The sequence below is a fragment of the Colossoma macropomum genome, unplaced genomic scaffold (assembly GCF_904425465.1).
Source record: "Colossoma macropomum unplaced genomic scaffold, Colossoma_macropomum, whole genome shotgun sequence".
Taxonomy (NCBI): Eukaryota; Metazoa; Chordata; class Actinopteri; order Characiformes; family Serrasalmidae; genus Colossoma; species Colossoma macropomum.
This window is the reverse complement of record NW_023494807.1, coordinates 19,465,861-19,587,756: the sequence shown is the minus strand read 5'-3', so window position 1 is coordinate 19,587,756 and position 121,896 is coordinate 19,465,861. Positions and strand designations below refer to the sequence as shown.

The 121,896-nt window shown below is 39.0% G+C and overlaps 4 protein-coding genes across 12 annotated transcripts; 3 read left to right on the top strand and 1 right to left on the bottom strand.

Moving 5' to 3' along the window:
• Nucleotides 1-466: 466 nt before the first annotated feature.
• On the top strand, nucleotides 467-51,126 carry LOC118796735 (transcriptional repressor p66-alpha-like). 2 transcript variants are annotated; one of them, XM_036555814.1, is made up of 11 exons: nucleotides 467-617; nucleotides 29,220-29,481; nucleotides 40,064-40,184; nucleotides 41,362-41,493; nucleotides 42,185-42,259; nucleotides 44,324-44,446; nucleotides 44,685-44,879; nucleotides 45,492-45,750; nucleotides 46,052-46,470; nucleotides 47,455-47,704; nucleotides 48,879-51,126. In XM_036555814.1, the coding sequence occupies exons 2-11, from the start codon at nucleotides 29,228-29,230 to the stop codon at nucleotides 49,013-49,015; spliced, it is 1,965 nt and encodes a 654-aa protein (XP_036411707.1). In that variant the 5' UTR covers nucleotides 467-617; nucleotides 29,220-29,227; the 3' UTR covers nucleotides 49,016-51,126. The 2 variants fall into 2 exon arrangements, with proteins under 2 accessions (XP_036411707.1, XP_036411706.1); XM_036555813.1 differs by lacking the exon at nucleotides 467-617 and adding an exon at nucleotides 649-851.
• Nucleotides 51,127-53,405: 2,279 nt separating this feature from the next.
• Nucleotides 53,406-57,664, top strand: ndufa13 (NADH:ubiquinone oxidoreductase subunit A13). Its single transcript, XM_036556601.1, has 5 exons — nucleotides 53,406-53,548; nucleotides 54,889-54,967; nucleotides 55,231-55,302; nucleotides 55,716-55,785; nucleotides 57,397-57,664. Exons 1-5 carry the CDS (start codon nucleotides 53,455-53,457, stop codon nucleotides 57,514-57,516), a joined length of 435 nt encoding a protein of 144 aa, XP_036412494.1. The 5' UTR covers nucleotides 53,406-53,454; the 3' UTR covers nucleotides 57,517-57,664.
• A 1,270-nt stretch (nucleotides 57,665-58,934) lies between these two features.
• LOC118797431 (yjeF N-terminal domain-containing protein 3-like) lies at nucleotides 58,935-70,908 on the top strand. The gene is made up of 6 exons (XM_036556781.1): nucleotides 58,935-59,250; nucleotides 63,102-63,210; nucleotides 65,824-65,934; nucleotides 67,050-67,163; nucleotides 69,264-69,414; nucleotides 70,479-70,908. Exons 1-6 carry the CDS (start codon nucleotides 59,195-59,197, stop codon nucleotides 70,676-70,678), a joined length of 741 nt encoding a protein of 246 aa, XP_036412674.1. The 5' UTR covers nucleotides 58,935-59,194; the 3' UTR covers nucleotides 70,679-70,908.
• On the bottom strand, nucleotides 70,789-77,139 carry cirbpa (cold inducible RNA binding protein a). Of its 8 annotated transcripts, XR_005005938.1 has the most exons (9): nucleotides 77,048-77,139; nucleotides 75,993-76,096; nucleotides 75,606-75,712; nucleotides 75,109-75,250; nucleotides 74,751-74,919; nucleotides 74,555-74,613; nucleotides 71,380-71,473; nucleotides 71,051-71,129; nucleotides 70,789-70,875 (listed from the first exon to the last, which is right to left on the bottom strand). XR_005005938.1 is itself a non-coding variant. In XM_036556783.1 (7 exons), exons 2-7 carry the CDS (start codon nucleotides 76,090-76,092, stop codon nucleotides 73,336-73,338), a joined length of 585 nt encoding a protein of 194 aa, XP_036412676.1. In that variant the 5' UTR covers nucleotides 76,093-76,096; nucleotides 77,048-77,139; the 3' UTR covers nucleotides 72,762-73,335. The 8 variants fall into 8 exon arrangements, 6 of the variants coding, with proteins under 6 accessions (XP_036412676.1, XP_036412679.1, XP_036412680.1 ...); XR_005005937.1 differs by having other exon boundaries at nucleotides 70,794-71,129; XM_036556783.1 differs by lacking the exons at nucleotides 70,789-70,875; nucleotides 71,051-71,129; nucleotides 71,380-71,473 and adding an exon at nucleotides 72,762-73,343.
• Nucleotides 77,140-121,896: the final 44,757 nt, after the last annotated feature.

Genomic DNA, 121,896 nt, shown 5'->3' with positions numbered 1-121,896 from the left:
CCAGCCCCCACTACCCACCCATCCACCCCCACTACACCACATCTTTAGCTCCTTTACCACACCAGCACACATGATTATTATATATGCCCCACCAGCACCATCCCATCTCGTCAACCACACACAGCAGCCCACCTGTGACTCTAAGCCTCGTTTGAGGTGGATCACTCTGGTGCACTCACTGTTTTGCCTGAATGCCTCATGAACACAAGTGACCACATGTGAGGCCACTATAGGCGTCTATAGGCGTTAATGCTCACCTGTATCAGTGAAGGTGAGGGAGTTGGAGGAGTGGCCCTGTCCCAGAGAGGACGGGATGGGGTAGGTGGGGTGGTCTGGTGGCGATGGTCAGTGATAGTGCTGTGTGCGCGTGCTTGGTTCCCCTGGCGTGCAGCAGCGCGCATGCCCACTGCGCTGACGCCGCGGCTCCATGTGTGTGAGAGGCGCATTATTTGGCAACCGAGGCGGCGGAGCGGGGAGGGCTGTGAGGGCTGAGGGTATCCCCGGGATTTTTTTTGTGTGTGTATGTGTGTGAGTGTGTGCGCATACGCCGAATTATCAGACTTAATTGACACTCAAAACCTCCAGCAAGACCTTCTGACGAGCGGAGCGGCGAGCCGGTGAGTGGAAAAGAAAAAAAAGCCGTGTCTGAAGTTTTGTGGCGAGGAGGAGGAGGAGGGGGTGTACTGGGGAGAATCCGTTTTACTCGGACTTACCGAAAGGCAGAGCTCCTCTTCCCCCACCTAGATGTACTGCGACGACACACGGACGATAAATGGGGCTCTTTCGAAGTAGCCAGTGCACTTTTTCCTCAGGACCGACAAATAAAACAATCTCCGAGGCGAGAGGAGGAGGTTTGTACGCTATTGGAGGAACACTGAGGGACGTTATCGTGTATTAAAGTTCCCGGAGGCGCTGAGGAAAGGATTTCGAAACAGTAGTTGGTGGCAGTTTGATGTTTCCTTTTTACCGTAATGGAGACGATGTGAACCTCGCTGTCTGTCTGTCTGGGTGGATATACCGCCGACGAGCAAGTTAGAGTACCTTGAGGGAGTGTGAAGCTGAAGTCGGCTTCTTATCCGCCTGCTTCTTGTTCGAATTTGGCCGTTCCACCTTAAATGGTGCAGCAGTTACGTTCTGGCGCCTGAGGCTCCAGAATGTAACTGCTGCACCATTTAAGGTGGAACGGCCAAATTCGAACAAGAAGCTGACGAATAGGAAGCCAACTTCACCCTCGTTGAGGGAGTTGGGTTTCTTTCACCTCCCTTTTTTGTCAGTTCACGGTACGAGATAGTGACCCATCCGCAGTCACTTCCTAACGCATCGAATCTAGGTTGAAGAAGGAACCTAGCCGGTGTATTTTTAAGCTCCTTCTTGTCTTCAAAGTTTAAATTTTGCGCTATCCCCCCCTCTCCCGAGCGCAAGGTAACGCTAGCAAGTTAGCCTGCTAACGTTTCAGCCCTTGATTGGCTTGAACTGTGATGCGAGTGCCAGGTCGCTCTTATTGTTGTTGTTTTTATTATTGTGGAAAAAAAAGAAAAGCAGGAAGAAAAGTTTGCTGTTCAGGGCCAGTGTGGTTCTGCGTTTATGAAATAATGCAGTTTGAGTCGTGAAAACCTGCCGGCCACTCGTCTTGTAACGTTACATTCAAGGGCTAAGTCCGGCTCTTAAGTTGCTAACGTTCAGTCGCTCAGGTAACGTTAGCTTTTGCTAATGATAAATGGTCATTATGAAGGCTGGGCGACTGTTTACGGGCATTGTTGTCGTTTTTAAGCCCGCTTCGACTTTATATAACGTTAGCCGGTGTGACATACGGTCTTTACCGGTGCGAGCGTGAACAGTACGTTTTTATTTTCTTAAATAATTCAACATATGCGGTGTTTTTATGGTAGGTAAAAGGAGGGGGGCGGGGGGTGATGGTGGGGTAATAATGGTGGACGTTGTGCCTCAGTTTTAGCCCCCAGTCGTGGCACTTAACCCGACAGTCTGCCAATTTTCTGTGGTATCACAATAAAAGTCCCTAAGCTGTGATCATCTTCCTCCTCGCAGGACTATACCCTCCTCTTCATCCTCTTAAAGCTGTACGCAGGGTTTTTTAGGCTTGGCACCGTTACAGCGTTTCCACGGCTGTATGTGTGGAGCTAGACTCTTACTGTCATAACTGAACTTCTGATGACTGTGTTTACAGACTTTTGGTTTTATTCAGACAACAGGTGGGCGAAATGGCAAAATGTAGTATCACAATACTTCAGGAAGTTTTTTACAATTCACGATATGTCATGATATTTATTTTTTCTGACATTCTGAAAAAGTTAGACAAAGTAATGCCACATTTTAAAAATACTGCCAAAAGCTATGAATCTAATTTCTTCAACATCTCACACACTGTGCTGCACTAAATCCAGTTAAACAGGACTAATTGTGCTCTTTTTGTAATCAGACATCTGGGGAAGTGGATTTTAAGAACTGACGATGTCAGTTGCTCAGAAAAGCATATTGTGACGTAATTTATCACAATAACAATAAATATTATCATTTTACCCAGCCCTAATTCAGACCTTTTTTATTTAATTATGTTTAATTATGTAGACCTAATGTCACTATTGTTTTCCTAGTTAGTGCTGTGTTGCAACTTGTATGCACATATGTAGAAGTTCTGACAGTCAAAAAACATTGAGGATTAGACAGATACACTTCACTTAAAAAGGGAATTCCTCTGTTTTTTTCCAGCATTTCTGCAGTAAGATGTAAGTCATTCAGCATGGTTTGATGAGAAATGTGCCATTTAAAAAAGGATTTTTCACAGTGGTGGTGAAAGAGACCAGATGTCTGAAGTGGTCAATACGTAAAAGTTACATCACAGGGAGCTGTTTTATGATATGTTCCATGACGCCAGAGACATTGTTGTGCAATTGTTTTACACCGTGATAGTTTTGATAAATTTTTGGCCTAAAACATAATATTTTTCAACACGCACTGCACAGAGGTACATGCAAGGTGTTGTAAGGCTAAGTAATACCTTTTAAAAAAAAGATTTTCAGATTTTTCAGATTTACTACAATTTTAACGTTATCAGCATTGGTTATAAAACTCAGAAGACAAGTGTAGGTTTGCTGGTCATTGCATTGTAAATAAAATGTCTGTACTTCCAGTGTGGACATTGTAGATCTCAGAGATAAGCTTCTTTACAATGCACCCTTTCACATCAGACCACTCAATGGCTTTGTTTTCATTTCAGTCATTGAATTATGCTGAGTGGAGTGTTGATGTTCATTTTAGGGCAAACTCCATACTCTTATTTATTGTACCGTATATATACACGTGATGGCTGGCCTGTTTGTTTTAAAGTTGTTTGTGCATTCTGCCATAGTCTCAAGGGTGTGTCTTACTGACCATGAATGTTGTAAAGTTGAGGGGTCGCCCTGAAAATAATGTTCTTATACTCTGTTAATTTTCTGTTCAGTGTGTTCAGTAGTTCTCCTGATGGTCACCTGATTCCAAACAGAACAGGGATCAAAAAGCAGCCATGCTGTAGGATCACATGGGATTTGTTATCTGGAGTTTCAATGAACACATGAGCTGCGTGGACCTTTCAAGTTGTGGCACAAGTAAGCCTGCTTGTTTGACCCCAGGGCACTAAGTCAATTAAAGGCTGATCTGCCTGTCATATTGCTGACAGTTGTGGTAGGCCTTAGGTAAAATGGACTAGTGGAGTTGACCATATTGTCTGTGGGGAATCTGCATTTCAGCAAGTAAGCATATGTGATCAGCTCTTAAATTATTCATGTTTTTACGTCTCCACCCTCAGTTAGAATCAGGTAGTGAGGTGAAATCCTGCTGAACGTGAATATTCCTTTTTCGTTGCCAACTTTTAGGTTTCTGGAATGATCTTTGTCCACCTGAACAATGACATTTGGGCTTCTTTGTAAGCTGTTGTCACATGGCCGCTTTGATGATGTTAACCACAGGGGGTCCATCTGTTAGGACCTTATAGGTGTCTCAAAGCTGCCTGTGGACAAAAATAAAAAAACTCTGCGGCACATCTTTTCAGCCTAAGCTGTTCCTTTGTCTTCTGCTTTAGTGCTTGTAGACAGTCATTAGTTAGTGTCAAATGGAATTTTGCTGTTATGATCTTTCTCTGCTTTAGAGAACAAAGAGAAGCAGTCTTGGTTATAATTATCAAAGAAATGAATGAAGATGGTGAAGCTCACTTAGAGACAAAATAGACTATATTTCAGTAGACAGTTCACCACAAGGGATGCAGATTAGGCTGTGCCATCGCAGGGTTTTCCCAAGTGCATTAGACCACTGTGCACAGTATGTTCCTAGAACAGAATTCCCCATTGAGTACAGTAGCCCCTTAATAAGTGAAATAACTGGGTTTCCTCAGACAAAATAATGAAATTGTGGTCTAGATAGTGTTATGTATTCACCAATATCACAGCCATTCCGTGTACATGGTTAAACTAAGACTTCCTTCAGGTAGCCGAGATGGATAAGGTCCAGAAAAAAGCTGCTGGGAATTGGGCTTGGAGGGGTTAGGCCTATTTGTTGTTTGTAGCTAAGTAGCTAAGGAGTCAGGATACTTGGGTGTTGCTAAGCAGCCCTGGATAACAACGCTGTGTCAAACAGGGAGGCATCTTCCCAACTCCTTACCTTCCTTCTGCACTGATCGAAACCTGACAGCTCCTCAGATCACAGCTTTTCTCATCTAAAATTGCATCCTTAGCTGTAAGTGTTGAAGGTTGTTTCTCAGAGGCACTGTTGCACAACATAGTGTGATCACCCCTACTTTCATTTTAATTTAGCGAGAGGTAGGGGGGAAATCACTAAATAGCATGGATCTATTCTTGCTGCCCAGCTGTCATAATCCATGAAAGCAAAAAGCAAAAACCCATCAGAGGTTGTACATTACAGTGATTTTTTTTCCACATTTAAGGGGCGTTCAGACTCTGCCTTTTCAGACAGTTCTTTTCATTATCATGTATGGAGCAACATGCACCATGACAGAATGTTCTTGTCTGGCCTGGGCAACGCACTCTGCAGTTTAAAAAATGTGTTTAAGTTGAAAAACAGTAAACTTATTCGCTGAGTGCCACAAAAAAGCAGCATTTGGCATCACAGCTGACCAATCAATATCGAGAACGCCTTCTCTCTAGTCACCAGCTCTGTGAAAGCTAGCATTGGATGTTTTGTAACAACCAGAGCTGTACAGCGTTTGGCAAAAAGATTACCACAAACTGAACATGAGTCCATTTTGAAATGTTTATCGTTCATCTCAGTCTTTGGTGTTCTCTCAACACATTTTGATATTAAGAGGTGCATCCTGCTTCTTTTTAAGCACGAGATCTAGTGTACCTTGTTTTTAGAAAGGTGCCATGTGAGCACGCCCTTAGGCTGCGGTTAAGAATTCATTGGAATGAATTCACTGAAATGGTTTATTTTGCTTCGCACCAAGTTCATCTAGGTGAATTTCAGCACCTTGGAAGTGTGTGAACTTCACTAAGAAGGCGAGCTGTGGTGTCTTCTTTCTGGAAAAAACTAAATGGAGGAGCTGCTTCTCAGTCGATGTAATATTGCTTGTCACTCACTATTGCAAAAAACCCAAAAAAACAACTTGTGTAGTTAACTAACTAACATTAGCTGTTCACTGAATGATACTTGCCCTCAGAAACACAATCACAATAATCACAATGTGACTTGATTTTAGGCTGAGGGACGTTGTGTGGCACAAAGCAAAACAGTGAGAAAATTAAATCTAAAATCGTTTAATAAATAGCTTTCTTCATAGTTGTACCGCCCCCCCCCCAGCCCCCCCCCCTTCTAAAACTGTACTCTTGAGTGCGTATCACTTTGAACCCTTGGCAAATCCTGTGCAGCATTAATATGCATTTTTGGTGTGCTAACTTTTGGGTTTCTAATATGATCTTTGTTAAATGACGATGAACAATGACATCTAGAGTTCACTGTAAGCTAATGTCACATGGTCACTGAACTTTCAACATTTGGCTTAACTATTAGATCATTTTGATCGTGACGGTACGTTGTGCACTGACTGCTGAGTGAACATGAAATCAAAAATGGGTTAGAACCATCATCAGATTAATGTTTGTGGTCTAGAGGCTGTACCAAATGCTGCTTCCGTTGTGCTGTCTAAGTCTTTTTAGGTATGTAATATTACCTTTGGGACTGTGTAATAGGGCTGAATGATTTGGGAAACATGTACTTACAGTCTTTTTTTCTGACCAATATTGGGACTGTTTTCTATAAGTTAAGGTCCCGGCCCCTGTTTTTTTTGGCTATGAAAACCAGCTTGTCCACTTTTTCTGGCTTGAGGCCTGAGCACTGAATGTACTGCCTCAGATTGCCAGTTAGTTGTAGATGTGTTTGCAGTGTAAAACTTACTAAGACTGTTGATAATTTAGGCTATAATAGCCATTGCAGTTTGAATATTGCACTCTTTCAGATTGTGATTTCGGAATAAAAACGATTAATCTTTCAGCCTTACTGAGCAGTAGCTGAGAGTGTATACTCTATAGCATACCTGTGATGCCTTCTTCATGTGTTTTGTATAATTAAACCTGGGAGGTGTTGAAATCCTTTGGCTCTCATCGTTTATCAGTGATTACTGCATTCAAGACAGGGTTATAAGTGGTGTGGAATCTGATGGGAATCTGAGCGGCTTCATAATATACATGATGTTCATTCATCATTTTCGGATTATACCACTGCAGTTCTCTGACTGACTAGGTGGACCTCGAGATGAGGAGGATTAATGCCAGTCTGATGGTGAACACTATAGGCCTTATCTGTCTTAAATATCAGATCCTAAGAACTGTCAGTTCTTTTGAGTGATCACTGTGCATTATATGGTCCGGATATGATAACATTTTGGATCCTGAAGGCATTAGCTGGTTCTCAGCTTCCACGCTTACATTCTCAGAAATGGTGGCACGTAGCGCTGTCGGAGAGAGCCATAACACAGACTAAGTAATGGCTGCAAGTCTGAAACATTTTAATAGGTCTTATTTGTTTGATCTGTTCTGGTCGAATTTCTGTCATTTTGCATTTGATTTTCTATTCACCTGATTTGCCTTTATCACCTAGCCTTTAGCATTGTACACAGCCCTTGCAGTATACCAGTATAGTTGAAAGGCAACTTTCATTCCTTTGCAATGGATAAACCTTCATTTTAAAAAGGGGTTAGGTGAATAATGTTCCAGCTGTCAAAGCCAGCTTTGTTTACCCTAGAGAGACATAAAGGAGAAACTGTAATGCTTGAAAATATGGTTTGTTTAGGATCATACAAAACTCACTGCTTACATGTAAACGACTGAATTCCAATTAGTGTCAGATTCTCAGAAGCTGCCAAAAATACACAACACAAAGTTCAAGTCACATCAGATCAAAATGGGATATTTATTTTACTTATAGCTAAGCCATTTGGCCTAAAATGGTTTAATAGTTATAACAATATATAAGTGTATCACTGTACAGTGATCAAAGTATATTTATAGTTTACAGTGTATATTGTTGCTAATTTAAGGTCTTTGTACCTATGGCTCTTTAAGAGAGAACTGTTGGTACAAAGTTTCTGAGAGTTGAAACTTCAAGGTGCTCAGTGTTTGGCTGATATAGCCATCGAATTTAGGTCAACATGATGTAACTCAGCAAAGCAGGAAGAAGGCGTCGGAGGAAACGGCAGTGTTTAACTTATCATATGATGTTGGAAATTTCATAATGCAGTGATGATAATAAAGCAATAAGCCATGAGAGGGTTTGCGTTGCAGTGAATTCACCATGTTAGGAATTCTGCGAAGCAGCAACAAAATACAGTATAACAAAATCAATAAGTTTTCAGTAAATAATTTAAAGGGATCATATCATGGAAATTAATAAAATACAAATGCATAGGAAATTGACCCTTTAATGTTAATAACAGTTGCAACAGCAGTCGTTCTGCCTAGCAGTACATTTCATTAACAGGAGTCTGTGGTTGCCAAGCAACAATAACACTCCAACATTGAGAAACATCCCATTCAGCCTAATGAAAAACTTGTGAGCTTTGTTTAGGGTCTCTATAAAACATTGAGTTTATACTTTAAAATCTTAAGCTACTGAGCTAAATTGCATTGTAGTGTAGGTAGTTGATGTTAGACAAGTTGGAAACAGCATATTTTCTGGCATGCTAACTTTAGCTCTTCAGGTATTTGTTACATTTACATATACGACAGAGAAAATATACAGACCAATAGTTTATTAAAACAGTGATTTTAAGTTTGAACAGTGATGTAAAATGTGGAGAGTTTACTTGTATTTGTGAGTAAGTATGTATATTATATTAACCTTTGCTCCTCCAAAACATGAGTGAATTGCTTAACATGAGCGCGTTGCCAAGGATTTTTTGTTAAGGACGTGACTGAGAAGTCAGGAATCGTGCAGCAGGTTTTGGTGTGACTTTATCGCTAACTCGTCTACCTATTCTAGCTGTTAGCTAGGTACAGACACAGTGAAAAGATATTTCTTTGACACAACTTAAGATGTTGACACATCGTCCGCTGAGGAGAAAATACCTTGTGTACAAAATGTATGCTACAGTTTTTCATTAGGATGAATAGGAATTTAGGCCCTATCTCATTTCTTCTTTTTACCCCTACCCCTTGTTTTCGAGTGTTACCCGTAACCCCTTGGAACTGAGTTACAAGGGGTAGTGGTTGAAATCTTGCCCTATGAAATGGGACAACCCTCAAATTAAAAAAGAAAAAACAAAAAACAAAAAACATTGCTTCATTAACAGGCCACTAGCACTGCTCTGTAGGTGACCCGGCTCGTCTTCAGTGATAGCTGCTGGGCTTTAGTTACATTTAGGGCATCATATGCTTTTAAAGATGGGGCAATTATTTATTATCGCCCACTGCTAATTCTTTGGTGATATGAAGCTGAAGTCAGCTATTCGTCAGCTATTCGCCAGCTTATTGTTTCCCATTCCACCTTAAATGGTGCAGGAGTTACATTCTGGCGCTTCAAGCGTCAGAACACTGTTTGGAGTGTGCCTCTGAAAAATCTCCGTTTGGAGGGCCATGTGCCCCTAACACTTCACCCTACCCCTCCATCGCAATAAAAAATTGGGACACTCTAACCCTAGACGTGAACGAGCAAAACAGAGGGCTAAGGGCTAGGTGGTAGGGGCAAGGGGAGAAATGGGATTGGGCCTTAGACAGTGTTCTGTAAAGCTTGCTCAGCTTTGCAACAGTAGTTACAAATAAACACGTTTGTGGGCGGAGCATTGACAGGGCAATTGATCTGTGTTTTGATATGTGAGTATCTTGCTCAACCAATCACATTTTAGAAACACTATATTTTTACTGTATATTTAGAAATATCATTAAAAGAGGAATGTGTCCAGTGTTTCCCAAATGTTCTGCATAATTCAATAGTCTAAGATGTAAACAAAGTAATTTCAAAGTGGTGAAATGTGCCATTCTAGAAACCGTTCAAGAAACCTTCTCTTGAATTGTTCAACCAGATGTCTGAAGGGTTTAATGCCTCTAAAAGCTACATCATGAGAAGTTATTACATTGAATGATTACAAAAAACAGTTGCTGGAGACATTGTTTTATTATAGTTTTGAGAGGATTTTGGCATAAAAAACATAATTATTATTATTTTTATAAATACATTCATGGCAGAGAGTTACATTCAGGGTATTGTAAGGCAAAATAGTTCCCAGAGAAACATTTTTTCTATCTTGCCATTGTTTTGTCGTCAACATTATATATAAAGGCTCAGAAGACGTAGGTTCACTAGTCATTTTGGATGATAAATGAGATGGAATTTTAGACATTATTACCACTGTCACCACCACTCTTTGTAAGTTAGTTGCAAACCACTCTGAATGACTTTGTTTAAATCTCAGTGATCATACAGAAGTTCCCCTTTAAGCCTAAACGTAGCTAAAATAAAGAACGCCCTCCTGGAGAACACTGAATGTTCCTCAGACGTCAAGCACAATCTTAAAAGAAAGAAGCGTCTGTGGATGCTTAGCTCTTTTGGCTCTTTTAAGATTCTGTGGACTTGTATTGTGGATGGACATTATGTCTCCTAACATGCCTGGTGTGAGCTGTGAAGCCTCCTTCTTCTGATGACTGTTGAAAAATTAAGCATGGCTTTTGCTGAGTGTCTCAGGAGTCCAGTCAGCACTGCCATGCTCATTTATGAGCAATCTGCCTCATAATCCCATCATAAAACGAAGGAACAGCGTGTGTGTGTGTGTGTTCATGTATATGTGTATACATATGTGTGTATAATGGGATGGTTCATGATGATGGTCTTTTCCTTTCTTTCTTTGTTTCTTTTTTTTCCTCCTCTCCCTTATACGCCCCAACATGCAAATACTCATTCGCTCAGGCACATACGCACACATTGCTGAGTTAAAACCCTGTAGGGGAGGTCATTACATCAGTGGCTATAAATAAACTACGTGGAAAAGCTTCCTTTGGCCTGGCAGGGGCATCCGCTTCAGAAGAGAGAAGAGGAGAGAAAAGAGGAGGATCAGAGTTATTCCTCTGTTCAGACCTCTAGAGGAGGCAGCAAGTTAGTGTCAGGACGTGTGGCAGGCTGTCACGCTTGGTTATATTAGTAATCAAGTAATCTGTTGATTATTTCGACAATCAAGTAATCAGAGCCAACCATGCATAGATCTCAAAATACTGGGAAAAGATAAACTATGAAACCACTAAAAAGAGAAAAATATGTTAACGCACTACAGTTGCGTCCAAAGGTTTGGGCACCCCTGGTCAGATTACATGTTTTGTGGATTTTGTAAGTGAAAACAGGTTAACACGTCTTCTACAAACTTACATCTGGCAAATTTTAGAGCACGATTTCTATTTAATTGCTGATTTTTAAAATGCTGGAAAAAACTATGTTAAATTCAGCAAATGAGCAGTAATTGTGCATGAAGATGTGCAGTAGTGTGTTGTCTGTAGAGGATAAGTTAAACTATTTTCACTTAGAAAGTCAACAAAACATGTAATTTGAGTAGGGATGCCGAGAGTTTTGCATATGATTCTGGGGGAACAGATGCATATATATATGGATGTCAGACAGGCTCTGTTACTTAATGTAAGACAGAGCAATAGAAAATTTTAAATATGAATTATTGGAGTGCAAACTACCAACTAATCATGGCAGATTCATCAAGAAGGTAAATTTTTTAATTTATTTCCCTTAAATCAAGTTCAATCAGGTAATTGTGACAGTGATACATGTGGGGAGAGGAGTATGATGTGCTAATTGCGTGATTCACCGTACTATAGGGATGAAACTGCACCTTAACCCTTAGAAGTTGCAGTTATAGCTGGTGATGAAAGACTGATGTAATTCAACATTTGATTTATTTCTCACTTACAGCACATTGAAAACAAGTGGAAAAACTTGGTAAAAAATGCATTTTCTGAGCTTTCAGCTGAAAGCAAATTTGTGTTTGTAAGTAGGAGTTAATTTATTATGTTTTAAATTTGGTGAAATGGATGTTTGCACATGATAAATTGTCACTCTCGATACAAAATGTAAATTAAATGTGAAAGTTAATGGTTTACATACACAATTGCATTTGAGCAGTTTAGCAAAACGGAAGTACTAACTCTCAGATTCAGGGGTTAAATTATTCCTGATCTTAGCCAAAACTGTAGTTGTAATCCTGTTGTTTGTTATATCATAATCTTGACTTTAACTTAAAGCTACATTTAACCACAGAAGTGGTGCGTCAAGCTTTTGCCCAGCTACACTGAAACTGTTACAGTATGTCTGTAGAAGTTTTGCCGTACGCCTCCGAAGTTTTGTCATTGTTGAAAAAGTCCCTGATAGGAAACTTCCCTCTAAGATATGGTTTCGGTTAATCAAGACTGGAATACCCCTCAACAATACAGAACCTGAGCAGTAATACAAAGATCTCTGCCAAACCAGCAGTACTGATCCTCACCCCATCCCCCACCAAATCAGCAGGGACCTACTGAACCCCCCGCCATCTTCACTGTATCACTAGATCTGCCCTGGAACACAGACTGGGAATCATGTTCTGTACATATTTACTTATTGCGCTACTTGTTTACTCATATGTACTTGCACTGCAGTACTTTACTGTTCTATGGAACGGACGCGTGGTGTACATTAGGCTGAGAAACATAATGATGATCTTATCACGATACAAAATGTAGTTATCATTTCAGTATTTAACTTAATAATATCGTGATGCATGATTTATGACTATATTGGTCTGTATTGTGTTTTATTTTGTCTTGTGAGCTAAAAGTAAAACCTAAAAGGTTAATTTAAAGGTCGGGATTTGTTGACTACAGATGATTCCCCCTATCTAGTTTACATTTTTTGGAGATCGGAGGTTCTGTAAACTGTGTAGATTTTTAACACCATATAGTGACATTTACTAAAGGTGAGCGATATGACAAACGTAATATTCACGATTAAATATCACGATACTTCAAGCAGTTTTCATGATGTGCGATGTCACAATATTTATTTTTTCTGACATCTGATCATTTCCAACAGACAGTGGTGCCAATTTTAAAAGTTATAAATCCAATAAAACAGGACTAATTGTTTTTTTTCTTCTTTTTCTTTTTTTAGCCATTGATGATATCCATGATATGCTCCGAAAAACATATTGTGACCTAATTTATCATGATAACAATACATATCGTCATTGCCAGCCCTGTCATAGACTGCCATTAAAATCTTAAGAAAAAGATGTTGTAAGATCATTTAAAGGCCACATCGGTCACACATTTGCTCCTAGTTATCTATGGATTATTTTGACGATTAATCAAGTAATCAGAACAAACCATGCATAGACTGCAAAATACTGGTAAAAGTATGAAACCACAAAAAAGAAACAATATATCTATATCTAAGTGCTACAGTTGCGCATGCATTTGCTCCTGTACACATTTAAAGAGCTCATATCGTGCAAGAACACTTTTCCTTTTTTTTTTTTTAAATAAGAGTTTGCTGTAGTATGTAAACATTATTTCACAATCTACTACCTACACCCAATCTATTTAAAGAAACGTAGCTGCAGAATCGGCCTGTTTTTTGTGAGGTCATGAAAACCAATGCATTTACATGCATCTGCCTGTTCAGCATACAGCAGTTTAGCTCCGCCCACTCACTGAAGTTATAAGGAGTATTTCAGTCTGGACTGCTTCTGAACAAGGCACGTACACCAGTCTTAAATTCACAGTAAAAACAGTCTGTTTAAATTTAGGGGTTAAAGCAAGGGTGGAAAATGCTCATGTAAAACCGAATTATAATTCTGGTGCCATGCAAATTTCTTAAGTGAGAAAAAGAAGTCATACAAGAAAAATGTACGGGTCCTTTAACACGCTAACTGTGTATGTAATATAAAACACATACTGTAACAGGTATCACTTATTAACTTGCTGGCTTTGGAATACAGTTTGCAGAGTACATGTAAGTCTACATGAAGAGCAGCAGGGTCACTGAATTGAAGTGTGTCATTGTTTATTCTTTATAATCTCCTCAAAATGCCAGCATCCAGAGTAAAATTATCTGGTATATGAAATTGGAGCATGCATGCTCTCTGTGGCCACTTGCACCAAAAGTGTGGTATTCCTGAAATCATAATATCTTTTAATGTGGTTTCATTGCTTAGTTTGTAGCCTATACCTTTTCATTACATAGTCTAATTACTGTATAACATCAGTGGTGTAGTTAGTCGGCTCCAGAGCCAGACGTAATAATCAGTGATTTAAAAAGGCCGTGTTCTCTCCTCTTTAGGTCTGAAGAATTGAGCCTGCTCAGGTGATGCACAGCTCTAAGCTGCTCTAATGCTGTTATGTTCTGTGCTTCAGAAAGCAAGTCTTATCCATGCAGTCTGCACCACCACCGTAGAAGTGCAGCATTAATCACCTGCTTAATCGCCTGCTGCAGCGTCAACATCACCATATTGCAAAAGACATGTATGCAATCTACCCAAAATAACGTAAAACTATGGCCCAGAGTGCTTCTGTCCGATTCAACACATCTGAGGATATGAGATGAGAGAAGACTGGATGTTTTTCCTTTTTAAAACGTAGATGTAAATTTTACAAATGAAGACGTGACCTCGTTAAAATAGACGTGTCACTTGCATGCACTACATGCTGTGTTACATTAGAAGCAATTTCACAATGATTATTATATTTTCCAGGATTCTCCCTTCGTAAAACAAAGAATATCCCAGTGTTTTTGAGCTGCGGAGCATTAGAGTGCTTTTCTCTTTGGTAGCAGACTAGCGCTGTTAGCACCAGAGGGCATCACTGCCTTGAATAAAAGCGACCGATAGACTGAATATAAATGTGTTTCAGGGTCTGCACAGTGGAGTTTAATGCTTCTTACTAACGTGACAATGCAGCTTTCAGCTGCACGAACAGAAGAATGTTGCCAGCGATTGTGAACGTTTTAGTGTTGTTTTTCTAGCATTTCCAGCAAAACTGTACTGAATCTGTTTCTGCTTGTCATCATTATGAAAGCTTTGTCAGAGCTCGAAGATTGTGCTTCTCTTATGAGGTCATGAGGTCTGCTCAGTGCTGATTGGATGTTGGGTGTGTAAGAGGGTGTTGGACAGCCAATGATGCAACAGTTACTGTTTGAGTGGTTTGTGCCTTGCTGGGTTGTTTTATGGGGCAGCCAGCTTCTTAAATAAAAATGCTGACAGGACATGCTTAGTGTCCCCCATTGACCATGCCTACTGTACAGGGACATTAGCAACAGTGCTAATGTTGCTGACAGTGAATAAAAACTAAAAAAAATTGTTTACTGAGACAATTAGCTTTTAAAGTTGATCAGACATGGGATAGACATCTGCAAGTGTTACATTGCTTACTGTTGTAGATGCATAGTTCAGCTGAGAAGTGCTAATGTGGATACCATTAATAAATGATAGTGTGGCTAGTTAGCGTACAAATTTCGCTAACTGATAACATTAGGTTTTATACTAAACCAGATATGTTTAGAATCGTCTAATGACCATGCTTACTTATGTACAGACATAGTTTAACCAACAGTGCTAGTGTGGCTAACAGTGGATGAAAGCTAGTGTGGCCACTTAGCATAAAAAGTGTGCTAACCGAGAACATAAGCTTTTAAAGCTTAGTATCCACAAAGGACCATATTTAGTGTCCCCCAGTGACCATGTCTACTGTACAGGGACATTAGCAGCAGTGCTAATGTAACTGACAGTGGATGAAAGCTAAAGAAATGTTTACTGAGAACATTAGCTTTTAAAGTTGGTCAGACATGTTTGCTATCTTCCATATACAATGCTTACAGTGTAAAGGCACAGTTCAGCCAAGAAGTGCTAATGTGGCTTACGATGAATGAATGATAGTGTGGCTAGTTCGCTTACAAACTTTGCTAACTGATAACATTAGGTTTTATAGTAGAGCAGATATGTTTAGAATCGTCCAGTGACTACGCTTACTTATGTACAGAGATAGTTTAACCAACAGTGCTAACGTGGCTAACTGTGAATGAAAGCTAGTGTGGCCAGTTAGCATACAAAAGTGTGCTAACCGAGAACATTAGCTTTAAAAGCTTAGTATCCACAAAGGACCATACTTAGTTTTGTAAAACTATATTTAAGCCAATAAGTGCTAATGTGGTTAACAGTGAATGAAAGCTAGTGTGGCTTGTTATCAGTTAGCAAAATTGTTATGCTAACATGTCTGTTGTCCCCCAGTGAGTATCTTACTTTTGTACAGACATAGTTTAACCAACAGTGCTAGTGTGGCTAACCGTAAATGAAAGCTAATGGGGCCATTTGTTCATTAGCTTTTAAAGTAAATTAGGCATGCTTAGTGTCATCCAGTACCATGTTTACTGTTGTAAAGGCATAGTTGAGTCAGAAAGAGGCTTATGTGGCTAACAATGACTGAAAACTAGTGTGGCTAGTTAGCATAAGTTTTGCTACCTGTCATTATCTTTTAAAGTAGGCCAGATATGCTTATAATCCCTAAGTGACCATGTAAAGCCATATTTAGCCAAAAAGTGCTAACAATAAATGAAAAGTAGTGTGGCTAGTTAGTATAAATGTCTTCTAGCTGCCCAAACTGTCTGAGCCATTTGTAGGAAGCACAACTGTTTGATTGTTGCTAATTTGTTTTTTGAATGGTCTCTTTGTAGTTTTCACACTCTAACACTGCATACTCACCCATGCGTGTGTGTATGGGAGGATGTGCCTTGTATGAGAGGCAGATATATGTACGCTGCCCCAGGGACATGAAATCTGATCCCTCGCTGCCATTTTATCCTTAACTGACACTCTACACGTTCACTGCAACATGTGGACTCATTCTCCCTCCGCCATCTGACTCTTGGTGCTTTCGGCTCCTCAGATGGCCGGCCATAATAACCGCTGGGCTGTGGTCAGTTGACTTGATCTGAGCGTAGTTGTTGAGGGCAGGGCTGCCCCAGAACAATCGGATCTGAGATCAGTTCGATCCTTTCAGTTGACCATTATGGCTTTGTGTGGGATGACTCACTTGTTTACCATTTCCTTGTCCTTAGAAAGGAATGTTGAGGCGAGTTGTTCTATGAAGAAACAGAAGCCCACATAGGCTGAACAGGAGGCTGCGTGACAGGGTTATTATTGGCCCACTTTCTTGAAGGAGCTGATCTACTGCCTGTGTTTTCTGCCTGAAATCCGAAAATGTTTGGGTTGTTGTAATATTAATTGTTTTGGGTATGATGGTTGTAATACGATATGCACTCTGAGTCAAATATAATTAGATTTTCTGCCATAAAGAAAGTGAGATCAGATATAAATTGCTAAGGTTTCAATGTTCTTTTAAGAGAGAACCACAAAAGTAATGTGTTTTGCATGTGTTTAAATTTATTCGAAAAAAATTGTGTTAATTGTACTTTTACCATGGTTTTTGACAAAAAAAAGAAAACAAAATGAACGTTGTTATTTCTTTTTCACTTTCGTATCATGAAGTGTCACAAAAATCATATATCGTATCGTGAAGTTTGGTGTATTGTTACGCTCCTGCCAAGTGGCAGATGTTGGCGTCATAGCCGATGTGAGGTTACTCTCCTTTGTGGCTTCCTGAGCACTTTGCCAAGAAGCTTGCCTCCTACTCCTTTTATAACCAGTGGGCTGAATTCTGATTTCAAGTTCAAAGTCCAGTTTATTTAAGGTCAGATTGTCCAAAAGCTAAACAGGAAAGTGGTCAGAGAAATGGCGTGTGGCTTGTAGGGGTCAGGCACCATGCACAGGCCACGTTAAATGGTGCGTGAAGAATGCTAACACCTTGCTGAGTCCAGACGTTCGCAGTTTATAACTTTAGAACAGTCAGGACTGTGGCTCACGTTTCAGAGCTCGAGTGTTAGAAGACAGGCAGACAGGGAAATGAGAGAAATCCTACGGAAGTCATTGTTTTACTACGTGTTTGTGTGTCTCAGTCATGTTTCCAGTAGCTACACATGGGCTGCAGTGACATTATGTCCCTTAATAAAAGTGTTTTGAAGGGTATGGAAAAGCAATATGCAGTTATGACTTCATTGCTGGTGCAATAGTGTAGCGTTCACACTGGTGACTTGTATACGGATTGTTGCCTGATAAGATTTTAACCACTTGCACTTACATTTGGCAAAAATCACAATTTTGCATGGCATTGTTTGTTTTTTGTTTAATTTCTTAAACCCACAGGCAATATTTCCTAGCAGACAGCTGTTTAGAGTAGGCCAGTGCCAGTAACAGAATCCTCTTATTCAGATAACCATGTGTAAAAATATCTGTGGTAAAGGGTTAAACTGGGTTAGACGGTAGGTTAAGGTTTTCCTTTGCTTTTCCTTTACTTTACAAAGATTAAGCAGCACACATGCTATCACCTTCTTTGCTCCCACTTCCTCTTCAGAGTTGAGGCCCAGTCTCTAAATTACTATAAGAAATCCGGATATTAAGATGTGTGAAACAGCCAAGTGTAAGCTGGTGTAATTGCATAATTTTATTTGAATAGTATCACAAGGTGAAATTAATAATTCTCCACATCCAAAGGTTAACCCTGTCTAACCCTTGGTTTAAAATTGCAAATAAAAAATTGATGTGTTGCCTAGTTCTCGCTATAAAGCATGTGAGGGGTAATTTACATATTTGCAGCCTTTTTGTCATCTTTGTATTTTTTTAGCTGTCATTGCAATTCATTTATTTATATATGTCTTCTGTTTATATATCTAAAGGGTTCTTTACTGTGTTTTTGAATGTTTTAATCTGTACTATACATGCTAAGCCTTTAAGTAGCTGCATAAGTTCATCGCTCTGCGTGTCTATGTCTCCCCTTCTGTAATCATTTTCATCATTTGGATCCCAAATGAATCCAAGCTCTCTAAAATTAGGGGCCATCAAGAGAGAAGAAAATGACTCTAGCTACATACATCATGATAGCCACAGGCTAACAAGAAGGAATAAATGGTTGCACAAGCAGACATTTAAATAGCTCTTAGTACTAGCTGCCTAGTTGACGCAACTTGTTACAGAAAAGTTAGCATCAAGAAACTCACATTTGTTGTCATGGCTCAGGAAATTGACAATGGAAAATCTACCAAGTTAGTCAGGGAAGTGTCATTTTCAACTGCCCACCGTGCTGTCCTCTGTTTTATGCTCTTGTCCATTGATTCGGTGAAATCAGTTGAAAGTATGTTGTTTTGTGAAACTTGTTTCATGAGGTTAAAGCGCTTGCAACTGTTGGGTCCAAATTCCAAATGAGTTGCAGGGCACTTTACATTATGCAACTCAAGTGCAAATTAGTTTCATGTAGGTTTCAAGAAACTGAAGTTGCATGACAGTTTTACCTCGTAAAACCAGCTTTACTGAATTTTAATTGATTACCAAGCTACCTAACTTACTTTAAATAAATGACTATCTTTTAATGCACTTAGCAGTGAAATAGACACAACTGAAAATTGAAACTCTAAATCTAAAGAGAAGGAAATGTATTCTACATTAAAGCTTGTAACTGCACTCCGATTAATACATCAGAAGCCAAATATAGATTCTGTCCATGCATCACTGACCGTCTAATTTGGGCACGTTATTCATACTGAGCACTTTCCTAATGAGTACAAGTACATGTGTGCCTTTGTGAGATTGAGAGAAAACTAGAATGACATGAAGAGAAGGAGTGTCTGCCTTGTTTGACCCTTAGGTTTCGTGGTCAGAATTGCTGACATGCTGACATACAGTTGCAGAAGTAGACTTTTGTTCTAAAGGTGACATTAGCACTCCTTGTCTGTGTCTTCCATGTAGCAACCAGGCAGAATTTTAAAACTGTGAGGTCAGAGATGTACCCCTGTAAAGTTTTCACACAAAGATTCACTTCGATTACACTTTCTTAGAAAACGATCCAGTGCATCACAAAATCTCAGATTGAACCATAAATTGATTATATTAAATAATTAAGTAGGGATGGGTATCGAAATTCAGTACTTTTTATGGTACAGAGTATTAAAAAAGCCTCTCGTTCAGTACCACATTTCAGTACCGAAGCAGTCAGTCTCACCGCATGAAGCTACTCAGCAGCCCCACTCTGAGTTTGTGTGGTCTACCGCTTCGTGGCTAAGCTGTTGTTGCTCCTAGACTGTTCCATTTCACAAAAATAGCACTTACAGTTGTCAGGGGCAGATCTAGCAGGGCAGAAATTTCACAAACTGACTTGTGGCAAAGGTGACGTCCATGTTTAAAGTCACTGAGCTCTTCAGTACGACCAATTCTACTGCTATTGTTTGTCTCTGGAGACTGCATGGCTATGTTTTTGATTTTATAGACGTTAGCAATGGATGTGATTGAGACACCTGAACTCAGCAGTTAGGACAGGTGTCTGCATACTTTTGGCTATATGGTGTAGCAAAGAGTCAAGGTATAGGTATTGGTCTGTACTGGTCACTATGATCCGATTTTGGTACAATCTGGAGTAACTCTATTAAAAAGGTATGCTGTTTACAAGCTAGTGGAATATGGAGTGAAAACGGCCTGCGAATTTTATATATATACTTTCAAGAATGCGTACTTTATTTATGACTACAATCAATACTAACTTTGTGAAATCAGTGCAGTTAAATCAACACCTTCGAATGAATGTAAAACTATATATTCACCTCTAGTGTTCACTCAGTATCTCAGGAAAAGAGGTGTCGACTGGGTTAACTGCCTTTTACATCATAATGATGATTACTCTGGAGTAATAGTAGGCAAGTGGGGGTCGGCCTAAGATCAGCAGCTTTAACCTGACGCGTTCCATATGAGCCAGCTGTGTGCCTTCACTGGAAATGGAGAGTGCTGATCTAAGCTATATGCAGTATAAGCAAATCAGGTCCAGAAACAACACTGCCATTGTAAGTTGTGAAGTGGTGCAGTACTGGACGTAGGGCTGGGGATTGTGTGCTGTGTATATCTTGAAGGCTTTTTCACGATATGTAATGCATATTATGACATTTTGATTTTCAAAGGTTGGTAGTTAGAACAGACAACAGTAGTGCCACAGTTTAATATGCTGTCAAAAACTGAGTGCAGTGAATTAGTTGGTGTTGTACATTTTAGGACCCGACATATATCTGTTGGTCGATTTGTCATAATCAGTAAGATTCCTCTTATTGCTTTAAATATTGCTTTAAAGAGAAGTAATGAAAAATATGAGCTAATAAATAGAAAGCAGTAAAACTGCTAGTAATTCTGCGGAGCTCTGCCCTCCAGCACTACAAAATTTTTATTATTTAAAATGCTTCTCTGTTTCATAGGCTGCATTCAGCATTTAAAACGAATAGGACGATTAAGTTCTCTTGTGGGCTGAAAGTAGGGGTGGACGGTATACTGGTATAAAAGTGAATACCGGTATGACGTTCTCTCATTATATGAATTTTGCTGTACTGTGATGAGCCCAAACACAGTATACCACTGTGCCGGCCTGACACAAGCTAAATATGAGCATGAACAGCTTAAATATCTCTTAAAAATGAGGAACTCGTAAAATGGTGTTTTAGACAAAACTGCACCACTGAGTGCTGCTTGTAGCCGCTTCTACATTAAACAGTACAGGTTTATGCAAACGTGTGCACAAAGTGCACGTATTGTTGGGTGCGTGTCACGTGCATGAAGCATCATGAACACGTTCAGTTTTGCCAGTAACGCTGTGCAGCGTTCGCACGTATTTTTAGCTTTCCATTTTTAATTGTTTCTACTATACTAGATTTTTATACTACTATGTTAATAAATATGTTGTGTTTTTACTCCTTGGTTCAGACGTTTCCGCTCGGACACACTTTGTCAGTCTCAGACTGCTACGGCTCGCATGCGCTGGTCATTCACTCACACAGCATTTGTGCTGCTATGTGGAGCAGTAAGAAAGTTCTACAGATATACTTTTTTCCAAACGAATAAACAGTCAAATCTGTCACTTTGCTCAATATAATTAGAATTCTAAAAAAAAGCACTGTACATATTTTTGTTTACCTTGGACAGTATTGTGACTTGTGATTGGGCAATCATTAAAGTCTGGTGGACCAGGAAGCGGTTAAGCATGACAAAGATGAACAAAACCCATTTTAGACACAAAATTCAAGGTACAAAATGCAGTTGAGGATGAGTGAAAAGGTAAAAACAAAGAGAGAGGCTCCGTAAGAGAACGACTAACTACTGCTTCCATACTGAAGAAGCGGCTAGAGCGCGTAGTAGTATTTACACAATGAGGAATACTTAGTTGCTGCTATCTTAATAATAATATGATGGCAACAGTAACAACAATAATAGTACTAGTAATAACAGTAGTAATTATTATTTTTTCAGTGTTTTGTTATTGTTATTATTACTGTTACTAAATTTATTTCACTTTTTTTTTTTTAAATAGTAATATTTGTTATTGTCTAAATAGTAGAACATACCATGATACAAATTTGACCGTCATATTTGACCATGCACAGTTGACGATAGCATATCAGTCACTAAGGCACTGTTTAGGTGAAACTATTAGATTGTGTCAAATTTTTGACCATATAAAATTATATTGCCTATTATTGCAATTTTTAGCTACCTAAAATTGGTATCTAGATTTGTGGTAAAATGTTCATACCTGTCGAACCCTACAGCGCATCACTACATTTAGTTAATTAAGACCTGTTATGCTGTCTTGGACTCCCGACATCGGCAGTATTCAAACTTTTAAACATGCAGTTCTGTGGAAGTTCTGACGATACACATCATGTGCTCAGAAAAGTACTGTAATTTATTAACTACAGTATCGTCGTATCATTCACCCCAGGTGTAAGAAAGTATCTGCTTGTGCTGATCTGAGGTCTGTGGTCTTTAGACATTGTTAGAGTTCATAATTGGCTAAAGGTGAAGGTTGGTAAATTGACTCTTGCTGCTACTAGAACAAATGTATAGCCAGTCATTAGTCTTATAAGACTGGAAACACCGGCCAGCCAGATTTTAGTCTTGTTTACCCAATATGCCGTGAAGGGAAAATTAGGGTAATAGTCAAATAAGCCTGATTTTTCGGTTGTGAACTGGTTCATTCCAGAACCAGACTTGTATCTCAGAGGATGAACAGGAAGCCGCTTTTTGCATTAAAAACTAAAATTAAAGGAAGCCGAAGACTTCTTCAGGTTTCCTAGGCTGATGGTTGGTGCTTGCTTTCACCAAAAAGGCTCTTTCGTCATAAAGGCTTGAAATTTCTCAATCTTTTTTCCTCTCCGTAGAATTACCGTAATCATGAGCTATTGAACAGAGAAAGAGCTAGACGTGCCTTTTCGGATCACAGCTGGAAATGCATGAAATAAAATATAGAACAAGGAATGAGCCAACGGTAACACGGCCTGATTATTTTCATACAATATATTCTCTTTTCGATGAGCACGAGCCAGAGGAAGAATAGTTTAGAAGTTTTGTATTTGTGTGTTTTTTTTTTTTTGTGCAGCCTGTAATTAAGTTTGAACCTTATAATTTTTAATGATTTGTACAAAGGGAATGCTTAAAGGTGGAGCTATACAAAACAAAATCATGTAGCATGTGAAGGAGAACAAAAAATAATTTGCGTAATATCAGCACTTAAATTATTGCTACAGCCAACTTTACATGACAATTTAAAGTAAATTGTCATGTAAATTGCCAGCTAATTATTGCCATAAATTTTAAGAGATGTAAATCGTGTTTAAACGAGAAATTGTAACAACCAAATGTTTTTGAGCTTTAGTGTTGTCTGTTTGGTTGGCATGATGAACTATATATATACATATTTCTTTCTCATTAAATATATAAGTTATAGGACCAGCCTTGATTTCAGGTCACTCCCACAGGCTTATTGGAAGCATCTCTTTTTTCCTACATACAGAGTGCAATCTGTATGTATGAGCTGTGTTTCTCAAAGATTACCCTCAAAATCTTATTTACTCTACCCCATTTCATATAGACAAAATAGTAATATTGGCCCTTATTCATCAAGCTGCATAGAAAATGCAGATTTGACTGTCTTTAGTGGGGAATTCCACTGATTTTTCTAAATTTCTGAATAATTCAGTCATTGAGATGTAAACAGACTCAGCGGGGTTTGGTGGGAAAGGTTCATTGTTGAGAAACATTCAGACTCTTTCAGATTTCTTTACAGTGTAGGTGATAGAAACCAGGGGTCACAATGTCTACAACACAGGTATAGCTGTTTTATTTACTATCCAAAACCACCAGTGAAGCTACATGAGTCCTCTGAGTTTTTATATGTAATGTTGCTGATGGTAAAGTAGTTGGAAATCTGAAAAAATAAAGTTTTCTTCAGGGACTGTTTTGCCTCACAGCACCCTCTAAAATGGGATTAAAATACATTTTAGGCCAAAACGTTGTCACAAAACTCTCATAAAGCAATGTCTCAGACATCAGGCAGCGTATATCTGACCATTTTATGTAGTAAGTTTATGTGAGGGAACTTTTAGAGGTGGATATCTGGTTCCTATCACAACCACTGTGACCAATTCTGACTCGGCTAATTTCTCTAGAATGGAGCATTTTATGTCAAACCACTCTGACTTTGTTTACATCTCAACCATTTAATTAGTAGAAATTTCCCCTTTAATGACATACAAACTACTAAAAAAAACTTTGATTCACACACACATACATACACACACACACACACACACACACACCTTCCTGTGATGGAACGATTACTTGAATTGTGATATCAGTTGACCGTTCTAGGTGTCAGTATTTGAACACTGAGTACTCAGGTACCCATAGGTTGAGTTCTCACAATGAATTGCCATTGTGTTAAAGCCCTTAAATGACACTATATGGTGGTTGCTGTTGCTTTAAGAATCAGAGTTGTTGATCCAACAGTAACAGTGCAGCCTCAGTCTTCTTCTACTCTTCCTCATACCCCCTCCTCCCAACACATTTCTTTAGAGGACTTGTGTTTTGGAATGCCATGTGGCGTCTCTCTCTCTCTCTCTCTGGCGTAACCATCCATTTGTGTGCACGCGTGTGTGAGAGAGACTGTATGTCTTTGTCTGTCTGTTTCTCTCTCTCTCTCTCTGTCTCTCTCTCTCTCTCTCTCTCTCTCTCTCTCTCTCTCTCTCTCTCTCTCTCTCTCTCTCTCTCTCTCTCTCTCTCACACTTCTTGTTCCTCACTCCAGCTCATGAAGGGTTAAAACCTGCCTCACTCTCACTCACACACGCACGCACACACACACACACACACTTACCGGTTTAAACCGGTTCTCAGGAAAGTGCTTTGTGTGGCCCACTGAATCCTGGGAAGGGTCATGTGTGGCTCAGTGATGTCAGAGAGAGAGAGAGAGAGAGAGAGAGAGAGAGAGAACTTGAGTCAGCTTTCCTTTATCAAGTGTGTGTGTGTGTGTGTGTATGTATGTATGTGTATATATATATATATATATATATTAAAAGTGAGTGGTGGTGGTGATGAAGCTCTTCCTGGAAAACATTTTGAGTTGTGCTTTAGGCCTGTGCCATAACTTCTGTCTAGAGGAAGAGTTACTACGATGGTGTGCGCGTGCGCTCTCTCTCTCTCGAGAAAGGGTTAATGTTATGTTTAGCTCTTTTTTTTCTGCGCTGTAGCTTCCTGTTATGCATCAGTGAGCAGATGAGGTTCCAGAACCTTCTGTATTTCTAACTCCACTACAGGGTCCCTCTCACCCCCTGCTGAGGAGAGACTGACCATGTCTGAAAATATGCCCTGTTAACTAGGGGTGGGCGATAAGGCAAGAAATATATCATCACAGTGCATGAAGACAGTTTTACAGTATAAATGATTTGCATCATCATATTTAGTTTTTCTGAGGTTAGAACAGACACATTGTACCAGCAGTGTCACAAAATGCTATCAAAACTAAGTATGATGGTTTTATTCAGCATTTCACATTTGGGATGTGCAGTGGTCTTCGAGTACTCGGTTAACTGTGTGAGGTGCCAGTGTTCAAATACTGAAATCACTTTTTATGTTTCATCGCAGGAAGATGGAGAAAATATACAGATGAACTATTCAGTGAAATTGCTGGATTCAAAAGTAAGCATGTTGTGGTTTGCTTTTTCGGAATACAGATACCTGAATGTGGACTTGTTGCCAAGTAAGCGTTAAAGATGTGACCGAGAAAGCACAGGTGTACCACATGCACAGAATAGCTTACTATGGGTGCTCTCAAGTGGCAAAACTGTCTAAGCGTTCACCTCATGATTCAGAAAAGTTTCATCCCCATTGATGTGACAGCCATTCGTGACTGCGAGTCCAAGAAAGCATAACTGGCCTCTCTCTCACTGGGTGGGTAGGATGGTCTTCTCCTCCCGCATCACTGTGTAGTGCTGGTCAACAGGTGTCTGTTAGCTAATGTAGAAGAAAAGCCAATTAGTGTTCTCCTCCAAGCGTGTTGAGCTGTTTAATGACGTTAGTTTGAAAAGATGTGGTGCAGCCTCATGTGTCTCGGAGGAAGTTTGTGCTAGCCTTCACCCTCAAACTTGATAACATCGTATGATCAGTAGAGACCTACCTAGTAGTAGTAGAAGTAAAATCATACTGCCATAGAGTCTGAAAATACAGTGGGGAATATCCAGAGCACTCTCTACAGATAGTAAACAATGTACTCTAGCAGACACTTAATACCCATAATGCACTGTCCCAAATGCAGCAGACTGTGACTACTTGAATCACATCTGATGTTCCTTATGATGGTGATCTGTACTTCTCCTGATTTTTCAAATGTAGGGAATAATGATTTGGATACCATTTCAAGACTGCAACTGTCTCCTTTCTATTCTGGTCTGTCTGTCTGTCTGTCTATCATGTAATATGCAAACCTTGTTGATGTTTTAAAATGTTGTTCACTCCCCAGTCCATGCAGTCCATATATTAAAATTAAGCTGCAAAATGGTCTGGTTTTGTAATGTCACAGAAACCCAAACACATTTTACATATAACTGTCTATTCTGTCTATAGCAGTCTACTGTTTTTAGTGCATAAACTGAAATAAATATAGCAAGTGGACATGGCTGAACAATATAGGTTATGTTCACTTCTGCTGCCTGATACTACAATAAAGGGTCTTGACAGGCCTGGGATGCAAGAAAAAGTGTTCTGTTTGATCCGTCAATGGCACTTGCAGCTGGTGTGAGTTGTGCGTCATCTCTTGCTGTTTTTGCTGTTGAAGGCATTATAGATGTGTGTTGCAGCAGTGTTTGCATTCTGAGGTGCAAGTCTGAAGTTGCTGACAGTGACAGAAATTTTCGAAGGCACTAATTTGGCCACTGGTGAGCGTCTTATATTTAGCATTCTAAGACCACAGATTTTATCTCACAACAAAAGAATGCTGCTGTCTTTTGTCCCTGCAATATCGAAGAAATCATAGAGTCAAAAGCTCTGTGTTCATTTGATACATGCAGTCATTCGGACACATTGCAGTGTGCTACAGGAACCAATGGGGGCAATATGGCTTCTATTTGCCATAAAGGAAATCACTTGTTGTACAGACAGAACTTTTTTTTCCAGTGGTGCTTTGATGAGCCATGTTGAGAAGAAACACTGCAAAGGCATAATGGTTTAATAACAGATGATAGTCTCTAGAATTCATTAGTCTGTCTTTAGTTGCAATGCTACTGTATTTTGACCTTAACTATTTGTAGCTTTGTAGATCTGCCTGTTCGTGGCAGAAGTGCTGCTCTGTAGGGTCAGAGGGGCATAATCACTGTGGCCCAGCCAGCACAGCACTATAGCAGTATTGGGTTAAGATCTTTCAAATGGATCCTTTTGTATCACTGACTCTTACATGTAGTCATTGATCCTCATCTGAGACCTTCTCATGGACTCTTGAGTGCCCTCATGTTTTTTGTTGTCATTGCCTCTAGCAGTGCCCAGTCTATAGCAAGGAAGATCTTCATTCTGTTTGTCTTTAAGTTAAAGCTCTCCACCCATCTGCAGCTGGTTGTCAGCGTTCTCCAGCCACGGATTACCTGGCTGAGGTATGTGGGGAGCTGGAGTAGAGCGAAAAACGTGGACTGGTTGAGGGAAGGGCTGAATAATTTCGGCAGAATATCGAATTGCGATTTTTCTGACCAATTCTAACCTGATTTTCCTTTTAGGAAAGTCTTTCCACTTTACGGCCATGTAGGTTCCCAGGGAGTTATTTCCAGTCGTATAAGACCAGGCTTCTAACTCTTAGAATGTGGAAAGGCCTATAAATCAGAAACTGGAAACCAAATTAACATTTCAAAAACATATTTGGTAAAATCTGAGAAAAACAACTTAACTACATAAATAGCTTGCACCGTTTGGCTCAAATAATGCACCAAAATGCTGTTTTTCAGTTTGTTCTCACTACTGCACATGCACATATTTCCAAAACAAGGGAAGCTATTCCTGCTTTCGACTGAACCAGCGAGCCATTTGACTCATTTTACTAAGGGCGGAACTTTCCCTGTAAACAAACACCATGTTGAGTCTTAGGAGCTTTCCCATTCATTTCCCCCCCACCCAACCAGCGAACTGTCTCCTCCTTTATAATGTCTCTGATTTGACTTTGTTCCACAGACCAGTTAACATTTAACATCTGATGAACCAGTTGTGCTGCAGACCAGTTAGCTTTTAACATTTGATGAACTGCGTGCTGTTGGTTTGGCAGCCAATGTGGTTGCAAACTGCTCAGCAGTCAAAATGCCATATTTGGATTGATCACACTGATCCATCTCAAACTGATGTGGCAGAATATGATTCTCAGTAGATTTAACTGTGGCTAGCATGCACTTAACAAATGTAAGTCACTTTAAAAGATTTCTGCTAAACCTTATTGCTGCTTTGTGGTTGCAAATTGCTCTTCAATCAAATCAGTGGTTTCTGATTGATTCCATTGATCCACCTCAATCTATCCAGTTCAAACTGATGTGATAGAATTTGATTCTCGATAGAGTAGATGCACCAGGATGTATTTGTTGCTGTGACACAATTGTGACGTACGCTACCAGACATCCAGTATTGTAAAAGATTTTAAAGGATAAACTTTGGTGATCTGATTGTGTTTGATGTGTGTGTGTTTCCATGGACATTAGCCTGCATCTAGTAAGCTTTATTGGTCTTTTCCTGTCTGTCTATCTATCTTCATCCACGGTCACTCCACTGATATGGTGTAGTTTTTCGGTAAAGGCTGCTTGTTATGCGGTCGACTTGTGAAAAGGGCAAACGAGGCTCATTTGTCCACCTCCCCAGCTATCCATCTTATCAACCGATCTACCTGTCTTACAGGAACAGATGTACAGCGTTTTAATTTTCACATCTCTTTATGTCTTGGAGATATGTAAAGACAGCAAATATTTACCAGAAACATGAGGGGCTCATGGAGGCTTTTGTCTGTCGCTTTCTCCTCATCTCTCACATGCACTGAAGAGGTGATGACGCCACATTTCCTCTTCTAGGAGCCAATAGCTTTGGCCTTCTTGTGCACTTTGCGCTGTGGATGTCTGAGCTTTATCGAGGTAGCCCATTACTCTGTATTATGCCCCCTTTTTGCTTCTGCACGCAGCCCACTGGGTCATGGGTTACAGTGATGTCATTGTGTTTGTATGGTTTTCTAATTGGGTTGAGTCTAATAGACTTAGTATTGATTTTCCATCTCTCTTTTTGTCTCTCTCTCTCCTTTTTTTCCCTCCCTCCCCCCCCTCTGTCCAGGTGTGGCCATGTCTGACGAGGCGGTGCGTCAGACGCGGAGTCAGAAGCGGGCGCTGGAGCGGGACTCACTGCCCGTGGACCTGGACGTGAAGAAGGTGAAACTGGAAGCTGGCGGAGAGAGCCGTGACCGTCCGGTTCTGCGGCCTAGGCCTGAGGCCTCCGCCCGGGGCTCCAATATTCTGAATGCCGGTGAGGTGAAGGCCACCATTAAAGTGGAGGTGCAGGCCAAAGAGGAGCCTGTGGACATGAGCACCACCAAAAGGTCAGTTAAATAGGAGCTCGAAATTAATGCTGCAGTGAGGTTTCGGAGATCTTTTAATTAGGAATGCAAGTCGCTGTTTTCCAAATATGCTTATGTTCCATCAACCAATATGAGTTAGTTGCGTTTTCGTCAGTGGGATAAGGCAAATACGTGTAAATAAAAGAAAGCAGAAAGTACATTTATTGAAACACGTCATGGTTCTTAATAGGGCTGTAATCGGTTTTACATTGAAATCGCAATTTAAGGGAGTGCAATTTTCAAAACAGTTATAGCCTACTTTATCAAAAATGCTGTCTTAAGTCTTAAGAGGGACAATTTAACCAAATAACATAGAATTTGAGAACTGCCTGTAGATAAGGTCACAAAACATGGATGTTCAGTTCCCTCTGATTGGTCTACATCACAACCACAACTTACTGGCAGTCTGGCACATTACATTAAGGGGTCAAGCCTCAAGCTAGTAAAGGTCAATATTATGGTCTTGTCAAAAAGGCCTCAACCTCAATTTATAGAATATAATCGCAATTTAAATCGTAGTCGCAATATTGGGAAAAAAACACAATTAGATGTTTTATCCAAATCATTTAGCCCTAGTTCTTAAGAAAACAACAAAAGTTGTTCTTGTGACTTGTGCAGTTACACCTGTAGGGGCAGTGGTGAGTTTTGTTTGTTTGTTTGTTTGTTTGTTTTGTTTGATCTGTGCCTGTTGTCAGTTGGGAGCTAGTTACTGATAGCTAGAAGGCAAGATCAGACACTTTAGGCTTGTATTTTAATGCAGTTAACCAAAAAAGGCATAATAAAAAGGAACTTCTTTATGTCCATGTAGGCCTGTCACAATCATGAATTTTAGCTGACAATTAATGGTTGTAAAAAATAATTAACTATTTCTGTTTTTTTTTATTATTTTTTTTTATTCATTCATCAGTGCATGTGTGCAGTAAAAATAGTACTAAATTATCAGTTAGAATGTTCAACTTATAGCATCAAACTGATGACAATCAGTTGTTCTAATTTATTGTTGAATAACACATCAGCCAAGGACATATTGTGTGCCCCAGTACCAATACTTGACTGTACTTCTGAAAGGCTGGTATTGGGGCTGATTAAGGCAAATTTTTGTGGATAGGACTTAGTTACTAATCTAATTTTGATCCTTTGTTAAGGCTATTTTACTCCATTGTACTTTTAAAACATGGTCATAGAGGTGACAAAAACAGACATTACAGACTTGGAGCAGTGCACCAATTTTTCTAGAGTTAACAAGTGGTTCATTGTGGAACTTAACAGCAATTCCAGTGTTTTGATAGCAAGTTAAACTAGCCATCCTACTTTCAAAAGGAGTACAACAGCAAACCAGTTAAGAACGTTACATTGAGATGCCGCAGCCATTCGTGTCAGAGTCCCAGAACACATAACTGGCCTCTGTCTCTCTCACTCAGCACCATTCTAGCCAACATGAACATCTGTTACTTCATGAAACAAAATTGGCAGTTAGCATTCTCCTCCAAGCGTGTTGAGCTGTCCAACGATATTACAGCACCCACCAGTTTCTCTTCTTGTGACTTCTTGTGAAGCACGTTAGCCTTCACCCTCCCAGCCTGGCAGCATTGTGTGATGACAGAGACCTAACTAGTGTCTGGAACTGACAGTTGCTAAATTGAAGGAAAATTAGGAAAAAAAAACCTAACTAAATAAACAAACAAACAAATAAATAAATGGGTTTGGCTTTACTAACTTCAGTATACTCACACACTGCGTGGCTGTATTATTGTGGATAATCGGATCAGACTTGTTATTGGTAGGAACTCTGATTTGGACTGGGGGCAAAAAACACTTGATGAGGGCATCCGTAGTTGGCTCATAAACCAATTAGGAAATGTGTAGACCCTGTGTACAGACCCTACTTTATGATCTAGAGGTGTCATGGATTCATAAGGCCAATGGCCGAACTCAGAAAGGGCTGGTTTCGCAGCTTTATAGAGCTGGACATAGCAAAAATAGCCCACATGAAAGTATATGATTCTGTTGCTCTGTTCACCATTGCAGTATCTTTTGTTGGGTCTTTCTTAGTTGTTGGTCACTATGGCATGTCCGAGGTCATTTCCACTCTTAATGAATGTATTCAAACTGTAACAATGACCGCTCACCCAGAAAAGGCAGACCTAAGATTCTAATCTGGACAGATTGTATGATAAAAGTCCTCTGAATGCAGTGAGGCTGCTTAGTGACTTCACTAATGAGCTCCGTCCTTAACAAAGAAAAACGAAACTAGTGGTATACAGGACTGGAGTTATACTCATAGTGAGCACAGACCTTGATGGGCTGAGATGACTGTGGAGAGACCACAGAAACAAGCAGGGAATGGTGCTGCAGTGCTTTTAAGAAATTGACCTATACATGCTCTGACCACAGACGCGTTCTATCATAGCTACAGTTGTGAGTTAAGAGCACCTCAGTCTAATGAAGTTGTAGTATACATTTTTTTTTTTTCAATTTGTCGAAATAACAAAATGTTGTGTGTTATTAATTACACAACTTGCATGGCTGAGCACTGTATTGCTATCTATTTTTCTTTTTCTTTCTTTTCCTCCTAGCGCAGTTAACACACCTTGAACTGCTAACTCTCTGTAACACATAATGTTTCATAGGTCATTTCAGTGAGAATTGCACTATTCGTTTTTCATTTTCATATTTAAATACGTTTTAAAAATGCTTCAGTTAAAAGTTAATTTATCCTTAGATTTATATTGTGTATTGTTTTTATTTCTTCCTGAATTCCTTCCTTTCTTTTTCTTCCTTCCTTTTTTCTTTCTTGTTTCCTTCCCTCCTCTTTTTCCCTCTTTCCCTTTCTTCCTTTCCTTCTTCTTTTTTGTCTCTTTTTCTTCTTTCCTTTTTTTTTCTTCCTTTGTGTTCTTCTGCCTTTTTAATTCCTTTTCTTCCTTTCTTCTGTCTTTCTTTTTTCTTTATCTCCGTATTTCATTTCCTCCTTCTTTGCTTTTTTATTTCTTCCATCCTGTCATTGTTTTTTTCTTTTCTTTTCTTTTCTTTTCTTTTCTTTCTTTCTTTCTTTACTTTCTTTTTTCAATTTATTACATTTCATATTTTCTTGCCTTCAGAAAATGCAAATCTAGTTCAAATGATAATTTTGTTTCTGAAAGGTCACACTGTCAGGAGAGACTGGGTGTGATTTGTATTTTATTTGAATATATAGTGAGTGTAAATGAATTAATGTTAGCATGGTGGCGAATTCATTTCAGCCTGCCTAGTTTCAGTTAATTACTGCAACACAGTCCAGTTCGCTAGTAGAACATTTTAAGCAGAAACTTTATGACTCTGAACTAAAAGTGCTACATTGCCACATTCGGCTGAAAGGAATATTTGCCATTGTTCTGTAAAGCTTGTCCAACTTCGCAGCAGTTGCTATTAAAAAATGCGTTTGTGGGCAGGACTTGAGTAATCAGGCCAGTGGTGCCCTGAAGAGCATAGAGTTTTAAGTTTTGGACATTTTGTTGCTCAGGATTTGTAGGAGGCCAGATACCTGGCTCTGTCTCATTGATTGTCTGACACCAAGACTAGAATGGTTGGTTAAGAATAAAGAAGAATAAAGGTTAAGTGTTTTTTTAAGAATAAAGATTTTTCTCTGCACTTTTCTGCATGAGATCATGAGCCAGAAGCAAGACTGTGTGTGTGTCCAAACATATGAATATCCACAAAGTGCGTCCAAAAGGTTGTCTGTGTGTGACAACTTCAGTGTTGACCATACACCTTGATCAACAGCTACAGGCCCTGAGGTTTTCCAGTGTTACCACTCGAGTGCTCCAAGGTTTTTCCATTGTTTTGCTGGATTCAGAATGTGCGTATCTGAGTGACAGTTGATGAAAATTGTTTCCACAATTCTTATTTAACCTAATCCTCTTGAATGCCAAGTACTAAATACCTCTGTGACAGTACCTATTCTTTTTAGAGTCTTCCTGTTCATCCCTTAAATAGCCTGCAGTTATGAACATCTGTCCTCCTCTGCTCCAAAAAATGCCGACTAAAGTTGTTTGTAAAAGTTTGGGTGACCCTGGTCAAATGACGTATTGTTGATTTTCTGAGTGAAAATAAGTTATGAATTAACACACTTCTGCACATTTTAAGGCACGTTTACTGTTTATTTGCTGTATTTAGTATATCAAGGCAGAAGTAAAATATGAAATATGGCCTGTGCCATGCACTTGATTACACGACAGATACCACAGCAGAAAAACATTTTATTTTACATGCCTGCTAAATAAATACCATTTGAAATTAATTATGCTCTCTAAATGTCTGTATTTTGACAAAAACTGATTTTCTTATTAGGTTGAATAAGATTTTTGCAAACCTTCTGTAAACCTTATCCAACTTTGTTACCTTGTATCTATTAAAGAAAGCTTTTGTGGGCGGAGCATAGATAGACAGCAATTTGTGTGCAAGACGAAAAAAGAGTAGCACTTCTCTGATGTCAGAGGCTGAGCAGAATTGGTTGTAGTGTTAGCCATTATCTGTTGAGGTGACCATTCAAGCGTTTAGCCTGGTTTCGTTGTCTTTGTGTCACAGCTGAAAATGTTGCCTGAATATGCATTTCTCATATATATGAATATGTATGGGTCAATGACAATTTCATTTTGAAATTTGCATTTAGATCTATGTGCATTTTAAATCTTGAAAATAGTTAGTGTTAGCAAACCTTTTAATTGCCTATTTCAGTCATTAAAACTGTACTGGTCTGAATGCACCACTTGATTTACTGGTTGTGCCACCTGACTTTTAAGATTAATTTCAAATTAAACAGACATCTGCTTAGACACCAGTAGAAACCTTTGATCTTGAGTTTATACTTAGATTTTTTAAAATAAATTATAAAATAAATAACATTATTATAAAAATGACACATTTTCGTAGTTTTCCTGAAGTCAAACCACTGTTTATGACACAATACCCTGGCCCCTCTTTCATAAAAGCATGTCAAAATAGAAGTCCTTTGTTTTTGGTTGTGCCAGCTGACATTTGAGGAAGTAAGAACTTTCTGACAGTTTTTTTTTAGTGAACTGAGTCCTTTTAACTTTTTACTTTAAAGTTTTCAAACAGAAAATCATGCCAAACTATTTTATTTAGAATTTTATATAACTAAATTATCTTTCTTGGTAATTTACTTAATCAGCATGGTTGGATGGTTGCACCACCACTAGACTTTTGGAGACAAAAAGAAACTAAAAGAAATTTAATATGGATGCACTGAAAAAAAAAGGGTTGGATCCAAGTATTTGACTCTTCGGGTTTTGTTCGCTGGGAAGGTATTCGGTTTTTACATATGGGATTCGGATATTCAGAGAGGTTTTTTGTGTTTTTGATATTTTTTTTTTTTACATTTTAAATGCCTAATCTGTTTGACCTATCCGTGAAGGTCATGCTATAATGTTCGGGGTTCTTGGGAGGAACTTAGACAACTCGAGGTTACGGTTCATGACGCAGCTTTATTTTTAATTTTCTGAAAACGGCATAAGCGCTGACTAGAAGAAAAACAGTGTGTTCTGCATTAACAGCTAAAAACGCGGCCCTTGGCTCTACATTTGAAAACCCACAACTCCGCATGTATTCAGGCTCTTTAAGCTAAGTTCTTGTACAAATTAACCTAAAACAGCCCAACATAAACATTTCTTTTCTTAATAAAATCCTGAAATGCTTACAAGGTGGCATGGTGATGCCACAATACATTTTGTCAGCACATTCTTGTACCAGATTTATGCTTTTTAATTGCCATGAAGCGTTGGTTAACCTGTGCGTGCGCTGAGCTATTACCCCCTAGCCCGCCACTGAGAGAGGCTTGTGAGCCTGATGGAGTGAAGCAGCGCTATGAGTGCTCCAGCGCTCTGCGAGGAAAGTAGTTAGTTAAAGTGGATGAGCTGTCAAGACTTCCTGAGTGACTTTCTGAGCGTCCCGTAAACCATCACCCATGTATACAGTTGTACATTTTATGTATTATATCTCCATAATTGGTCTAATATTTTTTTTATTATTATTATTTTTTTTAATGATGCATTCAATTATTCACTGTGCTAGACCAAACAATGATGACTATATTCATGATGTACTCATATTGTAATTTATCACAATAACATACCGTCATTGTTTGGGGACTATTTTGTTTATAATGTCCTGTGTATACCTCTCCATGATTGGATTTGAAAAATATATTTTAGGCCATAAAACCACAAGCCGCGTTTTTGTAACCATTTCATGTAATAACCTGTGAAGTAGATTTTAGTGTTGAGGGTGTTTTTTGAGGTTTGTCCCTTTTTTTTAATTAATTTATTATTTTTATTTTATTTTTATTTTTTTGGGGAAGGTGCAGTGTTTGAAGTGAGCCAAGGGCCAAAAACAAAACAATATACTAAGAATATATATGCACCATTAAAAATACAATTAGTTAAGTGAAGGCAATGGTTATATGGAAGCAGATTTTGTTTATAAATGGTTGTTTGCATGGTAAGATGAGATTTCTCTGTGATGAAATTCTGTATGTGGTTCTTTTGAAAATAGCTCTATGGAACATCAGAAAGGGTTCCGCTGTTCTTCGAAGTTGTTCGGAGAACCCTCTCTGCCAAGGTTTCAAAATGAATTTTTAAAAAATGTTTTATAACGTTACAGTATAGTTGCTGAAAAGCTTTGTTTTATATATATATATGATATATATATATATATATATATATATATATATATATATTATATATATATAAATATATGTATATATATGTATGTATGTGTGTGTGTACATCTCTAGTCTCACTGGGAGAGGGGGTGGGGTTAGGCTAACTTTGTGGGTCAAATCAAGCGTCTTCAAGGGCCAGTTTTGCCCCACGGGCAACACTTTGCAGGCCTGTTTCAGAGGCATTAAAAGCTTCTGATCTCTGATTAATTTCATATCTAACTTAATGACTTTTTAAAACAATGATTTAATTATCCAGAAAAATTTAAACTTGAAAAATGAACTTGGAATGGTAGAACTTATCTGATGTTGAAGGGCCCTTGGTTGTGGATTTGGTTGTTATACTGTAACCATTTAAGTGTCTTTTTCTTATCCGCAGTCAATCTGTCTGATAGTTGTGATCTATTAATATCTGCTTAGTTTTTTTTTTTTGGCAGAGGGGTAGTTTGACACAGGAAGTGTGTATATGTTTGCTCCTTGGGTGGCATCTCTCTCTCTCTCTCTCTCTCTCTCTCTCTCTCTCTCTCTCTCTCTCTCTCTCTCTCTCTCTCTCTCTCTCTCACACTCAGAAGTTTGTGAGGCGGCAGCTCCATTTTCTCCGGCACCTGAACCCTACTGCACTTCACAAAATGAAGGCCATGTGTCACAAACCGGTTCCAGCCGGCTGGTTGCCATGGTTTCCACTTTGGAAGGAGCACTGAGGGGAGGGAGGACGGGGGAAGGGTCACATGACGCAGAGGCAAAAACGCTGTGGGTCACGTGACTTGTTTAGTAGAGTGATTAATGTACAGGAAGTGGGTGACTGTAGGACGAGTAGCATCTCAGAGACAAGGAGCAAGAATGATGCTTCTAACGCTGTAGGGCTGGTCCCTCATGCTCCGCAATGTCAACAAACACTTAAAGCTTTTACTTTTTCGACGGGAAAAAAACTTTATTTAAAGTTCATACAGGTCCATGAAGTCGAATGAGGCCAAAAGTGGCCAGTTCACACCTCAACAGAAACACGTTTCTCCTGCTTACAGCAAGAACGTCTGCGGTTTACACAGGAAATGTGACCACATTCACTATGTTCAGACTTGGTCTTTGTCTTAGTTGCCTTTTAAGGTTAGTACGGGAATGAGATGGTGAGCTGGAAGTGGTTTTGCGTCTGCGTGCAGTGCACCCATGGTCTACGTTTGCACTCACTCTGAATTCCAGTCCATAGAAACCCAGTGTTTGGCCTTTGTTGTCTGATCTTCTTCTTGTCTTTCAAAGCCACAGAATGGTTCTTCCAGCCATGTCATTTGAATGATCATGATAAGACCAAGATATTTCATGTTTTAAAGCCTCCGGTTACCAGGATGAGTCAGAGAGGCTTTGAGGTCATGGTGGGGCTGAACAGTATGGAGATACCACACTGCACTGTACATTTCCAAAATGGTCTCATTGTCATAGTGTTTTGTACTTTTACTGCTGATTACTTTTGTGTTGTGTAGTTCAGTGGTTCCCAACCTGGTCCTCAGGGCCCCCAACCTAAAACATAGGGGTCACAACACATAGGGTTGAGGGAAGAATGTGGACCGTCTGTGGGGCGCTAAGGACCCTACATTTATTGACTTTTGAACTCTCATCACTTATCCGATGGCTGAGGCCTTTTCCTGTTTATGCTTCTCAATCAACACATGGCTTAGATGAGAAGAAATAACGCATTTGGAATATTGCAATTATATTGCTCCATATTGTGATATCCCTGCTCTTCATTAAACACTGATTGGGGGACCCCTACTATTCGTTTTGACCATTTATATTATTTAACGCTGTTGATTCATGTGACTCCCTTGATTCATCAAAACATCCAGTTCTGATTCAGTCATTCTGAATATCTGGGGGCCCTGAGTGGCCGCTAAGCCACTGAATCCTGTTGCCAACATAATATGACAAATGGAAACGTTTATCATATATACATTGTATTTGCAATTAACAACCACACTTAAGTATCAAAAACTCAGGTGTTTCTTTGAACAGGGAAATATTTAGTTAAAACTTTACATGAACTTCGACAGAGATGCAGTGGTCCACCCTGGCAGGTCCACCATGACCCTGATCAATTTCATTAGGTCCTGTTTAGGTGCTGCGGTGATAGCCTCTTGATGTAACAGCAGATTTTTTTGATTGATCTGAAACCTTACTTCATAGAGTGGTATTGGCAAACGTCAGCTAAAGCATTTGTAATGCCAGACGGACCAGCTCAGCAGTGGGGACCACCTTGTCACTAACATCACGCTAGCTATTGTGGTGGTTACAGTTACATGAATTCAGACAAGGATAAATGCAGAAAAAGCTCAGTAAGGTGAGTGGCTGCTTGGGTATTTTTAGTGGCCAAAATCTGAAATGTTGTAGCCAGGGGCAGTGAGCAATAGAAAATGCCTCCTCCCACCCCAATTATGTATTTATGTTGTATGCAAGAATGAAAAATTACTTAATTCATTTTTCAGACTTCATCGCTGAGTGACTGCATAGCCTGCTTGTAGCAAGAAGAGACCTATGCTCACAGCACACGATGAAATTTTTTTGTGATGTATTAAAGGGATCGTTTGCATTTTGCAGCCTTTTTGCAGTATCAGTATTGCAAAAGCCAATATTGCAACAACGATTAACAAACAATATACTGTTCAGTGCTATATATGGATTAATAAGAGTGTTTTGCAACTGCAGTAGGCAAGGTTCACTAAACGGGTTCATGCAGGGCCGTATTTGGTCAAAGTCTGACCCTGTATTCGGAACAGTTCCTATACCTTAAACTCTTGTATCTACAGTGCCACATATTCATCAGTATATACATGTCATGTATGTGTCATTGCTGTTATGTCAAAACTTCATTACTAATTTACATATTTTACGTTTGAAACCTCCAGCTGCTCTTTACATTGTGTGATAGAAATGATCCAAAATGACATGTTCCACTGAGGTACATTAACATTAAAGCTGTTTTTTCTTCTTTTCTGTAAAGATGTCATTTCAGAAACATGAGGTTTTGTATGTCAGTAACTTTCTACATGTTTTCTGTGGTATTAACCACCAATTCATTTTCTTTGAGCCCCATTAATTGGTCTTTGCACATGTCCTCATTTGTCACATGCACACATGCGCACTGAGATAAGACCAAGAGCACTGTATGCAGACTGAGCAATGCTGATATTGGGACACTGATAAGGAGACCACCGATCAACCAAGCTCTTATGATCCCTTATGTAATCATTATTGGTTTCTTTTTATATTATTTGAATTGGTTGATAAATTATTTTTTTTTGGCTGAATCATAAAGATCTACAGATGTTTTCTATTTTCATGCTGAAAGAACTTCATTAATAAGCATAAAAGCAGTTCAAATTAATTGACTTTTAAATGAATGAATAGACTTGGGTACAGTAGTAAGGCAGTAAGATTCACCTCTTTAAAGTGTTACTTTGGTCCATAAGCTTCCATAAGTAGTAAATCTGAGGATTTGTGGGATTTATTAAAATTGTGTATTTGTCTCCCTCTAGTGGTGAAAATACATTAGGATGCCCTTCAGGTACACTGATGTATTTTTAACAGTCAAGCTCGGGTTTGAGTGGCCAATTCAAGATTTGAATTGATATTTAATGTGGTCTTGAATCTTCTTGCCTTCAGTTTATCTCCTTAAAAAATAATGGAACTATTTTGCTGCATCATTTTCATTTGCTCATTAGTTAAGCTCAGCAATATTGTGCCTTGGAATAAGGCATGAAATAAATGTTTAGATTTATTTTAAGAGGAAAAAATATTTGAAGTAAGTGTTGCCATGCTGTGTTATGGTTTTTCTGCCCTCTTACAGTCTCTCTTCTATTGCAGTGACATTAAGAAAGAGAAGCGGCCTCCGTCACCAGATGATGTCATCGTTCTGTCCGATAATGAGCCGTCCAGTCCCCAGATGAACGGCCACTTCAAAGAACTGGACACTGATCTGCTCATGGTCAGGATTCAGCTGCTAACTGCTTATATTAGACATTATTATATCTATTTATACGTGTGTGTGTGTGTGTGTGTGTGTGTGTGTGTGTGTGTGTGTGTGTGTCTGTGTTCTTCATTAGATCAGCTAATGACTGTTAATGTTTTCTCATCATTAATACATCCACAGTTTTTTTTTAATGTTACATTTATAATAATAAACAGTGCTGTGCAAAAGTCAAAGACCTTTTGACTTTATTATCCTTTTATTTATTTAATTTTACATCGGAACATTAGATACAAATTATTCATTTTCAGCATCAACAGAAAACCTATATTTAAGAGAAAAGTGGTCCTCAACTATTTAATACTGGGGTGTCCAATCTTATCCGCAAAGGGCCGGAGTGGCTGCAGGTTTTCACTCCCAATAAGCTGAAGTACACCTGATTCTACTTGTTTAATCAGTTGGTCTTCAAAAATTTGATTAGGTGACCTCCTGCTTTGTTGGAGTGAAAACCTGCAGCCACATCGTCCCTCTGCGGATAAGATTGGACACCCCTGATTTTAATATAGTACATTTTTTTTCATTATTTACTGTGTACACCCTTTTTGCCTTTATTACAGTTCATTATTTTCAGAAGACTTGCTTTACATTTTCAGAGAAATTAGATTTTCCATAGCTGGTCAGTTTTTGTTCTGAGATTTGCAAGTTTAGTATTTCCTTTTCTCAGTAAAGGCTTCTTGACAGCTACACATTCTTTCAGACTCAAAGTGTTGTTGTCTTCTCACAGTGGAAGGATGGACAGAAACGCCTGTGAATTTTTTTTAGATCTGAAGCAAGAGTGGAGCTTGGTTTTCTCCTGTACTGTTTATCTGATAGTGACAGTTTTGGTGTCTACCAGGCCTTGCTTTCCTGTTTTCTCTGAAGCTTTTAATCATTTTTAAACTCCAGCTTTGGAAATTCCTGTTTTTTCACTTTTTACTTGATGTCCTCAGAAATATTTCCTGAAAAAGAATAACTTCTACTTAATGATCATTTTGACTAGAAATTAAATTATTGCACATTACTGTATAGTATAGTGTAACAGTAACATTTATAATACAGCAGCAGAGGGTCCTTGAATGACTGTTAGTTGTAATTGTGTGTGTGTGTTGGTGAAGTTTACTCTGGTCTAATCCTAAATTGTTGTCTGTGTATGTAGAAGAGCAGTCCTGAAGAGAGGGAGCGTATCATTAAACAGCTGAAGGAGGAGCTGAGGCTGGAGGAGGCTAAACTGGTACTGCTGAAGAAACTTCGACAGAGTCAGATACACAAAGAGACCAGCGTTCAGAAGGTATCGCACAGACACTGATACCAGTACATACACTCTGCTGAAACACGAGCTTTAAAGTAGCTGTGATCCTCAGTGTCAGTGTTATCCGATTCACTATAGCATCCTTATTGAATTTTGTGAGATGTTAGAATGACATTGGTTTGACCTACTTGTCATTATTTGATATCTGTACGGCTCTGTGACAAGATTATTATAAAAGAAGTACAGAGTCATTGCTTTGGTTGAAGTCATTTTTGATGTACTATTTATATATAATCACTTACATTACATAGATACATAGATTTACAGTCTGTATTAAGAGACTCAAGTCTGCACTTCTGATCTTTTTTATTTGTTTAGATTTGAACAATTTTTTTTTTTCCTCTGGGCAACAAGAATACACAGTAAACAAATTTTTTTTTTGGTATGATACAGTGGTGTCTCGCTTCAATACAGCAAAAACAAGGGTCTCAAAAGTTGCCTTATGTTAATGTTTCCATTATTAGTGTAATGGATAGTGCATTCAGCATCATAAAAGTACAGCATTTGAAACAAAAGCTATGATTTATAGTGTCCCGGTCACAATAGAGCAATATGACACAATACAATAAGCTGCGACACAATTCAATATGTTGAATTGTTACATCCCTAATGTTGTCTTTATTGTCAGTGATAACTATGATTTTTAAGAGTTATCTGTTTCTCTTTTCAGCCACTGGGTTCAGGATCGGTGGCCACGCCTCCCCCGCTAGTCAGAGGCTCAGTGTCCGGTAAAGGAGCTCAGCCTGTAAGTGCCAGGACTGCATGTTACCACATTTTTACATCAGTGTACATCATTTTACTACGATTCCACCGAATGTTTTACATTCCCACAGTTTACCTCACTTTATATCTGCACCCAGTCTACCACACGCTTTAACTGATGACCCACTTTACCACACCTCATTACTGAAATATACTAGCGGTCGTACTTAGAACCTGCAGTTTATTTATAAATAGCAATATGTACTATGTTATTATACTTTGTTCTCTGTTTCAGTTCTACTACCATTTAAAAATGTCTGTCTAGTTTCAATTGGAGGTGGGCAGTACTTAAGATGTTTCCATGATACACAAGACATTGTGATAAGTTGGAACTGTTGAGTATTTTACCACAGAATGACGGAGATAAAAATTAAAAATGTATGAAAAACACCCATTTATAATTTCTGTGATGTGATATTTACCAAAAAGCAAAAAGAGAAGACCATTAATTGAAATTTTAAAATTTAGTAGAAAAGGTGCTTTTCAAAATTACAGGAAAAGAAAAGGGAAATATAATTAAGAGAATGGAGAGAAAATGGAAAAAGACCATCTCAAAAGGTCAACATGTTCCCATAAACACACATAACCTCACACACAAAGTCTTAACAAAGGCAGAAAGACTCAAAAGCCTGTGTGAGGTGAGGAAGAAAGCACCCTCACCCCTTCATCTAACAGACTTGGACAAAGCAGCTTCCCCTTTATCCCAGTTAAAAGTAAATTAGGCAGGCTGTGCATATAATCACTGATTCGTCATTACCTGTCACACCTATTATAATGGAGACTAGGATTGGTTGAGCAGCAACTAAACCCAGTGTCGTTGGTTAAGTTGTCAACAAATATAATGATGTCTGCAACAGTAAGTCTCAGTCAGGCCCAAAGCCTTTAAAGTTCCAGAATAATCTCCGCAGATACTTTTCACCCAGTTCTACAATGATGGGGCAACACGACTCCTTTGCCGTATGTCATGCGCCCTGTCTGGTAGGATAGATTGGAGATGTCATGTCACAATAACTTTCTCAAGGAAAAGTCACTCTCCAGCACCTTGATGTCCATGAAGAGAACAAGCACCACATAAACATACTACAGACCTCATAAAGACACAAAGTCCGGAGAAGTTTTTGACATTTGACAAAAAGTTATAGTTGCTCTGACAGTCATTTTGTCATCTTGGTTGTCACCATGCCAACAGCAGAAACAACCGTGATTGGTCACAGTTTTTTCACCATCTGAAAATTCGCATTTGGTGTTGTCCAAGATGTCTTCAGTTATACGCATATGCAATTTATTGTTGTCTGAATAAATTGCGCTTGGTGTGTAAAGGCTTTTAGACATACACTCTTAAGAAAAATATTCTTTATTGATGCTTATAAATTTAATTACTGGGGAAGTCTTCAGAACAGACACCTCTAGTTTAAATGCATAAAGAGTATGATGCTTACTTTTATTCAGGGACATTTTTGTTCTTTGGCAGATCAGTAATGTGTTTTGAGTTTGGTGTGCTGCTGTGAATGCAGAGTTATTTGATTGTCAGTTGCCAGGTTTCTGTCGAGCTGTTGAATTAAGTTCAAGCAAATAAACTTGAAAGGAACAAAACTGTCACGTCGGTGAAACCAGTACGTAAAAGATACATAAACTTTTTACACAGAAATCCTTGATGATGTGCAAGTTTTGTTGCTGTCTTGTTTAATTTTATGGCTGTATTTTATTTAGTGGCACTGCTAAATATAACGACTCAGGAAATGTCTGCTAATCAGCAGCAGCCACTTCATGTTTGTTTACCGTTTACTATCACAGTTACATTTTTTCTTTAATAAGGTGCATTTTAATTTCTTCACTGGCACCTGCTTTTGTAGCTACTGCCAGGGAAAACGTCTGATTAGTCATATGACTTCATTCTATTCATATTTATTAAAAATGTATCACTTTCTAATTTGTTTTTTATCCTCATGCGAGCATACACACTTTTATGCAAATTTTGCTTTTTTGCTTTAAATATCAAAATACATATTAAAAATCCATGAATGGTGATTGTGTTGTGATTGTGCAGGTTGTGTCCGGTCGGAGCTCAGGTACGGTCATACCTCCTCCTCTGGTGCGTGGAGGCCAGGTGTCCAAACACGGCTCTCAGAACTCTCAGATCATCATGCCTCCACTGGTCAGAGGAGGTCAGGTGAGTCTCAGATAACTGCTCACTGTTCATCCCTGCATTACAGGTTTCTTGTGCTCAGTTCAAGTGCTTTAAAGGCATAATGAAGACCAGATTCTGGAGTTTCATTGAACTGGTGTGACCCTTTTTGTTCTATACTTTGGTTTGGGGTTTTCATTTTAGAACAAATACATTAAACAAGTTATTAGGGAAGGATTTTTCATCCTGTTGGTGGATGTGTTCATCTCTTTCGCTTCTCTAGACGATCTCAGTGACGCCGCAGCAGATAGCGAGTTTGCGGCAGCAGCAGCAGCAGTACTCTGGGTCAGGACCGCCACCTCTCCTGCTGGCTCCTAGGGCCTCCGTGCCCACCGTACAGGGCCAGAAACTCATCCAGCCAGGCCTCATCCGTGTGGCTAACGTGGCCAATACTAACCTGCTCGTCAACGTCAGTCAGGTCTGTGATGTTGTTGTGTACATTAGGCCTGCACAGTATGGGTCAGATGCCAGACAATTATATAATATTAGTGACAGGATTAGAGGTTGGTCTGTGAGTGCCTTAATTCTAGGCCTGTCAAACGATTATAATAATTAATTGTGATCAATTACACAAAATATTGTGATTACTCATGATTATTTTGTCTTGTTTGCTCAAATTTCACTCTAAACAAAGATTTTCTTCCATTAAAAAAACAGTGCATTTGTTGTAACAATATAAGTGGAAAAAAGCTTCATCAAAATGTATTATTACTTTCAATAGTTTAGAGTGAACACACTCTTATGTTTTATGACTGGTTTTTATGTGTCGCAGGTTTTGTTTGTTTTTTCCTTTTTAAATTTGGTACATTTTGGATGTAGCAGTGACGCTTTGAACGTCTTAGTCTTTTCTCAAGCTAATGGACCATTTATTCTTCTTAATGCTCACATTTCCTCTCATTTATTGATGTGTATTAGGCTTTTCTCGTAACTCTTAACGCTAAATGGAAGAAGTGAATTGGCTGAGTTTTTCAACAATGAAAGTGCTCCATCACAAATCGATCTTTTAATCATTTCTCTCTTCACCCTCTAGTCCACAGCCGCCAACCTCAGTACCACCTCGGGGACCTCTCAGAGCGCAGTGGCTAGTGCCAATGAGTCTCCGGCCAGCCGGCAGGCCGCAGCCAAGCTGGCCCTGCGAAAGCAGCTGGAGAAAACCCTACTGGAGATCCCACCCCCCAAACCCCCTGCTCCAGAGCTCAACTTCCTGCCCTCAGCTGCCAACAACGAGTTCATCTACCTGGTGGGCCTGGAGGAGGTGGTGCAGTGTCTGTTGGACACTCTGGGGAGAGGTACACAACTCAGATCAGCTATTCTGTCTTTATTATTGCATTTGGCAGAACATAAAACATGAAATCTGACTGTAGATTTCATGGTTGGTTGTCTTTGTCTCTCTAAATTTTTTCTGTTTTTCTGTTTGTTCTCTTCTTTTATTATTCTTCTTTTAATTCTTTTGCTTTTTTTCTTTGCTTTCTTTGCTATTTATTCCCTTGTTTTTTTCTTCTCTGTTCTTTTCTTTTTTCCTACAACTTTGAAGTATTTTAATGTTCTCTTTCTCTCCCACCCTGTCCCCTCCCTCTTCCCTTTTCAAAGGTAAAATGGGTGGTGCTCTGCCTACAGCGTTAGCTTCTACAGAGCCCTTCACCTGCACCCAGTGCAAGACGGACTTCACCTGCCGCTGGCGTAAGGATAAGGGCGGGGCCATAATGTGCGAGCAGTGCATGTCCACCAATCAGAAGAAGGCGCTGAAGGCGGAGCACACCAACCGGCTGAAGGCAGCCTTCGTGAAAGCTTTGCAGCAGGAGCAGGAGATCGAGCAGCGGATCCTGCAGCAGGCCGCCTCGCCCGTCTCCCACTCACCATCCTCTTCTTCATCCTCATCCCACGGAGTGAAGGCCGAGCAGCAGGTGATCGTGTCCCAGATGAAGCAGCGCTCCTCTTCCTCGCTTCAGCCTCATCAGCACAGCAGATCCACCCAGCCAATCAGCCGCCACCATTCCAGTATCACACAGGTGAGCCCACCTTCACCGTGATGCTGTAACTACAGCTACTGAAATGTTCACTTGCTGACAGCAGTATAGAAATTACATAGTTTTATAATCTGTATTCTCTAACTTTGGAAATTGGTGTTTTGTAAGGAAGTAAGTCTCTGACCTCACAAAGTTTTGATATGATTGCATTTCTTTATGAAACAATCTTATGCATTATAAAATCTCAAGTTTTGTCACAATTTGATAGATTTTTCAGGTACTATTCAGAATTAATTATAAGAATATGTGACTGGGAGAGTTATTTACAGAGCTGAAATTGTAAAGAGAGTGCTTTGACGTCCAGATCCACAGCTTATAAACAAGATAACGGCTCTTAATTGCCTGTTTTACATGCAGCTCCTCTGTTTCCGCTTAGCTGTCCAGGAGGTGTCCGTGCACGTCTCTACGTCTTTTTCTTCACTCCTCTAGCTCTCTGATTGGCTGTTGTTTGAATCACTCATTGAGTAAATCTCTGACCTTCTCAAACTACAGCACTCATGAACGTTTTAAGTTGTAAATATTAAACGTTTGGCAATATTGGAGAGTCTCCGATCACTTCAGAGCTTGATCGAGGGCTAAAGATTCACTTGTTTCTCCTCTTGCACTAACAGATCATCTGCAGTATCCGTCACTTCCAGTCGAGCTCCTGACCTGGAAGATGCTTCAGATTTGTCACAAGGGGCAAATTCTGGTTTAAAATCAGGCAAAAAATCGTGCAGTGTAGGCCCAGCCTAATGTTAACTTATGAATAAAATCACACAAGACAGAATTATAAAAAAAAATCAGTGCAGTAATATCTGTATTGCTGATACTGGTAAAATAAATAAAGTATTTTAGTAGATAACGTTTGAATCCCCAGTCTGTAGAACACCTTCATTATACATTGATACACATTGATAGACACTTTTAAATGAAGAAATCCTCATGATCATTTGGTGCTGTTCTTTATGTGCTCGTTTCCTCTAGAGTCCTGCTCAGCTGTCCCGCAGCGTTCAGCAGTCTGTGGGGGCCCTGCGCGGGGTCCCACACTCCTTCTCACCGTCCTCTCAGCTCCAGAATGCCGTGGCCGCCGCCGCGCTGGTCAGCAGGCCAGGTAAGCATGCTGTGCGTCAGGGGTCAAAGATCAACAGCAGCAGCAGCAGCAGCAGTGGCGGCAGCAGGAACCAAAACCCAGCCACCTCCTCCAACTGGAGGAAGCAGAACAGCGTGACACCAGGTAGACTCTGAGCCCCCTCATGGGTCCGACCGAAAAAAAAAAAAGCACCCCCCCTCCCTTCTCTTCAGTTTTCTTGACCTTCTCCCCCACCGTCTCTGTCCCTTCCTCTGCTTCTGACTCATCCCTGCTCATCACAGAGGTGCTTTGTGAGAGTTGGGGTTCACTTCCAAGTTAAAGAATGCCCCTTTACTGAAAACAAAAAACGGATTTGACCCCAACTCTGTCAGTAAAGTAGATCTGTGCTGTCCTAAAATAAATACTTGATTAAAGTTTGATTAAAGTGCTGGCTGTCCTTATAGGTAAGTATGAGTATAATCCTTTGTTCTGTTGGATTCATTTCATTCTTCTGGTGTTGGGGTGTTTTAAATGTTGGTGTTTCCCTCCATTCGCTTTCAGTCTGTCCACTGAAATTGGACTAATGTTTAGACTCACATGGGTACTACTAAAGTGTACTACTTTACTGCTGCCCTGTATGTATGTGTTTGTATGTGTTTACAAAAATTTTTAGGTGTACTGAAGTATTACTTCAGCATATTAAGCGGTCCATATCATAGAAAAGCACATTTTCCTTGCTTTTTATTTATGTATTTATTTTTCAAATAAGACTTTGACTTACTTTGCAAACAAAGTTCCAGCATGTCCACATTCTTGAGTCCACACAGTTGATAAATGGAAACTAACCTGGAAAAACAGCCTGTTTGTAATTCCTTGTGGTTGTGATGTCACAGATGAACACATTTACATAAGACCACCCATTCAGCCAACAGCAGTTTAGCCCCAACCATTCACCCTGAAGTAATGCGGCGTGTTGTTAATGCGGGCAGTCTGTAGTTATTGGAGCAGAAGATATGGGGAAAAACGATTAAATGTTGTTCTGTTCTTGGCTGTTGGGAAGCAGCCTTCCAAACAACCCCGCATATCTGAAAGGAGTCTGTACAGGAGTCTGTTTATACTTCTGGGCCCGTATTCATTAAGTATCTCAGATTAGGACTGCCGATCTAGGATCTGAGATGCTTCATGAATCTGAAGTATCTCAGATTAGGACTGCCGTTAATTATGTTAATTAATAATTAAGTTAATTATGACTGTTTTGTGCATGCATATGTGAGTTTACTCATTCCTTACCTTCTGCCTGTCTTTCCTTTTCTTTTTTTTTTTCTTACTTTGTTTGCAGGCGTGACTATGGCCTATGTGAACCCCAGCCTGTCTGTGCACAAGACTTCAGCCTCGGCTGTGGAGCGTCAGAGGGAGTACCTCTTAGACATGATCCCCTCTAGATCCATCTCCCAGACTGCAAACACATGGAAATAAAGCCTGCCACATATAACCTTCAGCTGACCTTTCATCATGGCCACAATCACAATCAGCCCCTGTCCACTTCTACAAACTCAAGAACCTCACCTGAGAGTCTGGAACAGTTCCAAAACCTCACGGATTCTAGAACCTTTGGTTCCGGAACAGCTCTGGAAACATAGCGTTCAGTTGAGGAGCTCTTTCTAAAGAAATCGACCAAGATGAGAATGTGCCCTCATCTTCATCTTTATCTTCTACTACAGTTCTTTCTCTCAACGATCTAGATTTTTGATTGCTTTTTCCCAGTACTGTGTGTTTTTTTTTTTTTTTCTTTTGTCTTGAAAAACTCAGCTGATCATTGATCATTCGGGAACAGTGTGATTTTTGTTGAAGCGAATTGAAAATAAAAAGAAACCAACAGGAAAAACAGGTTAAAGGGCTTCCACTCTTGCTGTCGCTGCAAGGCTGTAAATGACAACAGAATCATACTTCGTAACCCCAGACCGGACCAGACCCTAGAACGGCTCTGACGCTGGGTAGCTGTTACTCATGCGAATGAAGCGCTAGGAAGTCCACATTGGGTTCTTCTGCTTGATGGACTTTGAGCGCCGACACAAAGAGACTGGGTGTCTGTGCTCGATGTGAAATGAATCATGGGTCTATTTGAGACTGTATAGCTTCAGTTCTTGGAAAAAAAATAAATAATAAATAAAACTTTTGCTAAAAAACAACAAAAAGACAGACTGACAAAAAAATTCCAGAAAAAAAAAATTAACATTATGAATAAATCTTCAAGCGCAAAATGAAAGCTAGCGATGATAAATGAAGAGCCATTTGAGGCTAACTTTAGGATTTTTTCTTGTTTGTTTTTTGTTTTTCTTTTGAGTATAAGTTAAGTTATATTGCTACGTCGACTTGAGGCTCGACTGGACTTGCGTTTAAGTGTCTCTTTCAAGATTTTGTGCTTCAGAAATTGTTGGGTCCTCTTTAACAACACAGTACTTTATTTTTCTTTGCTTTTAGTTTGAAGTTAGTCACAGGTAGTTCATGCCACAGCTTATTTTAGCCCTGTGAGTTGTATAGGTAACATATAGATCATAAACGACCCTAATGGAATACCTATAATGAAGGTTTTCACTGACAGAATCTCCAGCCCCCTTCTTGAGAGGTGCGTGAGGGTGTTTTTATATTTATTTTGTTACTCCTGAAACATTTTTATTCACATATTACGGTTCACAAAATCAAAAGACAAAGAAAACACAGTTGTAACACTGAAGAATCCATTACAGAGTATTTGTATAATTGGCTTATATGTGTTTGTGCATTGACAGTCCATTTGATTTGACTCCTCACGCAGTTATAATTTTAGATGCCACTTAGCTGTAAACATAATGGCTTTGCCTAGCAAGCAGCTTCAGAAATTGCACCTCATGAACAGAGTTTTACTGCCTGGAGTTAGAGGCTTTTAGCGATATTTCAGTTTAGGATTTGGTAAGACTGATTTTTTCCCAAGGACTGTGCAGAACACAGCCAAGCCTTCAAACATTCAGATGTCATTTGTAAGATCTCAAAAGCACTGCAACGCTTAGATCATGTAATGTGTTTGGAGAAAGTAATGCTCCCTCTACCATTTTACAGTCAGAGTCTGTGCCCTTAATCTTTCCTTTCACAAGCATTTCTGATTTGGACCTTTCAGTTATTTGGGCAGAAATGTCTTTTTATGCGATTGTGCTGTAGCGCAAAACAAAAATACAGCTTATCCTGTTTCATATTTTAAACTCTGTGCTCTATTACACTTTACCTAAACTTTTTTTTTTTGGTATGTAATTTTTGCCTGTTCTACCATCCCTGGGCATTGAGATTTGGTTTATTTCCCAGCACCCTCAGTATTGATGCTGTACTACTCAGCCAATAGGAGACGGAGGCCGCCACGCTTTCCTGACCAATGCTGTTTGATGATGTCGCATCGTTCTGTTTGCAGGGGAACGGGCAGTGCTTGCTGTGTGCGGCGCCAGCTCGTTGCTGCCTCCGGCCCCGTCGCACTGTACAAAGTGATGTTACTATTTGTTAGGTTTACTTTTGTTTCCCAGTTCTATAAAGTAATAATAAAAAGACTTTTAACCCTTTCATTTTGTGTGTCTTCTTTAAGGTTTTTTGTTTGTGTGTATTTGTACTATAAATAGTACAGCTGGAGTGACTAGTGGTGACAGTGGTGACACTAAATATTTATTTTTATTATTTATAACAAATATTTTACCAGTGTTTCAATATTCAGTATGTTTATGACAGTTTCCATTTCTACCGGCGACAATGCCTTAGTCACAAGTACTAAACCTTCAAATAAAACAAATATACTTAAAGCCCCCATATCATAAAAACTGAATGATTTTTTAAATAGGAGTATGATGTACTGTATAAACATTAAAGTTTCAGATACACACTGTTCACTCTCCAGTCCATAAACCCAACAAATGGAAACTAAGCTGCAAAAACAGCCTGTTGCACTGTTTTTGCGATGTCATACAAACCAACATATATACATATAACCATCTGTGGGTTTCCCAAAACTACCTTAGCTGAAAGATGATTCTTAAATGGTGTAGTGAGCATCACATTGAGCACCTTCTACCTGTTAAGATGATCTTACCACCAAGATGCTTTTGGGAAGCTGAGCCCTGTTCAGCCTACAGCAGTTTAGCTCCACCCATTCATACTGAAGTTATAAAGAGTGTTTCAGTCTGGACTGCTTTTGGAATGAGGCACAACTATAGGGCAACCAACCAGAACAGAGCTCATTTACATATACCAGTCTTACAGGCACAGAAACAGTCTGTTTCATGCTAAGGTATAAAGGAGGAAAATATCCATGCAAAATGAATTATGACTGGCCTTGGTACATAAAATCACACAAAGGCTTTAAGTGCACCTCAGGGAAATAATAAAATACAAGAATAATGTAATAAACAATAAACATTTTCCTGCTGTTGCAGCTGTGACAGTCACTTGGAGTTTTTGAACGATAGATCCCTGGTCAGAAAGCTTATGCAAAATATATAAAGAAATAAATGAATAAAAATCACCATAATTATCAGTGTTTCCAGCTTTATTAAACTACAGTATCAGTCAGAAGTTTGACTGCACTGCTGAACTGAACTACTCCCAGCACTGAGGTTTCTAGTCTCTTTAGAAAAAGTGTCTGTTGAAAATGCCTTGAAACATCTCATTAAACATCTCATTAAATCTTGGATTCTACCAAATTTCCACAGCTTCAAGCACAAGGCAATTTAACACATTTCGTCCAGAAGTCGTCCAAATGTTCAATGACTTGGGCTTGAAATGACCTTGTTGTTGACCATTTCATTGTAATTTGCAAACTTTCTATTTTCATCAATGCACTATTTTTTCAACGCTATTCTGTCATTATGATCTTTTAAAATTATTTATGATCAAATTAAATATTACATTTTGCACAGTTTAAAGCATAATCATTTTTTTTGTACGAGCAAAACACAACTTACAAAGGTGCCATATTTCCAGCTGATAACATCCTGACACAGTGTGGCTTTCATTACACAGAGAGAATATTATTAAATATTATTAAAATTATTATTGTATTAGTATTGTATGATGTGACCAGCCACTTCATCATTTTATGTTCTATCCAAAACCACCAGTGAAACTCTGTCTGCTGAGTGGATGTATGTGATGCTGATTATGGTAAAATAGTGGTAAATCTGAAAATATGTTTTCTGTGTGGACTTACAGCGTCCCCCACTCTGTCACATATTACTTTTAAAAATAAGTTTTAGGCCTGAACTTTAGCTCAAACTATCATAAACAACATCTCGGACATCAGACTATGAATCCATAAACATTTCAAATAATAACTAGATTTTAGAGCCATTAAACTCTTTAAATTCCTATCACCACCACTGTGGACGGTTCTCTCAGTGTATATGAGCATTTCACATCAAACCACTCTGAATAACTTGTTTACATCTTCACCATTTAATTATGTAGAAATTCTGAAAAGTTGATGGAATTCCCCTTTAAGTGCAACTTTGTTGGATTTGTTCCTCTCAGGGTATTTTTAAAAGCTAACACATCAAGTCAGTGTCACTGCAGTGCTGAGAATGATCCACCATCCAAATGATAACTGCTCTTAGGTGGTCCTATGGGGGTCCTGACCATTGAAGAACAGGGTAAAAGGGGGCTAACAACGTGTACAGGACTGCAGTCTGTAATTGTAGAACTACAAAGTGCGCCTGTATGGTAAATGGAGCTGATAAAGTGGACAGTGAGTGTAGAAACAGCATAAGGAGGTGTGAAGTGTCTGGTCAGTGTGAGTCTGAATTAGTGTCCCCCTGCTGTGTGGTGTGTGGTGTGTTTGGTGGCGGTGTGGAGCAGCGCTGACTCTGAAATCCTGAGCTCGGCTCGGTGGTGGAGGGAGGAGGAAGATGGCGGCGTCCAAGGTGAAGCAGGACATGCCTCCTCCGGGAGGTTATGGACCGATCGATTACAAGCGAAATCTACCCAAAAGGGGGTTTTCTGGTCAGTAATCGCAATAATGTCCCCATCTGTGTGGTTATTAAAGTGGTCAGCTGTCGTATTTCAGTTGTATGGGTAGGGCATTGCTACACGGAGCTAGCAGCACAGGCTAGTTAGCCAGCTAGCTAGTGAGCTCCGACCACAGCACAGACAGAAGCGTTTTGACAGGAGGTTTTAAACCAATACGTGATTTTCATAATTCATATTTCAAGAACGTTATCTGTTTATTCCCATCACGTCAATGAAAATGTCGAAAAAAGTCTACGTACCATTGTAGTTACACGGTAAGATAATGTTGTTAGTAGGCTAACGGCTAAAGCTAATGGTTTGAAAATACAGGATAAACACTGCAACACAGTTTCAAGAAAGTTTGGTCAGCTTTGGTTTAATATCTCTTTTTTTAAAGACTATATTGTCCTTTGAAATGCATTTTTATTTCTGTTTTCTTTTGTGAAACACCAACAACTCAAACCTCATCTGAATATTTAGCTACTATGTGCAAGTTTTTAACTGTTTGATTGTCTGTCTCTCTTAGATAATATTAGTAAGTTACGGATTTATTTAATAGAAATGAATTAATTAAAAACGGCCATTTTTTATCTAGCAAGAACAAAGGTTATAGCAAGAGCAGCTAGAACTTCAGAGGCTAACTTAACGTTAACCTACACTCTACAAATCCTTTAAGGTTTGACATGTACACAAGTGGTTCTTCAGGGGTTCTGTAGTAAAGGCAATGGTTCTTTTAAAATTCTTAAGATTATAGAGCCATTTCATGCTTAAATGGTTCTTTGCATGGTGAAATTGTTGTCCATATTGATGGAGAATGTGTGTTATAAGGTTCTATATGGCACCAAAAGGGTTCTGCTGTTGTTACGATGCCAAGCTTGTAACAATAGAGAAACCCTTATTGGTGTTATGTAGATTCCTTTTCCAAAACTTTGTATATAGAACAACACATTTATCAGTCTGATGAACCATTTCACCAAGGCAAAGAACTATTTAAGCATGCAGCTGTTCTATGTAGAACTCATGGTTCATGGTCAAAGAACCCTTGAACCATATGTTTAGATGTGTAGACTTTCTTAGACTATTTATTGCAGTACAGTCTACACAAAGCAGCATGCATGACAGTATAGAAAATACATGACTCACACATGACTAACTAATCTGTCTAAAGCAGGAGGTTACATTACAGGTAGGTAGGTTCTGTGTGTAAAGACGCTACTGTTTTCCTCATCTGTCACTTGAGAAATTTGGTATACACAGGCAGTGTGCACTGTTGAAAGTGTAGAATGCATTTAATTGTTACACTGTCATCAGGATGGTTCTTATGTCATTCGCAGGGTATACTATGTTTGGGATTGGTATTGGAATAATGGCATTTGGCTACTGGAGGCTCTTCCAATGGAACAGGGAGAGGAGGTAGGGTTCTATGTGGCCCCATATATGGGTTCAGTAGTTTTCTCTGCTGTGTAGATATTGTAGGATGCTGTCTCATTTTGAGATTCCAATTCTGGATCTGATATAGTTACTGATGACCATCAGAAAGTTCAGGTTATATGGTGTGTTGTTATATCACATCATATAACCCGCTATAGTTCAGATCAGCTATAGAGATACATGCAGATGAAATATTACTCCAGGATTTCACGTGACCTCTGTGTGTGTTTGTGTACGTCTCTCAGGAGGTTGCACATTGAGGAGCTGGAGGCACGGATAGCTATACTGCCTCTGCTACAGGCTGAACATGACCGCAGGTGAGACACTGTTGCACTATATTCTTCATGCTCTTTTGCTCTTTTCCAATAGGACCGGATTGCAAACACAGACTAAATATTGCCATGGACTGGACTGTCCTTTTGATAATAATCTTAATGTCTAGGGATGTGGATAGTCAGTTGTGTAAGTCAGTAGTAAACAGAGAGGCAATTGTGAGTTTATTCAGTCTGTAGGTATAAACAGAGTAGAGATTAAATGGCTCCTTTTTTATGCCACAACGTTTTCGTCTTTCTAATTGTTAAACCTCTTCAGTCTTTTGTGTTGTAGACATAAATAAAATGAAAGTAAGTTTAGATGCAAGTAAAATGAAGCGTGTCAGGTCTGAAAGACCCTCACCCAGAGATTTTGTCAGCTTTTGTGATTTGTTGTTTACTCACCTTGTTTTTTGTAGGACGTTACGAATGCTTCGAGAGAATCTGGAGGAAGAAGCAATTATCATGAAGGATGTCCCTGGCTGGAAGGTAGGATTTGGTTATGTACGGACCGTTTTTTGTTTGTTTGTTTGTTTGTTTGTTTTGTTTTTTTGTTTTTTTTTTCTTGAATTTGTGTTTATTCTTACATTTTTTATATAAAGTAAATAAATGGCTTACGCTTGTAATTTTTGTCCAGTCAGGTCAGTCGACTAGTTTGAACTAGGTCTGGGCGATAGGGCAATGTATTCAGATACATGATGATGGACAAGAAATCCGATGGCGATGTATGAAAGGCGATTAAAAAGGCCAACATGCTTTTGAACCTCAGCTTGCCTCAAATTGACTCACTGCAGTAGCTCAAGTGACTGGGTACTGGGACTGTTACTGATAAAACATTGAGTTATATAATGGCACCATTAGTCTACAGTTGAGTAAATTCCCCACTGTCTCCGCTGTGTGTGATTTGCTGAGTGAAATTTGCAGTGCTTTATTGTACAGCTGATGTGACCCGGTGGTTAACTGAATTCTGAAAACATTGTGGTTATGACACAAAACGCCTTGGTTTTTAATCTGTAAAGCACGTGGATATGGCTTTGGAAATCACATGCAGTCTGAAGTTTCTGCAGAAGGGAGCGGTGTTAGAATGCAAGTCAACATAATCTTTTCGAATCTATTTCGAATAATTTTTTTAGCTAGAAAATATTGTGCTAGTTTTTGTTCGACATCATCCAGACATAGTTTGAATAGGAAAAATATGCAGGAGTTAATCAAATGTAAAATGCACTTGAACTACAATGTAAAATTAACTAGTCAGGCTTTATACTGAATGTCATCCTGTTTACCATCACACTGTGTTCTTAAGACTCATCCTCAGTATCTCTCTTACTCTGAATTGTGTAATCCATTTCTGATTGGGGAGGATCAGACGTAAAGCTGTTGTCAGTATGATTTAGAATTAGGTTCTTTTCTTGGCTTTTCACATTATGGGTTTATGTGATGACTTCATCACATCATTTGTTCAGTCCCAGAAGATTTCATTTTTAGGAGTCAGTGTTATTCCATGTCTCTCTTTTTTGTGCAGTACAACTCTTTAAATGATTTTATAAAATGTGGCATAAAGCTAGCACTGCTCAGTCTATATGTAGGGCTAGCTTAGTTCTGAATAGTGATTGTTGGTATAAATTACATTGACTCGCCATCTCGTGAGCACACTTGTGCTAATGTGGCAGGCTTTTCACAGCTCTTTCACATTTTCACAGCTAAGTTTGAAATTCTAGCTAAAAGCCCAGTTCAAACAAGTCCAGAGGTTTATTGGTAGGTGAAATGGCACTAGAGGTCTGGACATATTGAGCACAAGTGATCATATTCTTGTTTTCCTGTAGCCTTTCATCTAAATGTAATGTCTTTTGCCCACCTTTAAAGCTTGTTTTGATGACTTCGCCATGCACCAGCAGGTGGAGAAAAATAATATTAACCAATAATATCATGTTTCACATTCTACTATTATCATTGAGCAAAAATGCCCAGTTAGCTCACAGACCCTCCCTGATGCCGCATTTCACTCAGAAATGTCATGGTACGGAACAAGAATGCATTATGATTACAAGTCAACGTAAATCAGAAAAGTTTATGAAATGACGTAGTTCTTTCTGTGTTCAGGTGGGTGAGAAGGTTTTCCACACAGATCGCTGGGTGACTCCCCTCCCAGAGGAACTCTTTAACCTTCGTCCCAGAGAGGAGCTTCTACACAAGAAGTTTGGCTTCCTGTGGTACGTGTAGAATCCAGCTGACTTCACTCAGCCTGAACCCAGTGAGCCCTCACAGGGGACCAACCATCTGCCCCCACCCAGCTCTGGAAAAAGGAGCACCTTGTTCAGATTGTAAATGTTTAAAGTATTAAATGTGTTTTCTTTGATTCCCAAAAGAAGTTTTGTCTGAATCTTTTTTTTTTTTCATTAATTTCTGAATAGGTATGGTGCATTACCATGATAACAAGATGATCATTCCTAGAAACTGCACACTGTGTTTAGCCTCCCTTATACTGTTGTAGTGTAAATGGCTGGTAATTAAGGCATCACTGGGTAACTACATAGGCTTCTGGAATACATATATGTATTAGCAGCTGTCATCTCAAGTATTTTTTTAAAACCTACTGTGGAAATAGTGGTGAATTATTGCGTTTAGGGGTGGGCAGTATGACAATATTTGTTACTGTGCTAAATTTTCACATTACAATATGCTTTTCTGTGCATATCGTGGACATCGTCACGGCCAACTGCACGTTTTGTTACAAATAGAGTATAATTAGTAGTCCTGTATAATTGGATTTAGTGCAGCACAACAAAATCACTTTTTTCACACAGGATGCTATTGGGGATTTTTTTTGTCTGTTCTAACTTATCAAACCTCAGAAAAATTAATTGTTGTGATTCGTATCATTTTTTTGTATCACAATATGTTTGCCATATTGCCCACCACTAAATCCACATAATCTTAAATTGCGCAAAGTGCACAGAAGTTCACCAAGTACAAGTTATTTCAGCAGTGATGCATTTAAGTAGAAACAACTAGTGATTCAGGTCTTACAGTCAGTAGTTATCTGTAACGACAAGCTTCATAGTAAAGACATAGACTTAAACAGGTGTGTAGAATACACATACGTATTGTCAGTTGTCATAAGGCATTTTACATTCCCTACTCCGTAAGTAGTAGTGGATAACTGCTTATCTTAAGAAGTGGATTAAGTTAGCGGTGCAATGCCAGTTGTTGTCTGTTACACAGAACAGGCCCCAGTCATTAGCTGTTCTGTTGTGTATACTGCCATGCAGACTTTGAGTCTTTTTTCTGAGATGATTGCGATTTACTGTTAATTGTGTGCAGCTTTCTAATCACACACCCACGTAGTCGCTGGCTTTCATTAGCTGCCTGCTGTCCCTGCAGTGCTTAACAAATGTTCTTTCACACATCATCTTATCTTACTTCTCCTGTGGGAATATTTCTATTGTACTTTTGATTAATAAGGCTTATCGTGAGTTAAACATATACCACTCCTCAAACATACCCAGCACAGAACAAATTTCCTTTCATGTCTTTCAGTACTCAAGGCCCACCTCTTCAGTGTGCTCAGCCAATGAACAGCCTTCCTCTCTGTTCTCTTCTCCTTTGATTGGTTTATCTTTTGCAATCTGTAGCAGTAGTGCCAGCAGAAACACTAAAATTCCTGTGTGGACTGTAGGAGTGAGAGCTGGAGTGAAGGGTAACATTCGTGAATAAGTGAGAAGACCTTAGCAGAAAACACCTATAAGAATAAAGAGAGGCATTCATAAGACTGGAGGAAACAGGTTCAAAGCAGTAAGGAGGAGTGTACATTCTAAAGCTCAAACACACTAACATCCAAGTGTGTTTGTTGGTCACTAAATTGCTGCAGTGAAGCTTCATCTAGTAATTTACGGAAGAGATGAACAACAGTGCTGATCCAGACTGTGAGTCCACAGAACCGCTGCGATATCTCAGGTGAGCTGCATTCAATGCTATTGATACACTATTAAAGTTTGTTTGGGGTAGTTTATATCACAGACTACTATTATGAACAACTCAGATAGTACTGTGCAAGGTATGTAGTTAGTCTGGACCCGTCAACAGCTCCTTAGAGTTTTAAGGGGTATGTCTGAGTGAATACAGACATGGAAAATCATAGTAGTCGCATTTATATTGTCAATATTTGAAACAATCATTTGTATTTGCTTCTCATTGTTAGGATGTTTCAATCTGAATAACACTAAATAATTAACCAGCTTAATTTCAGTATTAACTAGAGTATCGCTTGTTTCAAATAATTTGCCTTCTTCTTAGGAGACAAAACATCTGTTTAAGCCTGTAAGAACGATTAAAGCTGCTGTGAGGAATTTTATATCAACATGATGACAGTAGCCAACACTTCATAAAAAGATTCAGAAGTCAGTGACGAAGCTATTTACAGCTCTACAGTGAGGGGAAGTATTCAGATACTATTGTTTTTCCAGCGCTGTCCACTTCAAATGTACATGCATGATGTCTTTTTACATTGTACTTGTAAATGTGAACAAAAAGTATTTATTAGTAACCACACACAAGTACATGCTTAAAAACAAAACAAAAAAATTATTCAGACACCACAAATTAATAGCATCAGTAGATTGTTGCAAAACTGTTGCTGGCATTTACAGCTTTGAGACACCTACGGTAAGAAATAATTCGCTTTTTGCATAATTGTGGTTCAAATTTGGTCCACTCCTTCTGGCAAATCTTAAATCCCCCAACGTTACAAGAGTTTTTAGAAACCAGTCGAGTTATATCTATTTGGGATGTGTATGGTCTTTGCTAGAGCTCTGTATGTTTTTCCATTTGAGTGTTGTTTAATGATATTTTTGAGAGCTTTAAGAAGCTCCTTTACACTTATTGTATGAAATGACATCAGGTACAATTTGCACAAGAACATTTTTAGTTTCATTTTTAGAGTATTAATATGTATACTTGTTCCCCCTCACTGTAGATTTTTAATCTCTGCATTGCTTATGAACAGTCCTATTAAAATAAATAGCTGATGACTAATGATAACTATACTTCACAGATCCCTCAAGATTATAATCTGTAGGAGACAATGGAAATTATAGTACACATTTTAGGTAACTATGTTATACTGCCTGATAAGACTTACTTATTGCATAGAAATAACAATATTCAGCCTGTTGTTTTATATTACCACATAAAACTTTGCTTGTTGGCCAGCATTACCAATGAACAGCCGGTCTTACTTTGTGCATAGAAACTCATTGGGGATCATTATGGTCCACTCTGGTACAATGTTACAAGTGCAGATGCTTTTACCCAAAAAAAAATCACTTGTGAATCTGAGCAGATTCAAGTTGCCTGCCAAGATTCAGAGAAGAAACAATCCATTCCTCCTGAACAACATTCCACAGATCCTACCGAAATAGGCCTGTCAGGACGTTTAAATTGAATGTGTCTGTCTCATGTCAAAGAAATACCATTTTAAGGTTGATTTATGGCCTGCAAAGTGTATATCTTTGACATGAAAGTCATGTATCCCATAAAAGGTTTTAAGAACACCTCAACTCAACTCAGTTTTTTAAAATAGTTTTACTGCTCAATGTCAAAAGAGCTCATTGCAAATGTATTTTTTCCTGGGGTTCATGGACATAAATGGACATCATGGAAATAAAATTTAGGACTTTTTAATACCTCTTTAATACCAGTTCTAATGCAATTTAAGACAATTCGTACAACCATAATGAGAACTACTAATGAACGGAAAATTCTGAAGCAGCAAACTTGGTCTCTGCCAACTGTCGTTGATTTTGCACTTCTCCCTGTGTTTGTATTCACACAAAGCTGGCAAATCTGGGAAGGTCCCCTAGGTAACGCAGCTGGCTCAGCATACATGAAATTTTGGCAAGCATTTTGCAGTCGTAACACCCATCTCAACAGGCAGTAAAATTTGTGGTCAAATAGGCAACAGTTTTTTGGGTGTAACAAATTGTAGATACATATATTAGACATAGTACATCCAGTGCCATTACACTGTTACATATATAAAACCTTGGGGGGAGGGGTTTAAGGTCTTAAATATGTTCAATTAAATGTTTTTAAAGACTTGTGGATACTCTGTCATGTGTGACTTGACTCCCTGCTGTACTCTGTCCTTATTCAACCTCACCCCTCCCTCATAGCACCAGCTGGCTAGAAAGAGTAGGGGGTGATATAGTGGGTCTAAGCAGCATGTGTGTAAACCAGCTTCAGCATGCATGGACTAATCTTATGGCACTACCAGCTGAGGAGCATTAGTGCTCTATTATTGAAATTCATAAAACAAAAATACTAAGACTTTCTACAGTCTTGCAATTACTGTGTATAACATGCAATATTAAGACTCTGACTTGCATGCGGTGCAATATTACACGAAACTGTGCCTTCTGATACATACACAATACTGTCTGATTATATTTCAGAAAAGAATGGACAAAATACTTGAAGTGCTACCTGCTGAGCGACATCAGCTCCATACTATGAGAAAGAGCAGTACTTGAAATAAGTTACATTACAGTCCTGCAGTTACAGTTAATAAACTGTGTTAAGCAGAAACAGCTCACTTCAGAATTCCACACAATACATCAGGCCTGTGTTTTTGAAAATCTTAATGTTTAGTTATAAACATAGGGCCTCACAATGGTGCACTCCACAACGCCTTGGCAATGGCTGGATGTAATTACTTTTTCTTAAAGTAATGCTAAAATGTGGCCATCATGCTTCTGAATCAGACCATTGAGCTTAACCTGACCGTGTACTATGAAGTAGGGCTGCTACATCATTGCTTTATCATTACTGCATCTGCAATACTGATATGGCATAAGTGCAATATATAAATGAGCCTCTAACCAATTACTGAGTGTATTATTGTGTGCTATGAACATGTACCAATTTACACGTTATTTGGAGGTCGGATGAATAAAGGTGTACATATGATATGAATATGGAAAACTTCGGTGAAAATTAATGCAGGCTGATGCTTAACTGTGTCACAAGTTCATGTGTTTGTAATATATTGAATGGTCTATTACAACTGCTGTATGTAACAATAATGCCAATATGGTATTTTGTCCAGAACATGCATCCCTAACCAAAATATTGAACTACTGCCTTAATTCTCCCTGTCTCTTTGAACGAGACACTGACATCTGGTGCTAAAGTTTGTTCTTGAAGGTTTATGCTCCCCTTCGTGTGCGGCGTCTGCTGCCTAATCAATACCCAGTTTGAGCTCAGGAACTGAGGAGCTCAGCTCCGCCGGCACAGTGCCCTGCTCACATCCACCCACAGATCATATAAGGTCAGCACTAGAGACAGAGGAGTCTATCCAGAAGAAGTCAGTTGATTGTTACAATGATGCATTAAAAAGTCTTACATGACGGTTGCCAATTCAGTTTGAAATACACAACAGGGACAAACCAGCCAGCATCTTATCACTTTTTATTGCCACAGTAGAGTTGTGCATGCTGTAAATCTATGAAATACTACATAACAAATCTGCAACTAATCCAAACTCCTAAAAATTTTACAATTGTTTGGTTGGGTTCGAAAGGGTTAATAGAATGTGTGGATTTAGTCCGAATGTAGACATTAGAATGATATAAAGCATTTTGTAGACTTTGGGCCAGGTTGCATTTTCTTAATGAATGAATGAATGAATGAATGAATGAAATGAATTAATTCATTTAAAAACAAATTATTTAAACCACTAAAAGCTTTCTTATGGAAGTTATTCATTTCCCCCCCAACTGTTTTTATATAACAATGGGATGTTTGTACAGTAAGGAGGAGGCAGTAGCCATGGAGACGGAGCTGCTGAGAGACTATCGGTTTGGGCAGCAACAACTGATGGAAATTTTGGGACATGCGTGTGCTGTTGCTATCACTAAGGTTAGTTCTTCAAAAACATCATTGGTCATTTAAATATTCAATTAATGATGCTGCTTCATAAACAGCTTATTCATTAACAGCAGGTAAATCATATTCCTATAAAACCTTACTGAAATAACCTGTGTAGTTAGTAGATGTCTTTTTTACTCCTGTTATTATTACATTTTTAATGTGCACTCTTATTGTTCTCTTGGTTTTACTTTTTGCTTTTGTCCACTGTAACATACTTTGTGTCAGAATTGGGGTTCACTGAAAATGGTCACAACTTATTTTTCCTAAATGAATGCTGCGCTGAAGTAGTTGAGAGCAGGACACAACCTAACACAAGGTCAAATGTAATATTCCATGTAAAATTGATACCTCATGCATTAGGAAATTTAATGGTATTCCCATGGCAAACTCATTTGTGCTTTTTGTCATCAATCACACAAAGACTTCTCAAGATTCACCATAAAGATGTTTTTGTACCATAATTATTTTTTTATTCATCAGTGTATTTTAATCATTCAGCTGGGTGTTGTGTTTAACACACAGAATTCACACCTACACTATTTTATTGGCCTTCTTGGTGGCTGTAATAAAACATTGCTTTGAAGCATATAAACCACTCAAAGTGAGAGCTTGACAAGCTAAAGTACAGCCTCACTTCCACGTAGCAGTGTTAGTTTTAACACAGTGTTATAACTACAGCCCTATTAGAGCAGGATTAGTTTTACCAGAAGAGATGTAATTTGTGCATGATTTGCCTGGCTGATTCAAAGAGGATAAAGTATCTGTGTAATTTCCCCAAATAGCCAGAAACAAAACATCACTGCGCAGACCCTTTACGTCAGCAGCAGGTGGCAAATGGCAAATATGGCACCAATAACACCAAAAAGCAGAACTGGCTGAGGGAGAACACTTTACCAGAGAATATGTAGAGAGGAGAACTGCCACTCAGTAACGTCTTGCAAGTTTGTCAAACGGTAGAGGGAGCTGCGGAACGAGTCCAAAATTAATGGGTTAATATGAAGCATTTGAGTAAAATCATAGTTTGTAAATGCTTTAAATGTTTTTTTATATAGAATAATGCATTCATTCCCTGAACACAGAACAGCACAAAATATTTTAACATCGCTGTTATATTTTTGAGCACTTTGGAACTCCAGTTATAGGACTTTGTAAGGGCACCTCATGTACGTTCAAGACATCAGTGAGCACGAACAGCTCACCAGCCAAACAGCACTCATTCGTAGTAATGCTAACCAAGTAGCACTCAGTAGCAGTAATGCTAGCATCCTACTGTCCAAAACCCATTTACTGTAGAAAAAAGGAACTATACAGATATGCTTTTTTTATTTTTTATTTTCCTTATACAATTTAAAGGAAGATCCTGGACAAGTCTATAGGACCTATTTTGCTGTTCGTTTTTAGCCTTTTAGCTCCTTCCACCCCCATTCATTGAGGACTTGCTCGCGGGCGCCCTCTGGAGCTTTGCCATCATGTTTTTGATATAAAAGAAGAAATAAAAAGTGGCCGGTCTCCCCATACACCTGGCTCTGACGTTACATCTCGTTTCAGTGTGGGGTGACGCCCATTCGAAATGACAATGCATAATCATAACATAGAGGAGGGAATATACGCTGAAATGAATTGTGGATTTCAGTGGTCTGGTCATGAACCTGAGCATTAAGGAACTGTCAAATCGAGCCCCACTTAGCTGTTAGACTTGTCTTCAGGTCACAAAAAGGAAAAAAAAAGGTTTAATCCAGTATTATTATTACATCTCTGTGATGTTGATTTGAACAGGACCACTATTACTGAGGGAGCTCCGAGTTCAGTGAAGGTAATTTACATAATAAGCTACAACTAGCCCCTCAGTCTGAAGGGGTAAGTTGTAACATTTTCACTCATACCATTTTTTGGCTGAAGTTTTCATAAATGTTAAGTTGTGGAGACAAAATTTACATTTAAATTTGAAGGCTGCTTATATAAAATATTAATTTTACTCAGATACATTTTAAAATAAGCAAAGACCAAAATGTGTTAGCATTGCTAACGCATTAAGCCCTGCTCTCCCTACTACGCTTTATGTTTTTCAGGACATATTGTGGAATATTTAAAAGGCTAGTTAGTTATTGTTCCTAGGGCTGGGCGATATGATGACATTTTAATTGTTATAATAATAAATTATGTCACAACATGCTTATTTCAGCATATCATGGATATCATCAGTACTTAAAAACACTGATCACTTGAATGTTTTATTACAAAAACACACAATTAGTCCTATTTAATTGATGGTAGGGCATTGCAACATGTGAAACACCGAAAATGATTGTATTCAATTTTGGATAAAATTAACAGTAGATTACTTGATTACTAAAACAAGCTATATAGTGACAGCCCAGCTTGCATGACATACAGTTTCTCACTCCTAATAAGAAGCTCTCAATGGACTAAAACACCTCGGAGAAGGAATGCTGATCCAGAAATAATTATTTTTTAATTGTGATCTGAATCAAGAAAGCACGACCAGCACTCGTGCTCTGAAGGCCTTTGTAAATTCTAGCCCTGGTCAAGCCATACTTGCCTTCCTAAGCTGTTGCTCCTCTTGTCCTTGTCTCCCTGCAGGCCTTCCCGCTGGGCACTCTGAGTAAGAGGCAGCCCACCGTGCTAGTGGTGTGTGGACCAGATAAGAATGGCTGTATTGGCCTGGCCTGCGCAAGGCATTTGAGAGTGTTTGTAAGTGTTCTGCAAGACAGGAATGACAAACTTCAGTCCTTGAAGGCTGCAATACTGAACTGTTTTGTTATCCCCACTCCAACAACCTTATCACTTAATTTTGAGGTTGAATTAGGTTTGTTTAACATAAGAAAACAACATTGGAGCAGTGTGCAGACCTCCAGGATTTGAAAACCCTACTGTAACGGCAGCCCACTACCACTAGGGTGTAGCAAACTGCTGCTTATATACATTACAGTTACTTCTTTTTGAGATAAGGTTAAGATTATAAAGGCTGAAACCAGCATGTAATATTATATATATATATTATTATTATATATTATATATATATATATATTGTTATGTATATAGTTACACATATTGTATATATGTTATATATTAGGTTATGTATTCTGTAGTGACAGCATTGCACCCCTCAGCCTCAACAGTGTGACAGACATCATTTTTATCCATTAGTGTTCTTGCACTACAGTACTCAGCATGCATTATGCAAATACATCACACAGCCATTGGGAATGCATCCAATGCTTAACCAGCCTCGGATATAGATGCTAATAAATACATCTACGGCGCTAGTTAGCATTACTGATATAGCACTAACCTCAACTGGTCATCACATTGTTTTCTTTGTTAAAGGAATAAATCAGTTGAAGAATTGGCCAGCTAGCAAAACAAATATTCAAACAGCCCACATCCAAGTATCCACCCCAAAACAATTCATAATCCAGTGATATTTCTTAAAAAAAAACAAATTTACACCATTTCACCTTATCCTAATTGTCATAATTAGACATGTTTAATTACTTATGTTTGTAGTGGAGCTGTAATTCTAATGTGGAACCACATAACCACATTATTATTAGCAAGCTAATAATAATATTAAGGATAAAATCATCTTGAGAACGTAGTTTATCGTAGATCATACAACACAGTGGAACTGAGCAGAAGCACTAGTATCATAATATGCAACACTTGTGGTTTAAGCCATTAAAGAGTGTACATTACCAGCAGTGAAGGGAGCAGCTGCTGCCTCCACTCATGATTATGTCAACACCATAGCAGCTGAGGTTTAATAATGGAGTCTCCCCTCATCCCTTCCCTCTGTGTTATGGTAGGATTACATGCCGACTGTGTTCTACCCAAAGCGCTCTGCACACAGCCTTCATCAAGACTTCACTGTGCAGTGTGAGAGAATGGACATCCCATTCCTGTCCTACCTGCCCACAGAGGTGAGAGAAGCTTCAAAGCCCCAGGTTCCTGCTGTACTCAAGAATTCCTTCTTGATCTTTGATGCTAGTAGACATGTTCTCAACTGTCCTCTCCTGCAACCATATTAGAAAATCACTGTTATGGCTTATATTTACATTTACTGATACTTTTGTCCTCATATTAAGCACAATTCATCAATCTATACAACTTAAAAGTCAAAATTCTTGTTACCCCATAATTAAAGTATAGTGACTTTTGTCTACCTCAAAAGCATCTTCTGAGCTTTGATTACAGTACCGTGAGAAAAATATTATCAATAATATATTTCACGTCCCCACTCTTTCACCCAACCTATCATCGAGCGAAACTATTCATCGATGACTCAGTAGCAACAGCCATCAGCCACTGTCTCAGGCCTAGTGCACACCATCCTAATGTTCTTCTACAAGCACCAACAGACCTAAATGCTCAGTTGGCAAGCCATACCTGTGTGACTGTTGGGAGATTCTAGAATGTTCTCCCACCATTAACACTGTTAATACAATGTTCTTTATATTTCACACTGTTTCATTCAGCTTGGAATAGTATAAAATTGTGACCAACATTACAACCATGCTTCCAAAAAAATTGGGATGCTGTGCAAAATGTAAATAAAAACAGAGTGCAATGGGGTGCAAATCATTTAAACCTGATATTTAACTGAAAATATTACAAAGACAACATATCAAATGTTGAAACTAAGAAATTGTATTGTTTTTTGAAAAATATATGCCCATTTGGATTTTGATGCCAGGGTGAATAAAAGTTGTGTAATGCTAAAAAAAAACACACCTGGTGGAACATCTCTAATTAGATTAACTGGCAACAGGTCAGTAACATAACTGGGTGTAAAAAGAGCATTCCAGAGAGGCTGAGTCTTTCAGAAGTAAAGATGGGTACACCACTCTGAGAATCCTGAGAAATCTCTACGCAAGGTACAAGGCCAAAAACAGTATTGGATGGCCATGATCTTTGGGCCCTTAGGCTGCACTGCCTTAAAATCAGACACGAATTCTGTAGTGGAACTCACCGCATGGGCTCAGAAACATTTCCAAAAAACAGTCTCTGTGAAGATAGTTAATTGCTGCATCCACAACTCCAAGTTACAACTCTATCATGCAAAGAAGAAACTGTCTATGAACAGGATCCATAAACTCTGCCACCTTCTCTGGGCCTGAGTTGCTTTAAGATGGAATAGTGTCCTGTGGTCCAGTGAATCAAAAATTTTAATTCTTTTTGAAAATCATGGATGCCGCATCCTCCGGGCTAAAGAGGAAACGGACCATCCGGCTTGTTATCAGCGCACAGTTCAAAAGCCACCATTCATGATGGTATGGGGGTGCATTATTGCACATGGCATGGGTGAGTTGCATATCTGTGAAGGCATCAGTAATGCTGAACAATACATACATGTTTTGGAGCAACATCCAGATGACGTCTTTTTCAGAGAAGCCCTTGCTTATTTCAGCAGAACAATGTCAAACCAAGCTCCGATTCTGCACATATTATTTCTGCATGGCTCTGTAGTAAAAGAGTCCGAGTGCTCAACTGCCTTCAATCCAGACGTCACACACTGAAAAAATTTGGCGCAGTAGTCTCCTACGTTCCCAAGCGCTTAATGAAAGAAAAGGTGATGCAACACAGTGGCATCAAATTCAAAATGGAAAAATATTTTTCAAAAAAAAACAATAAAATTTCTCAGTTTCAACATTTGATGTGTTGTCTTTGTATTATTTTCAATTAAATATAGAGTTTAAATGATTTGCACATCATTGGAGTCTGTCTTTATTTACATTTTGCACAGCGTCCCAACCGTTTTGGAAACAGAATTGTAGAATGTTGGGTTTCGTTCTATGGCTGATAAACACGACATATTTGGGTAAAACATCATTAGAGTGGTGGTCTCTGAGCGTTTTCACTTGATACAGGGGGATAGTGAAACATGATATTAATACCCTTCTCCCTCTCTCCCCAAAACTGAAATGGTTTAGATGTAGGCAAAAGTCCATTTTGATATTATGTTGACTTTAAGCCTTAGCTTAGTTCTCTGGCTGCTGAGCTACCAGGTCTCATATTTTCAGGTGCAGCTTGTAAATGATGCATACAACCTGATTGTCGATGCGGTGCTGGGTCCTGAGACGGAGCTGGGAGCAGTTGAGGAGCCCTTCACCAACATCTTACTTACTCTCAGAGGAGTCAAAATCCCCATCGCCAGCCTTGACATCCCCTCAGGTCAGAAAACAGCAAACCATGCTGACAATGACAAATTCTGTAGCTTTAGTTGTTATGGACCATACGGTTCATGTAAATCAGACAATAAATGTGTCCTAAAGTGTTGTATAGTAAAATATTATGTCAAGACCGTCCTTAAGATTTAGAGCTCTAACTCCACCCAGCATTAGCTTCTGTGTAATTTTCTGTTCATTATACTGTACTGTGGAAACATTTTAGGCACATAAGAAAATGATATTTAAAAAGCCATTTAATTGGGCAGCAAGAGTTTTTTTGCTTTAAAAAACACTATCATTAGAATAAATATAAATAACACAAATACAAGTAGTGAATTATTGTACATAAACATGTTAGTTTAGCCCGTTCATAACCTCTTCTACATAAAGCTCACTATTAATGGTAGTTGTCATCATCCAGTATCAGGTTTGGCTAATCAATTGGCTAATAAATGAAATCATGTGCTGGGAGTGGATTTGAACAGAACTCTGCAATGGCTGGAGGTGTAGTTTTTTTAGGTCAGTGGTGCACAACTCCGGTCCTGGAGGGCTGGTGTCCAGCACAGGGGAGGTTTCCCTGCTCAAACACACCCACTAAACCTGGTAATTAACAGGTAAGTGTAATCAGGTGTGTTGGAGCAGGTAAATCAACAAAGTGCTGGACACCGGCCCTCCAGGACCGGAGTTGTGCACCCCTGTTTTAGGTTTATCTCTCTTGAAGCATGATATCCCATCAAGGACACATCTCTCAGCTGAAGCAGGCCTAAGATCACTTACAGCTCTGTTAGCAGAAGATCACATGCTTATACAGCTCTGGAATAGCACCCCAGACAATATTAAAGAAACAAGTCTGACAAATATTTTAAAATGCAAATTGAATATATACATGCCTAGTTTCTCTTTTCATATTGTTGGTAGGCGTGCTGTTTTTTGATTCTGACCATGGCATTTTTATCTTTTCAAAGTTATATCCTGTGTAAAGCACTTTTAGATTTTACTATACAAAAAGATTATGATTATTATATGTAAATCCCTGACTGACCTCTTTAATGACCACTCTCTTTTCAGGCTGGGACCCTGATGAAACCAGTACAGATGGTCTCAGCCCTGCTGTCCTCATCTCACTTATGACACCAAAGAAGTGTGCCCTCAGTTTCTCTGGAACACATTTCCTTGCTGGACGTTTCCTGCCCTATGACATTCAAAAGAAATATGACCTTAATCTACCCAGGTTCTCTGGTACAGACTGTATCGCTGAGCTACAATAATCAGTCTGTGCATTACTTTCAGTATTTTTTTTTAAGAATTCCTTCCTGAAACCCGGTTTCACCTGTGGATTGTTAATTATCCAGACGAGTAAAGAAAGCAATACGAGTAGTTTCAAATGTTGGATGGGTTTTATTGAGAGAATGCTGTACTGTAACAACATTACTGTCCATCTGCTCCTCTTCACACAGACTAAAAACTGAAAATTAAAACAGCTGCATTAGCAAAAGGATGTACTGGTTTGCCTTACTTAAATATTCATCTTAAATGATCACTTTCACAGTAGACAAACTTCATTGCTAATGGCTATGAAAGAAGAGGACTCAATTCCTCTCCTGACCAACTCAGACTGTCTCGAACAAAATAGCTAGTACCATGGTAGCTTCTCTTTTTGCAGCCTGTTGTTTGATGTGCTGTTTCTGTAGTGCCCCATATTTCTTCCATATGCCACACCTGGCAACGGAGAAGAAAATTTCTATTTATAACACGAAGCAAGAGTCATGCAGTTAACTGGTGTTATACCCTACATGATGCAATATCACAACAAGAACAGAAAACAGGATTAGTATTTGTATGCTGTAGTATGTCTTTAATAATCATTCCTTACAAAAGCCAATCAGAATGGAGTTTACAGTTAAGTCATAACAGTAGAAACCATTTAAGTTATATAAATACATAAAGAAATAATCATCTAAATACAAACCTTAACTTTCAGGCCTTGAAGTTTACCACTGCCACCACATTGGGCGTTCTTAATTCAATGGTGAAGACCACCTTTCTTGTGGGATATTTTCAACCTATTCAAAAAAAGAAAAAAGCAAGGAATCATTAAGCAAGAATAACAAAGCAATGTCAAATACTGAGAAAAAAAGATACTTTGTTAGGTGAATACAGATAAATCTAAGTGCTTCTAACTAAATGAGAGTTAGAACTATCTGACATGGAACACAAGGAAATAAAAACTGACAAGATACGGTTCAAAGTGATTCTACAGGCCACAAAAGGAGATGAGCTCTAGAGGGCAAACCACATTAATGCCCCAGGTGGGTCAGAGCAAAAAAAACAATTTTCTGAATTTTGAGAATGGTTCAGGATGCATGGACAAGGCATGAGAATAAAAGTAGACTGGAGTCAGGTCAGATTTCATTCTCAGCATCTGACACCCCTTGAGTGTGAATTTAAGCCAAAAATGCTAGATTTCAGGAAGGGGAACAGGTGACAAAAAAGGAGCTCAGGACACCATGCAGATGTGTATTGAGAGAGAAGCCTTAAAAGAAAAAAAAAGAAACATGTCTGACATCAGTGGCGTGGTGGGGAGGTAATTCTGTAAACACTGACGTATTCTTTAGAGCACAATTATATGAACTAAAATAAAAGGTTTTGAAGGTTGTGAACAGGAGAGCAAAGGAAGGTTACCTCACGTACACAGGCCTACTGTTTCTCCATACATCAACTAGCCCAAGAGAGTAGCAGCTTTCTCCTGTTCCCATGACAGGAGCAATCACTTCCGTAGGTGCAACACTTCATTCTCCAAGGACGTGAGTGAAGAACTTTGCTCCACTCTTTACAAAAAAACAGTAGAGCTCTTGGATGCAATGAAGCATTTTCTCTTTATACCGGAGCCAAAAATCAGAACTGTTAACCACCAGAATTTTCCATTAGTGGCTAAATGCCAGGCACATGTTTACCTCAATTACCTCACTGATTTTGATGAGCCATTACTTGGATATCCCAAAGAATGCATTATGTTCAGGGTTTACCAATGACTTTTTGCTTTAATAAAAAAGAGCAACTTTTTAAGAGAGGTATGAGATACATATAGCATAATCTAAAGCTAAAATGTCCCAACTTTAAGTTTCAGTATCTAGACACTGGTCACTTAAATGTCTACCCACTTGCCATTATTTGTCTTAAAAGTAGAGAATTTCCAGTCTTTTAAAATTAAGCTGTTTTACCATTATAACCAATTTAATTTCTTATGCTTGTCAATTTTGTTACTGTTGTAGTTTTGGTTTAGAGGTCAGAGCTACTTAGCATTAAGGTTTGTTGTTGCATTTGACTAAGATAGTGTCTTTACATGTTAGGTTTAAAAGCACATACAGTGGATGAGAGTTAAGATAACTTGGAATCTTCACCTTTAACCTAAACCCCTTATTTCAACTGCTGAGGAAAGCTAAGACTGCACCTGAACACTAATACTGAACCATTTCTTCATATCCCAAGCTAAAATAAACTAAAGTTCAATTTCTGTTCAAATCCCCCTCCTCAGCCAGCATTGGAACTTCAAGTTTGTTAAAAGCACAAGCAAAAATCAGAGCATTTTCAAGAAATCTCATTTAATAGGCTCCATGAAGCCAAAAATAAACACAACAAAAAAAAAAAATGTAAGGAATAGTGAGTCATCAATGTCGATACAAAGAACAGGGCACATTCTCCCCAGTTTGGAAAGAGTACTAGTAACAGGGTTTCAAAAAGTTAAGTTCTTTCACATAGATCACTATATTTTAAGAGTTTCGGTCCATCATTACAGCACAAGGTTAAAAATGCAAAAACGTTGAGCAGAGCAGAGATACCTCTGGGAGAGTGAGGCTGAACGTGGCAAGCTGCAAGCTGCACTTCAAGAACAGCACCAGTGCTGGCCACCTCACTCCAGCAGTGTTCACCAGTCTGAAAGGAATTCACTTTTTGGATACTTGAAATGGACAAAAGGCTTCTTCCTACTGACTATAAAATTAGATTTTATTTCAAATGAAATTCATTTATGTTTTTTCAACTCCAAGTCAAATATTTGTTGATTCTACCATTAAGCAAACCACAGTTGCTAAAATGCCCTTGGTGAGGTAGAACGTTAAAGCGCAGGGAAACCCTATATAATGGAATAAAGCTTAAGACATGCCTTAGGCTTTAAACTAATTTACATAGGTGGGGCTGGACCAATAGTGATAGCAATACTGTGGCAGCTGGTCAGAAGTGACTATCAGAGTTTTGGTTTCACATGAGGCTCAAGAAAGTAAAAAATTTAAGCCATCGTTTCCCCAACCCTGACTTTAGAGGTCCTTAAGCCCTGCACACTTGAGTGTTTTCCATGCTACCAACACTCCTGATCCAAGTAATCCACTCTTTAATATGCTTTTAGATGTCAGAGCAGGAAGTAACACTAAAATGTGCAAGGCCGGGTGCCTCCAGGATAGAACTGGAAACACTGGTCTAATTAAAATGTAACAGAGCAGCCAGGACGCTCCCCACATTATTTAGAACATTTCACAGCCAATACGAACAGCCCCCCACCCACCTAAAACAATATATATAAAATACAAAGGAAACTACTATGTTGAAACAAAAACAGATCCTTGAGGAGTGCATCTTTAGATAACGCACAGCCAGTGAAGTGACGGGTCTTGGGTTTTACTCGTGTGCAGCTGAGGAAGAAGCAGGCACACATGAGAAGACACTGAAGCATCTGCACACATTTTAGTTTGATACACAAAATCCCTCATAGCTATCAGTTTGAACAAAAGACAAAAACACCAAAGCAGGTGGCCCTACAATCAATAGGCCTGAGGGAAGTCAAATTTGGTCGTTATTGGCTGTGACTGATTTTGGGCTACAGGGAGCACAAGTGAACAAACAAAGCCTCATTTGGAAGTGGGCACCATTCCTCAAAGTCACAAGGTGGGCAAAGCAAGGTGGGAAAGATACAACCCACTTTTGGACTTTCACCTCAAGCATTTCTTAAAGTATCAAAGATCCAGGAAAGACTAAGACTAAAAAAAAATAATAAAATAATAATAAAAATAAGATTACATGACGTCTATTGCTCCCCTCAGGGCAAGTGCGCTATGCCTGGGAATCTAAGACACAGAGAGGCTAATACGTACCACCATAGCGGTCATAGCCATCTCTGTAGGAGCCCCCACGATCTCCATAGCCAGAACCCCTGAAGAAACAGCAAGAAAAGCAGAGAATCAGCATTTAAGCAAGTTATAGTTTAGAAGAGACAAGACTTTGTCCACAAGCTAAACATCTACAAATAATGTTCAAATCTCATTAGGAATTGGTATTACAAGACCTTACCTGTCTCTGTTGTAGTCTCCACCCCCACCAGAAGAGTAGCCACCTCCACTTTTGTAGCCACCACCTCCTCCACCATAGCTCCGGTCCCCACCATATCCGCGATCACCACCGCCATACCCCCTGTCTCCTCCTCCATAGCTCCTGTCACCACCGCCATAACCTCCTCCACCTGATAAGAGATATTTCAATATCACTTGATCACAGACAAAACTAAGCCACAAACAAAGGAACACACAAAGCATGCTGCTCTCAATCATTTCACTCGATGTGCTCCTACATAACCATTATATTATTTATTATTATATTATTTGAAAGATGATCATTTAAAGTAATTAATGACTCAGATGCTCATCCGCACCTCTTGGCCCACCTCTACCTCTTCCTCCTCTGAAGAATCCACCACCTCCTCTTCCTCCACCACCCCTGTATCCACCACCACCGGAGCGGCTACCACCTCCTTTCCCTGCTTCATCCACACGGATTGCCCTGCCATCCACAGACTACAGAGAGGAAAGAAATCAGTTAATGAAGTGTTTGTGGGCTGAATTTTGCTTAGTTTTGCACTAGAGCTAATCTAGCTACCAAATAAAAGTTTATACTCCCAAATAAGTATGCATGTATTATTTTCTTGCATTATAAAAAAGGCAAAAAAAAAAAAAACAGAAGACTATGTAAAGTTTCCATATGCCTACTACCACCATTGCAGTGCTTCAACTTGATTCATTCTTACAGATAACATTACACAAACATTTGGCGTAATGTGAAAGTCCTTTTTTTCTTTATAATGAAACATTTCCATGAACTGTCTGACTCAGAATGCAAATTGAAAAATGTATAGAAGAAAAACAGCCATACTTTTCCATTCATTCCCTCCAGGGCATCTTTTGCATCGTCAGGGTTCTCAAATGTAACAAAGCCAAAACCCCGCGACCTGTTTGTCTCCCGGTTTCTGGCAACATGGACTGCAAAGATAAGCAAATTAAGAGTCAACCACGTGACATTTAATGGCCCACCATATTAACCCGGTCATGGATTTAAGAGAAAATACCAAAACGTATGAGATGTAAGGAAATTGTATAGTTACAGCATGGATGAACATGTAATCAAAGTCTAAAGAGTACTGTTACACTGTCAATTTCGGATTTATCATGACAGATTTAAGATTGACATTAACGGGTTACTGCACAAAACAAATGGGGGATAGCGCCGCGCCTCTACAACATGGCGGAAACCCGAGCTCACCGTTTGTGATCACGCCATACTTGGAGAAGGCTTCTTCCAGCGACTGCTCTGTTGTGTCGAAGCTGAGACCTCCAATAAAAAGCTTCCCTTCGTCCGACATGTTTCTGCAAAAAGATAGTATTTTATTACGATTTTCATGAACATATGAAATAAAAACCTCTATTAACTAGTTCGCTCGCTCTTCTGTAGAAGCCCATTCCCGCCAAGTGGAGGAGAACACGAGCTTCTTAGACCAAGTTTCCGTTCCACCTTAAATGGTGCAGACGTTGCATTGTGCCGCCTGTAGGCGCCATAACGCAAGCGCCCCTATTTAAGGTGGACCGGAAAATTCAAATAAGAAGTCGGTGAGTTAAAAATTATACTTCGGCTTAGTTTCTGTTTCTATCAGCAGTATGTTGAAAGTACAACGTTTTACAACTTAAAACAACGACAGAACTGTGTCGAAATAATGACTCTTAATCTTGACTTATCTGGATTGAATTAACGAATTTTAAACTCGTTATTTCGACATAGGCTTATCTCGAACTTGGTTTCCTGTGTTGAGAAGTCGTTATTTCGACAAAAAAATAAGTTTCTGTCGAAATATAAAGGAAAACGCAGTATCACATGCTGAAGGGCTAGCCGAGGTGGCTAACTGGGTCATTGTGTTTCCCTGCTCGCTGTGCTAAGCTAACCACACGGCTCAAAAGTAGGTCAAACAAATAAATCCGCACACTTAAAGCCAAATGCGCCATTAAGCCTGCAATGTGTAAAATCTGACATCTTCCACAACTGTCATTAACTGCATAAGTTTTAGACGGTTTGGTGGTGAATACGACACCGAAAACCGAAGGCCAGACAATAGTGAAAGCGAGCAGCAAGCTAACATTCGGCTAACTGCGCCATTTTAGCTCGCCTACCACCACGTAGCCTACTTAGCTACAAAACCGGAGCCAAAAATATCTGCAGTGCGGGCTTAAGTCTGTTTTAAATAAACATTCGCTTAACTTGTACTGCGAATTAATTCAAGAAAACTGCACAAAATCCTAAAACAAGAAATAGTGAAAACGATGTACCTTTCTTAGCTGCGACTGCTACGAAGACGCGAGATGTCCGACCTCAGTGTGGAGGAAGAGAGGGCGGCTGCGGGCTTTTAAACGCGAGCTGGAGAGGCGGGTCCAAACTAGCATACGCGCTTAAAACAGATGGTTCATCAGTAAAATGAATGGTTCTATTTAGAACCATGAGTTCTATATAAAACCATTTCATACTTAAATGGTTCTTCAGATTCATGGATAATGTGTTGTATATGGTTCTATATGGAACATTTTTGAAAATGGCTTATATAGCACCAAAGAGGTTCTTCTATTGTTACAAGCTTGACATCGTAACGATAGCAGAACTCTTTTTGGTGCTATATATAAACATTTTCAGAAACGCTTCTTAAAGGGTTCTTTAGTAAAGGGAATAATGTTGTATGTGGTTTTATATAGCACCTTTTTGAACATGGTTCTGTATAGCACCAAAAAGGGTTCTGCTATTGTTAGGATGTCAAGCTTGTAACAATAGAAGAAGCCTTTGTTGGTGTTAAATAAAACCGTTTTCAAAAAGGTTCTACATAAAAACATATATGACACATTATCCACCAGTCTGAAGAAACATTTCACCGTTTAAGCATGAAATGGTTCTATAAAGACGTATGGTTCTAAATAGAACAGAACCTTTGAAGAACCATCTTTTTTAAGAGTACACAAATGATTTAAATATTCAGCATCTATCTACAGAGCACTCTAATTTAGCCCTAATTTAACCAACCACACTGTACAACAAATCCTGAACGCTCAACATAGTCTATAAAGTCATAACACAAACGTATTTCAGATTTTTCAAAATTTCTGCATAATTCAATCATTGAGATGTAAACAAAGTGATTCACAGTAATTTGATGGGTAGTTTTACATTGTAGAGAGCATGACTCTGATTCTTTTACAATGGTGGTGATAGGAACCAGGGTCACAATATATACAACACAAATATAACCATTTTACTATCAGTTAACTTACACGTCTCCTGAGGTTTCATATTTAATGTTGATAACAGTAAAATAATTTTACACCAAAACCTTGTCTTAAAACTATCATAAAACAATGTCTTAGGCATCAGGCATTGTTTTCATAAGCGGTTCATGTAATAGCTTTCTGTGAGGCAACTTTTAGAGGCATTTATGCTTCAGACATTTCGTTACTATGACCATGACTGTGAACAATTCTGACTCTGTAAGTTTCTCTAGAACAGAGCATTTCACATCAAACCTCTCTGAATGACTTTGTTTACTTCTTTGTCATTTAATTATGCAGAAATTTCGCAAAATTGGTGGAATTCCCCTTTAAAAGAATGGTTCACAGCGCAAAATCTAATTTATACAATTTTCTGCTACTCCAAATGTAGCTGATCAGCCAAGACATGTTTGATATCTGAAGCTTCTTTAGTTTTGCACTGGAGATGCAATAGAAGTCCCTATCTCACCTCATTATTTTTAGCTGCATTAGCTTTTTTAGCTCCAGTACAAAACTAAAGAAGCAAACTTTACACAAAACATCTGCTGGCTGACCGACTGTGTTTGGACTAAAGGGAAAATTGTGTAAATTTGATTTTTCAGTAAAGCATTCCTTTAATTGCAGGACTCGAAAACTAGAAAATGAATTAAATAAGCCTCTGTTTAATGAGGGTTATAGGTTGACTTAGACAACAGTAATGCTTTTTCATGCATTCAGTGCTTATTTGCTTAACTTCCTTCACAGATACCTGATGATACCTTTCTTTGTCATGTTCATTCACACAGCCAAAGTCCCAAACCACCCCCTCCACTCTGGACACCTACAGGGTGTGAAACATGGCTCCTCCATCTGCGATTGGTGGTTTTTGTGTGAACGACTGGGACGTTGACCTAAATAGCATTTATCAGGAATGAATGGCTAGTTATAGTGTTCTTCAGAATTACCCCAGACACGTTCACTGAAGGTGGTCTTTCTCTGAAGGTGTTGGGTAGTCATCACTATGCAGGCCTAGCCTTACAATAGTCTGGCTCCAAAAGGTTTTTACATGTAAATCTGACTCAGCCACTGGCAAATGAACTCTTCACAAAGCAATGTTACAGAGATCTTGAACATTCAAATTTCTATATGTGCTGATACAGTAAGGGGAAACTGTATGTTATATAACTTGTTTTTGTTATTTAATATACAACCCTAATTCCAAGAAAGTTTGGGCACTGTATAAAATAAAAAAAAAAGGTAAAGAAAAACGGAACACAATGATTTTCAAATCTCATAGACCCATATTTTGTTCACAATAGAACATAGAACACATATCATATGTTGAAAGTAAGACATTTTACCATTTCATGAAAAGCATTAACTCATTTAGAACTTGATGGCAGCAACGCATCTCAAAAAAGTTGGGACAGGGGCAACAAAAGGCTGGAAAATAAGTGGTACTAATAAAAATCAGCTGGAGGAGCAATTTGTAACTAACACGACTGGGTATAAAAAGAGCATTTTAGAGAGGCAGAGTCTCTAAGAGGCAATGATGGGCAGAGGTTCACCAATCTGAGAAAAACTGTGTTGTAAAATTGTGGAACAATTTCAGAAAAATGTTCCTCAACATAAAATTGTGAAGACTTTGGATATCCCACCATCTACAGTACATAATATCATCAGAAGATTCAGAGAATCAGGAGAAATCCCTGTACGCAAGGGACAAGGTCAACGGTCAGTAATGGATGTTCGTGATCTTAGGGCCTTCAGGCGACACTGCATTAAAAACAGGCATGATTCTGTACTGGAAATTCTGCTCAGGAACACTTCCAGAAATCACTGTCTGTGAATACAGTTCACCGTGCAATTCACAAATGCAAATTGAAGTTGTATTATGCAAAGAAGAAGCCATATGTCAACATGACCCAGAAACGCCGTTGTCTTCCCTGGGCCAAAGCTCATTTAAAAGGAGCGAGGCAAAATGGAAAACTGTTTGATGCTCAGATGAATCAAAATTTTAAATTCTTTTCGGAAACCACGGACGCCGTGTCCTGCGGACTCAGGAGGAGAGGAACCATCCAGCCTGTTATCAGCGCACAGTTCAAAAGCCTGCATCTCTGATGGTTTAGGGTTGCATTACTGCCTATGGCGTGGGCAGCTTACACATCTGGAAAGGCACTATTAATGCTGAACAGTATATAGAGGTTTTACAACAACATATGCTCCCATCCAGACAACGTCTCTTTCAGGGAAGACCTTGTATGTTTTAGCAAGACAATGCTAAAGCACATACTACATCCATCACAACAGCATGGCTTTGAGTCCGGATGTTGAACTGGCCTGCCTGCAGTCCAGACCTTTCACCAACAGAAAACATTTGGCGCATCATGAAACGAAAAATCCGGCAAAGTAGACCCAGGACTGTTGAGCAGCTAGAATCCTAAAATGGGACAACATTTATCCCCCAAAACTCTAGCAATTGGTCTCCTCACTTCCCAGACGTTTACAGACTGTTGTTAAAAGAAGAGGGGATGCTATACGATGGTAGGCACTGCCCTGTCCCAACTTTTTTGAGATGCGTTGCTGCCATCAAGTTCTAAATGAGTTAATGCTTTTCATGAAATGGTAAAATGTCTCACTTTCAACATATGATATATGTTCTATTATGAATGAAATATGGGTCTATGAGATTTGTAAATCATTGCATTCTGATTTTATTTACATTTATTAATATTTTACACAGCATCCCAACTTTTTTGGACTTGGGGTTGTACCTCCAGTGCATATATCCACAAAATTACACACATAACAGTTAGTAGATCACCTGCTACTTGAGCATCTGAATAACTTTAATTCAGCTTGAGGACTGATTTCATATTTGTATGACTTGTTTATTAAAATTAAAAACCTGGCCATAGGTTCAATTTCTGTTTGGAATGGGGAGCTTAATGCTCTCAATGTAATTCTAGATTGGGATGTGATATGGCATAAAATGCTCACTTCAAAAGTTTGTCTCATCATTTAATAATATATTAGTTAGTTCACAGGATCAATGTAACGCCATGCTGTGCCTTTCTGATGAAACTGTCCAGTGAAAAAAGTTGTAATAGATGTAATTCTGGCTCTGTTGGGGATGATATTCATATGTTCTGGCAGTGCCCACATGTTATGTCCTTTTGGAGCCATGTGGTACAAACATAGTCCGTTCTCCTAAGTGTTGATATTCCTTTATGTCCAGGTTTGCTTTTAGGTGATGATTCTAATGTAACTCTTAATTCTCAGCAATAAAGAGTTTTAATGGCAGCCTTAACAGCTTCCAAAAAGTCTATGGAAGGGGTGGTTTACGCCAGATAATCAGTCTTCATCTTGGCATTGCTATTTCTTAGATATTATTATTTTGGAACAGGCTATAGCTAGATTTCACAAGGCAAATGCTGTCACAATTCAGAACTGGTCAAACGCTATTGCTTTGTCAAGGCCTTGTGGGGCCGGAGAATTTTAATTGAATGTAATATTTATTTATAATTTCATTGCTTGATTGCTAGACTATGGGCATGATGCAGACACTATCATAACAACCCCCCCCAAATATTTGTTTGTTTTTAGTGTTGCATTTTTAGCGTGTCTGTGTGTTATCAAAATTTTTAATATGCATTAACAAAAAAATTCACATACATAATGTCTTTTGACTTTATACCTACAAATATGAGCAAAAAGTATGTATTCATAATCATAAACAATAGGGTAATGAGGGATAATAGGGATATGATAGGGAAAATAATTATATTAATATATTATATTATACTATACAATATATCATATAAATCAAGTCACACGTTTAACGCTGCAAAAATAAAACTGTTCTTGTGCAAACGGCACCTGATGTCATTATAAAAGATGCTGCCATTAGTTGGAAGATTTCATGCAACAAGTAACAATCATGGTAAAGGAGGAGCTTCTAAAAGTTCTTAGGAACAACATTATTAAACATCACTCTAATGAAAAAGCTACAGAGCCCTAGCAAAGACTTTAGACCTTGTCAGTACAAGTGGTCTGATATTATGCAAGTAGAAAGTTCATAAACCACAGCTATTCATTTCAGGACGGGTGTGTCGCACACAAAACAAAGATATGATGGCAAATATTCAGCTCGGCATGTTTGAAGAAAGAGCGTTGCGCACACGATCCCAAGAACACTATACTCACAATATATTACCCGTCATTGAAGGAAACATGAACGGAGCAATATATTGGGTCATATTAGAGGTGAATTTAATCTAGACAAGACAATGACCTCAAACATTCAGCCACAATAACTCAAGACTGGTTTCTAAAAAAAAATGAAGGTGCTTTCATGGCCAATCCTCTGACTTGAATCCCACTCAAAATTTATGGAGGATCAACAGCTTATCAGAGAGACCTTCGGAACCCTGGGGAACTGAAGAAGGTTTGTCAGGAGCAATGGGCCAAGATTGAACCACAATGCTGCAAAAAAGCTAATTCCATCTTACCACAGACTCTCAAAGCTGTAATTGCCAACAACAGCTTTGCAACAAAGTACTAATGCTATTAATTTGTGGAGTCTGAATCCTTTTTCCCTGTCAATGTCATGATTTGTTGACTAAAACTAAAAGGCCTGACACATATAAAGTATATATTTTAAATAGAGGCCAACAAGCAACACAATGACTTTAACTTACTCCAGGATTGAACTGGGAACTCTCACAGAAAAGCTTGTGTGAGTTTTCACTTGCCACACTGGGAATTGAGCTGCTCCGCTCACAAACTAATCAGCACTCAGTAGCAGTGATGCCCGCCTTCTGCTGCCCAAAACCGGTTTGCTGTAGAAAAAAGGACAAATACAGGTAAGTTTTCTTTGCTTTTTTAGTGAAATACATCCTTCTACTTTCTAAAATTAAAGGAAAGTTCTGGGAAAGTGATTAGAAACTATTTTAATTTTTTTTTCGTTTTTGGCCATTTAGCTCCCTTCACCCCATTCATTGAGGACTCGCTCGCGGGCGCCCTCTGTCGTTTTGCACTCATGTCTTTGACGTAACGGGGAAATAGGAAGTGCCAGGCACCTCATAAACCGGCTCGGGTTTTACTGGCTTGCTAGCATTAGCGTCATGTGCTAGCTATATATAAGCATTGCTGAGGAGTTTGGCTAGAATTATTAAAGACTTTCTGAGTCATCTTCCTGGAAATGAGTTTTTATAAGAGTGAAAAATAAAACATAAAATGTGCTGTTTAACTTGGTTCAAGTTCAAATTTAGCTTTGGCTAGTAACGTTATCATGATTTCGCCTGCTTTATTTTAATTAAGAACTCCATTCTGGGTTCAGCCTTACCCCCCTCACTGTACGTCGGCTTTGCTAAAATGTTAACCCTTTACCTTACCTATTTAAATTAATACAAAACTTATATCCTGACAACTTCACACATAAGATATAATACAACAAAATAAACAAAGAAACAGCATTCAGTACCCAGTTGATATTATTATAATAACATTGATCAATAATAATATCTCTCTTTCTCATTACATATAAAAACTAAGAAGACACGTAGTTTCACTGGTGGTTTTGGATAGTAAATAAAATTGCTGTATTTGTGTTGCGACCCCTGTTTTCCTTCACTATCACTGTAAAAATCTCACATGGTAAATTGCTCTACAAGGAATTATTTCACATCAAACCACTCAGAATGGTTTTGCTTACATGACATCAATTGAATTATGCAGAAATTTTGAAATAATAGTGGAATTCCCCTTTAAGGTGGCGCAGGGCAAACAGCTTTCTTTTACCTAAAGACAGCATCTGGTCCACTTGACTGTCCCAAATGCAATTCATCCTGAATGGTGATGACTTTTATAGTATGACAGATATGTAAAGTGTTTGATTGATAGACCAAGCTCGATGTGCAGGAGGGCACATTAGATGTAGGACCTTACAATTACACTTATTATTATTATTATTATTATAATTATTATTATTATTATTATTAGTAGTAGTAGTAGTAGTAGTGGTAGTAGTAGTAGTAGTAATAGTAGTATTTTTAGTATTAGTATTATTATTATTAGACGGACTTATAGTGGGGCAAGTAGTCTTTACACTGTAAAATATCATTTTGCAGAAAGAATGCAGTTAAATAGCTGAGCAATAATAACATGGTACAGGTCCACTCCTCCTTGACACATTATAGAGCCATATGAACAACATTTGTAATCATTATTGCTTTATTTTGCAAAATAACCCTTGAACTGAGGATTAAAATGAGGTTTTATAACATTTAAAAATTTGCTCTGTTGCAATGTCTGCACATAACCACTGGAGGTCAGTGTTTTCCTTTTATGAATGGAATGAGTTGCAAAGCAAATTAGAGCCAGACATTTTTAATGGGTTTTAAATCTGTTTGCCAATATAAGAGGAAACATGCTAGTTTCTGTTGTGTACCAACAATGACAGAAATGAAAGGTATAAAAATGTCTCTCTGGTCTCAGTCTATGAGCATGAAGCGTGGAATATCACCTTCAACTCTCTCTATTAGATTTAAAAATAATACAGTGACTCGTGGGTGGTGCTGGTTTTGATTTAGCCATGTTTTTCTGAATTGATGAGCAGGAGACACTTCTGGCCCTGAGGTGGCGATACAGGAGGCACATTAATTACAAGAGTAATGCATTGTAATCATCATTTAATTCCCTCTAATAAGCTTCAGTAAGTGCTTGCATTTGTATTTAATACTTATCATTTTTACATAAGCATAAAATACATTCTTTCAAAGTAACATTTATCCCCAGTGTTACTTTTGTACGGTCGTATGCAAAAGTTTAGACACCCCTTGCCAAATTGAGTGTTTTGTTGTTTTTTAAAGGGAAAGAAGACACAAACTCTGAAACAAATTATTTTAAATAATAATCTTTTTTTGAAAAGATGTTAATGCACTATTACTTTATATTTGATTAGTTAAAAAACAGTAATTGTAGCATGTACAAAAGTTTGGACAACTTTCCACTTGTTAACTTAATTAACCCATTAGACCTCAATTGACTCATTTGGACTGGTTAAGGAGGACAAGAATTGTCATTATGAATTGTCACTATTCCAGGTCATGATAAATTTTCTTACTTTTCTGGCTTTTCAAACCTTGTGCTAACACTCAGAAACCATGGGCTACCCTAAGCAGCAGGCTGAGGATGAGGAAGGCTATAAAAGATGTCAAAGTGCTCCCAGCTTTAAGTTAAGGCAAGATCTGGGAGACCAAGAAAAAACTCGAGAACTGCTCATATGCTGGCCAGAAAGGCAAAACAAAACCCCCATATGACAGCAAAGGACCTGCAGGAAGGTTTAGCTGACACGAGTAGTGGTACACCATTTTGCTGTGCAGTGGTGCTTGCAGAAACATGATTTGCCAGGAAGCATCATCATAAGGAAACCTTACCTGTAACCTCATCACAAATGTCAACTTCTGAAGTATGCATTCAGACAGTCCAGTGGCTTTATGGAACAGGTGCTGTGCACAAATGAAGTAAAAATATAACTCTTTGGCCACAATCACCAAAGATATCCTTGGAAAAAAAAGGAGCAGCATTTGATGAAAAGAACACCTTGTGAACTGTTAACTACAGGAATGGATCTATTATGCTTTGGGGTTGTGTGGTAGCCAAACAGTTGAAAGTGCCACAATTGCTATTTTATATTTAATGCTTTTAATATATATATATGTATATATATATATATATATATGTATATATATATATATATATATATATATTTTAAAGTTAATCAAATATTAAGTAGCTGTTCAATGACATTTGCAGAAAAATTGTATTTTAAAAAACAGTTTGCTGCAGAGGTTATGTTTACTTCTTTTCACTTCAGAAAGTGAGGCTCCTGAGGTGCTCATTCAGTCCTTTGTCATCTTGATACTGATTACTGTAGCTCATTCCTGCCTGGTCTTCCTATGTGTGCAATAGGGCCCTTAGCATGACTTTTCCTCCGTTTCACTGCAGGTTGTAACATGTCCTCACTGACCTCAACTCATTACTCAGAAATACGTAAAACGTATGTTATACAAGTGGCCACTTGCAGCACAAGGTGCGGAGAAGACAACTAGGAGTGAATTTGTCAGCAGGAATGTACTTACACAAAGGGTGTAGCTATGGGGGAGCCTGGGGTCCCCGGATTTCTGACTGCTCAAAAATCGTACGATGGCGACGAAAATGTTACTAAATTTGTCTCTTGTAATTGGCGCTACAGTAAGGATGAACCTAAAGGTGTTGTGCATTTTTTTCCACCTTAAGTAAATAAAAGTGACTGCCAAAGCTTTCCTTAGGTCATCACCAATTTTCAGCTGCAGCTATCACCATGGCAGTTTTTTACATGGTACATGCTGCATCAGTCCTGTACCCTACTGTCACAGTTTAACACCAACTCTGCAATAAGGCATGGAACAAAGGGTTTTTCAGTGGCAACATGTTAATACAGCATTACCCTGTTCAGCAGGAATGTCCTATGTGCTATAACATAGGCTACTGCCAGGGATGGTCTTTGCACTAGGTAAAGGTAGGCAGCCACCTAGAGCCCCCATGAGCCAAGGGCTGCATGAAAATACAAATTTGATATACTGTTCATGTGGATGGCAAATCACCTATTCCAAAATATATGTGCATCTTTTTGAAACGCTGTTATTTTTGTTTTGTTTGTTATTTTCAGTCATTTCAGTGCAGCTTCACCCAACCCTCCCCCTTTTTTTCTTAAAACAAGCAAATGATCTGCCAGTATAGTGAGATAAGTTCACTAAAATTAAATATTCTTATAGTATTCTTACAGCAATTCCAAAATGAGAACTATTAGATATGATTAGATTTAGGATGATTTCACAATGATATTTTTTGTACTGTAGACAGTTGTTTCACTAAATTAAAGGTTTGCATTCAGAGGGCCCCATTCCTGTCTTTTGCCAAGGGTCCCAGAGTCAGTAACCCACCCCTAGCTACTATCTAGCAAGTTACTTATCTAGCTAGCAACCATGGTAAAGAAATCAAAGTATAATACTGCGAAAAACCAACAAGAACATTGCAGTCGGTAACCAATCGCTCAAGACATCTCTGCAAAGTGCTGTAAAAGGCATAACTCAGGATATATAGACAGTACCTTCAATATAGACAATGTCTTCAAATGAAAACTATAGACACATCTCTGCGAAAAGCCTTTAAATGAACACTTGCACACATTTTTCTTGTGCAGTCATGGACAAAGTACAAAAATTCACAAACGAACCTTTGGGATTTAGTGAAATGTGTACTGTGATTGGTTAGATTTATTTGTGAAAGTGCATCATTAAGGAAAAAACAAGTTTTTAACTTCACAGAATCTTACATAAGTGGTTGAGTAAGAAGTGGGAGATTTTACTATGAAATGTAGTGAAGGGAAAGTAAAAGTCTCAAAAAATGGTAATACTTTAGACTGACTCCTGTTTCTGGCAGTGCTCTAGCACAGGGGTGTCTCTGGACTCAAGCTTCTTTTTACTAAATAATTCCACTGATTTTTCCAAATTTATGCATAATTCACATGTAAAAGTAATTCTAAATGGTTTGATGTAAAATTAGTGCTTTTGTCATTGTGGTGTGGCTGATCATAATCCTGATGCTCTCCACGTCTTTCTTAAACAATACCTTCAGTTTGTCCTCCAATCACTGCTTAGCAACCTTTACACTATCCACCATTACCTCAGTTAACCTTTCAAGTTTTTAGCAGTGAGATAATTTCTGTGAATGTACTTTTAATTTGAAGGTCCAAATATTTAAAATTTGTCCTTACGGATCTGTAAAAGCAAGACCTGATACTTTAACAGAGTAGAGGACATCCATTTCCAAAGCCAAACATAACATGTCAGCCACCCGAGTTAAGGAAAACAGTTGAATTGTCCGTGTCGGCAGTGATCTCCAGTGTCATCAGATGTAAGATATAAATGGAAAAAATCCCATGTCCACCATGGCAGTACGCTTTACAGTCTGGGTTTTTAGGCTGCTATTTCTGTCTTTATTTACATTTCAGCTGAACAATTTTATATTTTATGATTTACGATGTCTTCATTGGGGTAAATGTGTTGCTTGTGAAGGGCAGATGCGTGCTTTATAAGGAAAGTGTTGCAATGGCTGTTGGGTTTATGTTAACCTGTACTGTCAGTGGTGACGTGCCCAACAGTACAGTTAGTGTGGTGTCATTGTGATGCTGCAATCACTGACCAGCCAGTAAAGGTAGCCAGATCCCTATCTGGGACCCACCAAATATTTGTGCCCAGGTATCAATAACGTGATGATCCGGGCAGGGGCGGATTTAGTGATTCTGAGGCTCTAGGCAACAGACAGGAATGGGGCCCCCTGAATGCACATATATTTAGTGACACAACTGTCTACAGTACAAAAATATCTTGCCAAGTAAAATCATTGTAAATCTAATGATCTAATCTAATAAATTGCACCTAATAAAGCTGCACTGGCATTACTGAAAATCAAAAATAGCTTTTTACAAAGATGTACATATTTTGGAATCTGTGATTATTTGTTAATTTGCGTTGGCATGGGGCCCTTGGCGGCTGCCTACCTTTGCCTACTGCAAAGGCCGCTCCTGATCCAGGCTTGAATTTAATAGAACATAAAATGATCATTTAAAACAGTAAAACAGTAATGAATATCATTTCCTTTCCCTAACTGGATATTTCAGCCAATGTGAAAAATAAGGCGGATACACAAAAACACATCTTTAAATGTCAGTATACTGTAGAGTTTACCGCCATTAAAAGAGATGCAGCTTTTGCACAAGTCATGGTGCTTTATTAACCAGCTGTTGTTGGCACAGCTATGCAGTACATAAGCAGACTTTTTAGCTCACTCTAAGCCTAAGCTCATGTTTTACTCTTACTCTTGACTGACTCAGTTCTTCTTGATTTTACTCAGCCCCCCTCCCCCCACCAGCTGAAGAACTGAAATGTAACAGCATTTCTTGAACATGCTATCATCAGTGGCAGGTCAAGACGATTTTACCAGGTGAGGCAAAGGGATGGCAGGGAGTTTCGGCAGGGTGGCAGTATGAATGTGCAGAAGAGAGATGGGGGTGTTGGAAAGTTGTTCCGCAGATCGCTGATTGCAAAACCAGTCTCCCAAAGCGGGACAGACAAGACCGATTTCCGCCGATAGCGAAACTACTCTCCTCTTAAAGGTAAGAAAAGTGCACCCGCCCCACAGCCAGGTGGAAGACAATGACATGGCAAAAATTTTGGGGTGGCATCTGGGGTGGCCAGTTAGATTTCAGGAGAGGCACTGGCCACTCCGTCCACCCCTTTAAAACTACACATGGCTACAAAACAGAAAAAGCCCAGTAAAAAAGTCAGCATGAGGCGTATACATGTGTATAAACCCAAGTGGTCATGATGACTGAGGCAAACTCAGACAATAAGGGTACACATCACAGCTGTCTTTCTCTAGTCACTGTTTTTACCCAGTGTCCCAATCTGTTACATCTCTCCTCAACTCACATACCTCAAACCAGCCATAAAAACATGCAGAAACAAAGGGAAGAGACACAGAGAGAGAGGGAGGCCGAGAGTGAACGAGAAAGGAAGTGAGGGAGACAGACATGGAGAGGGCCGTGTGGAGGACATTTTGTTCCAGACAAAGCGAGTGGGCTCTGATCCACCCCCGCCTGTCCACCTCGCCCCAACCAGCCTGTCTCCCAGCCTTAATAACACCGACAGCGCCCACTCCTGTACCAGCGGCAGCAAAAAATAACCCTGCCGTCACCATGGCAACCTGCGCGGAACACCGGAGCCGCCGCAGAGCACGAGAGATAGATAAGGGAGATCGAGAGCGCGAGATATGGGACAAAGGCGGAGGCAGAATGAGAGATAAGATAGAGAGAAACAGGTTAAAGAGGGAGAAGAGGAGTCAGACTGAGATGAAACAAAGAAGAAGAAGAAACAGAGGGATGTATGAAAGGACACTGAGCAATACACTGACATCTTAAAGGGCCCATATTGTGGAAGACTTCATTTTCCTCCCTTCTTTGATATAAAAGACTGATGTAATATATAATGTATAAAAGTTTTACTTCTCAGTCCTTATAATCCATATAAGTAAAGCCTGTTTTGAATGTTTGAAAGTTTCTGTGACGTTTTAAAAAACCAAGGTATTTACACACATCCACTTATTCAGCCTACAGCAGCTCAGCTCCACCCATTCACACTGAAGTTATAAGGAGTGTTTCAGCCCGAACTGCTTTTTGAATGAGGGACAATACAGGGCAGCCAATCAGAAATGTCATTTACATATATTAGTCTTAAAGGCACGATAACAAAAACAGTGTGTTTAAGGGATAAAGAGAGGTGGAAAATGGTCATGTTAAAAATGAATTCTAACTTTTTTTGGTCCAGACAAATCACACTAACATTACAAGTGGACGTCAGGGGGAAAATGCAGGACATGCAAGAAAAATGTAGGATAAGGACCCTTTAAGTAAAATGCTTAAGGATACATTTAAATATGTACATTTAAAATTTGCAACTTTCAAAAACATAGGGTCTATAATCTGCAACAAGAAACTGTCAAACACTGAAATGGTGCGAGGCTGAAGTCAGCTTCTCGTTCACCAGCCTCTTGTTTGAGTTTTCCTGTTCCACCTTAAATGGTGCAGCATTCACATTCTGGCACCTCAGGCCCCAGTTAAGGTAGAACGGGAAATTTTGAACAAGAATTGGCAAATGAGAAGTGACTTCAGCCTTGCAAAAAATCGAACGTTGAGAGACATTTTACAAGAAACTCTATTACTTTTTTGGAAGAGTGTCCTGCCGGGGATGCGAGAAAGGCAGCTATAGCTGAGCTAAAGCTTAAAGCAGAAGAAAGTAAGTGTGAGTTTTCATTCATATTATATTTTTTAGCCTATACTAGCACATAAGCACATACTGAGACATATTTACAGCCAAGATGGTAAAACGTTACTTCAATAAAATGGACATAAAATGTTGTGGTTCCCAAGGTGGTTTGAGTTTTGTTGAGGGGACAAAATGGTTCTTCTTAACATCTGGGTTGCTGACCCCTGGTATAAGGGTAAAACTGTGTGAATTAGATATTTTGTAGAACAATCACTTTATTCCAGAAGTAAAGTTTGCCTGTGATTGTCCCTCACTGAGCTGGTCTCACTTGTCCATCTGACTGAGAAATCCTAATTGCTTGGGTTTAAACAGCAGCAGAAACAAAAAGCAAGTTTTGCACCACAAAGTAGGTACTATTGGGGTGGTGGATCATTCTCAGCACTGCACTGACATTGTGGTGGTGTGTTAGTGTGTGTTGCGCTGGTGCGAGTGGATCAGACACAGCGGTGCTGCAGGAGTTTTTAAACAGTGTGTCCACTCTATTAGACACACATACCTTGTTGGTCCACCTTGCAGAGATGAAAGTCAGAGATAGTCAAAGACGATGTGTCACCATTTCAGTCCTTTTTGTTCCAGTTACAGTTTTGTAAGTAACACTTCCCTTGCCAGTCTGTGTTCCCCTGACACAGCACTTCTCAAGCAGAACGCTTTTTATAAAAACGGAGAACGCGTTTTTTTTATTTTGAAGGTTCCGTCTACAGCGCAGATGTCTTGGTGCACGACTCTCACTCGGCACTCTGTTCTAGAACAGCCAACACACATACACACACAGACAGTTTCTCAAGTGTGTGTGTCTCTCTCACATTCACCCACCCGGTGACACTATTTTTACATCTCTGCCAACTCACTGCCCATTTTAGCGCTGGCTTTTATCAGTATGTAAATTGGTTTCGCAGTCGGCGGACGCTTTGGCTGCCGGACAGCAGAAATCAATTTAAGATGCATCTAACTTTGGTAGGCCCTGCACGCCAAACTAACTGAGATTGTGTGATGTTCTTTAGACACAGTTTATTTCTGCAGCCTGTAACGTACTTCTGTCAGCAGATGATTGCAGGGATGATCGTTTTGTGCATCATTTATATGATTTGAGTTGATTTATTTATCGACTGTGTCGGATACCAATTTCATGGTGCCCATACCACGCGGGCCTGCAGGGAGCTTGTCTATTAAAAACCCCCAACTAGCTGAACGAATCATAGCCAAGTGCAGGTTCCGCTTGAACACATCATGCTGAGGTCCCGAATAAGTAAAAGTTTTTTCATGTCATGGACTAGTCTTACATTTCCAGCAGGTTTAAAGCCACATTTGACAAAATTTCCCCTTACATAAGTGTAGTCGATCAGAGAAATATCTTTTATAGCTTTAGCTATCATGGTTAGACTCGCGGTAGTTAGTTCAGATGTCTGAGTCATGTCTGTGGCACGTTAAGGCACTCGTATTTCACAGTAATGTTAGCAAAGTTATTTAACATACAGCAGTAAGACACTTTATTAGGTAGACCTGCCTCTCACTGGCCATTTTATCTTGTACACCTACTAAACAATAGCTTAAATATCAGGCTGCTAGGCTTAACTGTGGAATAAGCCTATGGTGTCAACTTGTAAATGGATAATACTTTATAAATGCCTATTTTTCTTAACACAGAACGGCATAAAGCGTTTCAACACCGCTGTTATATTTTGAACGTTTTTCAATTTCAGCAAAAGGACTTTCCAGTGCAAGGGGTGCACCCCATTTACCTGTGCCAGCTTGCTGCTTTTTACTGAATGGCAAGGGTGGAGAAAGCTATTGAAATAAAGTGTCAGCAGCATGTAGACAGGCTCTTACATAAACGTTTACATAAGTTGTTGCACATGTACAATTAAAACTGTCAGTATACTGAGGGCGAATTGTCACTTGTAGATTCAGAAAGTATATTTCAGTCATGCCATGATTGTTTGGTGGACTATTCTCTGTCCAGCAGTGACACTGAGCTGCTTAAAAACTCCAGCAGCACTGCTGTGTCTGATCCACTCGTACCAGCGCAACACACACTAACACACCACCACATCAGTGTTACTGCAGTGCTGAGAATGATCCACCACCCAGATAATACCTGCTGTGTGGTGGTCCTGTGGGGGTCCTGACCATAGAAGAACAGGGTAAAAGGAGGCTAAAAAAATTATGCAAAAAAAACAGATGGACTTAAGTGTAGTAGCAAAAGCATCATACGCCAGATCTTATGCCTGCTTATAAACTGAGTGGAAACCATTCCCACACATCAGGGATGGCGAAGTGCCAATAAGCTGATCAGCCTGCAAACCGATCAGCACTCAGTAGCCATAATGCTAGCATGCTACTGTCCAAAACCTTTTTGCTGTAGGAAAATGAAAAGATACGAGGAAAATAAATTTGCTCACTTCCACCACTTCCCTAATTCCTGCCTCAGATCGTCTACTTCAATCCTGATTCCTGAGTGGACGTTTCAGCTCTCTAGTTCAACCCTGGCTCTGATTCAGATTTTAACTGAATCACTTACCCTTGTCATTTTAGACTAAGGGTGGGAGTCAGAGCACCTGGATGAAACCCATGTGGACATAAAGAGAAGGTGAAAACTTGAAACCACAATCCTAGTGCTGAAAACACACTAAGCAATACACCACACTGCTCCTGAAATGTAGCCAACTAGCTGTCACTACAGAACAAAAAGTTCTGGGGTGGAGAGCAGATGTTTCTGCTGTTAGTGCTTGCCAAAAGCTGGCATGAATGCACTTAATACATGTAGACATTTTGCAGACACTCTGATCTGGAGTGACTTACATTGATAGGTGAATTGCCTTAGGCCAGGTATCTAATAGTGTTAGGACTCTGGTGTAAGGGCTCTTTTTGGTATAGCAGCGGCCTTCCTGCATGGATGGGGAACTGAACCTTGACCTATGTGCAGGGCAATGGTGTTTTTTTGGCCAAGAGGTTTGTTTTACTTATGGTATCAAGACCTGACAGTTGACTATAATGTATGTAGGTTAATTTGCTGGGTGCTTTAGATCAGTTCTTTCTGATGCCATCCATTAGTTAGGTCTCCCTCTGTCATATGATGCTACCAGGCTGGGAGGTTAAAGGCTATCATATGCTCCGCCAGATCTTTTCAAACTGCTACTAACACAATGTCATTGGACAGCTCAACACGCTTGAAGGAGAATGCTAACTGCCTATTGACCAATGTTATTTCAGTTAACACATGCCCACTTTGGCTAGCACTGTACTGAATGATCCTACCCACCCAGAGATTCCCAGGATGGCTGTAGCACCACTAGGGATCAAATATACCGTCTCAGATACACCACTTGGGAGCCTTCTTTAGACTGTTTTAAAAAAACAGAAGAAGAAAAAGTAAATTTCTCTTCTGGAAATTTAGTTTGTGTCTGGTTGACAATTGTTCTTTTGGGATAGAATTTTCAGAAAACAGAACAGAAACCAGAAAGAATAAGAACACAATCAGAACAAGCTACGTCAGGTTTACGTCAAGACATTCTTCCAGTCTTTCAGAGTAGCAGTCCACAAGAAGCATGAGGTCATACACTGTATTAATGCAAATTAAGCAAACACAGTAATATTGTGATACATTTAGAAAATATTACGATATCGAATTGCACCAGTCCTCCCCAGCACTTCTATTATGTATGTGCTATATAGTTATTTAACATACTTTTTGAAAGTGCACTGTGTATACTAAAAGTGCTCTGAAAAAAAGTGATGCATTGAATTCGCTTGATTCAAATGTGTACATAATTTCCACATGAATAAAATAAATTACATTGACATCATTTTGTCTTTCAGTATACTTATGTATACTGAATAATGAGAGTCAAGTAAATTCGATGCATTAATTTTTCAGTGTACACGCCGCCTGCCAGGTGACTCTGTAGCCCACGAGTGAAGTGAACAGCCTCACATGTGGCGATGATGAAGCAGTGGTGATTGGCACCCGGAGCAGCGAGGAGGGTAAAAATAGCCCTGTTGAACGAAAGTGATTCTATTCGCCACCCAGCTGAATACATTACAGTAGGGACACTTATGATTCATGGTAATTAATGGTAGTCCGTGCCTCACACTGTACTGGTCCGGCTAGGCGTGCGAACTCCACGCGAAAGGTTGCGAGAGTAGCGGGGGAGAGGAGTGGGCCTTTCGCAGTTTCACTGATTAAACCACAAGATGAGTGGGCTCAGTCAGGCCATGATTGCTGAAAACTAGGCCTGGAGGTTTCAGCAATGTGTCTGTGTGTGTGTACTGCCCATCAAAACTAGGTTTTTACCTTTTCTTCTTATACATCTTTCTGAGTGATGTTTGATTTTCAGTGTTTTGTTGTTCTTTTAAGAATAAAAAAGTCAGAAATGTTTCTGTCCATCTTTCTGCTGTTAGATACCAGCTCAACACAATGAGTTTGAAAGTATGTGTAGCTGTCAAAAAGCCATTACTGGGAAAAGAAAAGGGATGAAAAAGAGGAAAATTTGCAAATCAAACAAAGAAGCTGCTGCAGTTCTCAGAACAATGGACTGACCACCTCAGAGTCCAGACCTCAACATCATTGAAAGTGTATGAAATCACTTGGATTGTGGGAAACAGAAAATGCAACCAACTTCTAAGACTGAACTTTGAAGATGTGGAAAAAATATCCCTGCAGATTTCTTAAAATAACTGAAAGCAAGTCTATCAAAAAGAATGGAAGGTGTAATGAAGGTAAAATGTTATATATTTAGCTGTTGTCATGGTGAAGGTGAAGGAGCTTGCTAAAGTTCTCAGGAACAACATTGTTAAATACCACAAATGGAAAAAGCCGCAGAGCCCTAGGAAAGACCTTAAACATCCCTGCCAGTACAACTATTTTGATAATATGCAATTGGAAAGTTCATAGGAACCACAAAAAAATCAGCCTTGGACAGGTGGGCAATGCAAGATTTCTTTCAGAATGACAATAAGACAGAAGCCAACAGTTGCTTGAAAAAGGTTGCAGGACAACCTGAAAGCAGCAGGAACAAGAGTTGCACAGAGAACAATATGCAAAAAACTTGCACCGCAATCATCTCTATTCCTACATCCCATGCAAAACTCCTTTGCTAAAAAAGAAGCACAGAGATGTGCATTTAAAATTTCAATATGAGCATTTAGACAAATCAGATGAAATGGAGCGATGTAGCGGGACGTTCAATCTTATCGACCAAGAAAGAGAAGATTTCAACAAGACAATGACCCCAAACATGCAGCCAAAATAACTCAAGACTGTTATTTAAAAGAGGTGAAAGTAAAGGGGCTTATGTGACTTAGCCAATCCCCTGACTGTATCCCACTGAAAATGTATGGAGGATGTTGAAATCAGAGGAACCCTCGTGACATTGGCAAACTGAGGACAGCTGAAGAGGAATGGGCCTGCAATCCTGCAAAAAGCTAATTACCGTACTGCAGACGTCTCGAAGCTGAAATTACCAATAACAGCTTTGCAACAAACCACTAAAGTTATTCATTTGTGGTGTCTGAATACTTTTTATCTGTAAATTTCATAAATATCTTTGTTTATGCTTTTAAATACTTATGTTTTTGTTCATATTTTAAGTACAAAGTCAAAAGACATTATGTGTGTACCGTTAAAGTAGATATACGCACTGAAAGTTTATTAACTTCAACTTGCTGGTGCACATCCGTTGATGGACAAGTTTTGCATCATCTGGCTCTTCAGTTTCTGACCACAGAGCTGCTCTCGGCTGGATATTTTTGGATGGTGGACCACCACCTTGTCTGATTTACTCGTGCCAGTACACATGTCAGTGTCACTGCTGTGCTGAGAATGGTCCACCACCCAAATAATAACTGGTCAACAGTGGTCCTGCAGTCATTATGCCATGACAGTGGATCTATATACCTGTACTGTAGGCCTATAAGTTACGAGTTCATAAAGTGTTTCTAATACAGCGGACTGGTGTGATTATCTGTTTCGGTGCACATGTGCGTATGTGTTGCGTATATACAAATGTGTTTCCATGTGTGTGTGTGTGTGTGTGTGTTTGTGCGAGCTGAGCCTGTTTTAGTTGTATTTTAACACTCCTGGGAGGAAGCGAGCTGGCAGGAAGAGGAAATGTATTCGGCTGGCCCACCCACCACTTCCTCCCACTGCCCTGCCATTCTCCCACAGCACTGCTTAACTGAGGTCAGCTGGATTAACTCCATTACACTGACAATGTGCAAAGTACAGAGTGCCTTAAGGGGCCACATTCTACATTAAATTTTTTTGTCCACTTATAATCTTTATGTGGTTGGTCAAAATCATTTTTTTGCTTTTACAATATTCCAACCTTGGATTTTCATATTTCTATATTTTCACAAAGAACTGTTGTTGTTACTGTGCCTAAAAGATTGTCAAAGAATTGATTGTTAAAAGACTGTTAAAGGAATAATTTGGCCAAAAATCAAATTTACTACTAATTTTCCACTTAACCCAGCTGTAGTTACTCATCCAAGACATTTTGGTATCAATGCTGGCACCCTGTTGCCCCAAACCTGTTTGCTGTAGACAAAGGGAAACATACATGCAGTGAAATACATTCTTCTACTTTCTAAAAGGAAGATCCTGGGAGGAACTTTTCGTTTTTAGATGTTTAGCTCCATTCGCCCACATTCATTGAGGACTCGTGTGCGGGCGCCCTCTTGCATTTTGCACCCCAAATGTATTGATCAGACAAGACACATTTGGTGTGCTTCTTTAGTTTTGCACAGTGGTGGATGAAGTACACAAAGCATATACTTGAGTTAAAGTGGAGATACCCAAGGTAAATTATTACTCCAGTAAAAGTAGAAGTCCTCCCTTTAGACCTCCTCTTGAGTAAAAGTACAAAAGTATTTGCCTTCAAATGTACTTAAGTACTGAAAGCAAAAGTACTAAAGATTAATTATGACTCTAATGTCCTATTATCATTTTTGTAACAAGACTCTTGGTTCATTAACTCGTTTTAGGTGAAAATACTCCAGTGTCACTCTTGGTAAACCAATCTTTTTAATAGAATGTCATTAATTAGTCTGACGCCGATGTCTATTAAAATTATCACAGGCAAACAATTTCCATTAGGTAGAACCAAGTGGCTATGAAATAACTTTTTGCAAACAAGCAAAGTTTCAGTTTAAGATTCATTTGCAACTTAGTTACAAGTTTAAGTTTAATAAAAACTTGCTTTAAACACAGGTTCACAAATGAGTTTTCCTTTACTGTACTGCATCTGTAGGTCTCTGTTCATGAACATAAACTAGCCAAAAACGATATGTGTACATATTTCTATATTGGGGTCTATTTACACAAAGTTAGGTTAGTTCCATCATTTATGTTAGCATAGGCACTCCCATTTTACGCTGCTGCACTGACGTAGAACCGTATGCTTGTACTGGGTAGGTATGTCCAACAGGTCAAAACAAGCTCAAAACAAAGTTCACGCTGTACCCTGATTGGTGTTCTTGCTTCATGCTTCTTTCATTTTGACGTTATGTTTTTATACACATATAAGCCAAAAGGAACGACAGATACTGCATAATGTAGTGGAGTAAAACAAGATATTTGACTTTGAAATGTAGTGGAGTGAAAGTAAAAAGTTTCCCAAAATGGAAATACTTTAGTAAAGTACAGATACATAAAAAACTACTTAAGTACAGTAACGAATTACATTTACTTCGTTACTGTCCACCATTGGTTTCGCACTGGAGCTCTGAGGCTAATGCTAACAAGTAATGGAAATGTGTGTAGTGCACCTTTTAGCATTGTGCAAACTGCATTCCTAAACCATCATACACTTGCTTTAAACCCTGTCGAATTGTCAATGGGAAATTCTACTGATTTTTCAAAGTTTTCTTTACAATTCATTCGGTCAAATATAAAACTCAAAAAGTCACTCAGGGTGGTTTCATTACTTACCAACTCGTACTTCTTTACAGGGATCACAATGTCTAGACTAAAAAATCATTTTAGGCCAAAGGTTTATCTCATAACTACTGTAAAACTACGTCTCAGGTATCAGGCAGCATATTCATAACCATTACTGTATTCATGTTCTGTGAGGTAGCTCTTAGGGACGTTAAACATTTTGGATGTCTGGTTCCCATCACTGCCACTGTGAACAATTATGATGGAATTCCTCTTTAAGTAATGTCAGATAGGTTGCTTATGTGATTTTTCACATAATGACATATTGTTCTCTTTAAAATGGGCCCAGTCAAAGTACACTATATGGACAAAAGTATTGGGACACCTACACATTACACCTACAGGAGCTTTTATGACATCCCATTCTAAATCCATATGTATTAATATGGAGTTGGTCCCCCTTTTGCAGCTATAACAGCTTCCACTCTTCTGGGAAGCTTTCTACAAGATTTTGGTCCTTGGAGTGTGTCTGTGGGCATTTTTGCCCATTCATCCAGGAGAGGTTTGTGGGTCAGATACTGAAGCTGGCTCTCAAGCTCCGTTCATCCCAAAGGTGTTCGATGGGGCTGAGGTCAGGGCTCTGTGCGGGCCAGTCAAGTTCTTCCACACCAAACTCACCCAGCCATGTCTTTATGGACTGTCTGCACTGGGGCTCAGTCATGCTGGAACAGAAAAGGGCCTTCCCCAAACCGTTCCCACAAAGTTGGAAGCATACAATTGTCAAAAATGTGTTGGTATGCTGAAACATTATGATTTCCCTTCACTGGAACGAAGGGGTCTAGGCCAACCCCTGAAAAACAACCCCATAGCATTATTCCTCAGCCACCAAACTGTACACTTGGCCCAATGCAGTTAGGCAGGTAAGATTCTCCTGGCATTCACCAAACCCATCGTCCATCAGACTGCCAGATAGAGAAGCTGGATTTGTCACTCTACAGAATATGTTTCCACTGCTCCAGAGTCTGGTGGCAGCGTACTGACACCACTCTATCCAACGCTTGGCATTGTGCTCGGTGATGTAAGGCTTGCATGCAGCTGCTCGGCCATGGAAACCCATACCATGAAGCTCCCGGCACACAGTTTTTTGTGCTGATGTTAGTGCCAGAGGAGGTTTGGAACGCTGCAGTTATTAAGTCAGCAGAGCGTTGGTGACTTTTACAAACTATGTGCCTCAGCACTCAGCGACCGGTCTGACACTTCATGGCTGAGTTGCTGTGGTTCCTAAATGCTTCCACTTTTCAATAATACCACTTACATTTGATTGTGAAATATCAAATGAAATTTCACAAACTGACTTGTTGCAATGGTGGCATCCTGTTACAGTACCACACTCAAATTCAGTGAGCTTTTCAAAACAACTCTTTCTTTCTTACAAATGTTTGTAAAGGCAGACTGCATGGCTAGGAGCTTGATTTTATACACCTGTGGCAATGGGACTGAATTAAACACCGGAATTCAGTGATCGAGAGGTGTGTCCCAATACTTTTGTCTATATAGTGTATGTCAAAGAGCTAAAGAACAGTAGTAGCAGATATGGGAAGCCAGCATTTTCTCTGTCCACTTTTATACTATTATATTATAGTTGTATATTTTATTTGGTCAAATTTGAAAGTATATTGTATTATATCAAATTTGAGAGTGGAGTAAATAGGCCATATGTTCTCACATTAATTGTGAAGTAACTGTGATTTGTAATTATACTAAGTGCTGTTTAGGAAGATCTGTACTATTACTGGAGTATTAATGAAATTTTACTCCAATATATTTGCCAAGGAAAAATCTTTCATAAGCAGCACTGCTGTTTTCAGAGTTACTGCTCAGAACTGTTTATCAGGTTTCATACAGCAAGTAGAAACAAATACAGACAGAATAGACACCTACAGGGTTGAATTAACATCTGCCCTTGCAGTGTTCATTCACTGTATGTCCACAAGTATCCAAACACCCCTTCTAATTAGTGAATTCAGCTACTTTAATTCATAGCTGGCACTGGTGTTCAACTGTGCAAACACTGCTTGTATAATCTCCATAGAAAAGCATTGCTAATAATTGCTGGAGCAGCCTAAGGTCATCATGGCCGATGCCAAGCGTCAGTTAGATGGGTATAAATCCCTCCAGCATTAGGCTGTAGAGCAGTGGACCTGTGCTCTCAGTACAGATGATGCCCCATCCAGTACCTTTGGGATGTGCTGGAGTGGTGTTTGTGATCCAGAACTGACCATCCAATGTCAGTACCTGACCTCACTAATGCTCTTGTGGCTGAATCCAACTAAATTCTCACAACAGTGTTCCAACATCTTGCAGCTCCTGGACTGCTTTGCTGTTGGTCAATCCTCTCACATTCAAACGTATCATTGTATTTTGGCCCAAAGGATTCAAACAGAGAACAGCGCCTAACAGACCTCACTTCCTATGCTGATTGATGCTAGATGTACTTAGAAGTTTCACTGCAGTTCTCTACCTGTTATTATTTCACTCAAGTAATAATAACTTTACTTGAGTGTGGTTTTAGGTTGCTCTACCCATCTCCGGTGCCCTGCCCAAACGGGACAATCAATCAACAGTCATTTTTGCAAATATACAGACGTCTCCATGTATTTCTGAGCATGTGCATACCTTTTATGCTGTTTTGGAATAATAACACTTTTTGTTTTCTGTCTATAAAGAAATCAGGGCAATTAGGCCTTTGTGTCCATAAACAAAAATAAGTTAAATATGACTGTACATTCATTCCTTCCCCAGTGCGTTTGGAAATGCTTTTACAGACTGTTGAGATATGAATAACTTTTGGATTTTTATGACCCGAAACCAAAAATGTGTCTCCTTAAGCAACTACATTATAGAAATGAATGAAAGTATATTCATTTTTAGGCAGTAATAATGGCAATCAGCAATATGATGATGTGTGATTTGAAAGCCAATGATAAGGAATGCTAGCTAGCTAACATGACGTAAACACAGAGTTGTGTCCTGATGTTGGTGGGGTTGGTTGGCACAAGTGTGGGCTTGCGCACAGTTGTAATACAAAAATATTTCATATTATATGCTGCACACTAAATAGCATACTCTCTCTCTCTGTCTATAATTCTTATATATATATATATATATATATATATATATATATATATATATATATAAGAATTATTGTAGGGTGTAGGATTGCTGGTAGGCATGCGGCTGTTCATTTCATTCAGACAATGTTTAATTGACTAGCTAATTCACTGTTTATTATGTAGTGGTGTTTTAATATAAGTTGAAGAAGCAATAACAAAAACGATAACATAAAAGAGCCCATTTTTTTCTTATTATTGTTCTTCTTACTGTTCATGCAGATGATAAAATTAAATTAAATATTCCTAATTTTTTATTTATTCAAACATGTCATTTGTTTGACACTGAAGATTTATATTTGCGGTTTTATTTGAATTAAGGGCTCTGATTATTTCGATTTGTTGCTTCCAGGAAATATTTTTGAAATTTAAAGGTCTGCTTTTTAACTAAGATGTTTAGCTTTCATTTTCTGGTAGTTGGGTTATTCTAATATACAACATACCTGAAAAATATAGGAGAGAGTGAGGACTGTGGCAACCCTGCGGGACAAGAGTGGATTGTGTGCAGTGACAGTTTTTGACCAGCAGGGGTCTCCAACCCATCAGTCAAAGGGCATCACCTCCCACTCATCTCAGCTGTTCTCTCTCACTCTCTCTCACTCTTTCTCTCTCTCTTTCTCTCTCTCTCTCTCTCTCTCTCTCTCTCTCTCACACACACACACATACACTCACTGGCAACACATCTGACTCAGTGACTTCACAGTTCCATTGTACCACTTTGAATAGCTTTTGTCTATATATAGTGCAAAGCAGCCAAAATAGTGTGCGGTAGGGTGATGAATGCAGTTAAAAAAACGGCAGTTAGCCGTTAGCAGACGTTAGTTGCTGTTTTACTGTGCCTTTTTCTACCAGTATAGCTAGCTAGCATCAGTACTATCACTGAACACCCTACCAAAATGATCCTATTGATTTAAGCATGTGAACGAAAACAAAAAAACTAGTGCTTAGCTATCAAAAAAACTAGCTGGACACTTCAGCTAAATAAGCAAAACATCTTTACTGTATCTTCATCGCACTTTGTCGCTAGCATATTTTGTGGCAGACACAAAGCCTCATCTGCTTCTGCTTAGCATTTGTGGAGATTTCCGAGAAAGCGATGGAGTAGAATCCGTCCTCTGTGCTTCTGACATGATTTAGCATTTCACCATTAGCCTTTTATCTCCACCTGTTTGTAATTTAGCGCAGTCTGACCGCTGCCTTCACTTCAAGGTCTGCGCCTGTGAGTTAAAGGTCAGGATTTCCAGGCCAAGGAATTCCTTGGAATATTTTCTTTCATACTAGTTTTATTAACCGAATGGCCTCTGTTAAAGCGTTTTAGCGCATTTTAGATTATTAGCTTATTAGCTTAAGAAGTTTGGATTACTGTTCGTTCCTCTTTCATTGTATGTGTGCTTGTGTGCATATGTGAGTTATTTGTTCATGATAAAGCCTCATGAGTCATCAGAATGGGACGTGTGAGAACGAGGCCATGGAACAGGTTCTGGAGTACATATGTGTACGAGTGCATATGTGTGTGCAAAAGGGCTCTGAACATAAATGCGTGCCATGTGAAAACACAAACCCAACAAAGCTCACTGCTACAAAGAGACACAGTTTCAGAGCTTTTTTTGTCCTCTACCCAGTTTAGTAAAATATAGCACTCCATCCACATTTTATCAGATGGATTATTTTTGCGGAGAGCCCTTGATCTGTATTCAGGCCTTTATTATGCTTTTTTACTCTCTAATTCACAGTTTCCTGTGAGCTGAGATAAAGTGATTAAAATGTGGTCTGTTCTGGATAAAATGCAAATAGGAAAATGCAAATGTGTGTGTGTGTGCGTGTGTGTGCGTGTGTGTGTGTATGTGTGTGTGTGTGTGCATGTGTGAAAGCTGTATGCTTTTCAATGGAAGGAACTGTAGTGTCTGCACTTGTCCAGTCTTTCATTCATTAAAAGGTCCAGAAAGGAAATCACAAGAGAGACACAGAGACAGACAGTGGGTGTCTGAGGGGGGGCATGAATGGGCATAACCCCCAGATATACACAGGCCTTACAGAGAGGTTTAAGAATGCAATCATTTACTTAAGATATAAACAAAACCTGTCGATAGTTTAAATTAAAATATTTAAATGTATTATGGCCAATAATGCAACATTAAAATTAAAACATAATTAATTTATCTAAAATTTAAAGTTGTACTGAGGCTCTCTGTGCCATTCCTGAACGTGCAAGGTGGTCCAACTCACTGATTCTATACATATATGCATAGTAAATATATACATCAAGAACTCAACAATCACAACTATAAAAATAGATATAAATATATAAATATCTCAAATATCGTCACTGTCCTGAATTAATATCATTTGGTCTCAGCAGCTGCCCTTTACGTTGTGTGAAAATTTCATGATGAATGGACCAGTACCTTAAGTTACATTACATAAACTTACATTAACTTACCTTCAAAATAAACAACACTAATCCAATCATAATAAGATTTTTGCAGTTATCCGATTATTCAAATGGTCAGGTAAACACCATACTCCGATCTAGAAATCCCATTAAGAAATCTGATTAAGAGAGCTGGGTTTTAGCTCAGTAATCAGATTTCTCAATACATGTATACTCTTACTCGGATTTCTTTCGGATTTCTCAGTCTGCGCATGTGCGGAACAGACTGCTGTACTGGAAAATAAGCAAGCAGTGTTACCGCAAGATGTCAACAAAACACTTTTGGAGCGGCACTGAAACCAACTACATTCTCTACGAAATGAAGAATATAAGTGTTTGTTAAAGTTACCGGATCATTAGGTGTAAACGCACTGTTTGTTTTCGTCCTCTCCTGTAAAGTTGCTATTTTGGAGATACTTGTTTTTCTTTGGATGGGTACGATATGTAAAGTATCTGTAATAGCTCTAATATCAGCACAGTTGTTTACATGTTTCATAACTCATATAACACAAATTCGAGCCACACACACATTATTAAACTGAGCTTATCCTATAATTACCTGTCATTTGGCACCCTCCGCGCACACACTGCAAACACTAAACACGCAGGTGTGAGTGACGTGTCCTGACAGTGGGCGTTTGTGTGTTATGGACAGGGTGTCCTTCAGCACGCGAGACAGACAGGTTTATTATGCTCAGTCCTGATGTGTTTACTGCTGTGAGTCACCCAGGCTCAAACCCGTCCAGCCTGTAGAGGGCCGAGATACTGACAGCTCTGGGTGGAGTGGGAGGGGGTTTTTGAGGGGGGGGGTGGTTGGATGGGCCTTAGGCAATTGTCCTTTACTTGCTAACACATGACCATGCACTTTACAGTACACACATTACAATACAAACACATGAGCACTTTAACTTCAACTTTCCACACATGCAAACTTGTTTACACACACACACACATACACCCACACACATTTTCACTTCACATTGAGTTCATGATTGCAAACACACACAATTATACACAAGTTTCCACTCACCCCAGTTATAGTCGCTCAGCCAAGATGTGTTTGGTGTCTAAATTTTGCTTTATTATTTTAGCGCTGGAGCTAAAAGGCTACTATTGCTAACAAACACTAGTCAATAGCCACCCAAATTCTTTCTGAAAATACATCCACAAAACATCTCTCAACCCGCTCAAACCGCATCCAGGTCTTTATTGAGGCTGTGCAAACTTGTTGATGTACAAAACTTTACAACCCACCTACAAAATTCATGTTCAAACATACATTTTAGAACAAACAGTTCATGCTAACACTCTTGCTAGCATTTTCACTTCACATTAGCCCACCTGTTCAGAGTTTTACACACAAGCACACCTAGAAAGTTCATGTTTAACACAAACACATACAAACACACCTTATTGTTTGCATACAAACCTCATATGAATGCACACTCATGCACACTTTACAGCACACAGGGTTCATGCTAATGCCTCCCCTCACAAAAAACAGTCATGTTAAATAAGCCAGTAAGTTTAATTTTCAGTACTGTATTAGAATCACACCAGTGTTGGGTCTTTCTCAGTCATGAACCTGACATTGCTTTATTCCATCAGTCCCACACAATGATCTGGGAACATCTCACTGTTTCACAGAACTGTAAAAACATTCGAGGAAATCTCTACTGCTCTCTGCCACAGCACGTTCTTAGACATATGCAAATTTGCTGCAGGCCTACACACCCAGCAGAGTCAAAGGTGAGCAGCTGTTATACTTCAGAGAAGACTTTTGCAGAGAAAACGATGACTTCATTAATACTCTGACAACACACCTGCGTGGGAACATCTCCAAAACTTTTAACCTACTCACACTAAAAAAAGCAATGCGTTGAATTTACTTGATTATATTTACTTGAATTTTCCCACATATGTATGCATACAGAAAAAAGTTAATGCACAGTTATTTTATATTTGATTAGCTTAAAAAATATTTAAAATATGCGAAAATAGTACTTGTGCAAAAAAAAACACCCTCAGGCTTTATGAATTCCTATTAACTCCTTGACTCATTAGGGCTGGTTAAACATGTCAAGATTTCTCATTAGGATTTCTCAGCTGATGACAATTCCAAGCTTATAAATTCTCTTTATAAGCTTGTGCTAACACTCAAAAACCATGGGCTCCTCTAAGCAGCTAGCTGAGGATCTGAAAATGAAGTTATCTCATGCCTATAAAGAAGAGGAAGGCTATAAAAAGATATCAGAGCACTTTTAATGTATAGTTTTCTGCTGTCTGAAATGTCATTAAGAAATGGCAGTTAAAGGAAACTGTGGAAGTCAAGGAAAGACCTGGAACACCACAAAAACTCTCAGATAGATCTGTGAATATGCTGGCCAGAAAGGCAAAGCAAAACCCCCATATGACACAGAAGGACATGCAGGAATTTTTAGCTGACAAAGAAGTGGTGATGCACCACTCTACTGTGCAGCATTGCTTGTACAAAAATGATCTGCATGGAAGAGTCATTAATCAGAAGGAAACTTTATCTTTGACTTCCTCACAAACGTCAACATCTGAAACATGCAAAACAACATCTAGATAACCAGAGGAATTTTGGAAGCAAGTGCTGTGGACTGATGAAGTAAAAATGAAAATCTATGGCTATAATCATCAAAGTTATGCTTGGAGGAAAAGGTGCAGCATTTGATGGAAGGAACACCTTGCCAACTGTTGAGCATGCGTGTGGATCTGTTATGGTTTGGGGTTGCGTGGCAGCCAGTGGCACAGGAAACATTGGATGGGTCACTAAATTTCAGCCACTTCTGCAGTCAATCAAGAAATTGAAGCTGAAATGAGGCTAACTTCTACAACAGGACAAATATCCAAAACATACCTCAAAATCCACCATTAACTATTTAACAAGGCCTAAGCTGAAGCTTTTGGAAGGACCCTCACAGTTTCCAGGCTTGAGCATAGTTGAAAATGTGTTTAGGTTTTAAACATGCTGTACATTCAAGACGGCCCAAGAATATCATAGAACTAGAAGCATCCTGCAAGGAGAAGTGCTTGAAAATTCCTAAAATAAGAATAGAAAGACTACAAAAGTTTTGCAAGCTGTGATGTCTGCCAAAGATGGTGTTACTAAATACTAACTTAACCTCTTAAAATTCCAAGTTTTTTACATACTAAGGCATATTATTGAATAACTACTGGGACATGGCTGAGCTATTCTTAGGTCATAGAAGTGTGTAATAAAACCGCAGGACGGCCCTGGCCATTTAAGAGGTTAAAAAGCTGTCATAACTATTGCACACAATGCCATAATGACTATTATTTTTTTTTTTTAAAACAAAAAATATTGGCAAGGTGTTCTTTTCATCAAATGCATTTACTACGCTGATGTAATATAACATGAATGTGTGTCAATGTTTCATGATAAATGGACCAATAAAAAAATGCAGAGTTGTTTGTTGATGTTTTCCTTTTAATAGCTTACCAATGAGAGACACAGGGATGATATTTTATTCATTTTAAAAAATGTACAAATTGGAAACATGTACATTCAAAGCATTACTTTTTTCTCAGTGTATTCCTTTTATAGTACTTACAAAATAATATGTAGAAGTCACTGAACTATAAGTATTAAAGTAATAAGGCTGCTTTCTCTTACTATGACCATTCATCCATTTTTATGTTATTAATGTGGAAATATTAACGTGGAAATTTAAATAATGCAAATTAATTGTATGTTTTTCAGTTTAGTTTTTAAGAGTAGTTTCAGAACAATCTATAGTCATTTTTGAATAGTAATGAATAAGCCTTAATATTATTAAATGAATAAAGTCTGCAGTTTATGGGTTTAACTGCCCCTAACAACAGCTTAAACCTATTTTCAGGTGTCATTCTTATTAGAACGAGACAAATAGACACTGCTGATGCTGTGAACAGAGGAACATGTTAAGAGGAGAGATTTAGTGTATGTGTCTATGTATATGTGTGTGTTTGTGTAAGTGTGTGGGGAGGTTACTGTGAGTAAGTGTTTGTGTGCGTGTGTGATAAGAAGTGTGGGATGTCCAGTGGAGTCAGAGAGAAGAAGGAAGCGTTTCCCCTCGCCCCATCACGCACTGTCTGTGTCACAGTGGAACACACACGTTTCTGAGTCCTGAATGTGTGTGTGTGTGTGTGTGTGTGTGTGTGTGTCTGTGTGAAGACGAGTGAGGTGTGTGACGCAATGTCATGTCAGTGAGAGTTGTTGTGAACATGTGTGTGTGTGTATGTGTTTACATATTTTTGGGAGGGTGTAAGAAAAGAAAGAGAGAGAAAGAGAGAAAAATGTGTAAGAAAAGACAAGGAGAGAGAGAGAGAGAGCGAGAGAGAGAGAGAGAGAGAGAGAGAGAGAGAGAGATAGTGAGGCCCACTCAATGCCTGAGTGCCCATGTCCTGTTTTCTCAGAAAACATTTGCATGAAGCCAACGCACTTCATGTAAAGGAAGAACAGCATACAGTAAGGAAGTGCCACACACTGAGAGAGAGAGAGAGAGAGAGAGAGAGAGAGAGAGAGAGAGAGAGAGAAACAAAAACACACGCATACACAGACCTTTAAAAATGTAGAGGAGGAGACTTTAAGCACTTAAACTGTATGTGGTTCACACTTCAGTTCATCTCTTATATCTACAGAACTTGCCTATTAGTTTCATCATAGTTTATAACACTAAAGTATTAAGATGAATAACTGAGTAATAAGCATCACAATGCAAGGACTGTTATGTATTTCAGTGTCTATTCTCACAGTGACACTGGTGTGTGTAAAAACTCCAGCTGACTATGCCAAGATGGTTTCACTGCTGTGCTGAGAATGATCCACCTTCTTAATGAAGAAAATTAAGTTAACAAAACTTAACAAATACATTACTAGTATTTAATAGCTAAATAGGTGGTACTTACCAGTAATTTTCTGTTACATATTTTGCACATGCATAGTAATTTACATAAAAACTACTAGGTATGTACAGCTGCACCACAGGGGTCCATGCTGCCAAGGACCTCCGTGCCATCTCCTACCGCCTATACAGCACTGCACCGGTCCGACACGCTGGACCTTGTGGGTTGTGGGCCCACATGGTCCCCCCACATTGCCTTTTCGGCCCGAGCCCGGTTGGGTTATGTGGCCACCGGGTGATCGCCAAGGAGGGACCTGAGCCTTAAGGCAAAGCTCTCTGTTTACCAGTCGGTTTACAGCCCGACCCTCACCTATGGTCATGAGCTGTGGTTAATGACCAAAAGAATGAGATCGCAGATACAAGAGGCATAAATTAGCCTTCTTTGCAGGGTGGTGGGCTACACTGTACTTGATAGGGTGAGGAATTTGGTCATCTGGGAGGCGCTCAACTGTACAAACAAACAATATTTATCAAAAAGAATATTTTCTATTGAATCTTAAAGAAAAGCCAATATTAGCATTAACATTAATACTGACGAAAGCGTAGCACCTGCAAAAAAAGTACAGACGGCACTGTTATTAATTTTGTCGGCTGCATCAGACCCATTTAAACTTGCTCCCCCAGAGTTTCTGTTACACATTTTCAAATATAAAATACTATTTATACTATGGTTTGGCTGGGCACTTGACAGTTATTGTTTATTGAGAGATGTGCATCATATTGTGCAGTATGTCCAGCTAATCAACATTTTAAATATTCAACATTTAATCAACAGTCAATGTCAATCCATTGCTTTCATTTTGCATAAGTCCAGAGTTGTAACTAAACCTTGACTGACAGACTAGATGATCACTGTCTTGTTTTAAAATGATGTATGCCTATGAGGAGTGGGGGCCATCAGGTCCATTAATAGTCTGGACTAGACTGGTCTCCACAGAGGCTGCATGGATATGAACATGTTTATGCGCAACACAGTTTCTTTTCTGAGCTGCAGTTTGTAAACACAGTTCATCAATTCAGTCTCACAGACAAAAGAGAGATGATTTTTTTAGTTGCTGAAATCAACCTGCTTTATTTTACCTGTTTAACTTTTACCTGATTGCTGTACCCAGGATTCAACTTTTCATGACCAGATGGATAGTTCTGCTTCATCCTCTCATCGAAGTTGTAAACAAAAAGCAGCGAGGGGGAGGTGGGGCCTTTGCGTAATTTGCTGCTCCTTACACAACATGCTTAGTGTGCGTATAGGGCTGACCGGTTCTGAGTTTCGGGTATGTACAACAGTACAGTACAATGGTGAATATTTTGCACATACTCAGACTTTAATGGTATGTAGGACTTACTAGTAATATTTGGTGCATAATTTGGAAGTTCAATATGTAAATACAGAATGACTACTGTGAGAAATACTAATACTAGGTATATTTTTAGCTTTTAGTGATTTAGCCTTTCAGAGAAATAGAGAAAAGATTAAGTACCTTTATTCTAGTACAGTCATTAATTCCATATTTCATGGTACATTTACTGGTAAGTTCTCTGTAATATTGTGGTAAGGGCACGGTATAAAGTGTAACTATATAGTAATTACACAGTAACTACCTTTTAAAAATCATTTTATCAACATCATATGAAGAAATTAACTACCAGGTATATACAGGTAAGTTCTCTGTACTCTGATGGAAACAGGAATGTAAAATATAATCTAACTTTGTAGTTATTACACAGCAACACACTTCCTCGGACACACAACATCCGCCATCTTACCAAAGTCCTTGTAAGAAAGTCTGTTCACTTGGCGGCCATCTTGCAATGCCACCATGTTGTGGCGTCTACATGTATATATCTGTGGCTGAGCCTTCTCTGCTTGCGTAACCAGCAAGTGATTGGCTCTTTTTTATCGAAGGGCAGGGCTTTCTTCGAAAACAGATGCTGATACGTTGACACAGTGACCGGTCTCCTCATATATAATGTCTTTGATCTTAACAATGACCACAAGTTCTTTGTGATGTCTCAACACCAGCGCCTGATTTTAAAGAGTTTAAAGCTCTACTCACCAAAATTATTTTGCTTCGGAACAATGTTGTGGTACTTATCAGGTACTCAAGAATTCAACAAATTAAATAAAAAAAGGAGCAAGAAGAACAACAACAGCTGCCGAAGCTAACAAGCCAGGGACGCATCTTAAACATAACCGACGAGACACAGGGAAACCAGAAAGAAGTGGACTGGAGTACTGGGCTGCACTGGATCAGCTGTTATTAATGAATTACAGCCCAAAACAGTATTAATGGTTCTAAGTATTTTTTTTCAGGGTCTACAGTCAGTGATGTGACCAATTTTAGTTATTTCATCTGTACGTTTATTATTGCAATGCCAAGGCAAAAATAAGTAAAGTGAAAAAAGCATGTATAAATAAATCATATGAAGAGTTTAATTCCAAAATGCTGTATATCCATTTGGATATAAGAAGTTTTTGAAAAGAATAACAGCTCAAACATAATGGAAAACACATTTTATATCTCTAACAAAGACAATATTAATCATAGTATTGATATTTCTTGTATGTGTAAAGCTCACTTCCAACAGTGTATATCATGAAAAAAACCTCTTGAAATTGGTCTATAATATGTTTTGGAACAAAACATTTCATATGCACACTTGTAATGGAAGACAGTGTTTACTCCATATACAAGCCTCAATTTGTGCCTATTCATAATGACCTACAGTAAATGATGGTTGCCAAGTGCATCAAATGGACTAATTGGGGTCTAGAAGAAACAGCCAGTCACCTCAGCACATGGGGGAAACATCATTTGAGAAGTCTTAACCAGATTCTGCCTGTAAATTGCAGAATTTTGCTTGTGGCCCTCTGGGAGGTCAGGACCGGCTCTGAAATCAAATTATTGCAGTGCAGTTTAGTCTGTCACTACTGGCAACTGGAGACATTAGCCCAGCTCACATGATTTTATTTGTCAGCTCAAAAAAAAAGCTGCTGTTTTGTTTATGTTTAATAACTTCTTTCTTGTTAAGGTGTGTGGAACTGTGTCAGCTGTGTTGTTTCAATGAAATACAATGACTCAGCTTGACTTAATAAATGTTTGGTCTTTGCAGCTCACATCTTTCCCGTTGCCTCTTGGCACTGTTTATTTGCATACTGGGCGTGTCTTTCTTTCTTGTTTAATCTATCATCTGTGCGTTGTCATTCTCCCCAGTCTACCTTCCCTTGGGCCTCTGTTATATTGTACATTGGTAATCTAGTCTCAGTCAATACCAGTACTAGTTTATCAAAATCAGTCCAAACAACTTTAATACTCAGGATAATACCATGAGCACTGGCAAGATGGTCCAGAGTTGGTTTAAAGGCAAATTTTTTAAGGCAGTGACTTATACAAATTGAGCAGGAAAAACCTGTAGTCTCAAGCTGTACACCGGCAAAGTGGATGAACAAAGTAGGTGTTTTTTAAAAATGTGGCCATTAAGTGTACACACTGTTTAAAAACTTCAGCAACATGACGCAGACCTTCACACCCAAAACTCTCTCTTCTCTCTCTAAAAAGCCAACTTCAGCTTCATCTAATGTGTGTTTCACGTAGCATGAACCGAGAATATAAATTGTAGGCTTTATCTGTACAAGATGGTCTATTCAGACATACAGTGTGAGTCACGGAAGAACAAGATTCTAAAACCACACACTGTATGTCTGGATGTAGAGGACATTCAGCTTCAGCTCAAACAGACAAAGAAAAGGCTATGAATGTAAAACTCCACAAGTGAGGTCTTCAGATGCTTTAGCCCCGGATGCGAATCCTGCTGTCTCTGTGCTACAGAGACTGCTGTTAAAAGAGACAGACTAGTGTTTAAGAATCTTACCTTATCTACAGCTGTACAGAGAAGCTTTTCTGATGTGGAACTAACCTGCTCATGTCCACTGCAGCGCTACTCAAGGTAACTAATGTAGCATAGCTAGTTAATGCACGTCATTTAAAATGAGCTAGATTGTAATGATTTAACTATAAAGGTAGATTGCACTCATTTGCACTATAGCTACTTAATTCTAAGTAGATAATTCAGTATGGCATTGGACTCGGTAACGGCGCATACTAAAAATGCAATTATACTCAGTTTGAAAAAAATGGTATCGATGCATCCCTACTGAACATCATTGTCTTTCACAGTTTTCACCAGTCACTAACCTTCCAGTAGTTTATATTTCATCTTTTAATCCCACTTATGTAAAGCAGAGAGGCCCAAAGGGTGCCCCAGCCTTGAGGCCAATAAAACTGTCAAACATCACAACCGTCAACAACTGAGTTATGAGCTTTTCAGGAGAAATCATGATGCAGCTGGAGGAAGAGAAGATGACTGATGGCGATGGAGCGTGGAGAATCAAAAGAAAAAAAAAAACATGAGGAGTGTCAATAAACAGAGAGCAATCAGGTGCTTTTATCTCCCAAACTAATTCCAAAGGGTTCTGTGTCACTGAGTGCATGTGCGAGTGTGTGAATGAGTGACAATGTGATGACTAAGTGCTATGTGTCTATTTGAGGGTAGACAATATCAATCATCCGCTGATTAATATACCAGATAGGGCTGGGAACACACCCACAAAACACACGCTCACGACTCTGAACTGAGGACAGAACGAGTGCCGCTGGTACCTCTGGCATGCTGGCTCTGACTCATGCGTCTGAGACCAGACACACATGCACATACTCGACACTGCTGGTTTGCATTGCTTGTTCATCTTAGTTGACATTGTAAAATGCTTTGCATAGAAATAATACAGTTAACTGAAGTTTACAGTTTAAGAAGGCTTGGAAAGAGTAGTTACACCCAAAACTGTGTATGTTGAGTTGTAATAATAAATGACATTAGTCTCGTTACAATTTTAACATTTCAAGTTAATATCATTATCGTGGTAAGTCTCACCTCTGCAGTGCCCTCTCTGGTTTGACTCTATATAGCTATAATTGTGCATGACATAAATCAGTCCTGAAGTATGAATCTTTGTCACAGTATGCAAATTAGTCAACCAATGTTACCACCCCCTGATGACCACACCCACCTGCACTATGCTGCAACAAATGAGTTTGAAATTCCTGCTAGAAAAACCAGCACAGAGCAGCATGGCTGGTCACCATCAAAACCAGCATCTGTTGTGTTTTCGATGCTGGTATGCCGGTCTAAGCTGGTCTATGCTGGTTTATGCTGGTCTGGTGGTGGTCACCCAGCATGGTCATACTGGTTGACCAGCATACCAACATTCAAACACAACATATGCAGCCCCAACTACTAATGCACTGATACTGTTTTTTTTGAGTACATATTTTTGAGTACCTGCTGATACTGATTTTGATATCATACTGAGTAACCTACAAAAAATTAAGTACTTGTTAGTATAAATGAGTGCATTAGACCTTAATATAAGTAATTAATTAATAGATAATAATTATAAATGTCTTGCATTAGCTAGCTATGTTACATTAATTACCTTGGATCAAGTAGCGTTGTGCTGTACAAAACAATGGGTTTTCTTGCATGTCAGGAAAGTGCTTCTGAGCAACTGTTAGTAGAGTATGTTTCATAGTTTTGATCTTCATCTGTCTAATTCAACAACGGTCTCTGTGGCACAGTGACAGCAGGAATCACATCCGAGGCTAATGCATCCAAGGAACTCACTTATGGAGTTTTTTGTTTGTAGGAGTCCACTGTAAGTTTGAACAGACCAGCATATATATGAAAACACTCTGCCCGATTTGCATGCTATGTGACATATTGCCCCTGCAGACAGCTCTGTCTACTGACAATTTCCAATAAAGCTGTTTCATTCAAAATAACATGCTGCACATCCAAGTACAGAGCAGAGATGCTGAGAAACTGAGCTAAGTCTACAGCTGCTTTGCTAACTTGTGCCACATTTTGCACTGAAACTAAAAGCAGGCATTGACGTAAACAGGACAGTCTCTCTACAGCCTATTTTACAAGGACAGTTTAAAAAAAACAACATGAACATTTGTACCTTGCAATTCAATTTAGCCAAACTGAGTAAAGTCAGACTATACAGGCTTTGGTAGCAAATGTTGACTTTGCTTTTTTGGTCTGCTATCCTATGTGTCTCCACCTGTATTGCGGAAGTAATTGTGTGTGTTTGAAAGTGGTCTGGTGGGAATATCCAACGGTGAAATGTTTAACATGGCCAACAACTTTGCGCCCAACCACCACGGCATCGGTTACACTTTGCTGTGCAAGCAGACTCTCGTTCACTGCCAGTTTGAGTTATTTGTTCATTAGTGCAGCAGTGTATACTCGGCTTACGTCACATGGTATCGGACATTAGTATCGGTGCCTGTTTATGAGGATGAGTATGAGTAAGTGAGCACAGGATCGGGGGATGATACCTGATACCAGTATTGATGCATCCCTAAGCCCCACCCCCCCAAGTCATGGATATAATGGACTATTCTATGTTGTTAAATAATGACACAACCGTGACTAGACAGACTGGTATAAACAAAGCAATTAACCTGTAATTTAAAGTATGGAGAGGAGGTTTTCTCGTTCTTGAGAGGGAAAATCAAATGAAGTTATTCAAGTACAGCAGAGAACTGCAAAAAGAAAAGGAAAGCAAAAAGTTTGTTGCTTCATTTCCAGAGCTAACTTTGTTTTTTCAGACTAGAGTGCTGCACAGGCTCAGCCATACATAATGCTAGGGTTAATGTTAGTACAGACAGCTCCAGTGTTGGGCTAATTACTCCAAAAAAGTAATCCATTACAAATTACTTATTACTTTTCTCAAGTTTTTATGGAATTACATTACTTTTCATTACTCATTACTTAATTTCTACCTTACTACGTACCTAATTATCTCACTATATTGGCGGACATAGTATAATTTTTAAAAAATGCAAAGTTATCTGTCAATATAGTGAAATAATTTACCCAAAATTACTTAAAACAAGTAAAAAAAAGTCAGAAGTACATAAGTAAGTGTATAACATTCTTACAACCATCTCAAACTTAGAAATATTATATATATATCGACTAGATTTAAGATTATTTTACATACCAAGACAGTTATTGCTGTGTGAACAGTTGCACCACTTGAGAGAACAGAGCCCCAGCTAACTTAAAACATACTGGACAGGCAACATACTGAAATGGTACACAGGCTAAAAACAGTGAATGTCATTAGGCGACACGTTGGTCTAATCAATATCTGAAAAAATTAAAATAGTATTAACATGATCCTGATTGGGTAAACCAGTCATCAATATCAGAATGATCAATATTATGCAGGTTGCTCTGTCCAAATTACTTCCCTCCTTTTATTAAACCAGCAAAGTAATGAGACAAAACTGGGTCGGAGTGTTTCTGATTGTCAGCTTAGGCCAGTTTTTCATCACTGCTACCTGGAGCGCAGTTGATCTCTGAAGGTCAAATGTCAAAGTTCAAGCTCTGAGGTTCTAAGAGGACCCTGAGGTCAGTGACTGCGATATGATTGAACGCTTTGAATGTGACCGTCAATGCGAGGGCGGTTTTCCCCCCAGGCCTCAGGGTGCAGGCGTGAGCGGAGGAGTGAAAATGCCGCAGCTCCACATTCCGCACAGCCCTACAGGTCACGTTCATACACAGTGCTAAGCCATGACCTGAAATATGCCTGAGAACTGCAGTTGATCGACAACAAAAAGATTTCCGTTTGGTTTTAAATGTCATTTTTTTTATTTCACTTTCTTCTTTGCTTGTTCCCAGCCTGTGTTTTCTGTTTTGACTTCGCTTTTATATTTGTCTCGTTCAGTTAAACCAATTTAACAATTTCATTTCATTTCAGTTCATTTCAATTAAATTCAACGCAAGTCAAATCAATCCAGTTCAGTTCAATTCAGATGAGTTCTGTTTAGTTAAATTCATTTACACTCAACTCAGTTTAATTCAGTTCTATTCAGGTCAAATCTATTCAGTTCAGTTCAATTCAATTCAATGTTAAACAGTTCAGTTGAATTCAGTTTCGTTTCAGTTCCACTCTATTCTGTATGATTTAAACCAATTCATTTCAGTTCAGTTCAACTGAGTGCAAGTTCAATTCATTTTCAATTCATTTCATTACAGTTTAGTGCAATTCAGTTCACTTTAGTTCAATGCAATTCAAATCAGTTCAGTTCACTTTAGTTCAATGCAGTTCTGATCAACTCAGTTTTACGTTTATAGCACTTTTTATATGATGAGCGAGTTGAGGGCAACAGTGGCAGGAAAATCCCCCTAAAAGCATGAGAAAGAAACACAGAGGAACCAAGACTTGGAAAGGGGAATCCAGCGGAGGTGCAGCAGTAGCAATGGAGTTAGTGGAGCTGTGACACAAGTAGGAAAAGTTTACAAGGAAGATTAAACAGAGGCGCTCAGATTAAGAAGAAGAGGAATCAGTAAGATAGGTCAATGACTAATGTTAAAGGGAAATTCCACACATTTTTCTAAACGTATGCATTAGTAAATCAAGATGTAAAATGACGTGAAATGTTCCATAAGTTGGCTCATGCCTGAGAGATTTTTTTACGGTAGTTTTGAGATGAAGTTTTGGCATAAAATGCATTCATGGTGGGGAGAAACATGCAGTGTTTGTTGTGACACAACATAAGCCCCAAAGAAAACATATGTTTTTTTCAGATTTATGACTATTTTACCATCATCAACATTACATATAAAAACTCAGAAGACATGTTTATGTTCACTGGTGGTTTTGGATGGCAAATAAAATGGCTATATTTGTGATCTTATGATCTTATGATCTAAGTTGATAAGTTTTTAAAGTTGATAAGCATGAGTTTAGAGAACTTGGTGGAATTCCCCTTTTACGTCTTAGTTCAGAGGGCTGGAATAAATAAATCTAGGGTTCTGTAATCCAGCAATTAGAAAAGTCAACGTAAAAGCAAGCATTCTTTCCAAAGTACGCAAGGTACAAGTAAGTCTCCTTTGTTTAGACGCTATGATTAATTCCTTAAAGGGAATCCAGACTGGAAGCCTCAATATGTCTAGCATTATTAAAATATGTTGTATAAACCAAGCCAAATACGTTATTAATTATTAAAAACAGACAAAATTTCTCTACTAGTAGGTTGCCATTTTTATTCCGCCATCAAATGGTTGCTCTCTCTCGTCCACTGAGCGAGGAACAGTAAGGTAAATATCTAATTCAACCCAGACATATAATTTGGCTTTTCCAACTTCAGCTAGAGCCTGACATTCCCCAAGATAAAACTTTTTTTATAGTGCAACCATATGACATCACTATGGCAACCTATAGGACTGGGAGTTGATCCCAAAGGTTTGGACTCTGTGGAGTTTTTGCCATCATTGTCCAGACAGACTGTCTGAAAAATATATCTTTACACAACTCACAAATTAATAGTACAGCTGTATTTTACTTCAAGTGGAAAATGCAGTAAAATGTAAAATATGTAGTGAAAAAAGTGGCTTACAATCAAACATTGCCAGTGCCAAAACATTTACCACCTGAAAGAGCTGACAGAGGAGAATGAGGTACAGTTTAGCCAGATACCATTATCCATCTACTTCTAAGCCGCTTATCCTTCCGGGTCGCGGTGGGGTGCTGGAGCCTATCCCAGTGCTCATCGAGCGAGGGGCAGAAAACACCCTGGACATGTGGCCAGTCCATTGCAGGGCAGACACACAGACATACACATTCACACCTAGGGGCAATTTAGTATCTCCAGTTGGCCTGACTGCATGTCTTTGGACTGTGGGAGGAAACTGGAGTACCTCAAGGAAACCCACGCAGACATGGGGAGAACATACAAACTCCACGCAGAAAGGACCCTGGTCGCCTGGCCGGGGAGAAGCTACTGTGCCACCATGCCACCCAGATACCATAAGCCAAATAAAATTAATATTGTATGTATGGAATCGACTTGAGGAATTGATTCCACTTGGAATCAGATTTGTTGTTGCCTTTAAAATTTCTGGACCCAAGTGACCTACAAATAAAATGATTTTGCCTATTTGTCATATTTTTATAATAAACAAAGCATTTTCATTCACTTTAAATGTCGTATTTTCATAGTATTGAACTTGCAAACTGTTTTAAGGCATACATGATTTAACAGCCAGTGTTCCCTTTAAACTCTAAGGGCCTATTACTTTCATAGTAGCTGCTGAATCCCCTATTGTAACTGCTGAATGATAAGCCTAGTGTTTAAGGGTTCACTGAGAATGGGTGTAGTTGTAGTTCAGCTTAAGGCTGGTAAAAGTCTTTGAGAGCCTGATGGAAAACATCAGTGAATGAGTGGGCTGCTTTCTTCTCCCTCTTTCTGACCACACCTGCTACTTTACAGCGCCAGCAAATCACAGAATCACAGACATGCTGTTTGGCCGCAAAACAATGTTTACTAACAGCTCGCTCCACTGGCCTCTACTTATGCAACTCTGTGGTCAGCTGGTCACTCTCAGTGGACGCTGTGGAGTTCCCACGAAAAGGAGGAAGAAATTGTGCATGTTACAGTAATGACACTACCACTTCCTTACTGTAAGTCTGCACAAAAAAAGCCTTCACTAACTCTAAATACGACCGGAAAAAATATCTTTGGGGAAAGAATGAAGCAAAAACAAATGATGACAAATTACTGGCGGCTGACTGCTGCCGCATAAAAACGCTTCCTGTGATATGAAAAAATCAAGAAGAAGAAGATGATAATAATAATAAGGGACTGTTTGCTGTTTATTACACTTTGTGTTTGTAGCTTAAAGAGTTGCACATTGGCCTAATGTGGCAGAGGTAGGGGTCCAAGCATACATATGACAGGACTTGCTACATGCTAACCCTGTGTCTCAAATCAAGTACTTCTGCAGCATACTAGACACTTTTAGGGGCAGATTTACTAAGAGAGGTGCTAATTACCAACAGTGTGCTGACACTTTGCGCTGGTGGAGGTGGCCAGATATATCTACTAAAAACTTCCATGCAAATAAACACAGATGCGCCAGGACTAATAGACCCTTTTCACACTTCTGTGTTAGATGCAGCAGAAGTTTTTATTTTCAGAGATGAATAAGCTTGACAAGGTCTATATTAAAAGTAGACCACTGACACCAGCTGCTTCGGCGCTGGATGGGTGAGTGGTACAGATTTAACCCCTTAAGAAGCCGTGCGCCCAAAGTTTTATTACACATTTCAATAACCTAAGAGTAGCTCAAGCAGTTTGTGTTGAAGTCCCTGTAGTTACTGAATAATAGGCCTTAGTATGTAATAAGCCTGGGATGTTACGGGGCTAAAGAAGGTAAAAAGCTGTCTGTGATTGGGAGAGAGAATGTGGCATTATCTATAAATTAAATTAAAAAGGTAGTGTTACCTTTTCTAATGTATTTATCTAATAGTAGATTATCCAGTGAACTGTGTGGACTGGCTGCGGGGTTCTGTGCAGCAATTTAGTTGATAGGTATGTTTTGCCTTTGATCCAGCAGTGTATTGTCGTTCCACTTTAAACTATGCAGCCGTTACATTCTGGTTTCTAAACGCATTAGAATATAAGTGCTGTGCAGTTTAAGGTGGATTTATAAATCTGAATAAAAAGCTAACTTCGTAGCCTTAGTGATATTACTGCTCAAACACTGAAGAAATAAAACATTATCATGTCGGTTAGCTAATATAGAAACAGTGACGTGGTCTTTTTGAACATTAGCCACTGTAGAAAACAACATTAACATTGAACAGGGTAAAATGTAAAAATGTAAAGCTACATCACATAATACGACCAACAGATGATGAGGTATAACATTAACTCTGTTAACTTTACTCCCAGTGAGTACGAGCAGTAAACATTAGACAGCTAACCTGGTTGGAAAACTTGCCATGAGATCTTTAACTTACCTTTGTGGTCAAGCATAATTTTCAAAGAAAAGCTTGTAGCCCTTGTGAAGATCACTCATCTCTGAAAACTAAACTAAACAAGCAGCTTTTATGGAAACATTATGTAAATCCCTTAATAAGACATCAAAATACATAAGTCTTTAACATCATAAAGACATTTAGACATTATACTGAGGATCTTCTCTACTTTATCATTCATAAATGGTGCCACTGCTGTAATTCCCTGCTATGACGACCCGTGGTGGTTCTAGAAATTTTTCCCAGAGGTGAAAGGAAGTTTCGGAAGGGTCATAATATAAATGTGCAGGACAGATAAGACATACTCGCAGTGTGAATGTGTAAGGTGGGGGCAATGTTTGACAGGTTTTGCGCCAACTCTCCTCTTAAAGGCGCGAACATCCACTCCACAGCGAGGTGGAAGCCAATGACATAGCGGAAATTTTGGGGTCGCTAAACAGATATCAGGTGGGACCCCTTTTAAACTGTGCATGATGCTGACATCCGCTGTACTGAATACAGAAGTGTGAAAGGGGTGAATTAACATATGAACAGCGCAACATAACCACAAGCTTTTTGTATCAAAGCTTGTCTCTGCCAGGTAGGTGAAAAAAAGATCTTTCAGGTTTCAGGTTCAAACTGTGACTCATAGGTCAAAATATTGACTTATGTTTCCATGA

Bases quoted from the DNA above. Each gene is read 5' to 3' on its own strand.
- LOC118796735 (XM_036555813.1), top strand. From the start codon at position 773: ATGGGGCTCTTTCGAAGTAGCCAGTGCACTTTTTCCTCAGGACCGACA. The intron at 42,260-44,323 runs GTAAGTGCCAGG...GTGATTGTGCAG, and splicing joins CCGGTAAAGGAGCTCAGCCT to GTTGTGTCCGGTCGGAGCTC. The intron at 44,880-45,491 runs GTCTGTGATGTT...TTCACCCTCTAG, and splicing joins TGCTCGTCAACGTCAGTCAG to TCCACAGCCGCCAACCTCAG.
- LOC118797431 (XM_036556781.1), top strand. From the start codon at position 59,195: ATGAACAACAGTGCTGATCCAGACTGTGAGTCCACAGAACCGCTGCGA. The intron at 59,251-63,101 runs GTGAGCTGCATT...ATGTTTGTACAG, and splicing joins GAACCGCTGCGATATCTCAG to TAAGGAGGAGGCAGTAGCCA. The intron at 67,164-69,263 runs GTGAGAGAAGCT...TCATATTTTCAG, and splicing joins TGTCCTACCTGCCCACAGAG to GTGCAGCTTGTAAATGATGC.
- cirbpa (XM_036556782.1), bottom strand. From the start codon at position 76,092: ATGTCGGACGAAGGGAAGCTTTTTATTGGAGGTCTCAGCTTCGACACA. The intron at 75,713-75,992 runs GTGAGCTCGGGT...TTATCTTTGCAG, and splicing joins GTATGGCGTGATCACAAACG to TCCATGTTGCCAGAAACCGG. The intron at 74,920-75,108 runs GTGCGGATGAGC...ATCTCTTATCAG, and splicing joins AGGTAGAGGTGGGCCAAGAG to GTGGAGGAGGTTATGGCGGT.
- ndufa13 (XM_036556601.1), top strand. From the start codon at position 53,455: ATGGCGGCGTCCAAGGTGAAGCAGGACATGCCTCCTCCGGGAGGTTAT. The intron at 54,968-55,230 runs GTAGGGTTCTAT...TACGTCTCTCAG, and splicing joins CAATGGAACAGGGAGAGGAG to GAGGTTGCACATTGAGGAGC. The intron at 55,303-55,715 runs GTGAGACACTGT...TGTTTTTTGTAG, and splicing joins CAGGCTGAACATGACCGCAG to GACGTTACGAATGCTTCGAG.